The sequence below is a fragment of the Equus caballus genome, chromosome 19 (assembly GCF_041296265.1).
Source record: "Equus caballus isolate H_3958 breed thoroughbred chromosome 19, TB-T2T, whole genome shotgun sequence".
NCBI lineage: Eukaryota > Metazoa > Chordata > Mammalia > Perissodactyla > Equidae > Equus > Equus caballus.
In genome coordinates, this window is record NC_091702.1 from 3792792 (window position 1) to 3936970 (window position 144179).

General features: G+C 40.9%; 2 protein-coding genes and 4 pseudogenes across 18 annotated transcripts; 3 read left to right on the plus strand and 3 right to left on the minus strand.

Moving 5' to 3' along the window:
* Positions 1–8542: 8542 nt before the first annotated feature.
* Positions 8543–9014, minus strand: LOC138919022 (small ribosomal subunit protein uS15-like; annotated as a pseudogene).
* Positions 9015–12326: 3312 nt separating this feature from the next.
* On the minus strand, positions 12327–103064 carry LOC102149377 (ral guanine nucleotide dissociation stimulator). 17 transcript variants are annotated; one of them, XR_011428711.1, is made up of 15 exons: positions 101760–102664; positions 80014–80185; positions 78865–79002; positions 73409–73461; positions 60727–60777; positions 58909–59030; positions 56138–58697; positions 53080–53292; positions 52628–52731; positions 52053–52121; positions 51205–51273; positions 50687–50761; positions 49590–49765; positions 49293–49384; positions 48643–48961 (listed from the first exon to the last, which is right to left on the minus strand). XR_011428711.1 is itself a non-coding variant. In XM_070242520.1 (9 exons), the coding sequence occupies exons 6-9, from the start codon at positions 50702–50704 to the stop codon at positions 12442–12444; spliced, it is 327 nt and encodes a 108-aa protein (XP_070098621.1). In that variant the 5' UTR covers positions 50705–50761; positions 51205–51273; positions 52053–52121; positions 53080–53292; positions 56138–56327; positions 101760–102323; the 3' UTR covers positions 12327–12441. The 17 variants fall into 17 exon arrangements, 7 of the variants coding, with proteins under 7 accessions (XP_070098621.1, XP_070098616.1, XP_070098617.1 ...); XR_011428712.1 differs by lacking the exons at positions 60727–60777; positions 73409–73461; positions 80014–80185 and adding an exon at positions 79441–79574 and having other exon boundaries at positions 56138–58701; positions 101760–102645; XR_011428713.1 differs by lacking the exons at positions 58909–59030; positions 60727–60777; positions 73409–73461; positions 78865–79002 and having other exon boundaries at positions 56138–56327; positions 101760–102697.
* OR8J20P (olfactory receptor family 8 subfamily J member 20, pseudogene) lies at positions 35716–36630 on the plus strand (annotated as a pseudogene).
* On the plus strand, positions 62383–63291 carry OR5T37P (olfactory receptor family 5 subfamily T member 37, pseudogene; annotated as a pseudogene).
* EQUCABV1R-PS929 (vomeronasal 1 receptor equCabV1R-ps929 pseudogene) lies at positions 68217–69111 on the plus strand (annotated as a pseudogene).
* A 13404-nt stretch (positions 103065–116468) lies between the features above and the next one.
* On the minus strand, positions 116469–117313 carry ARL14 (ADP ribosylation factor like GTPase 14). Its single transcript, XM_001488905.4, has one exon. It carries the CDS (start codon positions 117183–117185, stop codon positions 116607–116609), a length of 579 nt encoding a protein of 192 aa, XP_001488955.1. The 5' UTR covers positions 117186–117313; the 3' UTR covers positions 116469–116606.
* Between the last annotated feature and the right edge of the window lie 26866 nt (positions 117314–144179).

Here is a 144179-nt window from a genome sequence, read left to right on the forward strand (position 1 = left end):
GAATCCCAAGAACATTTTTCACAGAAATTGAACAAACAATCCTAAAATTCATATGGGGCAACAAAAGACCGCGAATTGCTAAAGCAATCCTGAGCAAGAAAAACAAAGCCGGCGGAATCACAATCCCCGATTTCAAAGCATACTACAAAGCTACAGTGATCAAAACAGCATGGTACTGGTACAAAAACAGGTCCACAGATCAATGGAACAGAATTGAAAGCCCAGAGATAAAACCACACATCTATGGACAGCTAATCTTCGACAAAGGAGCAGAGGGCCTACAATGGAGAAAAGAAAGTCTCTTCAACAAATGGTGCTGGGAAAACTGGACAGCCACATGCAAAAGATTGAAAATTGACCATTCTTTTTCACCACACACCAAAATAAACTCAAAATGGATCAAAGACCTAAAGATTAGGCCTGAGACAATAAGTCTTTTGGAAGAGAATATAGGCAGTACACTCTTTGACATCAGTTTCAAAAGAATCTTTTCGGACGCTGCAACTCCTCAGTTGAGGGAAACAATAGAAAGAATAAACAAATGGGACTTCATCAGACTAAAGAGCTTCTTCAAGGCAAGGGAAAACAGGATTGAAACAAAAAAACAGCTCACTAATTGGGAAAAAATATTTACAAGCCACTTATCCGACAAAGGGTTAATCTCCATAATATACAAAGAACTCACACTGCTTAACAACAAAAAAACAAACAACCCGATCAAAAAATGGGCAGAGGACATGAACAGACATTTCTCAAAAGAAGATATGAATATGGCCAATAGACACATGAAAAGATGTTCATCATCGCTAATCATCAGGGAAATGCAAATCAAAACTACACTAAGATATCACCTTACACCCGTTAGATTGGCAAAAACATCCAAAACCAAGAACGACAAATGTTGGAGAGGTTGTGGAGAAAGAGGAACCCTCATACACTGTTGGTGGGAATGCAAACTGGTACAGCCACTATGGAAAACAGTATGGAGATTTCTCAAAAAGTTAAAAATAGAAATACCCTATGACCCAGCCATCCCATTACTGGGTATCTATCCTAAGAACCTGATATCAGATATCTCAAGAGTCCGTTGCACCCCTATGTTCATTGCAGCATTATTTACAATAGCCAAGACGTGGAACCAGCCTACATGCCCAGAAACTAATGATTGGATAAAGAAGATGTGGTATATATACACAATGGAATACTACTCAGCCATAAAAAAAGACGAAATTGGCCCATTCACAACAATGTGGATGGACCTCGAGGGTATTATGTTAAGCGAAATAAGTCAGTCAGAGAAAGACGAACTCTACATGACTCCACTCATAGGTGGAAATTAGTATATTGAGAAGGAGATCTGATTGGTGGTTACCAGGGAAAAAGGGGGGTGGGGGGAGGGTACGGAGGGGGAAGTGGTGTACCCACAACATGACTAACAAAAATGTACAACTGAAATCTCACAAGGTTGTAATCTATCATAACATTAATAAAAAAAAATAATAATAATAATAATAAATGAATATGGTCAATTTGCAGGATACAAAATCAACAAAGAAAAACCAGTTGCATTTCTATACACTAACAACAAAGTAGCAGAAAGAGATATTAAGAATACAATGACATTTACAATGGCAAAAAAAAAAAAACAATAAAATACCTAGGAATAAACTTAACTAGAGAGGTGAACGATCTGTACACTGAAAACTACAAAACATTGTTGAAAGAAATTGAGGAAGACCCAAAGCAATGGAAGCATATTCCATCCTCTTGGATTGGAAGAATTAACATAGTTAAAATGTCTATACTTCCTAAAGCAATCTACAGATTCAATACAATATTTATCAAAGTTCCAACAACACTTTTCATAGAAATTGAGCAAAGAATCCTACAATTTACATGGAACAAAAAAAGATCCTGAATAGCCAAAGGAATCCTGAGAAAAAAGAACAAAACTGGAAGTATCACACTCCCTGATTGCAAAGTATGCTACAAAGCTATGGTCACTCAAACAGCATGGTAGTGGCACAAAAACCGGCACACACACAGAGTTCAATGGAACAGAATCAGGAGACCAGAAATAAACCATATATCTATGGACAACAAATTTTTGACAAGGGAGCCAAGAACTACAATGGAGAAATGAAAGTCTCTTCAATAAATGATGTTGGGAAAACTGGACTGCCACATACAAAAGAAAGTAAACCATTATCTTAAACCATATGCAAAAATCAACTCAAAATGGACTGAGTTGAATGGAAGACCTGGAACCATTAAACTTTTGGACGAAAACATAGTATGCTCTTAAATGTTGGTCTTAGTAGCATATTTTCAAGTATGATGCATGACCAGGCAAGGAAAACAATAGTAAAAATAAACAAATGGGACTGCATCAAACTAAAATGCTTTTGCACAGCCAAGGAAAGCATCACCAAATGAAAATAAAACCTAACAACTGGGAGAAGATATTTGCAAGCCGTATATCAGATAAGGGGTTAATATCAAAAGTATTATATTCAAAATATAAGAATTCATACATCTGAAAACAAACCTAACAACCCAATTTTAAAAATGGGCAAAAGATCTGAACAGACTTTTCTCCAAAGAAGATATGCAGATGGCCAACAGGCACATGAAAAGATGTTCACCGTCATTAACTATCAGGGAAATGCAAATCAAAACTACGATGAGATATCACCTCACTTCTGTCAGAAGAGCTATAATTAACAAGGCAGAACACAATAAGTGTTGGAGAGGATGTGGAGAGAAGGGAACACTCATATACGGCTGCTGAGAGTGCAAACGTGCAGCCACTATGGAAAACAGTATGGAGATTCCTCAAAAAATTAAAAATAGAACTACCATATGATCCAACTATTCCATTGCTGGGTATTCATCCAAAGAACAAGAAAACGCAAATGCATAAAGCTAAATGCACCCGTAAGTTCATTGCAGCACTATTCACGATAGCCAAGACTTGGAAGCAACCTAGGTGCCCATCAAGGGATGAATGGATAAAGAAGATGTGGTATATACACACAATGGAATACTACTCAGCCATAAAAAAATGATGAAATCTGGCAATTTGTGAGAACATGGATGGAACTTGAGGGAATTATGCTAAGTGAAATAATTCAGAGGGAGAAACTCAAATACCGTATTATCTCACTCATAAGTAGAAGATAAAAAGGACAACAAACACACAGCAACAGAGATTGGATTGGTTACCAGAGGGGAAGGGAGGAAAGAGGAGGACGAGAGGATTTAACACGTTCTGGCACTCTCTTATCCACATTCAAAGGCTGGAGGTCTCCTCCCTTTACCGCCTCAAATAGAGGTTTTAAAATTAATCTGAAGTTGAGTATCCAAATTTGACAGAAGCCTGTCATTCCTAAAAAATAATTCCTGCAATTGTCGATGGGTAGTAGGAGTCGCAACTTGAGTGATTGCTTCTCTCCTGTCTGGGAGCAGGGTTCTCTGGGCTTCTGACAGTTCAAACTCTAAATATTTAACAGCATTTTTAGATATTTGTGACTCTATCTACCTAGAGATGACATCAGATACCACAATATTACTCTTTGCCTTCCATTTTAGATAACAATTACAAGTCCAGGTTGTCACCTGTGCTTCTGATCAACCGGCCACAGACCAGAGGTTCCCATGACCCCCCTCCTTTGCATTTGATTAAACTATTTTGATAGAGCAGCTCACAAAACTCAGGAAAACATTTTACTTAACAGCCAGGTGGAAGAGATGCATTCAGCAAGATATGTGGGAGAGGGATGTGGAGCTCCCAAGCTCTCTCTGGGAATGCCACTCTCCCCCAGTCTCCCAGTGTTCACAACCCCAGAAACTCTCAGAACCCCATATTGAACTCAATCTTCAGTCTCTCTCCCCACCTCAGAGGTATAGGGAGGGCGATGGGGCCAAAAGTTCCAACAGTCTAATCACACAATTGGTTCCCCTGGCTACCCGCCCCCACCCTTAGGGGCTTTCCAAAAGTCACCTTATTTACATAAATTCAGGTGTAGTTGAAAAGGGTTCATTATGAATAACAAAGGACACCCATTTAACCTTTATTACTCTGAAATTATTTTAGGAACTGGGGACAAAAGTAATTGTTATAACAAAAGATGACCCATGGCTCTTATATCAGAAATTACGAGAGTTTTAGGAGTTCTGTGCCAGAAATGAAATGAAGGTATTTCTGTTATAAATCACAATATCACACCAACCTATCAGAATTCTTGCTGAAGACAGGGCAGGGTGATCAGACATCACCTGGGAGTGGTGGGGGATGAGATCCAAAAGCATCTTTTAAATCCAGCACTTTATAGCATTGACAGCCATAAGGTCTTCAACAAATCTATATTCCCTTGTTTCCAGCCTTTTAATGTGTAAAATGGGTGTGTTCCTTGGGAATCTCCTGATCAATCCCTGTTTCAAAAGCCTATTGATTACAAGAAAGAGTTGACAAATAAAAACGGCAAGCAATAGGATATATTGGAGTATTTGAGGAAGCCATTTGGTGTAAACCTAATTCGGCCTGACCTTGTTTTTCCAAAAGGGCCAGACTGTGGACATTGAGCACACATTGTATATCTGCTTTAAAACATTTACTACGGCAAGAACAAATGACCTTAAGATAAAGGCACAACTTCCCCCCACATTGGCATTGCCTTAGGGATAAGCATCTTTCCTTAGGCTAGGAACTGATTGCTGCACTCACCTTTGACCACCCAGCTCACCTGTGACCGCCCAGCTTAAGACAACAGACCTGCCACCCTGCTGTGTCCACCGAGACAGAAGACCTACCTGCTGTTTCCATCAATCACTGTGCCAACAGAGCAGTCTCGTGACTATTGTAAAAGGACATTTCAATCATATGTTAAACATCCTGTTTGGGGGTATATAACCACTCTGTGCACCCCACTTCTTTGGTGCCCTTTCTTCCTTCAGGAAGAAAGGCCCCAGGCCATGGTCCTCACAGTTTAGCTCAGAATAAACTCTCCCAAATTTTCATTGGTTATGGATTATTTTCATCGACAGAGTCCTCTTATGGCTTCTGGGGTCAAGGGGTATTGTTTCACAGGAGCCAGTGATGGGCGAACCTCTTCTTTTTGAGGTACTGGTGTATCTTGCAATAGGGCCATGAGCTCAATTCCCCACCTTTCAGGGCTTGGCTCTCTATCCTGTTCCCAGCTTACTGGGGCCCCTACCTTAGATAGTATGTCCCTCCCTAGAGGGATAGCAGGGTATTCTGGTACCTACAGAAAAGAATGCTTCTGTGTTTAGATCCTATTTTGCAGGTCTAGGTCTCCAGAAATCTTTTGGTCTCTCCTTTTCCTGATATCTCTTTTATGTCATCAGGAAATATAGCCAACTTTGGAGTTTTCCATGGATATCTGGAGCACTTTAAGATATGAAATACTGTCAGGGCAGGGAAAATCCCCTTTCTTCCCTTCTTAAGTTCTTATGGCTGGACTAATAGTAAAATTGACACAAGACCAGATTAACAGGAGAAAAACCCAGTTCAATACATAGTTTTTGGAGACCATAAAGAAATGATGTTCAGAGAATGGACAAAACAGGCAGTATATATATCTTTTAAACTTAGAAAGATAAACTTGTGAAAAATTGACAGGATGAAGAAACTTAGGTTTGGGGCATGTAAATAGTGGGGAATTTAGGATGAGATAGTAAATTAGTAAGGTTTGTTTATGCAGCTTCTCAGCCCTCAATCCCCCAGCTCTGGTGATAAGGATGCAAGGAGAACACCTTTCACATGGGAGACTCATTTCCTGCTTTCAGGGGAAAAGAGACAGGAGGGTCAGAAAGTCCTTTTGGCTTCACAAGTAACTTCGATTCAAAATAATCAATATGCCACTCTGGGATATGTTGGGGTGGTCTGCCCTGGACCCCAACAACAGGTATTAACTGTACTGCCCTGGGCCTCAGGGTATAAAGCCTGAGGCAGTCCCATTGCCTCTGGGGGAAAAGGTGGAGGGGTTGTCCTCAGGGCCTTGTTGGACCTCTCCTAATTTAGACCAGTTACTAGGTGGCTGGCTTACTATTTGCATGGCTTTCAAAAGCAGACTCCCAAAATATCTTTGCCTTTCTTGATCATCAGGGTTATTGAGATTCCATTCAGCGTTAGTCTCCATCACAGTCCTCTCATCAGGCCTGTGAAATTCTGACCCAGGGACATATTTCTGTCCACTCCAGCCTGATGTGCAGCCCACAGCAAAGTGACTGGGCACCCAGCCTCTCCTACCACTGCCACTGTCACTGCTGCTCATGGCCCCTGGGCTGAGCCAGGCTGGGCTGAGCATAGAGGAGCCCGTCTGCCCTCAGGCCACCCCTCCCCTCACCACCATGACAGGGCAGGGAGCACTGGGCCACCCCTCTCCACCCTCCTTGTCATCTTCCCATCCACACTGCCTTCCCCTCTGGGCCACCGCCACTACCAATAATTATGAGGACATGCCCATTTCAATCAAACCAACAAACACACACACAAAAGACAAACGCACCCACACAAAGACAAATCCAACTCCAGCAGGTCAAAAACAAAAGATGAAGTCCAACAATCCCCTGGATCTCTCCCAAATGAGGGTGTCTTCTTTCACACACTCAAAATGCAAGTAGAGATACAGAGACTGACAACTGGGAGCATTGTATTGACTCACTAAGCAAATGCAAAACCTATTCCTGCAGGACAAAAACAGAAGGTGAAGTCCAAGAAACTCCTGGATCTCTCCCAAATAATAGATTCTACTTTCCAATGAACCACTCTCACAAAAAGCAAATGGAGAGACAGGGAATTCACACTTGCATGTGTCATGGCAACTCAACTGACAACAGACTCACATATAAGACCAATGCATACTCACACACAAGGACCAAAGTCCAATGTGTTTCTCCAGTCCAAGGGGGTGTTGCGCCAAGGGTGGCAGATACTGGCAGGAAGGGAGGAGCAGGAGAGCAAGTCCCCCAGACAAAGACTTTCCCCACAGCCCCTGGGGACCACCAACCACTGTAACTCTCACCAGGGCCATCCAGCCACAGGCACAAGACTCCTGACTGGCTTTCCAAAATTGATACCGAACCTCTTAACCTCGTTTTTGTACTCTATTCACAGGAAGCCAACAGTGAGACATTGGTGCTTAGAAATGGAGAAAGATTTATTTGAATTGTCAAAAAATGTGGTGGGAGCCTGGGTTCCCTCAAATCCAGCTCCCTAGGAACAGAAACAGGGGGATTTATGGAGCTAAGGGACTTTGGAGGAGGAGCTTTGGGGAAACAAATGACTCACTCCCAATAAGTCCCTGGACAATCTGACTTCTAGGCTTCCAGGGCTGCTGAGAGCTGGCCATTCAGTGATCATGACCTCTCCAAAGATATTCTCTTTCTTCTGCAAAACAAGCTCATAAATCCTCTGGAAAACATGCTCACAAATCCTTGAGACCTCTGAGTCACCCCTCAAGTTAAACAGGAAAAACAGCATGTTGGTTTGATATGTACAGTACCCCTCAGTACCTGGCTTCATTTATCCTCCTTTATCTCACCCCCCCCATCTCCAGGGAGCTCCTTATTAAAATCCCCACAAGTGTCTGGGAAACATTCTGGAGAGCCCAGGCTGGGATACACCCCAGGATGCAGATAGTGTGTCTGGTGCTTGGAGGAAAAGTTGTACTGAGGTCTAGGTTTTGACTCATCTGTGTAGAGGTATGAACTGAAGCTGTAAGAACCAATTGGCAAAGTAAGGAAGAGAAAATAGAGGTGGAAGAGAAGACAGTGGTGAAGAGAACCTGAGGTTTGATTGTAGGTTAGTGGAGTTCAAAATGTCTCTCCCTAACACTTCATTTCTTTTTAATTTAGAAAATTTTTTTTAAAGATTGGCACCTGAGATAACATCTGTGACCAATCTTCTTATTGTTTTTTCTTCTTCTCCCCAAAGCCTTCCAGTACATAGTTGTATATTATAGTTTTAGGTCCTTCTAGTTGTGCTATGTGGGATGTCACCTCAGCATGGCTTGGTGAGTGGTGCTAGGTTTGCACCCAGGATCTGAACTGGCGAAACCATGGGCAGCTGAAGCAGAGTGCAGGAACTTATCCACTTAGTCACGGGGTCAGCCCCCCAATATCTCATTTTTTAAATCAAGAGTTGATTTAGTTTTCTAAGCCAGCCCTCATGACATGGCTTACGATGGCCAATTTATACTATTCACTACACTGAAGAAACAAAGCCCTCCTTATTACATTGTTTCTCTTTGTTCCAGGTTCCAGCTTGGTATTCCAGAAACTCATTTTTCTCACAATCTCAGAAATAAAAGTGCTCCCCTCTGACTCTCACTAACAACCCCAGTTACATGGGCCTAACTTTTTCTTGTGTCCTGATGACAGTGGTGGAAGATGGGACACTGAGGCTTCCTGGCATGGAATGGGTGGGAAGAGAAAGAACCATGTCTGGAGCTGGTGGGAAGAGATAGCAGGAGCAGTCAGGCAAAGCCAGCCCAGGGCTGTGGTTCTCTTTTTTTTCTAGTTAAACAATGATTTGTTGCTTGAGTACATAGACAAGTTTATGCAACCAGGGAGAGGCTGTGGATGACTCATATTTCCAATTGAGGGAGAGGACTTGTCTAGTCTTATATACTAAGCCAACTGGTGAATATGGCTCTCAATCAGAATCAGATGGAATTTAGCATCCTTATCCTTTCTGTTCCTCTCAAGTTGCCTTCAAACTGCAACAGCTTTCTTAAGTTAGACTTAAGACTTTGGGTCCTTTGTACTTAAGAATTCTCAAGATTTTTTTCTGTCACAAAACATACTCGTTCAGTGCCATGTGAGTTTCTCAGGACCATATCAATTTGTGAGGGAATCAGGCACTTATTGGACAGTTTGTAGATCTATTCTTTTGTGTCATCAGACACCAACTGCAGTCAGGTGGGGATGCTGTGGCAGAGGGGCAGAGCCTACTGGGACAAGCCCTTCCCAGAAGAATGTGTGTGACCCATGATGGTCGTGGTCAGGCAGCAAGAAAAAAAAAAAAAAAACCCCGGGGCTGTGGTTCTTAAGAAAAAGCTGGCTCCCAAGGTAACTGGGCAGAGCACCTGTTTTTCCTACAAGAGTTACAAACAATAATCTATATTATTAATGATTCTTTCTTTTCTTATCCAATTTCATTTATGACTCTGTGTCTCCATTCACCTATACCAGCAGATAAAAAGCATCAGATCAGGTCCTCTTGGGTTTCTTGTCCCCTCATCTCTCTTCTTCTTTAATCCAACACCTATGGTTCTGGGTCCTAAGCAGGGTATCAGGGGTGGGAAGGAGCATGTTGTCCTGGTCTACTCTGGCACCTGTGGAGAAAGGTGCTCACAGCTCCTGCTCCTTGGCCAATGTTTGGAACACAGGAATTTTTTCATGAGGCTGCCACTTCCTCCTTGATCAGTTCACATATGTGGCCTGTATGTTGGGTTTAACTGCAGGTGCTGCAGTGGACTGAATGTTTATGTCCTTCTCCCAAATTCATATGTTGAAAACCTAACCTCCAAATGATGGTATTTGGAGCTGGGGACTTTGGGAGGTGGTTAGGTCATGAGGATGGAACGCTATTCAATGGGATTAGTCCCCATAAAAAAGAGATCCCAGAGAGCTCCCTTACCCATTTCACCATGTGAGGTCACAGTGAGAAGATGACTATGAACCAGGAAGTGAGAGTTCTCCAAACGCTGTATCTTCTGGTGCCTTGATCTTAGACTTCTCAGCCTCCAGAACTGTGGGAAAAGTTTCTGCTTTTTATAAGCCACTTAGTCTATGATATTTTGTTATAGCAGCCCAAATGTACTCAGGTACACTTAGATTGAACTGCACAATTGAGACAATTAAAAATTAAGAGTTTTTAACTTAAGCTTTGATGTAAAAAATCAAAAGGGGGCCAGCCCTTTGGCTGAGTGTTTAAGTTTGCGTGCTCTGCTTCAGCAGCCCAGGGTTTCATCAGTTCTGATCTTGGCCACAGATGTGGCACCACTCATCAAGCCATGCTGAGACAGCATCCCACATAGCACAAGCAAGAAGGACCTACAACTAGAATATACAACTATATACCAGGGGGCTTTGGAGAAAAGAAGGAAAAAATCAAAAGATCTGGCAAGGCTTGGCCCCTACTCCTTTTGGGCCCATCTACTGAGAACAGTGTGTGGGTTATGTCTGCTCTAGGATATGAAAAGATCTCTTTCTCCCTCTGATGGCCTCTCGGGCTCTCTCTTCTTTCTCATCTCAGTCTGGTGGCATCTTTTCCTAGGATGAGGAAGACTCTGCATTCCTCCTGCTGTGGAATAAAACATTTTGTTTATGCACATAATAAAGTTTCTTCCACTAAAGGCAAAAGCCAGAAAGACTGGAAAGGATTTTTTAAAAATTTTCTGTGACATCCCTTGAGGGAATGAAGGACAGAAACTGCTCAAATAAAAGGTCAGGAATAGGAGAGGGAAAATCCACTGTAAATTAATATATAATAATATTATAGAGCCATGATTACTTATTTAACAAAATAATACATGTTCATTGTGAAAGTTCAAACATTACAGAGGTGATGCATTGGGAAATGAATGTACCCAGATATCCTACCACCCAGAGATGTCTAGTATTCACTTATTCTTTCAGAGTTGCTATTTCTAATTTTTTTTTTTCAGAAATAGGATCATACTCCTATATAGTTCTATACTTTGATCTTTTCCACTTCACAATATATTGTGAACACCTTTCCATGTCAGTCCATACTGATTTATCTCATTACTTTTATTGGCAGCAAGATTCTTTGAGTATGATTGAACTATTTATTTCTCCAATCCCCACTGGTGGACATTTTGTACAAGTATGTCCTGGAGAGGATCTGCTGGCTCAAGAAGCACATACATTTAAAATCTTGGTAGACACTGCCAATAAATCCTCCAAATTTTAGTGTCAGTAACATTGAATTAGAATTTCTATTTTCTCCACAACCTTGCCAACATTCAGCTTTATCAGGTGAAATTGATTTAAATCATACCTTGCTACTAAAAACAAGATTAAAATATACTTTGCTGCCTTAGAATATAGTAAGTACATCAGTGACATTGGAAATTTTCTTTAATAAGATTTTTGATTTGTTTCACTTAGTGAAAAATTAACAGGAAGAGAAACAAGGATGGGGAAGCTAGAGAGATTGAATCCAGTCTTGGTTTCCAGAGGAGGCCAGCCCCAAACCAGGTGATGGAGACCAAGGGAGTGTGCAAGAAGGGCAGGGGAGACAGATGTCCATGAAGGCACCAGTCAATGGGGAAGAATCAAGGTCAATTTTTCACTGCTACCATCTTTAGACTTGTTAAATATCAAATATGTGTCCAAAACATAGTTTCAGGGAATCTTTATTGATTATTGGGAAAATTCTAGCACAGCAAGCAGGTATAAAAATATTACACTGGGCCATATGTGTCAGCAGCTGGCAGATGAGGAGATTTCTCTCTCAGAAATGAAACAGAAAAGAGAAAAAGGGAACAAGTTAGTAAATTCAACTTACCTCTCAGATATAATTTTAAAACTAGGGATGTGTTCTCAAACACTCCAGATCAGACCAGGTCTCTGGAACCTACTATTATATCTTTTTTTCTTTACCTTTATAGAACACATCACAATTTGTGATAATTTTACTAATACTCACCTCTCTATTCAACCATAAACTCTAACATAGTGTTCTCATTGGCTGATATAGGGCCCCACATATAGTAAGTGTTAACAAATATTTGATGAATAAAATAAAGAAGAAAGAGAATGAGAGAGGAGGCAAGGGAGTTGGAGAAAAGAAAGGGGAAAGGAGAGCAGAAGGAAGAAGAGAGGAGAAAAGAGAAAGAAAAAAGAAAAGAGAGAGGTGGAGATAAGAACAAGCCAGTAGTGTACACAGGCTGGTGTACACCGTATGGAATGGAATCTCACCAGCTATTTATTCCCTGGGGAGGTGGAGGAAGCTTGAGTACATTAAAGATCTGGGCATTAGGGATTTGGAGGTGTCCTAGCTTCTTGTTTTGTTTAATTATTTTATTGAGGCCATACTGGCTTATAACATTGTGTAAACTTCAAGTGTACATTATCATATATCAGTTTCTGTATAAACTGTGTCATGTTCACCACCAATAGTCTAGTTTTTATCTCTCACCATACATACGCACTCCTTTTGCCCTCCCCCAACTCCCTACCTCTCTGGTAACCAGAAATCTGTTCCCCTTATTGATGTGTTTGTTTATCTTCCACATATGAGTGAAATCATAGGCTTTGTCTTTCTCTGCCTGACTTATTTTGCTTAGTGTAATATCCTCAAGGTCCATCCATGTTGTTACAAATGGCATGATTTTGTCTGCCTTTTTTATGGTAAGTAGTATTCCATTGATATATACCACGTCTTCTTTACCCATTCATCCATGGTTTCTTCCACTTGGTCACTTGGGTTTCTTCCACATCTTGCAATGGTGAATAATGCTACAATGAACATAGGGATGCAAAAATCTCTTTGAATTGTTTATTTCATGTTCTTTGGATAAATACCCAGCAGTAGGATTTAAAGCAACCATTAACAGAACTGAAGGGAGAAATTGACAGCAGCACAACAATATTAGGGAACCTCAATACCCTAATTGTGTCAATGGATAGATCATTCAGACACAATGTCAACAAGGCAACAGTGACCTTAAATGAAACATTAGACTAGATGGACTTAATAGATATATATAGAACATTCCACCCCAAAACAGTAGGATACACATTCTTCTCAAGTACACATGGAACATTCTCAAAGATAGTCCATATGTTGGGAAACAAGGCAAGCCTCAATAAATTTAAGAGGATTGAAATCTTATTTAGCATCTTTTCTGACCACAATGCTGTGAAACTAGAAATCAACTACAAGAAAAAAACTGAGGAAGCCACAAATATGTGGAGACTAAACAATGCTCCTGACCATTAGATCAAGGAGAAATTGAAAAAAGCCTGGAGAAAATGAAAAGGAAAACAACATTCCAACTCTTATGGGATGCAGCAAAAGTGATACTAAGAGGGAAATTTATAGCAATAATGGCCTACCTCAACAAGCAAGAAAAGCCTCAAATAAGTAATCTTAAACCACAACAAAAGGAACCAGCAAAAGAAGAACAAAGTCCAAAGTCAGTAGAAGGAAGGAAATAATAAAAATCAGCACAGAAATAAATGTCCTATCTTGGTTATGTGAATAATCCTCAAGATCATTGTCTGTGTTGCTAAGCATTAGGGACTTAGCTGTCAGACACAGGGTAGAAAACTACCACATTTGTAAAGAGTATAGGTTATCAGTAAGGGTGTTCTTTATAAAATACCCAGCTGGCTTTGCATCGGTTTAAGCAGAAAAACTGCGAAGGGACTAGGCCTGGGACAAAATTTAAAGATTAGTTCTATAATTTAAAAATATATTTGAAAAATCAAACGTACACAGTAGAAAATACCTTGTTGATTTCTCAACTTTTTTTTTATTCTAGGTGACTCTCTGACTAAATATAAGATAAATATTTATAAGTAATATTTATAAATAAAGGATGGTCACTTTCTCTGAATACAAAATACAAAATAATACCTGTAACCTCTGATGAAAAAAGCCACTTAAGCTTTTGTTGAATTTCTCATAAGCTCATTAAATTTATTGAGTTATTGGTTTCACAGCATTGGAATCAGGGGTTGTGGGAGATACAAAGAAATGTTAAAAATGATTTACTTATGGTTTGAAATCTAATTGGAAGACAGAATTTAAATACAAGAAAGTTGAATAACTTTACAAGATTAGAATAAGAGAATTTATTATCACTAATAAAAGAAAGGGAGGTGATGTCAACATCATGACAGAGTAAGTTGTTCCCGTTTTCCCCTTTTAAGTTACAACCAATGGGACATCCATAACCAAGAGAGGACTCCCTACACATCACAACAGGACACATCCATGCATTTATACATGTGAAAGTGGGTAGACTGGACTCCTGAGCAGCAGTGGAAGTGTCACCCCTTCTCCCTCCCATGTGACTGTGACCCAGGGTGTGGATCCTCAAGCAGTGGCTCTTGTGACTGTGAGCAGAGGTGGCAAGAGCAGAAAAAAGGCCCAGCAGTGGGCCTCTGTTGTAGGTGGATCCTGCAACAAGAGGCATCAGTAACTACAGATGAATAAATGATCCAGTGACCAATGGTGTCACCCCTAACATCAGCTCCACCAGCAACAGGGGCTTCATACAAATCCTTGGTTCCCCAGGTCCCCAGCAGTGACAATGACAACCACAAACCCAGCAACCCTGGCAGTGGCGCAACCAGCACCCACAGGCAACACAGGAGTAGCACTGCATGTAGTTCATGGGGCAGCAGCACCCAAGCCTGTGGAGAGCCAGTGGAAGAACATGAGACCCAAGAGACCCTGGAAGCAGCAGAAGAGCTTGCAGCCTGGTGACCCCACTGGTAACACTTGAGACTGCAGTGACATCTTAAGCAGCAAGGCACCAGCAACCTCAGAGGCACAAGGCAGCAGAAGGAAGGCACTGATGACACTTCTAGCAGAAGCAGTGGAGGGTTGAAAGTACAGGCTCTTGAGTACAACTAAAAGGAGTCCCAAACCAAAGTAAGAAAAGGCATACCCAAATAAGAAAAGATGACTACTACCACAAATGTGCCAGCAGAGGATCAATTCTTCAAACACCGTGAAGCACTACACTAACACAGCAGAACAGATAGACAATGACAACTCTCCAGAAACCAAACAGGAAGTCACAAAAGATTACAATCTAATGACAGATCATTCAAAGTATCTGTCATAAAGAAGCTCAATGAGTGACAGGAAAACTCAGAAAGACAGTTCAATGAGCTCAGGAATAAAATTAATGAACAGAAGGAGTACTTTACCAAAGAGAGTAAAACTCTAAAATAATGCCAAACAGAAATTCTGGAGATGAAGAACACAATGAGATGAAAAATAATGTAGGTAGCATTAAAGATAAAGCAGAGCATATGTAGGAGAGAGTTAGTGAGCTCAAAGATAGAAATCAAGAAACGATTCAGGTGGACGAGGAGAGAGAACTAAGATTTTTACAAAATGAAGAAATTCTTCAAGAAATATCCAACTCAATTTAGGAAAAGTAACATAAGGATTGTAGGTATCCAAGAAGGAGAAGAGAGGAGCAGAGAGCTTATTCAAAGAAATAATAGCACAGAACTCCCCAAACCAGGGGAAGGAACTTGACATGCAAATACATGAAGATAATAGAACTCCTGATGACATCAATGCAAAAAGAACTTCTCCAAGGAACGTAATATTAAAACTGTCAGGGGCTGGTCCCATGGCTGAGTGGTTAAGTTTGCACGCTCCACTGTGGCGGCCCAGGGTTTCACTGGCTCAGATCCTGGGAGCAGATATAGCACCGCTTGTCAGGCCACGTTGAGGCGGCATCCCACATACCACAACCAGAAGGACCTGCAACTAAGATATACAACTATGTATGGGAGGGAATTTGGGGAGATAAAGCAGAAAAAAATTTAAAAAATAAAACTGTCAAACATCAATGACAAAGAAAAATTATCAAGGGCAAGAAAGAAGAAAATAACCAACAAAAGAACCTCCATCAGGCTTGCAGTGGATTTCTCAGCAGAATCCCTACAGATTAGGAGACAGTGGAAAGATCTTTTCAAAATACTGAAAGACAAGAACTATGAGCTAAGAATACTCTATCTGGTGAAATTACCCTTCAGATATGACAAAGAAATAAAAGCTTTCCTAAACAAACAAAACCTGAGGGAGTTCATCACCACTAGACTCGCCTTACAAGAAATGTTGAAAGGTGCCCTCTTTCCTGAAACAAATAAGCAAACCTTTACAGAACTTTGAGCAAGGAGATAAATAGACAGAAAAAGAAAATTTCAGGTGTATATCAGAATATATTACTAAACAATTATAACAAAAAACAAAGGGAAAGAAAGCATTAAAAATAACTATCACCACTTCAATTGGTAACAAACTCACACCACAAAAAGGGATAATTTGTGACAACAAAAACATAGAAGGTGAAGAGGAAAAAGACTGAACCTGCATAGGCTAATAGACATAAGAGACTATCAGAAAATTGACTATCTCATCTAGAGATCCTTTATACAAACCTCATGGCAACAACAAAGCAAAAAATCAAAGCAGAGTCACAAATCATAATTAAAAGAAAATGGATAAAAACATCACAGAAAACCACATAACTGAAGTGGTAGACCAAAATACCAGGAAAAAGAAAGAATGGAAATATAGAGCATCCAGGAAACAAAAGGTAAAATCGCAGTACTAAACAGTCTATAATCACTCTAAATGTAAATGGATTGAATTCACATCAAAAGACACAGAGTGGTTAGGTGGATTAAGGAAAAAGACCCAACAATATGCTGCCTCCAAGAGACCCATCTTGGCTCTAAAGAAAAACTGGCTCAGCGTGAAGGAATGGAAGATGATACTCCAAGCAAATGGCAGCCAGAAGAAAGTGAGTGTAGTTATACTTACATCAGATAGAACCGACTTGAAGACAAAATAAGGTGAGACAAAAGTGAGTATTAAATAATGATAAAAGGAACATTCCACCAAGAAGACATAACACTCAATATATATGCACCTAACACAGGAGCACCAAAGTATATAAAGCAATGATTAATAGACCTAAAGGGAGAAATCGACAGCAACACAATAATAGCAGGGGCCCTTAACACTCAAGTTATGTCAATGGATAGGTCATCCAGACAGAAAGTCAAGAAGGAAACAGTGGCCTCAATGAAACATTAGATCAGATGGACTCAATAGATATAAACAGGACATTTCATCCAAAAACTGCAGAATACACATTCTTCTCAAGTGCACATGGAAAATTCTGAAAGATAGACCATATGTTGGGAAACAAGGGAAGGCCAAATAAATTCAAGAAGCTTGAAATCATATCAAACATCTTCTCTGACCAGAATACTATGAAACTAGAAATCAGCTACAAGAAGAAAGCTGGAAAAGTCACAAATATGTGGAGACTAAGTAATATGCTACTGAACAACTATTGTATGAATGGAGAAATCAAAAGAAAAATAGCTGGAGGCAAAAGAAAATAAAAACACAACATACCAAAACTTACGGGAGGTAGCAAAAGCAGTACTTACATGGAAGCTTATTGTAATACAGTCCTACCTTAAGAAACAGGAAAAATCTCAAATAAGGTCTTACACTATACCTAAAAGAAGTAGATAAAGAAGAATAAGCCAAACCCAAAGACAGTAGAAGGGAGAAAATAAAGACCAGAGCAGAAATAAATGAAACAGAGACTAAAACCAATAGAAAGGATCAATGAAACTAAGAGCTGGTTCTTGGAACAGATAAACAAATTTGACAAGCCCTTAACCAGACTCGCTAAGAAAAAGATACAGATAACTCAAGTAAGTAAGTCTGAAATGAAAGAGGAGAAATTACAATGGACGTCACAGAAATACAAATGATTATAAGAGAATACTATGAAGAGCTATAGGCCCACAAATTGGATAACCTAGAAGAAATGGATACATTCTTGGAATCAAACAACCTCCCAAAACTGAATCAAGAAGAAATAGAAAATCTGACCAGATCAATCACAAGTAAAGAGATTGAAATGGTAACCAAAACCTCCCCCAAGACAAATGTTTAGGACCAGATGGCTTCTCTCGTGAATTCTACCAAATGATCAAAGATTAATACTTATCCTTCTCAAACTCTTACAAAAAATTGAAGAGAACAGCACACTCCCTAACTCCATTTATGAGACCAACGTTACCTTGACACCAAAACCAGACAAGGGCAACACAAAACAAGGAAAATTACAGGCCAATACCACTGATGAACATAGATGCAAAAATTCTCAACAAAATATTAGCAAATTGAATAAAACAGTACATGAAAAGTTTCATAAACTAAAGTTTCATAAATTCAAGTGGAATTTATTCCAGGGATGTAGGAATGATTCAACATCCACAAATCAATCAATGTGATACACCACACTAACAAAATGAAGAATAAAAATAGATGCAGAGAAAGTGTTTGATAAGATGCAGCATCCATTTTTGATAAAAATTCTGAATAAAATGGGTATAGAAGGGAAGTACCTCAACATAATAAAGGTCATATATGACAAACCCACAGCCAAAATCATACTTAATGGTGAAAAACTGCAAGCCATCCCTGTGAGAACAGGAACAAGACAAGCGTGCCCACTCTCACCATTCTTATTCAAGATAGTACTGGAGGTTTTGGCCAAAGCAATTAGGCAAAAGAAAAAAGAAATGATAGGAATCTGAATTGAAAAGGAAGAAGTGAAACTGTCACTATTTTCAGATGACATCATTTTAAATATAGAAAACCCTAAAGAATCCACCAAAGATCTATTAGAAATAATCAAAAAACACAGTAAAGTTGTAGGGTACAAAATCAACATTAAAAAATCAATTGCAGGAGTGACGTCAGCATCATAGCAGAGTGAGCTTGCCCGGGACTCTCTCCCCTCCAACATTCAACAAAAAGGAGCGACAATATTCCAACAGAAAATATCCTAATGGCACAGGAATCCTCAGAGAGTCATGGCAGCCAATGATGGAGGACGGAGAGGCTGGAGCCCCCTTGGAGGAGCTGGAACAGGGAGAGAGAGCTTCACTCCCACCCCTAAAGACTGGGATCACTGTTGCAGGAGGCTCCATGAGGGAAGAAGTGGTGGAGGGATTGTGTGTCCATGGGATCACCCAGGATTCCCTAGGGCCCTTGCAGCCTAGAGGGAAGCCCTCTAACAAGGCAAAAGCTTTTGCATGGGGTGACTTCATCAAGCCAAGATGCCAGAAGACCAGATGGAGAGAGCTGATTGGGAAACCCAGCACTGCATGCAGGAGAAAATGCCCCCTGCCGCCTGCACCATGCTGCACCCTGCAGCGCCATCTCAGCTGAAGGAGGAGGGCTCAGAATACAGAGCTCTCAACCCCCACCCAGTGGCGATAGGCTGTAACTGCAACCGAATAATATCAAAATTGTTCTTCCAGCATCAGTTAATCAAGTCTCCAGAACAGAGAGAAAATAAATACCCATACTTCAGTCTTGAAGACTCAGAAATAAGTAAACTAAACAATGATGAATTCAAAATAACTATAGTCAAAAAACTCAATGATAAAAGAGAATATAGAGAAACAATTCAACAAGTTCTGGAGCTACTTCACAAAAGAGATTGAAACTATAAAGAAGAAACTATCAGAAATACTAGAGATGAAAGACATAATGGAAGAGATAAAACAAAATACAGATTTCTTCAATGCTCATGTGGACACTATAGAGGAGCAAATCAGCATAATTGAAGACAGACATGTTGAATTGCTCCAGACAGCAGAGGAGAGAGAACTGAGACTAAAAAGAAATGAAGAAAGCCTCTGAGAAATATCCAACTCAATGAGGAAATGCAACATAAGAATTATAGGTATTTAATAAGGTGAAGAGAAGAAGAATGGTGCAGAAAGTGTGCTCAAAGAAATAATAACAGAGAACTTCCAAAATCTAGGGAATGAGAGGGAAATGTGTGTGGAGGAAGCTTTCTGATCTCCCAGATTTATCAATGTAAAAAGAGCTACTGCAAGGCATATAGTAGTAAAATTGGAAAAAATGAGTGACAAAGAAAGAATACTCAGGGCATCAAGACAGAAGAAAATAACCTACCAAGGAACCCCTATCATACTTTCAGCAGATTTCTCTGCAGAAACCTTACAAGCTAGGACAGAATGGAATGACATATTCAAAACTTTAAAAGATAAAAATCTTCAGCCAAGCATACTCTATCCAGCAAAAGTATCCTTCATATGAGGGAGAAATTAAATCTTTTCCAGACAAACAAAAGCTAAGGGACTTTGTAGCCATGAGACCACCACTACAAGAAATCCTCAAGAAGGCCCTCATATCTGAAAAAAAGAAAAAAGGGAGAAAGGAGTCACAAAACACAGAGTAAGGAGACAAATAAATAGAATCAGAATAGGATAGCAAATATTCAACTATAGCGTTAGGCTAAAGGGAAGAAAAAAAAACAAAGACAATCTTCTCACTGTTAAAGTGACAAACTCACAAAACAAGTTAGAATAAGAGATGAGATTAATAACTTAGGAGGGGAGGAGGAAAGGGACTGAATCAGTTTAGACTAAGGAAATAAGAGGCCATCAGAAAATGGGTTATGTTATTCAAGAGATTCTGAACACAAACTTCAGGGTAGCCACTAAACTAAAAAACAGAGCAGAGACACAAAAAATAAATAAGGAAAAGCTAAGAAACTGCCTAAGTCAATGGGTATACCAAAACACACAGGATGAGAAACAAAGGAAATGCAGGAGAATGGGAAGATGAGTGATGTAATGACAGCATTAAGCCCTCATTCATCAATAATCACCCTCAGTGTAAACGGATTGAACTCTCCAATAAAAAGACACAGAGTGGCAAGATGGATTAAAGAACAAGATCCAACAATTTGTTGCCTCCAGGAAACAGATCTCAGCTCCAATGACAAATACAGGCTCAGAGTGAAGGGGTGGAAGATGATATCCAAGCTAATGTCAAACAAAAGAAAGCAGGTATCACAATACTTATATCAGACAAAGTAGATTTCAAGATAAGGCAGATGAAGAGAGACAAAGAGGGGCAGTATATAATGATCAAAGGGACACTCCATCAAGAAAATGCTTATAAATATCTATGCACCCAACACAGGAGCACCACAGTTCATAAAGCAAATATTAACAAACCTAAAAAAAGCTATCAAAAATAACACGATAATAGTAGGGGACCTCAACACCCCATTCACATCATTGGACAGATCATCCAGACAGAAAATCAACAAGGAAACAGTGGAGCTAAACGAAAAGTTAAAACAGTTGGCTTAATAGACATATATAGAACACTCCATCCAAAAACAGCAGAATAGACCTTCTTCTCAAGTGCACATGGAACATTCTCAAGCATAGACCATATGTTGAGAAAGAAGGCAAGCGTCCATAAATGTTTTAAAAATTGAAATAATAACAAGCATCTTCTCTGATTATAATGCTATAAAGCTAGAAATTAGTTACAAGAAAAAAGCTGAGAAAAGGACAAAGATGTGGAGACTAAACAATATGCTATTGAACAAGCAATGGATCATTGAAGAAATTAAGGAGGAAATCAAAAAGTATCTGGAGACAAATGAAAATAACATGCCACACCAACTCATATGGGATGCAGCAAAAGCTGTATTAAGAAGGAAATTCATCACAATACAGGCACATCTTAACAAACAAGAAAAATCCCAAATAAGAAATCTCAAATTACACCTAACTGAATTAGAGAAGGAAGAACAAACAAAGCCCAAAGTCAGCAGAAGGAGAGAAGTAATAAAAACCAGAGCATAAATAAATGCTATTGAAACAAAAAAGGCAGTAAAAAGGATCAACGAGACAAAGAACTGGTTCTTTGAGAAGATAAATAAAATTTAGAAACCCCTCGCCAGATTTACAAAGAGAAAAAGAGAGAAAGCTCAGATAAACAAAATCAGAAATGAAAGAGAAATAACAACAGACTCCACAGAAATACAATAGATCATAAGAGAATACTACAAAAAACTGTATGCCAACAAAATGGATAAGCTACAGGAAATGGATGAATTCTTAGATTCTTACAACCTCCCAAAGCTGAGTCAAGTAGAAACAGACAATGTGAACAGACGAATCACAAGGAAAGAGATCGAAACAGCAATCAAAAGCATCACAAAGAATAAAACCCCAGGACCAGAAGGCTTTCCTGGGGAATTCTACCAAACTTTCAGAGAGCATTTAATACCTATACTCTTCAAGCTATTCCAAAAAATTAGGGAGGATGGAACACTTCCTAACACATTCTACAAGGCCAACATCACACTGATACCAAAGCCTGACAAGGAGAGCATGAAAAAAGATAACTACAGGCCAATATCGCTGATGAACATAGATGCAAAAATTCTCAACAAAATCTTGGCAACCTGAATTCAGCAATTCATCAAAAAGATCATACATCCTGATCAAGTGGGATTCATACCAGGGACACAGGGATGGTTCAACATCCACAAATCAATCAACCTGATACACCACATCAACAAACTGAGGAGTAAAAACCACATGATCATCTCGATAGATGCAGAGAAAACATTTGACAAGATCCAACTGCCATTTATGATAAAAACTCTGAACAAAATTGGCATAGAAGGGAACTACCTCAACATAATAAAGGCCATATATGACAAACCCACAGCCAACATCATACTCAATGGGCAAAAGCTGAGCGCCAGCCCCCTGAAAACAGGAAGGAGACAAGGATGCCCTCTATCTCCACTCTTATTTAACATAGTATGGAGGTTTTGGCCAGAGCAATTAGGCAAGAAAAAGGAGTAAAAGGAATCCAAATAGGGAGGGAAGAAGTGAAACTCTTACTGTTTGCAGATGACATGATCTTATATATAGAAAACCCCAAAGAATCCATTGGAAAACTTTTAGAAGTAATCAACAACTACAGCCAAGTTGCAGGGTATAAAATCAATTTACATAAATCAGTAGCATTTTTATACTCTAATAATGAAATAACAGAAAAAGAACTCAAGAACTCAATCACATTCACAATCGCAAAGAAAAGAATAAAATACCTCAGGGTGAATTTAACCAAGGAAGTGAAAGACCTATACAATGAAAATTACAAGGCTTTTCTGAAAGAAATGGATGACAACATAAAGAGATGGAAAGACATTCCATGTACATGGATCGGAAGAATAAATATAGTTAAAATGTCCATACTACCTAAAGCAATCTACAGATTCAACACCATCCCAATCAGAATCCCAATGACATTCTTTAGAGAAATAGAACAAAGAATCCTTAAATTTATATGGCGCAAGAAAAGACCTCAAATTGCTAAAGCAACCCTGAGGAAAAAAGCACAAAGGTGGAGGCATCACAATCCCTGACTTCAAAACATACTACAAAGCTACAGTAATCAAAACAGCATGGTACTGGTACAAAAACAGGTGCACAGATCAATGGAACAGAATTGAAAGCCCAGAAATAAAACCACACATCTATGGACAGCTAAGCTTCAACAAAGGAGCTGAGGGCATACAATGGAGAAAAGAAAGTCTTTTCAACAAATGGTGCTGGGAAAACTGGAAAGCCACATGTAAAAGAATGAAAATTGACCATTCTTTTTCACCATTCACCAAAATAAACTCAAAATGGATCAAAAACCTAAAGCTTAGACCTGAAACCATAAGGCTTCTAGAAGAAAATGTAGGCAGTACACTCTCTGACATCAGTATTAAATGGATCTTTTCGGACACCATGCCTTCTCAGACAAGGGAAACAATAGAAAGAATAAACAAATGGGACTTCATCAGACTAAAGAGCTTCTTCAAGGAAAGTGAAAACAGGATTGAAACAATAAAAACAACCCACTAATAGGGGAAAAATATTTGCAAGAAATACTTCTGACAAAGGCTTAATATCCATAATATATAAAGAACTCTCACAACTCAACAACAAAAAAAGCAAACAACCAGATCAAAAAATGGGCAGGAGACATGAACAGACATTTCTCCAAAGAAGATATACGGATGGTCAACAGGCACATGAAAAGATGTTCATCGTTGCTGTTCATCAGGGAAATGCAAATCAAAACTACACTCTAAGATATCACCTTATACCCATTAAAATGGCAAAAATAACTAAAACAAATAGTAACAAATGTTGGAGAGGTTGTGGAGAAAAAGGAACCCTCATACACTGCTGGTGGGAATGGAAACTCATGCAGCCACTATGGAAAACAGTATGGAGATTCCTCAAAAAATCAAAAATAGAACTACCATATGATCCAGCCATCCCACTACTGGGTATCTATCCAAAGAGCTTGAAGTCAGCAATTCCAAAAGTCCCACGCACCCCAATGTTTATTGCAGCATTATTTACAATAACCAAGACGTGGAAGCAACCTAAGTGCCCAACAACAGATGATTGGATAAAGAAAATGTGGTATATACCTACAATGGAATACTACTCAGCCATAAAAAAAGAACAAAATCATCCCATTTGCAACAACATGGATGGACCTTGAGGGAATCATGTTAAGTGAAATAAGCCAGATAGAGAAGGACAATTTCTGTGTGACTCCACTCATATGAGGAATTGAAACATGTGGACAAAGAGAAAAGATTAGTGGCTACCAGGGGAAAGGTGGGGTGGGGGGTGGGCACAAAGGGTGAAGGGGTGCACCTACAACACGACTGACAGACAATAATGTACAACTGAAATTTCACAACATCGTAACCTATCATTAACTCAATAAAAAATAATTTAAAAAAGAAGATATGGTGTATATATACAATGGAATACTACTCAGCCATAAAAAAGGATAAAATCCTCCCATTCACAACAACATGGATGGACCCCGAGGGTATTATGTTAGGTGAAATAAGCCAGATAGAGAAAGACAATCTCTGTATGACTCCACTCATGTGGAAGTTAAACATGTAGACAAAGAGAACAGATTAGTGGTTACCAGGAGAAAGGGGAAGTGGGGAATGGGCACAAAGGGTGAAGTGGTGCACCTACAACATGACTGACATAAAATAATGTACAACTGGGGGACCGGCCCCTTGACCGAGTGGTTAATTTCGCACGCTCCGCAGCAGGCGGCCCAGTGTTCCGTTGGTTCGAATCCTGGGTGCGGACATGGCACTGCTCGTCAAACCACACTGTGGCAGCATCCCACATGCCACAACTAGAAGGACCCACAATGAAGAATATACAACTATGTGCCGGGGGGCTTTGAGGAGTAAAAAGAAAAAAATAAAATCTTTAAAAATAATAATAATGTACAACTGAATTTTCACAAGGTTGTAAACTATCATAATCTCAATAAAAAGTTTTAAAAAATCAATTGCGTTTCTATACACAGACTACAATCCTATTTACAATCACAATAAAAAGAATAAAATATCTAAGAATAAATTTAACCAACAAAGTGAAAGACCTATACAATGAAAACTGTAAGACATTACTGAAAGAAATCAGTGATGACATAAAGAAATGGAAAGATGCACATGTACATGGACTGGAAGAATAAACATAGTTAAAATGTCCATACTACCTAAAGCAATCTACAGATTCACTGCAATCCCAATCAGAATCCCAAAGACACTATTCATGGAAACACAGTGAAGAATCCTAAAATACATATGGGGCAACAAAAGACCCTGAATAGGTAAAGCAATCCTGAGAAAAAACAGCAGTGCTGGAGGCATCACAATCCCTAACTTCAAAATATACCACAAAACTATAGTAATTAAAACAGTGTGGTAGGGGTACAAAAACAGACACACAGATCAATGGAACAGAATTGAAAGCTCAGAAATAAAACCACATATCTATGGAGAGCTAATTTTCAACAAAGGAGCTAAGAACATACAACGGAGAAAGGAAATTCTTTTCAATAAATGGTGTTGGACAGCCAGTTTCAATAAATGAAAATTGGACAGCCACATGCAACAACATTAAAGTAGACCATTATCTTTAGCCATACACAAAAATTATATCCAAATGAATCAAAGACTTGAAGGCAAGTCCTAAACCATAAAACTTCTAGAACAAAAGTCACTTTTCAAGATGGTCCTTAGCAGCTATAAGCAAGAGTTTTAACACCCAGAGTTCTCTGCTAGAATGGATGTTATGGATATTCTGTCCTAGCTATAGAGAAAAGTTTTTAAAAATCAGAAAGGAAGACTTTCCTTAACAGCTACTGGCAAACTGCATTCAAATTCCTTTCTTTCTATGCAGGAGAGACCCTGTCAAAATGCTGTGAACTGCAAAGTTTGAAGTCACTTTTCTAGGAGATACTAAGAAGCTAGGAGTAAGAGTTTCTCTCAACAGTCTTCTTTCATGGAATGGATGTCATAGATATTTTGTCACTGCTGTACAGCTTAATAACGTTGCAAGGAAGATGTCCCCTAGCACTGAATGTCAGGCTACATTCAGCGAGGCCTTCTTTCTTTCTATGTGAGAGAGACCCTGTCAGCAGTATACTGTGAACTGCAAAGTTTCAAGGGTCACTTTTCAAGATGATCCTTAGCAGGTACAAGCAAGAGATTTTCTACCCAGAGTTCTCTCTTGGAATGGATGTGATAGATATTCTGTCATAGCTGTAGAGAAAAGTTTTATAATTTTAAAATATTATAAAACTTTTGTAATAGCCATCTTAACAGGTATGAGCTTATATCTCATAGTGCTTCTGATCTGCATTTCCCTAATAATTTGTGGTTTGGGCATATTTTCATGTACTTGGTCATTTATCTGTCTTTTTTGGAAAAATGTCTATTCAAGTATTTATCCCCCTTTTAAATAGCGTTATTAGTTTTATTTTGCCATTGAGTTCTAGGATTTGTTTATACATTTTGGAAATTAACCCCCAATCAGTTATATGATTTGCAAATATCTTCTCTCATTTTACTATTTGCCTTTTCATTCAGTTGATTGATTTCTTCGCTGTGCAGAAGTTTTTAAACTTGATGTGATCTCACTTGTCTATTTTGCTTTTGTTGCTGTGCTTTTGGTGTCGCATCCATGAAATCATTCCCAAACCCAATGTCATGAAGTTTTCCCCTTATGTTTTTTTCCTAGGAGTTTCACAGTTTCAGGCCTCACGTTTAAATCTTTAATCCATTTTGAGTTGATTTTTGTGTACAGTGTAAGATAAGGTCCAGTCTCATCCCTTTGAACTTGGCTTCCCAGTTTTCCCATTACAATTTACTGAAGAGACTGTCCTTTCCATATTGTATATTCTTGGCTCCTTTGACAAAAATTAATTGACCATATACGTGTGGGTTTATTTCTGGGCTTTCTGTTCTGTTCCATTGATCTTTGTGTCTGTTTCTATGCCAACACCATATTGTTTTGATAACTGTAGCTTTGTAATATATTGTGAAATCAGGAAGTGTGATGCTTTCAGCTTGGTTCTTGTTCTTCTTATTCAAGATTGCTTTGACTATTCAACGTCTTCTGTGGTGTCATATGAATTTTATAATTGTTTTTCTATTTCTGGGGAAAATGAGATTTTGATAGGCATTCCTTTATCTGTGTAGATCACTTTGTATGGTATGGACTTCATAACAATATTAGGTATTTCAATCCATTAACATGGGATGTCTTTCCATTTGTTTGTGTCTTCTTTAATTATTTTTATCAATCTTTTGCAGTGTTCAGTTTACAAACTGAAAACTTAGTTCTTTCACCTCTTTAGTTAAGGACTTTATTCTTTTTGATGTTATATTTCATTCCTTTTTATGGATTAGTAATATCCCATTGTATGCATATACTGCAATTTGTTTGTCCTTTTATCTGTCGATGGACATTTGATGTTATTCCACCTTTTGGCTATTGTGAATAGTGCTGCAGGTATATGTCCCTGTTTGATTATTTGTTTTCAATTCTTTTGAGTATTTACCTAGGGTGGAATGGTAGGGTCATATGGTAATTCTATGCCTAACTTTTGAGAAACTGACAAGCTGTTTCCCACAACAGCTGAACTACTTCATATTTTGCGTTTTCACCAGCCATTCACATGTGAATCAATTTCTCTCCATCCTCACCAACATTTTCTATTTTCTATTGGTTCTTTTCCATCCTAGTTGGTGTCAAGTGGTGTCTCATTGTGGATTTATTTACATTTCCTTAATGACTAATGATGTTGAGCATCTTTTCATGTGCTTATTGGCTTTGGAGAAATTTCTTTTCAAGTCCTTTGCCTACTTTTTAATTAGGTTATTTGACTTTTTGTTGTTAAGTTGTAGGAGTTTCTTAAATATTCTAGATTTTCCACTCTTATTGAGTACATTATTTGTAAATATTTTCTTGTATTCTATAGGTTGTCTTTTTACTTTCTTGATAATGTCCTTTGATGCACAACACATTTAATTTAAATGATGTCCAATTTATCTATTTTTCTTTTATTTCTTATGATTTTTGTATGTTTAAGAATCTATTGTCTGGGGCTGGCTTTGTGGTGTGGTGTTTAATTTTGGCATGCTCTGCTTTGGTGGCCTGGGTACGTGGGTTCAGATCCTGGGTGTGGACCTTCATCACTCATCAAACCATCCTGTGGCAATGACCCACAAACAAACTAGAGGAAGACTGGCATAGATGTCAGTTCAAAGCCCATCTTCCTCACCAAAAACAAGAGAATCTATTGTCAATTCAGTACCTCTTTATTTTTCCTAAGAGTTTTATATGTTTAGCTCTTATATTTAGCTTTTGATCCATTTTGAGTTAATTTTTGTATGTAGTATGAGTTATGAGTCTGACCTTTTAAATTTGCATGTGGATATCCAGTAGTCTAAATTCATTTTTAATCAGTGTTCAAAGTAAAACAATAATGATATACCATTGCTTTGTTTGATTTAGCAAAATTTGAATTGCTTGGCATTATTAAGTGCTGCTAAAATGTGAATAAATACCCCAAAATTCTTTATGGAGGTATAAACTGGTAGAATCAATTTAAAAATATATTTGCTGTGCCTACAAGATTTGAAAATATACCATATGATCTAATAACTTTCAAGTATCATCCAAGTATATACATTAGATGCATTATTGTATGTGAGCAAACTGAAGAATAAGAATATGTGAACTGCATTGTTGCTCTTAATAGAGAAGACTCAGAAGCAAACATAATATTCATCCAGTTTAAATCCATGAGCCAAATCTATAGCAATCAAGATAATTAAATCTCCAAATCTTAAGTTTGGGCCAAATATATACATATGCCAATCATAAAATGATGTAAACATCACAAATCCACTATGTAAATTTTAAGACCACATAACTAAAAAATAGTGTGTATAATTTATTTACCCAAGAACATAACAGTAAATTCATTTTACTCTTAAAAAAGACAAAATGGATGAACCGTGAGGACATTATACTAAGTGAAATAAGCTAGTCACAGAAGGGCAAATACTGTATGATTCCATTTATATGAAGCCTATGAAATAGTCAAACATACGGAAGCAGAGAGTAGAACGGTGGTGGTCAGGGGCTGAGGGAAGGGCAAATAGGAGTTGCTATGGCATAAAGTTTCATTTATGCAAGATGATTACGTTCTAGAGGTCTGTTGTACAACATTGCACCTATAGTTAGCATTACTGTATTGTGTACTTAAAAACTTAAGAGTGTGGATCTCTTGTTAAAGTTTTGTTACCTTGATAAAAAGAATAAAAAGATTTAGGAAAACAGAAAAAAGATTGTAATAGTTAATAGTTGTTGCCTCCAGGTGGGGTAGAGGGAATGGGAATGGGGGAGACGGTATCAGTGCAAATTTAGTTCATAAGTAATTATGTAGTACTTTAAAACAATGAATCTTATAAGGTAAAACTTGTTTAATGTGGGTGATGGAAATATGGTCTCTATAATGTCATTTTTCTGCGTATTTATATATATGTATGTATGTGTATATATGTAGGTGTGTGTGTGTGTGTTTCTTACAAATATTTAGAAAGGTGACATTTTGTGATCCAACAAAGGTCCTGTCTTAGAATTTTATCTGCTTGACCAAGGTAAGTTTATTAATAGTATAAAAAACTTAAGAAATGTGAAATAACTCTTGTACAGTAAATAAGCTTCAATTGAGAGATTGAAGAGTTATATAAGGCATCAATAACAATGGAAAGAGTAAAAGAAATAGTTTTTTTAAAAAAAATCTTCACAATGTTCTGGGAATGCTAAGCAGATGAGCAAGTTGGCAGAGGTGATGTGGGAACAAAAGCATTGTTAACTGAGCATGGTACAGACTGCCTGTGGTCACATGATGGACAACACACAAAAGACATTACAGAGGAAGCAACATGAACTCCATGTGGATATTTGGACTCTGGAAATAAACTCAAGGATTTAAATTCATTGTTATGAATGACTTAAAGTTGGTAGAAATCTTTGTAAGTTCCTCTTTATTGTTCACAGTTTGTTACTTCATTACTTTAGAGCCTAGAATATGCCACATCCTTGTTAGGTATTAGCAACACCAAGATGAAGAAAGAACAATTGTGTCCTGCCCTAAAGTAGTGAATATTCTATAGAATGATGTACAAGTTGTTGCTGTTTCTTTATCAAAGTTAAAATCACATTAAAGATAGATTCCAGCACTGGGAATGAAAACCTCATGTTTTATTTCAGAATTTTAGGATATATATTGTATTCATTCATTCACGTATTCATCATTCATTCCATCAGTCAGTCAGTCAACAAATATCTTTTGAACATTGAATCTTTCCTGGATGTTATTTTAGATGCTGTTCATACAAAGACAAACTATTCAGACATGCACTTTTCACTGATAAAGCTTATGGACTAGAAAATTCTAGACAAAAAGTAAAATAAAAATGTTATCAGTATTTATTACAATAGTTATTTTTGCTGAAAGAGAGATCACAGGATTATATGAAAAAATATATTTTCCATCCAAATAATTTTTATTAAAAACTAGAAATAAGACCAAGTGTATGCTGGATGCTTTACAAATTTCAATAAAAAATTGATATTCAGTACCATTACAGCAATTCACATTTTGAATTTATGTTGTACGTTCTCTGATTTTTATGGCCAATACATGAAGGCTTATTGTTGACACAAGAATGGAGGTTTTGCAAGCCAGCCATGATGGCCTAGCAGTTAAAGTTCAGCATGCTCCACTTTGGTGGCCTGGGTTCAGTTCCTGGGCATGGAATGACACCATCCATCTGTTAGTAGCCATTCTGTGGTGGCAGCTCACATAGGACTTACAACTAGAATATACAACTATGCCCTGGGGTTTGGGGGAGGCAAAAAAAAAAAAAAGAGCAAGATTGGCAACAGATGTTGCTTGGGGTGAATCTTTCCCAGTAAAAAAGAAAAAGAAAAAAGAAATATAATTCTATATTATTTTTAAAAAAAAAAGAATGAAGGTTTTGCATTTAATTTTATTCCTAATAGTCACATCAAAATTGAACATTGGGGCCAGAATCCTGTGCTTTCTAACTGCTGAATTTTCTTCCATCCCAGGGCCAGCAGCAACATTTCCCAGCAAATGTAGGGGTACAATTTGAAACACACAAATAAACAAAAGGTGGAATCATTGTATGTGGTTGTTCTTCAAAATGATCACTGAAGAGAGTCCCTTGTCTATCTCTGCATTTTCACTCTTTGAATGAAATTGTGAGTGGACACTTGACTAGTGAGCACTCTATTTATCTTTCTTTCCCTGGAGAATGAGACTTTTATTTTGTTCTTATTCAGGGAATGGGGCATAAATAAACTTATTTCCATGTGAAGGTTTTCAGGGATTTCAGACACATAAAACTATTTTGCATGCTTCATGCAGCAACCTCAGGAATGAGTCTCACCAGATCTCTGTGTACAGGTAGGTTAAACCAAATAATTTATTTATTACTAATTCTAGACTTGAAGACTAAGTACCTTGAAAGTTTTAACAATTTAAATCAGACTCAGGACTGAAATGATATCTGCCACTTTTCTCTTTTCCTAGACTCAAATCTCTGCTCATTGATTGCTAAGTGGAAGTGAAGGTAATATGACCTAAACAATAGAGTCCAGCATTCCTATTGATAAACTAGACTCCTTGAGCACTCATGCAGAATAGTGAATAGTCATTACAGGGAGTATAGTTCACCTTAGTATAAAGAGGGATGTCATCTGCCTTTGAATTGGAAGAATTGAGGGATCTTTTAAACCAGATAAGAAGCTTCTTAGGTGTCTTTAAAATATAAGATTCTACGTCTCCAAGAGAGACCTACTAAATGACTTAACATTGATAAAAACAAGTTTTCATTTTCCCAGAGTGATAAGTCATAAGATAGAAGGATTCCTAGTGTCAGCAGTCAGTCTCTATGTCGCTGGTGGACACAGAGAGCTCATATCGAGATGCAGTTTCCCCTAATACAACCTAGCTTTAAATAAGTTTCAGACAAATTCTACAGTTAGAGATCAATGGCTACTCTTGAAATCATTTCAGAAACTGTTTATAAATTAATTTGCAATATTATTTCTCACCCACAATTGAAACATAAAATGATTAACATTTAGACAATTTTTACAGTTTTCCCCCTTCTTCTTCTCATCCCCTAAGTCCCCCAGTACATAGCTGTACATTCTAGTTGTGAGTACCACTGGTTGTGCTATGTGGGATGCCACCTTAACATGGCTTGACGAGTGGTGCCATGTCCATGCCCAAGATCTGAACCAGCAAAACCCTGGGCCACCAAACTGGAGCACATGAACATAACCACTTGGCCATGGGGCCAACCCTTACACTTGTATTTACTGAGAATTTATTATTTTGGTAGACCTATAAAATATTTATGTTCAGAAACAAACTTGAAAAAAACTGTAAAAAATTAAAATAACTCAGGAACAAATGCAAAATCAAACAAGATTCTGAAGGTACCGGAGGAAACTGGAGTTGTTCTACAGAATCTTTACTTCAGGGACATATAGCTACTGAAACAAAAAGCAACCCTAGCTTTACCATCAGTTATATTTCTGTAGAAGAGGGAATTTTAATGGGTAATGATTTTTGCAAATAGAGCCAGCCCTGTGGTCTAGTGGTTAAGATTTGGTGCTCTCATTGCTGTGGCCTGGGTTCATTTCTGGCCAGGGAACCACACAACCTGTCTGTCGGTTTTCATACTGTTTGTGCCAGTTCTTTTTAGATGTGGTGGTAGGAGACAAAAGATACAGGATAACTGATGCAACAGCATGAGATCAACTCCAGACACATATCTGATGCATGGAATAAAACATCTTTAAATGAAAACAAACAAGCACCACAGATATAAGAGAGAATCATGTCGTTGGAGAGCAGAGCCTGATTTGTTGTTGAGTATATAGCTAGCTATCATGTGCCCCAGTTTTCTGAAGATGAAAACTGTAGTCCACTTGCTATTTCTATTTCAACTATAAAAGCCCTCAGTGAGGTAGAATGAGTTACTGTGACTGAAGTAAGGAACCACATTAAAAAATCATTCAAAACATGCTAATAACTGTAACTACTGCTATGAAATATTTTGCATTCGTTGTTACTAGGCTGTGTGACAACTAACCTATATATGTGCATTATCTCATTTAATTCATACAAACAAGAATATAAATACATGATAGAAATCACACAGCTAATAACTGATAGACTAATGCTCAGCCAACCAACTAGCCAATCAAACAAGCAAAATCATAAAACCATACGATTAAATAACATCCCTTGAGTAACTTAGCCTCATTGAATCTCAATTGTCTTTCAGACATAGAAGTAATTACAGACATCTTCTAGGATATTTCTGCAGAATAAAGAGATCAATATTTAAAAGTGCCCAGCATAGCTCTGATGTTACTAGCTCTTAGTTAATATCAGCCCTGATATTGGTTCCCCTACAGAGAACCTGGCATGTATGGGGTTAAAAGTAAAAACCTGCATTCCTAGTTCCCTGGGTCTTTAGTTACACTCATATGTAAATATTTGTTTCTTTAATCTCTGACCCTCTGAGCTTTACAACCAAATAGAAGTTACAAATTGTTGAACTCAGATGGCTTCAAACTGGGTTCCCACTAAAGTTGTGCTAATCCCAGGACCTTGAAGTCCTTTCACAGAGAAACTAATATCCACAGACTATCAAGAAACCGAAGCTTCCCAGGCCCGACTCCTCAGATTCCTGACGTCAGAGTCTACCTTCCACCATGGAGATATGCAGCCAAGGACATTCGTCTGAGCAGTCCTTTGTCTCCTATGCTGGAAGCAGCCCCAGACACAGGCTGATGGGAAAATGCTGACCAAGAAGTCCATGGTCCCCCTCCCCTACTTAAAACCCCAAATAAAAACCCCTACCCATTTCTTAACAGGCAGCAAGTAACTTTTGGGGCACTAGCCCTTCTTTGCTCCCTCTGCCTGGCAAAGTAAAGCTTTTCTTTTTCTCCCAAGACTCCGTTGTCATTATTTGGATTGACATCAGGATCAGAGCCTGAACTTTCAGTAACACTGAGAGAAAACAACGCTAAATAATGCTAGCTTTCTCCCCAACTCATTTCTCTATCCAAGTACAAGAAAGTGTTCAAACTTTAACAAATCAAAACTGTAAGTAACAAATTTTAAAAATCAAAACAGGCGACAAATAAAAATGGCAAGTAATAGGATATATTGGAGTATATGAGGAAGCCATTTTGTGTAAACCTAATTCAGCCTGACCTTGTCTTTCCAAAAGGGCCTGACCGAGGCCGTTGAGCATGCATTGTATATCTGCTTTAGAGATTCCCTATGGCAAGAGCAAAAGGCCCTTGAGATAAAGGTGCAACTTCTCTCCCCCTCCCAATGTTGGCATCTCCTTAAAGATTAAGCATCTTTCTTTAGGCTGGGAACTGATTGCAGCGCTCATCTGTGACTGCCCAGCCTGAGGCAACAGACCTGCCACCCCACGGTGTTCACTGAGACGGCAGACCTATCTGCCGTTTCCATCAATCGCTGTGCTGACAGAGCAGCCTCGTGACTATTGTAAAAGGGACATTTCAATCATATGTGAAACATACTCTTTGAGGGTATATAACCACCCTGTATACTCCCACTTCTTTGGAGTGCTCTGTTCCTTTGTGGAAAGACTCTCCCGGGTTATAATCCTCAGATTTAAGCTCAGAATAAACTCACCCAAATTTTCATTTATAGATTGGTTATGGATTATTTTCGTCGACACAGGCTTTAAGAAATTTAAAGGAAAGAGCTGTAAGCTGGAAAGGAAAGGAAGGGATGAGAGAAAAAAACAATAGAGGAGTCTGAGCAATTAGAAGTCGAGTGATGGGACAGGACTGGCTTACTCAGCAGAAGAAAGGAAATATTAAATAAAGAGTATTCAGGGTTTCTGAATGATACTAAGAAGGAACAGTATGGAGGTGTGGTCTGTTTGTGGGCAGCTGAAGCATAGTGGAGCGGTAGAAACTGATAAGGAAAACCCAGGGTACTAAAAGTGTTTCCCACAGAAATACTGAAATTCTCAAGGATGATGACAAAATATGGGCTGAAAGAAGGCCTGTGACAGCTAAGGAAAAAATGCTGGAAGTCACTCTGACTCATCAGTTTCTCATAGGTAGCTCTCTTTTATCATTGGAAACATGCATGTACACAGAAGCATGTGTGAACATGGAAATATATACAGACATATATATCCATGCATGTATATCTATTCATGCAATATCATATATTATGTTCAATATATGCACATAAATATTCATTAATACACTATTATAATAAATTGATGTATATTTATCCAATATAAATTTCATCCAACAATGAATAAAAAATTAATAGCTTTGTCAAAGAGTTCTAAGAACCTGAAACTGATCTGTGGAAAGTTTGTATTTCTGAATTTTGGGAAAGGATGGAAAGAAAAGTAACTAAGATCTGAAACTTTTAAGTGTTTGTGAACAAAAGTGTACTGATTTCAAATGTCATTTAACAATCTAGCATCTAACAGAAAAAGCAATTTTAGCATCTATCAATCTCTTTCCATTTTCCTCACTAAAAGATAAAAGCAATAGCATAAATGGCTCCAGAGTCTCACTCAGGTGACTAAGTTCATCCTCACAGGAGTCTCAGACTGTCCAGAATGCCCGATGCCTCTCTTCTTTGTTTTCCTGGTCATCTATGGGCTGACCGCGGTAGGGAACCAGAGCATCAGTCTCACCAGTGTTTACTCTCAACTTCAAACCCTCATGTCCTTTTCCCTCCAGCACGTGGTTATCATCAGTCTTGGCAATTCTACTGTCATTGCCCCTAAAGTGCTGGTTATCTTCTTGGTTTCAAAGAAAACCATATCCTACTAAGGATGTGCAGCCCGACTAGGTGGATTCATAGCTTTTCTTGTGGCTGAGACTTTCATGCTGGCTGCAGTGGCCGATGACCACTACTCCACTATTTGCAGCCCCTTCTCTACGTGGTGGCAGTGTCTCCACAGGTCTGCTTCTGCTGGCATCCCTCACATCCCCCCACAGTCTGGACACAGCACTCTCTCTTCCTGTGTCTTCTCTGCATCATATTGCTCTTCCAATGTCATCAACCATTTTACTGTGATAATGCCCCTTAGCATTATCCTGTTCTGATACTTACATTTCAGAAACAGCTGTGTTTACCTCTTTGAGGACGAATTTGTTTTTCTCTATGATTATTGCTCTAATATCCTACTTCAACATCGTTCTTGCCATTTTGAGGATACATTCTTCAGAAGGGCAAGGAAAAGTCTTTTCCACCTGTACCTCTCACATGATGAGTGTCATTGTGTTGTACATGACCTTGCTCTTTGTGTATTTGCAACCAAAGACCAACCACTCATTAGCTACTGATAAAATGGCCTCAGTATTCTACACCCTAGTGATACCAATGCTGAATACCCTCATTTACAGCGTAAGGAACAAGGACATGAGGATGCATTGAAGACATTCCTGGTAACCCAGGTCAATTGTTCTAACTAATGGAAATTTAAAACTACAACTGACTTCATTTAAGGGTTTTCCTTTACTCCTGAAAATCCTACTAAGTGAAGAGGCAGTAAATAGTTAAAAATTCCACTAATTTCAAAATGGGAAAAAATTAATCCTTTTTATCCCAGCCTGAAATATACAATTTTCTCTACAGAAAAATGCATTAATTGACCAAGAAAACACACATACAAGTAATAAACAATAATTTGAAAGTAAACACATTTTATTTTATTTTTATTTTTGAGGAAGATTAGCTCTAAGCTAACTACTTCCAATCCTCCTCTTTTTGCTGAGGAAGACTGGCCCTGAGCTAACATCCATGCCCATCTTCCTCTAGTTTATATGTGGGACACCTACCACAGCATGGCTTGCCAAGCGGTGCCATGTCCACAGCCGGGATTCAAACCGGCGAACCCCAGGCCGCCGAGAACTGGAACGTGAAAACTTAACCACTGCACCACCGGGCCGGCCCCTGTAAACACATTTTAAAAGAAAACATGTTACTAAAATGTTTGTATAATTTCTAAACAAGCAGAGAAAGCCTGGTGGCTGGTGGTGGAAGTTGTGAGAGTCATTTCTTGGAAGGTGGTCAACAGTCAGATCATCTTTCTTGCCACAGATATTTTTGATCAACTATTAAAGGTTTTATTTTTTGCAGCATTTTATCCATCAATTTCTCTAACTTTTTGGACCTATTTTTATCTTGCACTTAAAATAGTTTTACACCACAGGAAAAAGTAAACTTTTAGGAGAAAATAAAAACTAAGTGGAAAATACTGAGCTATGCATGGACATAGGACATGTGGCAAAACAGACTGAAAAACTATTAAAAAAGGGATTCCACTTGTTGATCCTTCTCACTTGATTCATGTTCACAAATCAAAATGTTGATATTTATCCAAATAATATGTATAATTAATTTTTTCTTATTATATGCTTATCCTAAAAATTGTTATATAGAGTTAACTGTCTTTGTTCTGAAATCGTTAGCAACCAATACCACTTATTTTAGCATTTTTATTTAGTGTATTTTGGAGTGAAATGTTACTACACCAAAAAAGTTCATTTTCTCAAAGTGACACCAATTCTCAAGGACACTCATGGCCAAAAAGAAACTGTTGAGTTATTATGAGCCATATCTCTGATCGTATGTGTAAAACACTACTAAAATACAATGGAGTGAGGGAGAGTGGGCATGACATGCAAAGCAAAGACAACAGAAATAGGCAGTTCAGAATTCTTTAAATTCAAAAGTTAAACTGAGGAGTTTCAAGGTTTCCAATGGAGAATTTCTTGTTCCTTAATGTCTAGATAAGTTTGGTTTGAGCAGCCAATGTCCTCTTCCTGGGAGCCCACAGGCCTTCACCCCAGTTGTTTCCATTGTCATAGGTCACACCTATCATCTCTGCTTTCCAAACGGCTGTTTCCACAAGCCACATCCATGGAAATGAAAAAGTCCTTTCAAAGAAATCAGCCAAAAAACTAAACTTCACTGCAGATGTGGTTGGAACGAGGCAAAATACAGGTTTATATGACAGCATCAGGCCTCCTCATTCTTAGACTAGCAACTCTGCACCACAAAAGAATTTCTTACTTGCCCTCTTTATATATCCCCCAGCCTTAAACCATTATATAGGCTCCTCTCTCTTACTCCTTGCCTCTCCTTTCTTTTCTGTCAACACATCAATTAAAGGTTATAAAATTATTCTATCCTTCTATTAAATAAAGCTATTTATGAAGCTTGAGACCCTTCCATATATTGTATCCCAGTCGTCACCTTCTATTCTGAGCTTCTGTTCAGGATTTGTTTTGACTCTTTCAATACTTATAAAGACTTCTTTTAAAAAAAGCAACCATTATCTGGGTTGGACCAATTTTGTTGACAGGTGTGATAAACTCTAAACTCTTTACCTCATCTCACAAGATGTATCTGAATTTGGGTTAACTAAAATATCAAACAATATTAAAATATATAATATAGTATATAATAATAATTAAATATCAAAATATCTACTTCTTAAAAAACAATTATAACCACAAATCAGTTTGGGCTACAATGGTCAGAAGAGGTTACTAATGATTTAATTAAAAAACACTTTATAAAATATATATTTCAAAGATCTAGGGTGAGCCCCAGTGGCCTACTGGTTAAGTTCCACATGCTCCACTTAAGTGACCCAGGTTTGGTCCCTGGATGTGGCCCTACACCACTGGTCTGTCGGTGGTCATGCTTTGGTGGTGGCTCACATACAAAAAGAGGAAGATTAGCAGTGGAAGTTAGCTAAAGGTGAATCTTCCTCAGCAAAAAAAAAAAAAAAAATCTAATAGAATACATTACTGAATGATAAAACTAACACAATCATAAAAAGTGACTAAGACATAGATTCATGAGATTATATTAATTTAAAACTCTATGAGATATCTAAGTAAGAAACTGTCATATTAAGATATGAATGCTTAAAATATTGCTTCTCAATCACTGAATAAGCAACATGGCTAAAAACAAAGAGTTCTTGATTGTGGTGGCATCTTCACTTCTGTTGTCATCACTTTTCTCATTGTTTGCTTCCTCTCTATTTTTCAACATTTTATCAACATTTGGTGTTTCAATGATAGGAAACTACAAGCTCTAAACCACAAAGGTTCTGTGGAACACCATTGAGGACAAACACACAGTGGTGAGAGAATGGCTTACAGAGAGAAAGAGACTGTGATACCACACCTGACTGCAAGGAGGATGAGGAATAGTCTAGCCATGTGCCCAAGAGGAAAAGCAAGGAGATTGGTGATCAGCCAGTCCCCTCTGCTACAGAGCGTGTGTCACTTCAACAACTTCATCAGCATTATCCACAATTGTGTATCCTGTCACTATTATAAACATTCAAATATTAAAACTGTGTTAAAATCGTGTTTATCTGTCTCTCTTATAAGCTCTGAACTTTCTGTTTGACATTGGTTGTGCTTAGTACATCCTTCTATTTTAAATTCAGATCAGTGTTTGGATTATTTTTAAAGAAAAATGTATTAAGACAAAACAATTTTAGTTCTATAAAGTTAAATCTGATTTAATTTTTTATTGCAATTCTTTTCTATATGTAGAAGCAGTACATATTTTTAAGTTGGATGTCCAGAGCATGAAATTCTTGTCCTGATACTGGAATGTATATTGATAAAAGATATTTTAAAATAGATCCATACTTATTTACATAAATTAAATATGCTTATTTTTCCCATATCAGGGACCCACTCCAGGAGATAATTCACAGAACGGTTCATTCATGGATCAGTGAGGACCACACACACAATTAAATTGTGGTTATACATGTAGAAGTCAAGAGTTGGTAACTAACTAAGTCCCTATTCCTATGGGAACAAACATATATTAAATGAAAGAAGATCCAAATTACAATAACAAAAGTAAGCAAAATATTGGTGAGTATGCAGTAAAATCAATATACTTCAAAAACATATAGTTGAGTGAGAACGTTTAAGCATCAAAATGAGCTATATAACAACGTGAGTATGCATTATATTTACTTTGTAGGGCTGTATTCCTTTTTAAGGGCAAATATCAACTTCTGTAGAGGAGGTAACCATGTGGGGAAGGGAAATTGAAGTGGGGATGGGGAATGAGAACTGATGATGATTATGAGACATGGAATTAAGGTATCATTAACTCAATTTAGTCCCCTAAATCACGAAAAGAAATAAAAATAGGTTACACACATATTCATAAATTGTATTCCTTCTGAATCTTTTAAAACAATATAGTACCTGTTTAAAGAGTTTTGTCTTCATCCTCAGACATAAATCTTGGGAAGAAGCCATGGGGGAAAATGGTGAATGTTGAAGTAACTTGATGATTAAAGCATGTATCCAACAAATAATGTACTTACATTTGAGTGGATGCAGTAAAAATAATAACAAAGCAAAACAGGTGACTTCTACATAAAAGAACTTTTCCTCAATAGGAAAATCAAAGGTACCCTGGCAAATTAGCAAAGACCAGTGGTGGTATTTCCTCTTCTCAGATGCTTTGGGGATAAGCAAGAAATATTCAAGGCCCTAGGAGAGTGTCTCGAAGGGGAGAGACACTCACAAATTCTTCTGACTGCTGTTAGGTGAGTAATCACATGAGGAAACCAGAACTCATTCCTCATTGCAGGTGATGAAATGGCGCTGATTATCATGATTACTAGATGACTATTTTTGATGCCTGTCTTCAATTTAAATTATAGATATAAGTATAGTCACCAACACCAGACTGAGTACATTATGCCATGTGACAAATAGAGGTGGCAAGCAACAGGATATATTGGAGTATATGAGGAAGCCATTTGGTGGAAACCTAATTCAGCCTGACTTTGTTTTTCCAAAAGGGGCTGACACAGCCATTGAGCACGCATTGTATATTTGCTTTAAACACTTACTATGGCAAGAACAAAGGTCCTTAAGATAAACATGCAACTTCCCCCCACATTGGCTTTTCCTTAAGGATAAGCATCTTTCCCTAGGCTAGGAACTGACTGCTGTGCTCACCTTTGACCACCCAGCTTGAGGCAACAGACCTGCTACCCTGCTGTGTCCACCAAGACAGCAGACCTACTACCGGCTGTGTCCGTCAATCACTGTTCCTACAGAGCAGTCTCATGACTATTGTAAAAGGGCCATTTCAATCATATGTGAAACATCCTCTTTGAGGGTATATAACCACTCTGTACACCTCACTTCTTTGGTGCCCTTTCTTCCTTTGAAAAGAAAGGCCATGGGCCATGGTCCTCACATTTTAGCTCAGAATAAACTCACCCAAATTTTAATTTATAAATTGGTTATGGATTATTTTTGTTAACACATGCATATTGATAATCTCTTTTCATAGCTATATTTTCTGGAGTAATGATATGTTTTTACCACTATTATTATGTTTTTTGAGGGTAGTAAGGGACCTTCTTTCTGTTTGGTATTATTTCTATATTTATGCTATGATTCTAGGCAAACATTCTGAAGGGAGAGTAAGCATTTTTTGAAAGCTCCACCTAGAATGCTGTCTAAGCAAAGATGCTAATAGTCAGGTCAGGGATATTGATGCTGAGTGTCTGTATCTTAGATAGCAATGGTTTCTGATAGGGCTTCCAGTTATCCAGTATTGTGCTATTATCACTATCTCTTATTGTCATGCCTCCATAGAGTGTCATTTGTGCTATAGATATGTGTAGATTCATTCTACTAATAGCATAAAAGGGACTAGGGTTGTCAGAGAGGAAATTGCCCCAAGAAGCAGACCCTGAAGCAAGGACTTGAGTATATCATTTTTATTTGGTAGATAATACCAGGAAGCAAGAATGAGGGAATGTGGAATGAGAGAGTGAGAAGAGACAAAGTTAATGAAATGTGCAAGAAAGTATAGATTACTGCTGTAAGCAACTAAGGATCCATCACTTGAGATGCTTTGGAGTATCCTTCAGATCACTTCTACACTTCTAGGAATTGTTTGAAAGAAGACTAGGAAAGCTTTGGTGTTTGTTCATTGATTCCTGCCCCTTACTGGTTGAGTACTGCTCCTTGACAACAAAATCTCATGCAATCCCAAGCTGTCTTGCCTATGGTCTGAGCAAGCTCTCAAGACGTTCTGCTCTGAGGAAAAAGAAGTGAAATGTTTGAAATGGGAAGCTGCCAGCATGCCAGGAAAAGTCTACCATGGCTGTAAGCCAAGTCAGAGGTGGCCAAAAGTGACAAGGGGTAGGGAGACAGAGGTGTCTGCTACAGTGATGTTTGCAATAGTAATATCGTGGCAAAGCCAAAATAATATTAAAAACTTTTAATTTAGTCTAATATGTCTATAACACCACAATAATAAGTTGTCTTTGTCCCTACTGTCTTTATGTTAAACTTGTTTTCATTTGGATAGTGAGGCTAAAGGCTTGGAAAGATCTCCTAACATTTATAGTGGGGGCAAAACCAAATTTAAAATCAGTACAATTAAAGGGACAAGGAAGATGAATCCTCAGAAGAATTGTTAGCCAAGTACATGTATTTGTGGACTTGCCACACCATAAACACTTCATCATTCAAGGTGCATGTTTTCCCTTTCATCCCTCATAATGAAGCTAAAAGCATTAAGGGAAGTTTTCTTCTTGATCTGTTGTTCTCCACATCATAAATTGCACATACCCCAGGTGAATAGGAAATATTGTTTTTGAAGGATGGAAAGAGGGAGTAGGAGACCTTACCATACCTCTGCACAGTTCCCAGTGTGGGGGACTGGAATTGGCCATCCCAAGATATGTGTCTTTGGCATGAGGAATATTTTGGGCTGGTTACTTTTAAAAACTGCAGACAGGAAAGAAATTCTGAAAAGTAGAATTTACTTACCCTTTGTTAAGAGACATTTACATTGTAAAGGAAATCTCCATCTGTACAGGTGTCTCCCTTGCTGGACCAGGAAGAAGGAGGGATGACCTTGTCTCTAGAAACTCATCAATGTGGAAGGCAAGGACTCAAGTCTGCATAATAACCTGACTCTTCTTTACTGTACTTGTGTGGTAATCTCCTATGGTCGACTCCTCCGACTCCCAACATCCTCCTTTGTCTTTAGCTGAAGATGATACTTAAGGTGGTGGCTTCAGCCATTTTGATGAGTTGCCCAGTTTGCCTGGGTCTCTCCCACGTATACATGTTATAAAGCTTTGTTTAACTTTCTCCTGTTATTCTGTCGCATGTGAATTTGATTCATTCTCCTGTCAGAAGAACCCAGAGCAGGTAGAGGAAATGTCTTCCTCCTCTACACTAGTAAACCCAGGCTGCATGTCTGCATCATATTCAAATACCAACAACTCTTGAGGACATGCCTTTTCAATCAAACCAACAAACTTAAACTTTCATTAACTGAAGATTAACCTATATCATGTTAACTTGAAAGACATTTGGGTTAGTTCCATTTAGAAAAACTTTTTGTAAGTGCTTACTTTAAGTCAATGGAATAGAGCTCTTTAGAAATTGTACCATCCTGGGGTAAAGTAGCACACATTTGTAACATACATACAGACACACACACAACAGACAGATACCACAAAGACTTTCCTTAGACTTCTGAGTTAGGTGTTCTCATAGCAGACCACAGTGTAAAAACGTGTTTTCCCAGTCTTTTCCTCTTTCTTTCCTTCTTTTGGCCTTAGCAATCTGGCTTGGGATCACCCTTTGTTAAGCAATTGCAGTCATAGCATGAAGCCAATCAGACTCCAGAGGAGAGGCTGCCCATTTGGGAACTGATTGGGCTGTTTTAGAAGCTTGATTTCCCACTTTTGTTTTGTTATAAAGTCTGAACAACTTCTAAGGACAGTGTAATGGGTCAGAAAATGTGCTGCTTGTGAGTGTCACTCCCTAGAGAAAGGTCATAAACACTCTCTTACATACCTCAGTTTCTCACGCCAGCAGTCTAACACTGCCATGGGGGCTCAGAGCGCTGGGTGACCAGCCCTTATGTGTGCATCCCCAGATGAGCCATAATTAATTACCATGAATGAGAGAGGAGTTCCCTACAGGACCACTGCACATCACAATGATTGATCCTCTGACACTCCTGTTGAGGTCCTCAGTCACTAAGGACACCTTTTAGTAAAGGCCAGGAGGAGCTAGTGTCCCTTTCTTCAAAGCCAAACACGTTCAGTCTCTCATTTCTCTATCAAGCAGTTTGTTCAGACTTTATAGACACAATTCTTTCCAATTTAAAGCCAAATTAAAAACATCAGCCTTCCCCATTCACTCTAAATTTCCTCTAGGCTCCTCTGGCCTAGGAAATTCCTCTTAGGTTCCTCTTACTTAGGGTATGTACCAATACTTGATTAAGACATCTAGTCTTAAGACCTTAACCAGCTCATATAAACTCTTGGACCATCAACTTAAAATAAGGAGGTCCAGGTTTCAAGACAACTCACCAGGGTCACCTGAAGAATGCAGTGATCCAGGGGGCTCAGTGGGCCCCTATTGGTGCCAAATGCCAGTTCAGTGTAGATTCCAGGTGGTCTTCAGTGAGTTTCTCTGAAATCCTGCCAACTACACCAAGAAATGTCAACAAAAATAATCCATAACCAATCTATAAATGAAAATTTGGGTGAATTTATTCTGAGCTAAAATGTGAGGACCATGGCCCGGGACCTGTCTTCCCAAAGGAAGAAAGGGCACCAAAGAAGTGGGGTGTACAGAGTGGTTATATACTCCCAAAGAGGATGTTTCACTTAGGGTTGAAATGTCCTTTTGCAATAGTCGTGGGACTGCTCTGTCTGCACAGCGATTGATGGACACAGCAGATAGGTTTGCTGTCTTGGTGGACACAGCAGGGTGGCAGATCTGTTGTCTCCAGCTGGGTGCTCACAGGTGAGCTGGGTGGTCAAAGGTGAGCACAGCAGTCAGTTCCTAGCCTAAGGAAAGATGCTTATCCGTAAGGAAAGGCCAATGTGGGGGGAAGTTGCACCTTTATCTTAAGGCCATTTGTTCTTGCCACAGTAAATGCTTAAAGCAGATATACAATGCCTGCTCAATGGCCACATCAGGCCCTTTTGGAAAAACAAAGTCAGGCCGAATTAGGTTTATACCAAAGGTCTTCCTCATATACCCCAATATATCCTATTTCTTGCCATTTCTATTTGCCACATCTAGGTTTGCGTAAGTGCACTCTATGATGTTCACACAACAAAATCACCTAGTGATGCATTTCCCAGAATATGAGCCTGTCATTTGCTGAGGTAGGACGTATGCATGTATACACAAATGTATATGTTCATATTATAAATAAATACATTTTTTTCTCTGGAGAACTCTGATACAGATTTTGGTACAAAAGATGGTTCTTGAGGAATAGAACCTTAAAGATGTGTTTTCTAACATGGTTCTGGGGTTTCTGAAATTGGTTCTCTGATCTGAATAAGTTGAAAGGCACCAGAGACCCTATTTCCAGTGTTAAAGAGGGTGCTGAGAGTTGATGGCAGGCTGTGACAACAGAGGTACACAAAATATCACCACTGGATATTCCTAACCAAATGTTTATGAAAGGGAAAGTTCTCAGTGAGTTTATATTTTATACCTGAGATCATTCTTGACAAATTAACAAATGTAATGAAATTAGCTAACTGCTTCTAATTGCACTTGATTAATGAGAAAGGAAACGATGAGCACAGGGTGTCAAATTCCCAGCTCAGCTCAACCACCATAACTGACCTGAAGTGTCTGTATCTTCCCTGAAACAAACTCTTACTTCCTGTAGCTTCAGAGCTGAGATTTCTGAAAACCTAACCCGGAGTCTCTTCCTGCAAGTGGCTGAATTACAACACAGGTTGAATCCCCATCTGCACAGTGGTGAAAGTGATGGCGTTGATTTAGTAGTAATTGGGTCCTGAAAACTGGAATGGGGACGTACAGTCAGTTCCCAATTAAGCTGGAACATTTAACTCCCACATGGTGCAGAGCTGGCATTGTAAGTGGAAGCAGCCCTCCTCCTCCTCCTGTCTGAGGAGATTAACCCTGCTTTTCCTGAGGATCCTGTCATCGTGTCCCCTGAGGTCATTGCCTGGCAAGACACTGATGATCCTCCTCAGGACCTATACTCATCACCCTTGTGGCTTCTAGAGCAAGACTCAATTGAGGTGAACTTGACTCCTGGCAGGTCCCAAAGCATGAGATACAAAAGGGGACCCATAAGGAAATGTGCTACACTCCAAAATTACTGCATCCTTTTCCCAGTTCACACAGAGAGAAACCTAGGACAACCATGAAGAAGTGGAATATTAGGGGGTTGGGATAATGGAGGAAGGAACACGCAGTTGATTCGGTAGAATGAATTGATTTGGCCCCACTCAGCAGAGGTTCTCTATTCAATGTTGTGTCTTGAAGGGATACAAGGAGCTCTAACGGTCTGATCAGTTGACTGGCTCTAACGTGGACCAAAATGTGGAGAACACAAGATAAAATGGAACATCCTTGGTGTGCTGGAGAAGAAAGGAGCAAAATAATCATTCAAAAGCAGCACAGAGAGCCAAACAACTCAATGAAATGAGGGAAAAAAGAACAAAATGAAAAGTTCAAAACAGGAAACAAAAACATTAAAAAAAATAAATTTGGGAGATAAGAGTGTAAAAAACCAAAGATCGATTGTAGCCCTCACTGGAAATATAGGTCTCTTCTGAGTGACTATCTGTACTCTGGCCAATGGAAGCCCAAACATGCACTCAGTTGTCCCTCCTCTGCCACAGCTGTACACATGAGACTTATTAAATGTTGCTACCTGCTGGGTCGGCTGTGAGGAGCATCCCAGTGCTGGAGGAGACACTCTTGGGATACCCGTGCCTTCATCCCGGCCCTGGACTAGCCCTGGGACCTGCCACGACTCTTTCTCCTTGGAGGGACAGCACAGCCTTCCCCACCTTTCTGTGGCAAGTCTCTTTCCTGGGTGGCTGTGCTGCATCAGGAAGGGCCTGGGCTGCCGGGAACCAGGATCGATCCTCAGCTTCCGGCTGTCCTCAGAAGGCCTCCCTGGCAGAGCCCAGCCTGCCGTGTGTCTGAGTGACCCTTGCAGCCACCAGGAAGGAGGGGATGAGTCAGAAGTGCCAAGCGATTCACCTGACCCTTGTCTTTCAGGCTGTTTCCAAGGGACGAGATTGCAAAAGCTGGTTGGTAAGGCTTTAGCTCCTGGTTCTGGAGCCGGTGCTCCTGTTGAGCTCAGAGCAGTGTCTATTTATCACCCAGATGGGAAGCACTTCAGCATTTCCCTTGGTAAGGCTGTGTCAACGCACACTCACAGATCATCAGGTTGCTGGCATTCCCCGCAGGACCCCCAACTCACACCCTTCCTATGCCTCCTCTTTCAAAGCTCCCAACAGGAAAGGCTCACACCTCCATGACAGAGCCACAGCACAAGACTGTGGAAAAGAATACAGCCAGCCAAGGGGCTACAGACTTTATAGATTCAGGCCCAGCTACCTCTTCAGGAAAAGTCAGTAAAAATACACCAGAGTGTGTAAACTGGTGATTGTCTGAGACCATGGATCTGAGAAGCACACAGGCCCAGAAGTCACCCTGGGCAGCAAGGGAGACTGTGGGGTCATTCCTGGCCAGGATGATGGTCTATTATCCTGGGAAAGCAGAGCTCACCTGGGATCCATCAGGCCCAGCTAGGGAGGAGTGGCCACCATGGACTTGGCAGAAAGGCTGAGGGCATCTAGGGAATTTCTGCCCTAAGAGACCATTGTATGCAGAAGTGCAGGGGTGCTGAAAATCCTAGTTCACAGGGAGCACCAGGTTTATGGAGGGAGACCCGGCTGAGGCCCGAAAAGCTGCATCACATAGCTTTCCCCTTGGATAGAAAACAGCAGGAGAAGGAATTCAGAGTCAGGGACCTGAAGCCCAGGAGGATCAAGTCTAGGTCAAGGGTGAACAGGGAGGCCTTCGAGGGCCCGAGGAGGCAGAGTCCTGCCTGCCCTTAGTCTGTCTGCACAGGACCTTCCTCTGGCCTCTTCCTCTCCACGTGCACCTTTTGAGCTTTTTATATTATTTTCCTCACTTAGAGCTGATGCAAATCCAGAGACTGAATCAGAAAACTACAAGTTCCTAATCTGTGTGCAAGAGAAACCGGGAAAATATTCCCTCTAACTCCAGAGCGTAGAAAGCAGCCACTGTCCTGGGCAGGACATGGTCCTGGCAAGTCCTAGTTTTAAAGTCACCCCCAGCGCAGTGGTTGTCACTCTGCCTGAGAAAGTGCCTCCATCTTCTCAATGCCAGGAGATCAGAGGGGCCTTCTCTGCTCCTGGACCACGGGCCCCACACTGCACTGCTCCCGTCCTCTGAGTGAGGGGGACTGGGGGTGTCCTTCAGTAGCCAGGGAGGGGGCTGGCCCTTCTCCCTTCTCCACATACACTGACTCTGCGAGGTTTCTAAATCAATGAGGAATGTGAGATTCTGGGTCTCATTTCCATGAGCGCGGGGAGCCAGAGAACCACAGCACCACTCCCAGGCTGGGAAAGAAACAGGCATTTAATATAACATTCAAACACAGCATTTACCACAGACCATAGAAATACCGCCCCTCCAAAGAGGGAAAAAAGGCACTGGGGAAAAGGTGTGAGGGAGATGGGGGGATTGGCCCCTCCCTTGTGGCCTTCAGGGGACCCCAGGAAAGGATCACAAAGTTGTCCTCATCAGAATGGGAGGAAGTGGCCCCATGTACCCTGAATGTCCCAGCTTAGTCCCGCTGCTGAGGAACAGGCTTTGGTTTAGCTGGTCTCAGGGGGGTCATCAGCCGCCGCCACTGGGCTCTTTGTTGGGGGCCTAGTTTCTGGATAAAGAAAGGCATTTCCTGTGAAGCCTCCCCCAGAATCAGAGTGCACACCTCCTCCCCACCCCCACTGCACTCTGTGCTCCAGCCCTGTGCTGAGTGCTCAGTCAGCCAACAGCACTTTTGTCCCTGACACGGGAGATGACATTGAGCATCACTCATTTCACAGAGGAGGAAACTGGTCCCACAAAGGTGAGGGGAATTGCCCTGGACAGGACTGCTCAGCAGTGGAGCTGGGACCCAGTGCCAGCTGTCTGCCTGCCCAGGCTTACGCTCAGCCCAAATGTTTCCTGAGCCCATGGATTCAGCCACTGCCAGTCTGGACACTCACTCTGCCCTGAGCAGTTCTTCTTGTCTTTGAAGAGGAGTCAAATCTTTCTGGTCCACTGGTATCAGGGCTCCAGCTGGCAGGACAGGCTGTAGCTACAGGACAGAGTGGAGCTGTGAGCTACCAGGAGCCACAACTCAGGTGTGCTTCCCAGAGCCTGCCAGCAGCTGGAGTCCCAGGGCCCTAAGGGTCACTACACAACCAGATCTGAGGCTGACCATGGAGCCATGTCCATGGACACTGGTGCTGGTCTGCAGAGAGAGTCCACCCTGCCCTCCCGCAACTCCCAGCCCACCTCACCTCTTCTCCTCGCTCAGGGGCTCCACAGCCTGGAACCAGGCCCCAAAGTGCTCCACAGGCTGCAAGGTGTACAGACTTGTAGCCTCCTGGAGCAGCTCGATCTCCTCCATGAGTTTGAATTCCTGGGCCAGAGGAAGGACGGGATGCACACAGGGCTGGGGGAATCCTGCAGGGCACTTGGAGGGGGTGAGGAGAGGAACAAGGAGCTGGTCTGGGGCTTTTGCCCACTTGGGAACCCTCCCTCCCTGCAATTCCAGTCAGGACTTGCCTGCTCTCACAGTTGGCTTGAAACAACTCCCCCTCCAGGAAGGTGTCCTTGATGTCAGCCCTTCCCCCAACCACCAATGCCACAGGATCCCCAGCTCTGAATATAGAACTCTCCAAATAAATGTCAGACCCCAGAGGTTGGGCCAGAGGGGGTCTTGCCCAAGGGAGGGTTTGTGATTTCCACACCCTCACCCTCAATACAGTGAGGCCGCAGCTGCTTAGTTCATTCCATTTCCAAGTTGGACACATTGCCCTGGAAGGCATACAGCCAAAGTCCATCAGCAACAGCCCCCTTAGCCCATCACTAGCCCCCATCCACACCCCTTCCAATGTTATACTACTGCCAGAGGGCAGACACTTCCAGAAACAGGACTTGGACCTGGGCCAGGCTCTGGGCTGCAGAACAGGTGGGACAGAGGAGCTGAGACCTCATAACCCAACCCCCTCTGATGACAGATGGAGACACTGAGGCCTCAGGCAGGAAGGGACAGCTCAGCCACTGATGTGCTTCCTGACTGGGAGGGGCCCGACTTCTCTTCCCTCATTGGCAGGGCCAGAGGGAGGGGCTGAGTCCAGCTCAGACACCACCTCCTGCGGCCACACAGCCAGGCAGCTCTGAGCCTCAGCAGCCCAGGGAACCTGGACGGTGGCTTATGCAGGGCCTCCATCACTCATCGCTGGGATGGGCCTGACGCCCCGGCTCCCACAGGAGGCTGGAGGCTCTGCTGAGAGGACCTTTGCCAGATGCAGAGAGCTCAGGGCTCAGGGCAGGACTCTCCTCCCCACCCTCAGGAGCCTGAGCCCCCAGACCCAGCTCCAGGCTCACTCACCTCCACATAATCCTCCATCGCAGCGTCCAGCAGCTCCAGGGAACTGAAGAATGTCACCAGGGAGGGGAGGACACCCTGTGCCGCCATCGGGGTGGGCATGGTGATGAGCTCCCGCTCTCAGGTACCCCCATAATCCCTCCTCTGAAACCCCTCACCCCAGCCTCCTGCCCACCCCACGCTCCCACACACAGCAGCCTAGGATCCTCTCAACACCCCAACACACACAATTCCCTCCTCCCCTCCCCTCCAGGAGCACCAAAATGCACCAGTCAAGTCCCAGGGCTGGCTGTTGGCCAATCCCAGGGGGTGTGGCTCCTGCCCCTCCCCACCCCAAATCTGTCCTGCTGCCAGCCCTTCCAGGCCTCCTCCTGCTCACTGCCACTGCAGGCACTTCAGGCTCGGCGGCCACAGCAGATGTGCTGGAGGAGGAAGGCCCGTCTCCTGAGGGAGGCCTCCAGCTGGGAGGGGGAGCCCCCTCTCCTCTGACTCCTAGGCCCCTCCCCCACAGTCACCCTCACCTGCTGCCGCTGCCTCTCCTGGGCTCCCTGGCAGGCCCTCTCTGCAGTCTCTAACACGGCGGTCGCCTCCTGTCGGGGCCGAGGACAGGGTCAGTGTGCCCATACTCCCCTCCACACGTCCCCCAAGGCCCCTGACCTCGGACCTTGGCCATCTGGCTCCAGTCCCCTGCTGCCTATGCTGCTCCCACCCCCAGGGTGCTCTGATTCTAGACCAGTCCCAGCTCCAGGACTCACTCCTGGGTGACCTTGGGTCTGCCCAGGCCTCCCTGAGCCTCTTTCCTCATCTGGAAAGTGTGAAGAGAAAGTCATCTGCTTCCAGGAGTCTCCTGAGGACCCAATGTCATCTGACTTTCATCACTGCTCTCCCGTCACCTCTCAAGCAGAAGCCAGCACAAATCTCCTCAGATTTCCATCCTCCTTTGAACGGTATCATCCCACCGTGGGCCTGTACCACGTCATCTTCCTCCATTTCCCAGAGGAGGAGACCGAGGCCCACAGAGGGACAGTGACTTGCTCAAGGACCCACTGAGGAGAGCCCACTCCCCCTCCAAGCCAGAGGCCCTGTCCCCCAGCCTTCACCCCTCCCCCTGCCCCACCACTGACCAAGGTCCTGACCTCTGGACTCGGAGTGCATCCAGACCCCAGCCAAACTGAGACATGAACAGAGAGGGACAGGGTGTCTTAGGGGACCTGGCCAAGTGGATCCTTCCTGCTCCACCCCCACAGGGGTCTCTGACACCCAGGCTTGGCCCATGGCCTTGCCATAGCCTCGTCTCCTAAGATCCCCTCAGGATGTTCCCCTCCCCTCTACCCCTCCCCTCCTTCCAGATCTCCAGCCTCCAGGTTACCTTCAGGAGCAGCTTCCTGTTCACGTGCTGCTCTCTCCTGCACCACTTCTTAAGCGATGAGAGCTCTCCCTAGGGGGTGGGGAAAGAAAGAAAGAAAAACTGTCTGGTGGTTGAAGGGCAAATCCCTTTTGTTTGAGGACCCAGAAGATCCAAACAGCCTAGGGCCTGGATGAGGGATTTCACTGGGGTGCTCTGAGCCCTGAGGTCCCCATGGGACTGGGGAGGGGGCCTCTCCTGTTTTCACCTGGGGCCTCCATTCCCATATCTACCACACAGATCTGTTTTGAACAGTGTTGGTTTCAGTTGTATAGAGATTTCAGTTGCTGCAAAGGGAGTACTGGAAAATCTCCAGCTGAGCTCAAGCCCAGATCTGATGTTTAAGGAAATGAATTCCTGGGGCACAACTGCTGGCCTAGGGTCCCAGAGAGACTCAGAGACCCAGGAACCAGATCAGTTGCTGTGTCTGGCATTTGCTGTCTCCTAGGTGGTCCCAGCTGACTACGGGGGCAACGCCAACCCTATGTGGGCTGCCTGGTCCAGCCTCGTGGTGCTCAGGTGGAGAGCAGCCTACCCACCTGGAAACTTGTCCCCAGGGCTCTTGGAGACGGGTAATGGCAGGGCTCTGCAGAGCAGAAAGGATGGTGTGGAGGGAAGAGAAGCTTCCGAGGCCTTGGCACCCCTGGGGAAGGGAAGAGATTGAGCCGTGAGGGGGAGCTGGAGCTCTGCTGCCTCTGGCTTCTGCCCCCTCATGGACTTCTCCTGTCCTGGAGGAGACAGAGGCCCAGGGAGGGCACAGCTGGGACCTGATGAGTAACACTCCCAGGCACGAAGATTTTTAGCTCAACACAAGGAAGGAGCACAGGAAGGAAGTGAGCTTGGCCCCACTGGGACCTCAAGTCAAGGTCAGTATGGCCCTGGCAGGAGGGAATAGGGACAGTGCAGGGACTCAGAGCACAGACTTCAATCCTGAGAGCTTAGAAACAAGAGGCAATTCCCACGCCTCCAGAGAGGGCCTCCCATGACTTACCTCAGCCACCTGAATCCAGAGCTCCACCACCCTGGCCCTGTCCTGGGCTGTCAGGCTTGGGTCCCTGAGGCAGGTGACGATGACACAGTTGGCCACAGTGTTGGTGTAGGTGATAGTGTCACAGATGGTGAGTGCCAGGTACTTGCAGACCCTGTTGTCACGCTGGGACCAGATGGAGCTCAGGCAGTGGGTGGACACCAATGTCTTGAACAGCTGCTGAGAAAGATTCGGAGTGTCACCCGGCCCTGCCGCACACCGGCTCGGTGTCCACAGTCCCCCACAGTCCCAGGCAGGGTGAGGTCAGAGCTGGAGCTCAGGAAGCAGAGGTGTGGTCTGAGACTTGTGGGAGTCCCTGGGCTTTGTCTGTGTCCACTGAAGGCAGCCAGCACAGGATGACCTGGGACACAGTACTGTGGGGAAGGGAGGGGGCATTTGCTCCCAGCCCCGTCTCACTTCCTCTAAGCTCCAGAACGCAGCCCACACCTGCCCATCTCAAGGGCCATCTTCCACCCATTCTGATCACCCTCAGGTCCCACTCCCCATTCTGATGCACATTCCCCAGTGGCAGGGACAACCACTGGCTTTGCTTGTTTGTCTCCCCTGTAGTCAATACACATCATGTGCCTAATGAGTACTGAGGCTGTTGAGGCCACCTGGGCAGATAGGTGATGGACCCAAGAAGCTCTCCTCCCCCACCAAAGGGCCAGACTCTGCTCAACTGCCTCTCTGTTCCACCTCATTTATCTACACAGCCATTCTGTGCAGCAGGTCCTCTGAGTGTCCGCCTCTACTGTCCTGTGGGGACAGCGAAGGCTTGGGGGTTAAGAAAGCTGCCCAGGTCACAGTGTTGGTAAGGCGGGGAACAGATTTGGACCCAGATCATGGGATTCCAGATCAGGGAATGGCAGGTGTGGCACATGAATGGCAGCTCATGGCACAGGAAGGCAGGGCCCACCCACCTTGCAAGCCCTGCTGCTCACTGCAGCCACCCTTGTCAGCTGCTCTGCCACTAGCTGGGGAGGGAAGTCCAAGAGGCTCAGCTTCTCCTCCCTCAGCTGGTTCTCGGTGGTCACAGCCCAGGGGCAGGTGGGCTCTGGCGCTGGACCTGGCACACTCGTTATTTGTGCAGATGGAACTGGAAATCTCACTAGACCCCATGGTCCAGTGGGCTCCAGTGCATGAGCCGGCTCTGGGGCTGAAGTTAATGGTGGCCCTTACTCCAGTCCTGGAGGGGCTGGCGCAGGGCCTGCTGGCTCCAGCTCTACCACAGATGGTGGGGCTGGAGGTGAAGCTGGCTCTAACCCAGGGGCTGGCACTGGCTCTGGCTCTGAAAGTGACAGGAGCTTTGGAGCTGGCTCTGGAGCGGGATAAAGAGAAAGTTTCACCCACGCACCTGACAGTTCCTGTGCCTTTCCAAAGACGGGAAAGACTCCACTGCCTTTAAGAGAACTCCAGCCCATTAAGCCCAGCACAGACTGTCTTCCCAGACTGCAGTCCCCTCACCTTTCTGCTCCATCTCAATGGCCTTGAGATGTTCCAGGTGGCCCAGCAGAAGGTAGGCATGGACCTCCGGGTCTGAGCCACCAAAGCTGACATACACAGTGGCCAGCTTCACTATCAAACAAGGAAAACACAGGGGCTCCCAGAAATCCTGCCCTTGGTCAAGCCAGGTTCCCACCGTAGAAGAGACAGCACTAGGGAGAGGCAGATGGGCCACAGAGTCAGAGGCCTGGCCTTTCCTTCCACACTGCCCTCCCAAGGCACCCTTGTTTGCATCTGGGCCCCCATGCCTGCCCCTCCCCCTCCAGAGGAGAGCCCCATCCCAGCCCTGAACCCCTGCTGGCTGTCCTGGCAGTGGCAGACCTGCTGATCCAGCAGGTTGAACACAGAGTCTATGTGAGTCTCTTACTTGCACCAACATTCTTCTCCCAAAGGGCTTGGACACAGCCCACCTCAGCCCTCCATGCACTTGGGCACCTGGACTGAGGACTGAGGCAGATTTGTGAGCAGCTGGCTCATATACCTCCTGTTCTGGACCTGGTGGTGGTGGTCAAAGGGGTGGATGTGGAGATAGGGAGGCAGAGTGAGACGGGACTCTGGCGGGGATGAGTCTCTAGAAACAACTCAGCCCAGCTTCCTTTCTGGTTCCCAGGGGACCTGGGACCCATCCACAGCTCATTCTGTCTTCTGTACTCCTGGAGTGGAAGCCATTAGACCTCAGCCTTCCCATGGGAACCAAAAGATGAGTAAGATGCAGGGTTCTGCCAGGCCTGCCTGAGTCACATCTACCATACTCTCCCCTCACCCTGCTCTCTAGAGACAGGAGGCCCTCCTTCTGGACCCAAAGACCATGCACATTTTTAGGCAGCCCTGTGGTCTACCATCCCACTCACAATGTGGGGAAATGCCTCCCGATGTTCAAGTGGGTACGAGGGCATCATGGGATGTATGGTGGATGGGACCTGCGAATGATGTTGTGTGACTCTCCGATTCTCACACTAGAACTGAGGCCCAGTGATGGTGTTTGCTTCATTCACTGAGTCATGCTAAGTGTCTCCAAAAGTCGTTCATGGAGTATGTGCTTAATATACATTGTTGAATGAACTTCAACCAGAACCATCCCAGGTATCTGAGTGGGTCTGGGGCCCCTCTGCTTCCCCAGAGATCCCTCACTGCCTACACCAAGGACAAGGACCAGGACCAGCTGGATGGAGTCTCAAAATCCTTGACAGCATGCTTTCTCTGTGCTTTCCCAAACTCAGAAAGGCCACAAGCCAGTGACGGGAGAGGAGGACTACTTTTCAAAGGGGACAGAGAAATAATAAGCATGAACAACCATAGCACGGCCCACAGCCCTCTCTGCAGAGCCAGGAACCAGGAAAGCACCTGCCATGGCTGATCCCCTTAGTCCCTGGGAGAACCCTATAAAGTTGATCCTCTCCCACCCCACTTTTCAGAGGAGCCAACTGAGGCTCAGAGAGATGTGATGACATTCCCAAGACACACAGCTGGCAGTGGGCAGAGTCACCACTGTACTCAGGAGAGGGCAGGTACTCACCTAGAAAACAGCTGGTCCAGGACCTGGTGATATGTGTTGAAAGCCGAGTAGTTGAACACAAAGGTGGTGACATTGCAGATGACTCTACCCAGGAAGGCTGAGACCTTAGACTCAGCTTCTCCATCACACCTGCCAGGAGGGCACATATCCTGCAGGCTTCATTTAGATGTGCAGTGGAGTCATCTTCACTCTGGGTGAGACAAGGCAGGACATACAGTCAGCAGCATCACCATGACCCACCAGAAGGTTCGAGGTCTTCAGCTCACCCAGGAACTCCAAGCCCCTCAGGGATGTGTGCAACAGCAGGGACAGGAGTTCCTACACTGAACAAGGTTCTAGGCTTTCAAAATACTGAGTCTGGGTGGGGGAAGATTCTACAGTGAGCTCCCTCCAGGCTGTGTGTTAGATGAGGAACAACAGCCCTCCCTCCATGAAGAGCGCCACCCAGTGAATCCTCAACAGACGCCCCACTGTAGAGATGAGAACAGAGGCTTACGCATGCCAAGGGGCTTCTCAAGATCAGCTTAGGTCAGAATCAAGGACCACACCAAGAGAGGGCTGTGGGACACTCCCTCTATACGGCCTGAGGTTCATCTGCCCCTGACCTGGGGGGAAATGTTCTGCGGGAACCTCACCCTCCCCCAGTGTGGAGACAGTGTACAGGGCAGAGACATCCTATGAGAATCCTTTTGATTTCAAAAAGACTCTGATGGTTCTTTCTTTTACATTAAAGGGAGTTTTGAGACCCTCATTATGAGGGTCCCAAGCTCAGAAAAAGGCAAAATTCAAAGATACTCATAGCCTAGTGGGAAGTCACAACAACATCAATGTTTTCTCTAATCTTCCTAGGAATATGCAAAAAGAAACTTCACACCTTCCTGTGCAACTGGTGGGGAGGAGAAGTCCAGATTCCTTCAGTAATGAGACTGTGGGACATTCAGGTGGGACAGCACTGTTAGGATCCTAAGGGATTCTCAGTTTGAGTCTGGATTCTGGACTGACCTTGGTCATCTCAGGGTAGTGGATGTGGTGACCCCTCTGTGCCCGCTCTCACCTCAGACCAGCCCTGGTCATTGTTGGTGGCCTAGTGCACCTGGCCCCTGTCCAGGGAGGTGGGGTAACCGAAGCCATCCACCAGCTCCTCGACCATCTCCTGCATGCAGCTCTGCAGACAATGCCCAAGAGCCAGGCCAGGAGGTCTCAGGAGCCTGCTGTGACTTGGCCAGAGGAGGAAATCCCACCACAGATCAGGTACAGAGGACATAGACCTTCAGCCAGGGAGGGAATGAGGTGACATCTGGAAGGCTTGGGATTTACATACAGTTAGAGGAGCTTGGTCCCCAGCACTCACCTTCCCATCTTGCCAGCCACAACCTGGGCTATGAACATGACACACAGCCAGGCTTCCAACACTGAGCAACCTGCTCCTGCCCCTGCCCAGGATGGTCCCCAGTCAGCCCCCCACCCCTCACTTCACTCCCCCCTCCACTCCTGGCTCCACCCCTCCTCACTCCTCCCTCAAGGGGTGTGGGGGTGCCCAGGTAGGATCCAGCTGTGGTCTGACTTGAAGTGGCCTGCCCTGGGCTGCCCTGTGTTAACTGAGGTCTCATCCTGCCAAATGGCCAGAGGCGTTGCAGTTGAGGGCTGAGCCAATGTCTACAGTGACTGAAAAGGCTGTCATTCTCAGCTTTCCAGAAGCCAGAGCCTCAACAAGTAGGGATGCAACATGAGAACATCCTGCTGTGTTGAATGTCTCGGCTTGAGTGAGCTCGATAGGAGGCTGTGTCTAGAATGTGGGTGCCTGGAGACCAAAGCACTAAGTTCTGTTGGGGTCTGTCACCAAACAAGTGAGGTCACTTCTCCAAGCTTCCATTATCTGGGCCCCTTTCTTCAATCATACCCTCTGAGGTCTTGACTGCTCACCTCCCTTGCCCATGTCATCTCTATAACAGTACGCAAATATCCATCACAGTGCCCCAAACAACTCCTCGGGAATGGAACCAGAGTTCCAGGTTGGAGGACACACAGTTGAGTTCAGACCTCTTTTTTCCTACCAGTTCTGTGTTCTGGAAACTCCATTGTGCCTCTCAGGGCCTCTTCTATCTCTGAACTTAACCCCTCGGCCATGGAGCCGGCCCCAACATTTGTATTTTCCAGGTGCAAGGTCTTGGAGCAATGTCGTCAGAGAGGAACGGAAACCCAGACAGTCTACTGGGTCCCATGATCCAGGCCTGCCATGCTCCCATCTCCCCGCCTCTCTCTTCTCAGGCTCCTTCCAGCCACACCACCACCTTTCTGACCTTCTCTGGTCAAACTCACTTCTTCCTGTGAGTCTCTGCACCAGTGGTACCTTCTCCCTGACACACAAGCCATTCTCAGACACAGGCAGTCATGGCTTACACTTGTCATTCTGCTCACAGCAAATGTCACTTCCTTGAGGCCTTTCAAAGCCTCCCAGACACAGTCTCCACTGTCACAGATCTCACACCTGGAATGGCATCACATGATTTCCTCCTTCTTGGTCTCATTTGGATAAACCGAATCCATGAAGGCGGGCTTTCTGCCTTGGTGGAAGCAGATGTAACTTCTGGTTACCTCAGGAACATGACTGTCTCTTCAGCCTAAGAAAGTTCAATACTGTCCCATCACCAGACCTCCAGACTCCTAGGAAAGGCCCCAGGTGTGAAAATTGGAAACCCCACTATGCTCCGATGACCATAGAGCCTTAAAATCCACAGGGACACTGGTCTTGTCCAGGGCAAAGTTCTCACCTGGGTACCATTATGGGTCAGCCGCAGGAGTTTTCCACAGATGTCCACTCCATCCATTGTGTGCTAATGACGAGAAGTTACACAGGGAGTCCACCCTAGTGTTATTACCGTGGGGGACAAACCTGGAAGGGCACAAGGAATGAACAAGGGTGTCTGGAGTTCTACACTGATTCTAGATGCTCTGCTTCTAGGGCCTGTTCAAGAGAACTTTCTGCAAGGATGTAACCATTTGGGTCTGCAATATCCAACACAGTCATTTTTAGCCCCATGTTGTTATCAAGCATGTAAAATGTGGCTAATGTGTGTGAGTGAGGAACTAAACTTCTCATGTCATTTAATTTCATGTAATTAATTTAATACATAAATAGCCACAGGGAGACCATTTCTGAATTGTCAGAGTAAGGCCTTCTGAAAATCCACACAAACAATGAGAACACTGGTAAACTGGTCAAAATCAACTCTTTCAGAGGCCTAGAAGTTAACCAAAGTCTTGCAACAACCTGAGGAGTGTTTAGTCAAGAAAGATGGTGGAATCTTTGTAAAGGGAATAATGTCAGTGGCATTAACACTAGTGCTGTTCCCATCCTGCTCCCACAATATCCTCAGTAACTGAAAACCGCCAGTCTCAGAACCATGGTAGCAGCCTACCAGCTGTAATGGGTTTGGAGTCCCCAAAAGACCCATCCCCATTGAATTGTCACTATCTGACTTGCCTGGCAGCTCCTTGAGAAAGTCCCATTTTCAGGGCTCATCCTTATTTGACTCAGAGCTTGCTCAGTGAGGAAAGCTTTTCCCTAGGGTACTTTCCAAAACAATCAGTGGTAGTTGTTTTTCATTGTAGCTGCCTGAGTGAGCTACACCAGTTGAGGCAGGCAAGAGGTGAGCCAAAACTGAAAAGAAAACTTGGGAGAATGGAGTGTCTATCGGGGCTTTCAAAAGCACCAATATATTTGTGAGGATCTAGAAGAGCACAAGTGTACAGGGCTGTGTGCATGCCCAGGAAAGACTTGAGAAGGTCTTAATCTCTCACCTCTAGTGGAAAGTTTGAATTCATATCTGAAAAATGGATTAATGTCATTCATCATATTAAATAAAATAAAGGACAAATACCCCCCGATCTTGATACACATATACAAAAGAGAACTTCACAAACTACAACATCATTCTTGATTTTAAAAAATCGCTCAACACGTTAGGAAAGGAAAGAAACTTTATCAACCTGCTAAATACCATCCTTGAAAAACCCACAGCTAACATCGCACTCAGAGAAAGACTGAAAATTTCCCCCTAAGACCAGGGACAAGACAAAGATAGCTGTCTTCATCCCATATGTTAACCACATTGTACTAGAGGTTATAATCACGGCACTTAGGCAAGAAAAAGAAATAAAAGGCATACAGTTTGGAAAGGAAATGAGCATATTTTTTTTCATAACCCCACACTTAAAAAGCTATTTATTCTAAGTATTAGGAAAATCTTCCACATAAATCTGGGAGGACCTCATGGGAAAATAAGACATGTGGCTCTTTTCTTTCTAGTGATAATCTGCTCATTCTCTTCTTGCAGCTTGGCTATCTCAATATGACAGAAATGTGGTGTGTTTCATGTTAGGAATAGAAATCATCTGTAGGTCATCGGATGCAGCCAGGCCCTGTGCATGGCAGATTTTTTTTCACTCCTTTAAATATATTTTGGTCTATGATGGGCTGAAGGAAACACACAAGTCACCATGCTGAAATCTTGCTCCTAAACATGGTAGATACAATATTCATGTTTCTGTGGTGGAGGTTTTCAGTCCAGATCCAGGAGACTCTTTACCTTTTCATTTGCTTGTTTGTTTGTTATGCACTTTCCCTTCTCCATACTCCACTGAAAGAGAAAACAGTCTGATGACATGAGGAAACACGCCAGAAATAACACAGGACATTGAAGTTTAAAGAGTGATTTTCTTCTTTTAGCAATGGCTCTATAAACAATTATATTATCCATTATTAGGTGATATTTATTTTATGGTAACTGTATAAATTCCTATACCATGGTAACTAAGAAAATATAATGTATTAAAGGAATGGCCATGATTTATTTTGACAGAAATAGGTCTCAAAAATACACACAAGGACTTTGCAGGGATAATGACTATATGAATAGAGAAAAATTTTACATTGGTATTTGGTTAAAATTTGAAAAACAGGGGCTGGCCCCATGGCCAAGCGGTTAAGTTCGCGCACTCCGCTGCAGGCGGCCCAGTGTTTCATCAGTTTGAATCCTGGGCACGCATATGGCACTGCTCATCAAACCACGCTGAGGCAGCGTCCCACATGCCACAACTAGAAGGACCCACAATGAAGAATATACAACTATGTACTGGGGGCTTTGGGGAGAAAAAAAAATTCGAAAAACATTAGCAGTATAATAAATTTGTGGAGGACAAAATGGAGAATTCAGAGTTACAAGTTTTAAAGAAAGAAAATTGAAAAACAAAACACTGCTCTTTATTTGCAAAGCAAGTTGCATCTACCTCCAGAATAATGTCCATTATTCTGTTCACCACTGTTCCAGAAGTCCTGATTGAGTGGGGAAATAGCCAGAAAAGACATCAAGTGGTTTGGTAGGAAAAGGCTGCTTCATACGACAGCCATCTTGGAATATTTTAAAATTAAATAAGTGCACGTTGATTTTATAATTTATTTCAACCCCATCTTGAGAAGTATATTTGCTCCCATTTTACCAACTATGAACATTAAGAAAATGCACACTGTAGGAAATCTAGGATTAGTACTCAGATGTGCAGTACTTTCTATTATAATATTTTTGGATTTAAAAATTTTTATATACATTTGTCTTTGTGATTTGTAAGATGATGTAATATGAGGACAGGAGATAATAAATTTAACAGAAAAAAACCCTAGAAATTATACCAAATGAACTGGCTTTTTTTTTTTTAAGATTGGCACCTGAGCCAACAACTGTTACCAATCTTTGTTTCTGCTTTTTCTCCCCAAATCCCCCCAGTACATAGCTGTATATTTTAGCTGTTGATCCTTCTAGCTGTGGCGTGTGGGATGCCACCTCAGTGTGGCCTAACGAGCAGTGCCATGTCCGTGCCCAGGATCCAAACCAGCAAAACCCTGGCCCACCAAAGCGGATCACGTGAACTTAACCACTGGGCCATGGGGCTGGCCCCTGAATTGGCTTTTTTCAACATGATCAATTTAGCCAACTGAAATAAACTTTTTACTTTATTTATACAGGGTAATGCATCCAATGGGACCCAACTTCTTCATCACTGCCTATTCCTTTACTGACCAGGATTTCAATATGCCCTTCTCAGAAGCAAACACGAGGCTATCATTGGGTGGGTTCTATTTTCAAAAATATTTCATTTAGATCATATAAATAAAAACTGAAATGCCACAGTTGCCATCAGATGTAGATTAATACGCAATCCAGGTGAAGAATGTGACTGAAGTCACCATGTTCCTACTGATGGGCTTCACAGGAGATGTTGACGTGCAAGTCTTCCTCTTTTTGCTATTTCTAGCAATCTGTCTTTTCACTCTGATAGGAAATTTGGAACTGATTGTATTTTTCATTGGGGATTCCTGGCTCCATGACCCCATGTACTATTTTCTGAGTCTGTCATCATTCTTGGATGCCTGCTATTCCTCAGTTGTCATCCCAAAAATGTTGATCAATTTCCTGTTAGAGAATCAAACTATTTCATTCCTTGGATATGCAGCACACATGTTTTCCTATGATATTTTTGGGGCCACAGAATGCTTTATCTTGGCTGCAATGGTATATGATTGCTATGTAGCAATCTACAACCCTCTGCTGTATTCAGTTAACATGTCACTCAGAGTCCATGTGCCACTCAGCATTGCTTTTTATGTTGGTGGCATTTTCAAGGCTTCAGTGCACACAGGTGCTGCATTTAGCCTATCCTTCTGTTCATCCAATGAAATTAGAACTTTCTTTTATGACATCCCTCCTGTCTTTGCCATTTCTTTTTCTGACACATGAGAAAATCATCTTCTAGTCTTCGACTTTACAGGAGCTGTTGAGAATAGTCACTATCCTGATTGTCCTGATCTCCTATGGTTTCATTCTGTTGGCCGTTTTGAGGATGCATTCTGCTGAAGGGAGTTGAGAAGTCTTTGCTACATGCGGCTGTCACCTAACTGGAATGACAATTACTATGGAACAATCTTCTTCATGTCTGTAGGACCAAGTTCCAGCTACTCTATGGACCAGAACATGATGGTGTTATTTTCCAGCATCACCATTCCCATGCTGAATCCCATCATCTACAGTTTAAGGAACAAAGATGTAAAAGAGACAATGAATTGAGCTTTGGGGAAAAATTGGTTTATCAACAAAGTGTACTCTTCTCGCTCACCATTAAATTGAAATCAATTAATATTAATGTTCATTGTCATATCAGAAAGTTATGATAAAAGTGTATTTTTAAGGTATTAGTGCCTCTCTATTCTTCTCAGAAATTTTTAAATAAGGTCATAGTCAATCCACTACCTATGCAGTTTTTATACATGCAGAAAATTGCCATCCATCTTCTTTTAAGTTATATATAGAGAAAGAGTGATATAGATATATGTTACACACATACACACGTATGTACTTATATATGCTATTACTGGTTGCATTATTTTGCTAGGACTGTACCAGAGGCTGGATTGATAAAACAACAGAAATTTATTTTCTCACTGTTCTGCATGCTACGTGTTTGAGATCAAGATACTGGCATGGTTGCTTTTGTCTGAGGCCTCTCTCTCCTTGACTTGCAGATAGTCGTCTTCCTTCTGTCTTCACAGGATCTTTTCTCTCTGAGTGTCTGTATGCTTCCCTTCTCTTCTTATCAGCTCAACAGTCATATTGGATTAAGGCCCACCTTAAATGCCTAATTTTAAGATAATTACCTCCCCACACACTCTATCTCTAAATACAGTTACATTCTGAGGTAGTAGGAATTAAGACTTCAACATATAAATATTGGTTTATTTACACACATAGGCATATATTGTATTAAATTCTAAGTATTATCTTTCATCTCCATATCACTCAAATTGAATAGGCTCCCATAGTTGCAATAAGTAACTTTATAATTCTATCTGACTTACTTGAGCAAATACCAACTAACCAAAAAAAAAAAAAAAAAACCCAAAGCTTGCATAATTCCAGTCCCTTCTCCATGGGGTCACTGGCATCTGCCTGCTGTTCACAGCACTCTGCTCTCCCCTTAGGTCCACGCGTCGGCAGCAATCTAATCCCAGCCTGTGGTTTGGGACCACAGAGAATGTGTTCACGGTGTCATTACCATGGTGTTTGTGAGGGCGCGTTTCTCCCCCTTATCTTATTTCATTATTTCATGCAGAGCATGTACAGTGAACCCGTTCTCTATTTCCTCACAGAATACGGAGACTAGACATTAGCATTTATCAAGATTATACTTAAACTCAAGAATGAGAAAAAACAAGCACAATTCATAGAAGAAGGTACAGCTGGCTGGCAGATTTGGCTCTTCCCACAATTGAGCCCCAGCATCTTTATGGCTACAGGGCTGGTCTTGACTCAGTTTGGGCTCTGTCTGGGGTTTTCTGTTTTTGTTTGTTTTTTCTTTTTGGTGAGGAAGACTGGCCCTGAGCTAACATCTTTTGCCAATCTTCCTCTTTTTTTTTTGAGGAATATTGTCACTGAGTTAACATCTGTGTCAATCTTCCTCTATTTTATGTGGGATGCCACCTCAGCATGGCTTGGCAAGCGATACTAGGTTCTCACCTGGGATCTGAACCTGTGAACCCCGGGCCGCTGAAGCAAAGCATGTGAACTTAACCACTATGCCACTGGGCCAGCCCCCTTTTTTTTTATCCCTAACCCCTCTGTGATGCCCTTGAAGATGCCACCTCTCCTCAGTGTCCAGGCCCAAGAATCAAGGTGCAGAGTGTCTCTACTCTGCACATATTCAACACTGTTTCCATTGGACCTTATTTGCATCACAAGGACATGTCTTCTTCAAAGCTTCTTCTGAGAGAGTGTTTTTTCTTCCTGTCTTTCTTTTGTCATCATTATTATATTTTGTGAAAACCCATGCAGTCCCAACAGAACAGTCTCATTTCCTTAAAGTAGGATTATTAAGCTTAAATAACACCTCAATCATACAGAGTATCTCTTACCACAGTGAGTTCCTTGCACAAATCCTCTGTGTTTCTTCTCCTCTTTGGAAGGCTCAGCACACTGTTTCCGTGATTTCTCCCTTTAAATGTCTCTTCTTAGTGAGGCTCTCATTCACTACCTTATACTAATTATATAATTGCTGTCTGTATGCCACAAAGAGCAGTGTTTGAAAAATATTCTTAAGAGCTTCAGAAAGAGCTAAAGAAAGGGGGTTACTTCCCATTGTTATCTCATGGAATGGATGTAATACATATTATTTGCCAGCTGTAGTAAAATGTTTGGAAATGTGCCTTAGCAGATAGGTGCGTGCTGAGTTCTGTGAGACAATTCTTTCACAGTACGCAGGCAAAAGCCCAGCTGAAGGCGGTAATGTGCAAAATTGAATGTGTTACATGAAGGTGTTCCTTAAGAGCTAGAAGCAAGAGTGGTATTTCTCCCTGTGATCTCAGGGCATGGAGGCGATCGATGCTCTGTTCTGGCACTAGTGAAAAGTTTGTAATGTCTCATACCAAGAGGTTCCCATGCAGCTACATCAAAGCTGAGTTCCGTGGGAGCAGTCGTATAGTCCATGAGAGGCCGGCTGCATGGCATCAAGTGCAGTGTTTTAAAATGGTTCTACGAAGATCTTCCCCAAGAACTAGAAGCCAGAGTGTCTCTGCCCTGTGTTCATTCTCTGAACAGATGTTATAGACATTCTGTCCAAGCCGTACTGAAAAGTTTGACATCTCTTAAACCAAAATGTTACTGACTGGTGATTTATATGCTTTGCTAAGAGAGGGCGTTCTTTATGGCATGTGAACGAGTGGCCGTCTGTATGCCACAAAGAGCACCATTTGAAAAATATTCTTAGAGAGTTTCATAAAGAGGTAAAGGAAGTGGGTTACTTCCCACTGTTATCTCGTGGAATGGATGTAACAGATATTCTCTCCCAGCTATAGTGAAATGTTTAGAAATGTGCCTCAGTGGATAGGTGTGTGTTGAGTTCTGCGAGAGAATTCTTCCTTGTATGCAAGTGAAAATCTGGCTGAAGGCAGTAACATGCAACACTGAATGTGTTACATGGAGGTGTTCCTTATGAGCTACAAGCTAGAGAGAGCCCTCCGTGTGATCTCATGCATGCACGCCATAGATTTCTGTGCTGGCTCTAGAGGAAAGTTTGAAATCTCTCATAGGACAATGATCCCAAGCTGCTACTTCAAAGCTGAGGTCAGCGGGACTGGTCTTCTTGTCCATGAGAGGTTAGTGAAAAGTTTGAAATGTCTCATACCACAAGATTCCCAAGCAGTTACTTCAAAGCTGAATTCAGTATCACAGACTGTCAGTATGTGATAGCCATTTACAGAGGCAATAAAAATTAGAGAGGGTGAGCTGTATATATCATGGAGTGAGAGAAAACAATATTTAAATCCTTGTCTCTTACTTTATCTAACATTTTATTATCTCTTTTTGGTAATGCCTTACAATACATGCAGTATATTAATAAAATTATACATGGACCTGTATATATATATATATGTATATAATATATATGCACATATATTAAACAGTATTGGGCATGGGCTACTAAGTATATTGTTTTACATGTCCTGGACAGTGATCTTCAAAGTGTGGGGACCACTGTGACTTTAAATTCATATTTAGCCTGGTGCCCTCTGGCTGCGACATGAGAGCAGAACCCAACATGCTGTGGGTAAAGATTATGTTGGTGGCAACTATGTGTTGTTTGGTTCTAGCAGTTGAGATAAACGTACCCCTTTACTAGATTAAGCTTTCAGAGAAATAGTGACAACTATTTAATCAACTATTCAATTTACCTTTTATAAACTTATATGTATCAGACAGTTTTAGAGCAATATTCCCAGTTATGAATTTCTGAGTATGAGTCAAGAATACTGATTACCTGTATTACCTTATGCATTAATCTCTATGAGCTAGTATAATTACAAGTGACCTTGAAAACATAATTTAACACTCTCCCATCTCAGAAGATGATTCTGAGTAAATATGGTGATTTTCCAATTTTTCAGTATCATACAAGTCTTGGATTGAATTAATTGCATAAAATAGTTTTTCCTGCAACACTTGCACATAACACAAGAAAGTAATTGCTAAATTATTCAGTGAAATTTTACCAAGTGTTCTGATATCTTGATTAAGACATGAGGTGAAACTGTCTTTATTATTGGAGACCTAAGCATTTTTTCAAGGCATAGGAGGATTTCCCTATATTAAGAGCAGTCTCAAAAAAAGGATCACCATATGATTACTATGATGCAACCTCATGGACACCATAAAGTAGAAAAATATAGGGTTTTTCCTCTTAAAAACCTATACCTTGACTTTAGCAATCCTTTCTGAAATGAAGAGCATTTATACAAGGAATCTCTGAGATGGAAACTAAACTGGAAGTGAACCAGGATGATTGGCTGGTGATAACGTGGTAGAGGCAGAAAAATGCCTCCCAAATATGTTCACATGCAAATTCCTGAATTCTGTGAGCACAGTGGTTATATGACAAATGGGAATTAAGGAGGCAGATAGATCTAAAGGTAGTTTTCAGCTGACCTTGAAATTGGGGGATTATCCTAGATTTATCCAGGCAGTCCCAATATAATCACAAGTGTCTTTAACTGTGGAAGAAGGACAAAAAAGAAAAGTATCAAAGTGATGGGAGAAATATATATGATCTTTCCCAATAGCATAAAATTTACTTCACATCAGCTGTAGAAAAACCCATGAATTATTTTTATATGCCCATTACTGTTCTGGGTGGTGTACATTAAACAAAGGAATGCAGAATAGTGAAGAAACGCTTTGTAAGGAGTGAGCCTCAGGTACTGTAGGAGTGTAGACAGTGGACATCTTATACAGGTATGATATGAACATATATATATATGTGTGTGTGTGTATAATTTGGCTTAGAAGATAATACTGAGGTTGTATTTTTAAGCGTTTGTACAAGATAGTGTTAAGAACAATTTTCTGAAATAAAAATTATGGAATTGGTGATTATTTTGACTATGGAATAAATAACGATGATGATGATGTGAGCTCTATTTATTTTTCTAGTATAAAATACTTTTCCTATTTGCCAATGAGATGATCACTTTCTACTTATGTTACTATTACACTATGCTTTTTTTCCCCAAGCTGGCATTGGACTCTCAGCCAGTACCTTCCTTCTCATCCAGATCTTCACACTCTTTCTGGATTACAGGCCTAAACTCACCAACCTGAGCATCTGTCACTTGGCCCTCAATCCCACGGTGATGCTCCTTACCATGGTGCCCTTGGAGTCTCCAGACCTGTTTGACTCACTAAACTTTCGTATCGACTTCAAAGGTAAGGCCCTTTTCTTGAGCAGTGTGATGAGGGGCCTGTCCGTCTGCCCTACCTGCCCCCTGAGCGTGCTTTAGGCCATCACCATGAGCCCCAACAGCTTCTGGTTGGCAAGGTTTAAACAGAAATCTACAGGTTACATCTTCCATTCATCTTCTACTTTCGGTTTCACAGTTTGTCTCTCAGTAGTAAGCTGATCTTCCATACTGTGGCTTTTTCCAGTGTGACCAAGCCCAGTATGCTAAGTCTTAGGAAATACTGCTCCGTTTCCCCCATGAGCTGTATCGTCAGGAGCCAGTTTTTCTTGTTGGCATTATTTAGGCATGTCGCTTTTGTAGGAGTGATGCTGGTGTCAAGTGCACACATGGTGATTCTCTTATTCAGACAACAGAGGAGGTCCCTGCACCTTCACAGCACAAGCTTTTCACCAAGAGCCTCCCCAGAGAAAGGGCCACTCAGACCGTCCTGCTGCTGGTGAGTTTCTTTGTGGTCATGTGCTCAGCGGATGTCCTCATTTTATCCTCCTCAACCCTCTTATGGGCATGTGACCCAGTCATGCTGGGTTTCCAGAGTCTTGTGGTCAATGTTTATGCTACTGTCACTCCTTTGGTGCTAATCAGTTCTGATAATCAATATGCTGCAAAATGCGACAGAAGTGCCCTCAATTCTTAGCAAGCGAATTGTCTGAAAAATAGATCATTCTGTTATCACTTAGATTATTTAAGTAGCACCCAGATTAGCTATCTGATTTAAGGAAAATGTATGGAATCACACTTCTGATATGTCTAAATACTTTTAATGCTGCCAAGTTCGCTGTGGGTTCTTTGGTTCAATGTCCATGATGTTCTAATATTCCGATAAGTTTACAAGTTTCTTACTTTGATTTTGAGTTTTAAACCTTCATACGGAAAGACTTTTCTTTCTTGAAGAAAAGTCTCTTAAGAAGCTTCTGTTGGTAATCAAATCTCTTAGAGTTTATTTTTTCCTTATTGATTACAGATATTTTAGCTAACTATCCAATTCCAACAGTCTTAACATTGATTTCTCTGTGTTCTGACTGCTATCAAGTCTATGGAGATTTTGCTCTCACTTTTGTAGTTTACCTCTATGACTGCTTTTAAGTTTTTCCCCTCTTTGGTGTTATGCAGTTTGACCATTATTTCTAATGTGTATTTTTTTATTTTTCTCTTTGAAACAATGAAGGTCTTATTTCAAGATTTGTGTCTGGTTTTCAAATGTAGAAAAATTTAATCATTTTTCATTATTGTGTTTCATTGTTTTTATGTATTCCAGTAAAACAATTAAATATGTTTTATTCCTTCTCATTATACTAGTCTTTATACCTCTATGATTATACTTTCTATCACTTTGCCTTTTTTTTTTTTTTTACTATATTTGGATTCATTCTGCTCAATTTCCTAGTACACTATTCCTCTCATTGGCTGTCTAATTTAATCTTTAACCTATACATTATATATAGATTACATATTTAGTTTTCTTCATTTCTCCTTGCCTCTTTTCTAAACATTCTTGTCCACTTTATAATTTTTTTCCCTTTCCACATTATTTTGATTTCTTATTTTTTCATTGTATTGACTTAAAGATTTTAAACACAATCCCAATATCTAATGTTTATGTGACATCTCATATCTTGTAACCCTTCATTCTGGTAGCATAGTTCCTTCTGTGCTTCATAATTCATAATTTGGTTCTTACATTTGGGAAATCTCACATTTTGGATATCTCAAATCAGTATATTTACTTGTTTATTCCAGTTGACCTGGGACAAGATGATCAATCTTGTCTTGTGATCAGCTAGTATCCTGAGGGAACACTGGCCTCTTCCTTTTATTACTTTTCTGAATATTTCTTTTGAATCATTTCTGGACCTGGGAAATTCTTAAATTTTCCTTTCCACTCTGCTAGCCATTTTAAGGATTCTTGCATTTTTTGAGGATTTTTACTTGCTCGCATTAAAATAGTTATTGGAATATATACTATTTTTCTCTAAAAGCATAAACACCCATATTGTTCAGATGAGTAAAATATTTTGCCTAGATATTTTCTAGCAGACAATAGTATCTCACGAGACATCCTAGGTTTCCTGATTTGAACTGCCCCAATTTGTCATATATTCTAATTACTTATAGTGTGATTATTTTCTTAATATTGGAAATTATTTTTGTATTTTGAGTGCATTTCTGAATTTATAATCTTCTACTTCAGTGAATACTACCTGTCCATGGCCAGAATTGATGCTTTTCTAGAGCATTAAGTTAGTGTTGGTAGAATGAGTTATATAAAGGTCCTTTGACTCTAGTTGCCATGATTCCTCCTTGGCACACCATTGCCTCTGTAAAATAACCTCAGTTTGATTTTTATTTTTAATCCAATAGTTCTTTAAAATGATCTTAAATAAAATTTGTATGTTACTAGATATTATTTGTTGGTTGCACTTTAATTGGTAGTTTCTATTGTCATTTCATAGTGCAAGAAATTATGACCTGTAGGATTTCTGCTTTCATGACGTTATTCACTTTTTTTAGATCTAAACCTTTTCCATTTTAAAAATCTTCTCTGATATTTGAAAACAATGTATATCCTGTGATTACTGGTCATAAATGCTTTCTATTTGTCCATCTTCTTAACTAGTTAAACTTTCTAACACAGTTACTTAACACTATTTTTCATTTATCTGTTATATACCAACACAATTTATTTCTACGATGATCTTAATGCCATTAAATTTTTTTATAATAAAATTTTTTTTACAGCAGGTTTAGATTCACGACAAAATTGAGAAGGTACAGAGAGATCTCGTATACCCACTGCCCCCGCACATGCATAGCTTCCCTCATTATCAACATCCCCACCAGTTAGGTACTTTCTTTTTTTACCAGGAAGATTGGCCCTGAGCTAACATCTGTTGCCAAACTTCTTCTTTTTTAATTTTTCTCCCCAAAGCCCCAGAACATAGTTGTGTATCCTAGCTGTAAGTGATTCTAATTCTTCTATGTGGGATGCTGCCACAGCATGCTTGATGAGCGGTGCATAGGTCCATGCCCAGGATCTGAACCCGTAAACCCCGGGATGCCAAAGTGGAGCATAAGAACTTAACCTCTTGGCCATGGGGTAGGCTCCCAAGTTTGGTACATTTGGTACAATTGATGAACCAGCAGTGACACATCACAATCACCCATAGTGCATAGTTTACATTAGGGTTCACTCTTGCTTCAAAAGTCCTCAAAAATACTAGCAAACCAAGTTCAACAACACAACAAGAAAGATTATAGACCACAATCAAGTGAGATTTTTACTGGAGATGCAAAATTTGTTCAACATACACAAATCAATGTGATATACCACATTAATAGAATGAAAGAGAAAAACCACATAATCATCTCAATAGATGCAGGAAAAGCATTTCACAAAGTTCAACATCCATTCATGATAAAAATGAACAACAAAATAGGTGTAGGAGGAAATTACCACAACATAGTAAAGACTCTTTATGAAAAACCCAAGATCATAACAACAAAAGGGGAGAACTGTAAGTTCTAGTAGATGGCAATGATGCCTACTCTCACCACGTCTATTTAATGTAGTACTGGAAGTCCTATCCAGACCAATTAAGCAAGCAATAGAAATAAAATGCACTGAAGTAGTAAAGAAAGCAGTAAAATTGTCTCTGTAGATGAAATGATCCTACATGTAGAAAACCTTAAAGAAACCATTAAAAATATTGTTAGTACTAATAAGTGAATCCAGTAAAGTTGCAGAATACAAAATTAACATACAAAAATCAGTTGTGTTTTGAACCAGCCCTGATGGCCTAGCGGTTAAAGTTCGGCGTGCTCTGCTTGGGCAGCCTGAGTTTGGTTCCCGGGCGCAGAACCACACCACTCATCTGTGAGTAGCCATGCTGTGGCGCCAGCTCTCAAAGAACTTACAACTATACACAACCATGTACTGGGGCTTTGGGCAGGTGGGGAAGGAAGGAAAAAGGCAGAAGATTGGCAACAGATGTTAGCTTAGGGTGAATCTTTCCTTGCCAAAAAAAAAATCAATTGTGTTTTGTTACACCAGCAATGCTCTATCTCAAAAGTAAATTAAGAAAACAATCCCATTTATAATAGCATCAGAAACTATAAAATACTTACAAATAAATTTAACCAAGGAGGTGAATATTCTGTACACTTAAAAATATATGACATTGATGAAATAAATGGAAGACAAAAATAAATGGAAAGATATCCTGTGTTCATGTATTGGAAGAATCAATATTGTTAAAATGTCCATACTACTCAAAGTGATATGCAGATTCAATGCAATCCCTGCCAAAAGTCCAATGGCATTATTCACAGAAACAGAAAAGCAATTATAAAATTTTTGTGAAACCACAAGACCTCAAATAGCTAAAGCAATATTGAGCAAGAAAAGCAAAGCTGGAGGCATCACACTTTCAAGTTCAAATTACATTACTAAGTATCTTTTCATGTGCTCATTGGACATTTGTATAATTTATTCCTGTATCCTGATTTGTTGTGATCACTAACAAGTAAAACGTTCTCTGATAGAGTATTTTATCTAAATTAATTTACTTATAAAATTTTTCAATCCGTATAAAATGATTTACTCAATGAATGTGGTTATCTCATTTAATTTTGATTATGTTGGTTCATTTGAGTTGATTCTCTTATTGACGCATCCTGTATGTCTGAAATAAACTTTTCTCTGTCATTTTGTATACTTATAAACTAATATTATGTCCAAATTCATAACTCACATTGGCTCAGTTTTAAAGATTTGGTAAAATGTGTGCAATAGGCACACAACATCTTTCTATGGCTTTTCTTTTGTAACTGCTTTATACAACAGATTTGAAGGAAGAATCTTAAAATCTTAAAAACATGGGAAAAGGATCATTTAAAACAATCAAAACTTTTGGTTACTGCTTCCAAATACTTACAGTTTATTTGTGTTTTTCCGGTTTGTCATTCTTCTTCATTCAGTTTTGGTATCCTATATTTAACAGAAATCACTTTTTCTCTCAGTTTATTAGTATAAGGTTGTTTATATTAGTCCCTAGAGGCTTAAAAAATCTCTAGCAACAGTTTTATCTACTGTTCATTCTTAATATTGTTTGTGTGTCTTTTTACATTTTTCTCAACATTGCACTAACCTTTTTTTAGTACTAATTTTATTCATTTTTATTACATTGCATGGAACATCTGTTCTAAATTTTATTACTAATATTATACTTTATACATTAGCTGCATTTATCATATGTTTATATTTATAAATTCCAGAGTCTGACATTAACACACATATTGTTAGGAATCTACTATTCTAGTATGAGAATTTGCATCTATCTCATTTCCCCTAACTACTATTGAATCAAATACAGTGCACACCTTTTATATGAAGCATCTTCATTGTCTTTTAGTGTAAAAAATTCTAATTATTCATTAGAAATATTTCCCAGTTTTTAAGTTTTTTATATTTTAAAATTCCTTAATGTACTGTTTCAAAAGTATTATTACTTAATGGTTAGCAAACTTAATCCCTTTGATTAAAATATTTATATTTGAGGGGCTGGCCTGGTGGCACAGTGGTTAAGTTTGCACGTTCTACTTCAGCAGCCCAGGGTGGGGTTCACAGGCCCAGATCCCAGGTGTGGACCTACCTACTGCTTATCAAGCCATGCTGTGGTAGGCGTCCTACATATAAAATAGAAGATGGGCACGGATGTTAGCTCAGGGCCAGTCTTCCTCAAAAAAAAATTTATATTTGATGTGTACCTGAAATTTACATAATGTTATAAACCAATGTGACCTCAATAAAATAAAAAATAATAAAGTTAATCACTCAAAAACATATATATTTCATATTTGTTAAAACTTTCTTTGATATCGATTTATTTCAGTTGTTCCACATGTGCTGAAAAATGTGATATAAAGCACCAGGTTCAATGTATGTCCATTAGGTCAAACTTGTTCATTCTATTTTCCAAATTTTTGAATCCTTAATAAATTTCATGTGCTTCATCTAACGATAATCACAAAAGGTTTGTTGACCTTTTTCACTATTGTCAAAGAATATCCTAGTTTATTTCGTGATTCAAATGTGCTTGAAATGGATATTCAAACAGCAATAACCGCGCCCCTCCTGCACCCCAATAAAGGAACCATGACATTCACCCCCAGATGCCTTTTCCTCAGATCCTCTGTGGACAGTGAATGGTTCCACCACAGAATCATTCCCCAAAGTTCAGAATACATGGTCCACCCTTACGCCTCTTTCTCCTCAACAGGCCAATTGGGATCATTGCTTAACACTGACTATTCTACTTTTGAAGAGTTCCAAAACCCAGTTGGTTTTCTTTATGACTCTCATATTTATTAGCTACAAATTCAATCCTAATTAAAACCTCTTAATATGTTTCTTGTGTTCAATTTTCCCCACACAAGTCATTTTGTATATTTTAACCTGAAAATATTTGAATATGCTATTCTCTTACCCACCCCTTCAAAAAAATCACATATTTCAATGACTAACTTTATTCCTAGGAGTTAAGGCAATATGGCAAACCTGGTCTTGGATATCTTGCAGTGTCTGATAACCTTTTTTTCCCTCCACCTCCATCCCAGGCCACTTGTTACAGAGTCACTGTGTTTTCTTATTGTCTCGATCATCATTTTCCATTTCATTAAACTCTTCTTACAGTTCTGTGCCCCATTAATTCTAGAGCAATTTTAATTAAATGGTTTAAAGTTACATAGCCCTACAAACTTTCCATTGTCTCCAAATTATGAGGCCCTATTTTTTGTTTAATGAATTCTTAGACTCTCAATCTCCATTGCAACATTTAATAAATAGAAAGTATGAAAGGATTTTGCAAAACATTTAGTCCGTACCAGCTGTTCCTACAACATGATGTGTCCTATGAGGTCAGGGCCTCAGTATGTTGTTCATATTCTGTTATGTGACTGCTCATTGTGGTGCTTAAAGCTCTAAGAGGGGCACGTGGCCTGGCCCTAGGCACAGGGGGCAAGGGCACCAATCAGAGTGGCCAACAGCCACATCCACAGGTCCCGTGGCTCTGATTGACCTTTCAGCAGCAGCAGAGGGGCCAATGGGACTTCAGGTGGCAGCAGGAAGGTTCCCCTCTCAGGTGCCCCGTGCCTTGGGCAGTACCGCGGCTGCTTCTGTGCCCCATGAAGCCACTCCCTTGGCAGGGCCTGGGGAACTGTGGCATTGCAGGCTATGCCGCCCATTCCTCCAGCATCTCCAACAGCAACAGCAGCTGGGGGTTTCAATACATCTGAAACATCCTTATTGATTATTACCAAAGCATTTTCTTGTTTATTTTGAGAACCATGAAACCAAAATTATGGAGTCAAATGACAAGACATCAACTACTGGAAAGTAAGTGATCTTCCAGTTTTGTCTCTAATGCCTTAGTGTTCATTCTACTTAGCAAGTAACAGTAGGTGTTTCTTTGTAAGCAGCAAATCACTCTTGGCCGAACATTTGGCCGACATTTAAATCGAATACCATATTCCATTAATGTTTTGGTAGCACTTATAAGGAAAATTCCATATCTATGGTTAATAAGATAGCTTAAATTTGAAAAAATGCAAACATTGCATAATTATACTAAAAAGCTATTTTTTGGATTTCAGAATTTTAAACTTAACTGTGTATCCTGTATTTTCACTGGTGAATGTGGCAACCCCACTATAAAAGAATCATGGGATCTGAAAACATGGTACACACTTGGGAGAAACAGATTAGAAGAAAATCCCATAAAGGCCATGTAGTTTGGTTAGAGTACAAAGGATAACTGGGTCCTAAAGGACAAGTTAAAAATTTATAAAACTGAGTGCCTATCTCAAACAGTGGGGTTCTCTGGGATGAGGAGGAAACTCCTGAGCACTCTCAGAAGACAGGCAATGCACATCAAGTTCATGCTCACGGCTTGTTTACCATAGACTATTCCAAATATTGTAGGCCCCAAAGTATATTCATAATCATGGGTAAAACTGCAAAAATAACACCATTAAAGGGACCAGGAAATCGCTTTAGATCAGACACATGAAATAAAAAGAATAAGTGTAATGAAAGAAAGAAGCCATTTACAAGAACCCATGTGCTATTTTGCATAAGACAGCTATGTGACTTTGGAGATAATGAAGCTTGATGAAATCTGTTTCCTCATCTTCATAATAATATTATGAGTTGTATACTTTATTAATGCCATTTTAATACAGTTCTTTGTATTTGTATGGTGTATAATTATATATATCACAAAATAAAGTTGTGCATTTTGTTTTATAATAAAAAAGAAAATCATTTTCTTCAATTTCACCATATCTATGAACATTTTTGTAAATGAACGGTCATCAACAGCAAAAAGTTGTTACAATTGCAGGTGACCTGCTGAAGGGGTGTTAGTAGGTTCAGTAGCAGTCACTGGTAACTTGAGAAACACAGCTGACAATTGCAGAAAGAAAAATGCCTTTCTACCCAGTCAGTTCAATGAAAAGAACTTTGTGAAATATAAGTATAATTATGACGAGTATAAGTTACTGTTGAATCACTGAAATGCACCTAATATTCTTTGGCAATTTAACTTAGTATAGAGTGCAGCTGGAGGCAAAATGCTCGCTGACAAGGATATTCATAATCTCAAGACATTTTAATCTTAGGGCTCCTGAGGAAAACATGGGAAGGAGAAGTATCATTGCAAAGGCAGAAGAGAGAAAGACAGCAGAGGGGCTTCACCACTAGTCATGTGCTATAAATTTTTGGAAACACTAAGGCTCCTGCCTAGCAGTGTGCTTTACTGACCACCAGAACCAAGAAGATATGAGCAAAATAGAATAGTCTTTTTCTCTAAAAGCCTGCAACATCTTTTACCATCATTTTCCTGTGCATCACAGTAACAAGAAGTTAAGACTCATAGCAACTGCATCAGTTATCGAATTTGGAAGGAAACGGAGGACATGTCCTCTGTGCATCAGGTGCTCTCTTCAAGATCAGTCAGTGCCAGCCTCTCAGACATTCTCCCTCCTACATGCCTGAAATGCAGGGACTTTCAACATGAAGTGTATTTCAACAAACTAAAACTTCTCTAATGTTCAGAGGCTTTTTCCACTTTTCAAGTTTCCTGAGGTTTTGGTGTCCTCATGGATGACAGATAGACAATTTCTGTCCTCATCATTTTGTTCTTTTCTGTTTTCAACCTATCCTGATTCTATCCTCTCTGTCTTCCATTTTAAAGACACTAGAAGACACTAACCCTACTGAATCTAGACAATGTTGACTTGTGAGTTTCAACAACTAAATTGAAATTTACTTGTCACTTTTTGGGAATATATGTTTTTCTGAGTAAATTAAAATTTGAAACTTTCAAAGGAAAAGGCAGAATTACTAAATTAGAAGGTATGTTTTATAAGAATGCTTTGTCCTTAAATTTTGCAAATTATTGTCATTACTAAACATCTCAAGCTAATATAGAGTATATTTTATGTTTCAGTTTATTAAGAAAACATAAAATACTAAAAGTAAATTTATTATTTTAAGTTAATATTTCAGATCATGCTGAATATTATTTGCCCTCATTCATATAAGGTGGTCATTAACTGTACAGATATTTAATAAACATCAGAAGGTGATATTTACAGATAGTTTGTGGTAACAAGTAAAAAAATCCCTCTGTTATCAAATACTATAATGGAATGAAACAACATGATTTTTCTGGTCACTTGGTAAAATCTCATTATTGTAAAATGTTGAACACATCACATGTCTTATGACACCTTAATTTTAAACAGCCCTAAGATATTAGAAACATACAAAAATATCTCCAAATCTAAAAGAACAAAGAACTATGACTAAATCATTCTGATTAATTCAGACTCATGTTTTACAAAACAAAATTTCACATAAATGAATAAACTATTTGTAGTTGAGATAATTTACTCAAACTAGAAAAAGTCAAAATACAAATTCACATAGAACAGAAAAAAATTCCTTCAAAAAGTCTATAAATTTATGTTCTCATAAGATTAATGACATTTATTTTTCATCTGAAAACATCTACTGATGGAAGTTATAATTCAATGAGGCTTAAGGCCAAAATTATGAGAACTGAACATTGCACTAAGGAAATCCTGTCTCATCTAACTACCCATCTAGAGTCTTGAGCATTCACTGTCAATGACGCTGAGATATAGACACCAGCTGGCGCTTTGGAGTGAAGCTGTATGTGACATGGGGCCACAAAATGTGGTTACAGGGAAGGGATGCTGTCATCTCATGTTCCTCACGGCACATAATTGTCATGTCATCTATGGAATCAGTGTGAGAGCTGGCTTTGTAATTGGTAGAAAGAGATACCAAAGGGAAAACTGAAATTACCTAATTCCTGGAAAACAACAGATGAGTGACATCTGGATTCCAAAGTTCCACGTAGAAGGCCATTTTCCTAGGTCATCTTGCCCCAATGTGTCATAGACTCTCAGAGCTTCTCAACAGAACAGAAATCTCCAAAGAATCCTAATTTCAAATGAGTAAACACCATGTCATATTTCCCAGTGCATCCCAGTGGTTCAAGAGATACCTGGTGGCCTTCACATGTGTTCTCCAGTGGTCTCAGGGTCCCAACTAGACTATACAGCACCTTTGTGGGAATGAGGAAAAGGTCCCCGACTCCAGACCTACTTAGGTGAAGTGATCATTGCTTTGGGCAGAGGGGGGCTGGGGCAAATGGATGAACGTGGTCAAAGGGCACAATCTTCCAGTAATAAGACGAATATGTTCTGGGAATGTAATGTACAACATGGTGACCACAGTTAACTATACTGTATTATATATTTGAAAGTTGCTAAGAGAGTAGCTCTTAAAAGTTCACACCAAAAATAAACTGTAACTATATGAAGTGACGGATGTGTAACCTAACTGAATTATGGCAATTATTTCACAGTGTATACATACATGAAATTATTATGTTGTTCACATCAAGGAGAGGTCAGCAAGCCAGACATTAGAAGGACAACCTTGAATGTGTTCCTTCCAGGGGTACTCCTCAGTTCAGAACCAGTTTGAGCTTGTATAATCCAAAGAAGGCTCTACAAAGCAAATTTTAGGTCTCACAGATGCTGTGAGGTCAGAGCATCATGCTCAGGGCTTTGGAGCTGTAAACAGCGCCCAAACCTCACCTCACATCCTAGGTATCCCTCCCGATGTCCAGACCAACAATTTCTACAGGAAATGCTCAGGGAGGATATCTTGTCCCGCCTGAGCCCCTAGAACATATTCTAAGTCATCCTGGAAGCTGCAAGTGTTTGTGGCTGCCTGACCACTAGAGACATGACAAAATTTTCCTAAGAGTCCCCAGAGGCCCAGAAACCCCTGGTGTGTGCAAGGAAGGCTGGAGAAGAGGTACTGGACCACTGAATCCTGCACAGAAATTTTGTAGGTAGGCCCCAGAACTGGGGAACCACTCTTGCTGCCCCAAAGCATCGAGGAGGCTGCCTAGGGACCAATCCTGGAAAGAAAAGCACAAACCAAGTAGTCTAGACTTGAAAGTGGCTGGATAGAGCAGATGGTAGAAAGAGCAGCAAGGACTTCAGGGCTGAGAGAGACTTGTGGCCTTAAGGTATGGCATAGATGGGGCTTCAGATGATCGGGGGGCATGGCATGGCTCCTGAGTCTGGCCTTCTTCCAGGGAGGCCCTTCCCTGAAAGATACATACATACAAACACATTTAAATGAATCAAAATAAGAGTTTCTGAGTGACAGATTGTTTTCCAGAAGAATTTTCATGCTCATCTTTTTTTTCCTAACTTCTGTTTTAGTGTTTTGGAACAATGAATATATATAAATAGTAGCCCATTTAATTTTTTAAAAGAAAAACATGAATATTGCTCATATGAACATAATTTGGATTACACAAGACATCAACATAACCACCTTTTCTAAAACATCCTTTTTACAACTAGCAAAACTTACAGTCAACAAATACTGTATCATTTTTTAAACTTTATCTCAATCACAATCTGGGCAAGCAGAGTTTTCTAAGGTAAATTTTACAGTTTCCATATATCACTCATCCTATTTGACAGAAACCAGGAACACAATGAAAATGAGTTCCTATTGTCCCTAATTGCATCTGTTTCTAATGTATGCTGCTAAATAAGATATTAATATTGTATAATAAAGTTTCCGTGATTCATTAGACATTATGTCCTTAAATATTCTTTGCCCCTACTGTTGATCTTTCATAATGCCTCAGATAAGATATGAAATTTCATAGACATCAACACATGCACCAGCAGAGGATCAATTCATCAAACACCATGAAGAACTACAGTACCACTGCAGAGCAGAAGGAAAATAACAAGTCCCCAGAAACCAAACCTGAAGTTACAGAAAATTACAATCTGAATGACAGAGAATTCAAAATAGTGGTTGTAAAGAAACTCAATGAGTTACAAGAAAATACAGAAAGATAGTTCAGTGTGCTCAGAAATAAAATTAATGAACAGAAGGAATAATTCACCAAAGAGATTGAAGCCCTTAAAAAAAGACTCTATGGGGGCTGGCCCAGTGGTGTAGCAGTTAAGTTTGTGTGCTCCACTTCAGTGGCTTGGGGCTCGCTGGTTCAGATCCAAGGTGCAGACCTGTGCACCGCTCATCAACCCATCCTGTGTCAGGCATCCCTCATATAAAATGGAGGAAGACGGGCACAGATGTTAGCGCAAGGCTAATCTTCCTCAAGAAAAAAAACTATACAGAATTCTGAATATGAAGAGTACAATTAATGAGATAAAAAATAATGTGGAAACCATAAAAAAAAAATAGAGCAGATCTTATGGAGGACAGAATTAGTGAATTAGAAGATAGAAATATGGAAATGCTTCAGGTGGAGGAGGAGAGAGAACAAAGATTTTTTAAAAATGAAGAAATTCTTCAAGAAATTAGGAAAACTTAGGATTAGGAAAATTCTCCAACTCAATTAGGAAAAGTACTGTAAAGATTATAGGTATCCCAGAGGTAGAAGAGAGGGAGAAGGGAGCAGAGAGCTTATTCAAAGAAATAATAGCTGAGAATCTCCCAAATCTGGGGAAGGAACTGGACTTAGAGTACATGCAGTCAATAGGACTCCATTAGGAGTTCATCAATGCTAAAAGACCTTCTCCAAGGCATATAATATTAAAACTGTCAAAAGCCAATGACAAAGAAAAAACACTAAGGGCAGCAAGGCAGAAGAAAATAACCTACAAAGGAACCCCTATCAGGCTCTCAGCAATTTTTCAGCAGAAAACTTACAGGCTAGGAGAAAGGGAATGATATATTCGAAGTATTGAAAGACAAAAACTGTCAGGCAAGGACACTCTATCCAGTGAAATTATCCTTCGGATTTGACCAAGAAATAAAAGCTTTCCCAGATAAACAAAAGCTGAGGGAGTTCATTGCCACTAGACTTGACTTACAAGAAATGATGAAAGGAGCCCTCTGACCTGAAACAAAAGGCAAAGGCTTACAAAGCTTAGAGCAAGAAGATAACTAGGCAGACAAAATCAGAAAACTGCAGTTATCAGGATAGGTTAGCAAACACTTAATCATAATATAAAAGATAAGTGGAAGGAAAGCATCAAAGATAACTACAAACACTTCAATTTAGTCACAAACTCAACACAAAAAAAGAAGAATTTGTGACAATTACTGAGAAGGGGAAGAGGAGAGGGATGGAACCTGCTTAGGCTAATGGAGATAAGAGGCTATCAGAAAATGGACTATCTCATCTATGAGATGTTTTACACAAACCTCATGGTAACGACTGAACAAAAAATCAGAGCAGAGCCACAAATCATTAAATAAGAGAAAACTGGGAAAACCATCATAGAAAACCACCAAACTGAAATGGCAGTCGGAAAGACAGAGGAAAAGAAACAATGGAAATGTAGAACTGGAAAACAAGAGATAAAATGGCCATATTAGGCCCTCATATATCAATAACCACTCTAAAGGTAAAGGGATTGAATTCTCCAAACAAAAGACAGTGTGGGGTCAGCCCTAGTGGCCTAGGGGTTAAGTTTGGCATGCTCCACTTTGGCGGCCCAGGTTCAGTTCCCAGGCACAGACTTATGCCACTTATCTGTTAGTGGCCATGCTGTGGTGGTGGCTCAAATACAAAGAGGAAGATTGGCAGTGGATGTTAGCTCAGAGTGAATCTTCCTCAGTAAAAAAATAAATAAATAAAGGCACAGAGTGGCTGGATGGATTAAAAAACAAGACCCGGGGCCAGCCCCGTGGCTGAGTGGTTAAGTTCACGCGCTCCGCTGCAGGCGGCCCAGTGTTTCGTCAGTTCGAATCCTAGCTGCAGACATGCCACCACTCATCGAGCCACGCTGAGGTGGTGTCCCACATGCCACAACTAGAAGGACCCACAACTAAGAATATACAACTATGTACCAGGGGGCTTTGGGGAGAAAAAGGAAAAAAATAAAATCTTTAAAAAACAAGACCTCACAGCGGCCAGTTCCGTGGCCTAGTGGTTAAGTTTGACACACTCCACTCTGACAGCCCCAGCTCAGAGGTTTGGATCCCAGGCGCAGACCTACACCACTTGTCAGCGATGCTATGGTGGTGACCCACATACAAAATAGAGGAATATTGGCACAGATGTTAGCTCAGGGCAAACCTTCCTCTCCAAAAAAACAAAACCAAAAAAAACCCAAAAAACAAGACCCAACATATGTTGTCTCCAGGAAACACATCTCAGGTCTAAACACAAACATAGGCTCAGAAGCAGACTTTAAAAAATAGTAAGAGCCGAAGAGGGGCATTATATAATGATAAAAGGACCATTCCACCAAAAAGACACAACACTTATGAATATATATGTACCTAACACAAGAGCACTAAAGTATATAAAGCAGCTATTAACAAACCTAAAGGGAGAAACTGACAGCAAAGTAATAATAGTACGGGATCACAACACCCCACTTACATCAATGGACAGATCATCCAGACAGAAAGTCAACAAGGAAACAGTGGTCTTAAATGAAACACTAGCCCAGATGGACTTAGTAGATATATATAGAACATTCCATCCAAAAACAGCACAATACATGTTCTTCTCAAGTGCACATGGAACATTCTCAAACATAGACCATATGTGGGGAAACAAGACAAGCCTCAATAAATTTCAGAAGATTGAAATCCTATCAAGCATCTTTTCCAACCACAGTGCTATGAAGCTAGAAATGAACTACAAGAAAAAGGCTGGTAAAATCACAAATTTGTGGAGACTAAACAACATGCTACTGAACAACCATTGGATCAATGAAGAAATCAAAGGAGAAATAAAAAAATACCTGGAGACAAATGAAAATGAAAACACAACCTACCAACTCTTACGGGGCACAGCAAAAGTGGTCCTAGGAGGGAAATTTCTAGCATTACAGGCCTACTTCAACAAAAAGAAAAATCTCAAGTCCACAATCTTAAACTAAACGTAGAAGAACGAGAAAAAGAAGAAAACACAAAGCCCAAAGTCAGCAGAAGGAGGGAAATAATAAAAATTAGAGCAGAAATAAATGGAGACTAAAAAAAAACAATAGAAAGGATCAATGAAACTAAGAGCTGGTTCTTTGAGAAGATAAACAAAACTGACAAACCCTTAGCCAGACCCACCAAGAAAAAAAGAAAGGAGGCTCAAATAAATAAAATTAATAATGAGAGAGGAGAAATTGCAAGAGATATCACAGAAATACAAAGGATTATAAGAGAGTACCACGAAAAGCTATATCCCAACAAACTGGACAACCTAGAAGAAATGGAGAAATTCTTAGAATCATACAACCTCCCAAAACTGAATCAAGAAGAGAGAGAATATAAATAGACCAACCACCAGTGAGGACATTGAAACAGTAATCAAAAGCCTCCCAAAAAACAAAAGTCCAGGACCAGATGGCCTCTCTGGAAAATTCTACCAAACATTCAAAGAAGATATAATACCTATCCTTCTCAAACTATTCAAAAAATTGAAGAAGATAGGATGCTTCCTAACTCATTCTCTGAGGCCAACATCACCCTGATACCAAAAGCAGACAAGGACAACACAAAAAAGGAAAATTAGAGGACAACATTGCTGATGAACATAGAAGCAAAAATCCTCAACAAAATATTAGCAAATCAAATACAGCAATATATTAAAAGGATCATACACCATGATCAAGTGGCATTTATACCAGGGATGCAGAGATGGCTCAACATCTGCAAATCAATCAATGTGATTCACGACATTAACAAGATGAGGAGTTAAAATCACATGATCACCTCACTACATGCAGAGAAAGCATTTGACAAGATCCAACATCCATTTATGATAAAAATTCTCAATAAAATAGGGCTGGAAGGAAAGTACCTCAACATAATGAAGGCCATATATGACAAACCCACAGCCAACATCATACTTAATGGTGAAAAACTGCAAGCCATTCCTCTAAGAACAGGAATAAGACGAGAGTGCACACTCTCACCATTCTTATTCGACATAGTACTGGAGGTTTGGGCCAGAGCAATTAGGCAAGAAAAATAAATAAAAGGCATCCAAATTGGAAAAGAAGTAGTAAAACATACCACCTCCCACTGCCACAGCGATGCATACGGGGAGGAATTCACCTTGTGGAAAACAGTCGTCTTCTGTCAACTGAAACAGCAAGGATTCAGGGACAATAAACTCCCACATGGAAACCAAGAGGTGAGTTTTTCTGCCCCTTTCTTAACGATGTCTCCCGTTCTAGTGAAGCCCACTGTGGCAGCAGCGGCAGGCTGGACTTACCTTCTCCTTCAAGGCAAGACCATGTAGTCTGTCCTTGTACCTGCAGAGCACAGGGTCACCAGGGGAGTATGGGCTGAGATTTTCCTTTCTCCTGTTCCTGAATTCCCAGTCTCCCTCCCATTCCTGGGTCCTGAACCCCCAAACTGCTTTCCCCTTCATTCTTTAAGCTAACTTCATGAGTCAAGTGCCCCCCCAACCCCCCTTCTTGCAGAGATACTTTTGTACTGTTCTTAGTTTAAAAAGTCATGGCCTTTACCCACCTGCTTTGGGACTCTGCATGTATATCGGGTCTGGTAAGATGGTCTGTAGGACATGCCAGTAGAGAGTAACCAGCACTGACCTCACAGGCATGCTGTGGCCTGGATGGGATGGGGCAGAATTTGCCCTTCTCCCTCCTACCCCTATATTCCAGACCAGATTTTTCACAATCCTGAGTAAAAGCATCTTCTCTTTCACAGTTTTTGTTGTTTTTTTTAAAGATTGGCACCTGAGCTAACAACTGTTGCAAATTTTTTTTTTCTCTTCTTCTTCTTCTCCCCAAAGTCCCCCAGTACATAGTTGTATATTCTAGTCGTGAGTGCCTCTGGTTGTGCTATGTGGGACGCTGCCTCAGCATGGCCTGGTGAGCAGTGCTGTGTCCACACCTAGGATCTGAACCTGCGAAGCAGAGTGCGCAAACTTAACCACTCCGCCACGGGGCTAGCCCCTCTTTCAGTTTTAATCATAATGATTGCATGTATTTAATTCCTCCTATCCAGAGCATAACGTTAAACTATCTAAAAATAAGAAATAGATCTAATTATTGGCTCTGGAAAACATGAAAGCTAGCTATGGGAATAGCTCTGAACAATTTATCATCATGAACACAAACTTCCATGAGAATCCAGCTCATCTTTGAATATTGCTTGCAGAGAGCAAGCAAAAGGAACATATACTGAATTGGGAACTATACCACATACCCCATTAAGTTAGATGATCACATAAGGCAAGAAAGCAATCTATCGAATATTAGACCAAGTGAATAAAGTAGATTTGACTGTTAATATAAGAAAAAGTCAACATCTTTATCAGGTGTACATTGAAATAATAACTTTGTAAAATTATAACTTTGAAATTAAAAAAATAATAATGAATTTGTCATCCATCCTTTTTTTTTGTTTGTCCGCATGGTTTCTGTTGGTCAATGACCCCTTCTATCTTGCCCTCCTCCTTCTCTCGGCTGATCCCCTCTTTTGTCTGTTTTCACATATCCCACATCTTCTTACCCAGGTCACTTTTTTTTTCACTTTTATTGTGTCTTTCTAAATACATCACACCAACCTGCCCCCATCCTCTATTTTACCCTCACTCTCCCTCACTCGCTCTGTCTCCCTGGTTTTCCCTCTTTGTCTCTTTTTCCTCATGCCCCTGCAGCACTCGACATCCAGAGGGATGGAATAAAGACATCCCTGCCCAGGAGAGTTCATCTTCCAGAGTGACACCAGGAATGTAACCACATCCTGGCAGGCCCAGCCGGTGGGATGGGGTTTGGAAAGAACATGGGGTGTCATAGGACAGAGCCGGTCACCTCCCCAGCCCGGGCCTCAGGGTCCTGCCTGAGACGGTGACGGGAAAGAGGAGGGCTGGGACGGCAAGTTCAGGCCCCCAGACAAAGAGGATGGGGAGGACGTCCCGGAAGGGGGTGGGCGCCGCAGAATGCCAGAGCCGGGGTAAGGCGCGGTGTCCGGCACTGCCCTGCGGGCCGAGGCAGGGAGAGGGGAGAAGGTGAGAGTCCACGCGCCGAGTGAGGACTTGACACGGCGCGTGGAGGAGGAGACCCAGGGCAGAAAGGCCTCGGAGAGATTTTAATCTCAAACTACAAGAACCTTATGGAATGAAGGCTTTCATGTGTTTGGTTTAAGGATGATGGAATAAAGGGGCTTGAACTTGGAAATTCCAACTCCCCTGCATGGAGACATGACCACTTGAGGAGAGGGAAGGTGCAAAGTCAGTGAATATGGTCACACCCAGTGTTTGGAACATTTCTCAAACTTTTGTCATTCTGAGATTCTGCTGAGATTATTAGGAAGCCCGTGTACCAACATTTGTCTCATTTTTTTCCTGATGAAGATATGTTAATGTATGGATGCATATATTAATATCCTTGGAGGTGTCAAGATGGCAGCATAGGAGGACTCTGAACTCACCTCCTCCCATGGACACAATAAACTTACAACTACTCTGGGAGCAATTACCCCTGAGAGAGAACTAAAAACTGGAACCCCTGCAACAAGGGACAGTCCTAACTAAGGTGAAAGAGGCAGAAATTCCTTTCTGGAGAGAAAAACGCTACTTTCACAAGCCATGGCAGTTCATAGCTGGTCAGGAGAAATCCTAAGGTACACGGCCTTCCCTGAAGGAGTGGGGGACCTGAGCAGGGTAGCATTACTGCTATAAGCATCCTTTGGACTCAGCAAAACAGGGATGAGTGTTGTAATATCTAGCTTTGCTGGCTACTAATTACAGTGGGGAATACCCCCAGAAAAGCTATTGGACACTAGGAAAAGATCCTGCTCTTAAAGGGCCCACACGCAAATTCCCTCAATTCAGAAAGCAAACTAAAATCACCAGAAACAAAGGTTCACAGTCCTTTGCTGAAAAGAGACTTACTTGATATGCTCTGGGTGCATCTCAGTGAGAGGTGAGCCCTCTCCAGAGACTGAGACATTGGTGGCAGCCATTGTTGTGACCTAGTACAGGCATGCTGACACACACACACTGGCAGGTGCCATTGGAGTTCTTCCCCTAGCCTGTTGGCCCAGGGGTCTGCCACACCCACTAGAGTACTGATTTAATCCAGCTCAGCCAGGGCAAGCAACCTGCCCTAGGGACTGGCCCCATTCAACAGCAAGCCCTTGGGCAACTTGGCCTGCACAGACTGGGTGCCTGGATCTTCTGCAGCTGGGTGAGTGGGTCCACCTCTGTGGGGCAGAGCATGTGCAAAGAGCAGGTGGAGTGTGTGAGGTATTGGTGGAGTGTGTGGGGCCTCTGCAGTGGGACAACTGAGTCCACTTGGGGTCATGGCACATACACAGGGCAGGACTGTGTTGATGGGGTGTGTGGCACTGCAGGTAGTGGGGCTTGTCAGCTGCAGAAGACATGTTTCTCAAACAGTCACATAGGGGATTGGTCTCACCTTCCAAAACCTGAAACAATTAGGGGCTCCCATGCCTGGGGACAGCCCCACTCAGCTGCAATCCTGAGAAAACTGACAATAGCCTTGCAGGCCTGAGGCCTACAGCAATTGTAAGCCCCTGAGCCTAGTAACCAGCCATGCTAGTTGCCTACTGACTTAAGAGAAAAATTGCAACAGGAATGTGCTATTAGACTTTTGAGCCAACTGTGCTGGGGCTCCCCACACCTGACAAAGTGGCTGCAGGGCCTATAGCAGCCACACACACACCTGCACATTCCAACCAGCTGACCAGGGGGACAGCCTACCCTCCCCAGGCACCTGCAGCAAGGGCAACACTGCCACAATGGAAGGACACACGTAACCCACACAGGGGTCACTCCTGGAACATTTGGAACTGGTGACAAGAGGGAAGCGCACTGCTAGGCCTCATAAGGCACCTCTTACATAAGGCCACTTCTCCAAGATCAGGAGACATAGCTGACCTACCATAGATAGAAGCACAGAGAAAGAGGCAAAATGGGGAGGCAAAGGAATACATCCCAAGCTAGGGAAAAGGACAAAAACCCCAGAAAAAGAACTAAATGAAACAGAAATAAGCAATCTACCTGACAAAAAGTTCAAGCAAAAAGCCATAAGGATGCTCACCGATCTTGGGAGGATAATGGATGAACACAGTGAGAACGTCATCAAAGAATTGGAAAATATAAAAAAGAACCAATCAGAAAGGAGGAATACAATACTGGAAATGAAAAACTCACTAGAGGGACTCAATAGCAGAGTAGATGTTACAGAAGAACAGCTCAGCGAGCTGGAAGACTAGAGGAAATCATCCAAGCTGAACAGATAAAAAAGAATTAAAAAGAATGAGGACAGCCTAAGGGAACTCTGGGATAACATCAAGTGCACTAACATTCGTATTAGAGGTGTCCCAGAAGGAGAAGAGAGAGACAAAGGAGCAGAGAAACTATTTGAAGAAATAATAGCTGAAAACTTTCCTAACCTAAGGAAGGAAAGAGACATCCAGGTATAGGAAGCACAGAGAGAACCAAATAATATGAAACCAAAGAGGCCCACACCAGGACACATTATAATTAAAATGCCAACAATTAAAGATATGGAGATCTCATCAACATGGCAGTGTAGGCAGACTCTGAACTCACCTCCTCCCACAAACACAACCAGGTTACAACTATTCTTGGGAAAAATTACCTGGAGAGAAAACTGGAAAAAGGAACCCCCAAAAGGGATTTCCTGCCTGAGGCAGAAGCAGCAGAAACTCCTTCTGGAGAGAAAGAAAGCCACCTTCACGAGTGGCAGAGCTTCACAGCCAGCCAGGCAGGAGCCACCCTAAGGTACGCAGGCTTCCCTAGAGAGGTAAGGACCTTACCAGGGGCACATTACTGCTATAAGCATCCTTCAGACTCAGCACAACTGAGATGAGTGTCCAACTATCTGGCTTCACTGGCTATTAACTGCAATGGTGGAACACCCCAGAAAAGCTATCAGATGAAAGCTGAAAAAACCTGGCTCTTAAAGGGTCCCTGCACAAACTCACCCATCTCAGAGAGCAACCTAAACTCACCAAAAGGAAGGCTGCACAGTCCTTTGGTGAAAAGAGACTCACCTGGTAGGCTCTGGGTGCATCTCAGTGAGAAATGACGCCTCTCCAGAGATTGAGACATTGGTGGCAGCCACTGTTGTGACCTAGTACAGGCGTGCAGACACAGACCCTGGCAGATGCCATTGAAGTTCTTCCCCTCACCTGTTAGCCCAGGGGTCTGCCACACCCAGTAGAGTGTAGATTTAATCCAGTTCAGCCAAGGCAGGCAACCCACCCGAGGGATCGGCCCCATCCACCAGCAAGCCCACAGGCTACCTGTTGGCCTGCATAGACTGGGTGCCTTGATCCTCTACACACAGGCAAATGTGTCCACCTCTGTGGGGCAGGGATATGTGAGGACCAGGTGAACTGTGGGGGGCGTTGATGGAGAGATAGGGGCCTTCCAGTGGGGTGACTGGGTACACTCCAAGGGGCAGGGAAGTGTGCATGGAACAGGACTGTGTTGATGGTATGTATGGACATGTAGGGGGTGGGGCTTATCAGTGGCAGAAGATCTGTGCTTCACAAACAGCCACAAAGAGGATCAGCCCAACCTTCCAAAGCCTGAAACAAGTGGGAGCTCCTGTGCCTGGGGCCAGCCCCACTCATCTGCAATCCTAAGAGAGCTGACAACAGCTTTGCAGGCCTGAGGCCTACAGCAACTGTAGGCCCCTGAGGCTTGCAACCAGCCACACTGGGCGCCTACTCAGTTAACAGGAAAACTGCATCAGAAGTGTGCTATTAGACCTTTTAGCCAACAGTGCTGGGGCTCCCCAAACCCAATTTACAAACAGCCAGCCAGGGAGGGAAAGACTAGACTCCCTGGGTACCTGCAATAAGAGCAACCCTGCCACAGCAGAAGGACACAAGTAGCCCAAACAAGGGTCACTCCTGGATCATTTGGCCTGGTGATGAGAGGGAAGCACACTGCTGAGCCTCAAAAGGCATCTCTTACATAAGGCCACTCCTGCAAGCTCACGAGACATAGCTGACTCACCTAATACATAGATAAAAGCACAGAGAAAGAGACATAATGAGGAGGAAAAGGAATACATTCCAAGCAAGGGAACAGGACAAAACCCCAGAAAAAGAACTAAGTGAAACAGAAATAAGCAATCTACCTGACAAAAAGTTCAAACAAAAATTACTAAGAATGCTCACTGACACTGGGAGAAGACTGGGTGAACACAGTCTTCTGTGATGAACATCAACAAAGGATTGGAAAATATAAAAAAGAACCTATCAGAAATGAAGAATACAACACTGGAAATGAAAAATTCTCTAGAGGCAGTGACATCAGCATCACAGCAGAGTGCACTTGCCTGGGATGCTCTCCCCTCCAATATACAACAAAAAGGGGCAACCATACTCCAACAGAAAACATCCTAACAACACAAGAACCTCGGAGAGATACACAGCCACATGACAGAGAGTGGAGAGTCTGGAGCCCCCCTCGGAGGAGTTGGAACAGGGTAAGAGAGAACTTCACTCTCTCCCCTAAAGACAGTGATCGCTGTCGTGGGAGGATCCATGAAGGAAGGAGTGGGGGAAGGGACGTTCATTTGCGGGATCACCCAGGACTCCCTAGGGCACTTGCAGCCAAGGGGTAAGCCCCCTAACGGGGTGAAAGCTTTCACAGGGGGTGACCTCATTAAGCCAACACCCCAAGAAATCCTGGAGTGCACGCAGAAGAAAGCACCCCTCCCCTCACTGGCACCATGCTGCTCCAGTGCCTGGGATCTGTGCTGAAGGCAGAGAGCTCAGAATACATGGCTCTCAACCCCCACCCAGTGGCGACAGGTGCAAACTGCAACTGAATAATATCAGGATGTGTAAGACCTGACCCACCTCCTCTAACAACATCAGACACTACATCCAATCTCCAGACCAGAGAGCAAACGCTAAGCACCCAGAATCCAGTCCTGAGGACACAGAAATATGTAATTTAAAGGCCAAAGAATTCAAAATAGCTCTCATCGAAAAACTCAACAAGGTAAAAGAGAATGTAGAGAAACAATTCAACGAGTTCAGGAGCTACTTCACAAAAGAGATTGAAACTATAAAGAAGAATCAATCAGAAAGATTAGAGATGAAAGACACAATGGAAGAGAGAAAACAAAATACAGATTCCCTGAGTGGACATCATAGAGGAGTGTATCAGCATAATCAAAGATAGACATGTTTAAATGCTCCAGACAGAGGAGGAGAGAGAACTAAGACTAAAAAGAAATGAAGAAAGTCTGTGAGAAATATTCAACTCAAATAGGAAATGCAACATCAGAATTATAGGTATTAACAGAAGGAGAATGGAGCAGAAAGAAATAGTAGCAGAGAACTTCCCAAACCTAGGGAAAGAGATGGAAATCCGTGTAGAAAAGGCTTCCAGATCTCCTATATTTGTCGATGTAAAAAGACCTACTGCAAGGCATATAGTAGAAAAACTGGCAAAAATGAATGACAAAGAAAGAATACTAAGGGCGGCAAGGCAGAAGAAAAGAACCTACAAAGGAATTCCTATCCGGCTTTCAGAGGATTTCTCTGCAGAAACCTTACAAGCTAGCAGAGAATGGAACAACATATTCAAAACTTTAAAAGACAAGAATCTTCAGCCAAGAATACTCTATCCAGCAAAAATATCCTTCAGATATGAGGGAGAAATTAAATTTTTCCCAAACAAAAGCAAAAGAGCTTTGTAGCCATGAGACACCCCTCTTCAAGAAATCCTTATGAAGGTCCTCATACCTGAAAATAGAAAAAAAAAAAATGGAGAAAGGGGTCACAAAACACAGAGTAAGGAGATAAATAGGTAGACAGAATCATAATAGGATAGCAAATATTCAACTATAGCATTAGGCTAAAGGGAAGGAAAATACCAATCAAAGATAATCTTGTCACATTACCCACAAATTCACAACACAAGTTGGAATAAGATATGAGAAAAACAACTTAGGAGGGGAAGAGGAAATAATAACACAGTCATAGTAGGGGACCTCAACTCCCCACTCACATCAATGGATAGATCATCCAGACAGAAAAATCAACAAGGAAACAGTGGAATTAAATGAAAAGCTAAACCAGTTGGACTTAATAGACATATATAGAACACTCCATCCAGAAACAGCAGAATACACATTCTTCTCAAGTGCACACAGAACATTCTCAAAGATAGACCATATGTTGGGAAACAAGGCAAGACTCAATAAATTTAAGAAAATTGAAATAATAACAAGCATCTTTTCTGATTATAATGCTATAAAGCTAGAAATTAATTACAAGAAAAAAGCTGAGAAAGGGACAAAGATGTGGAGACTAAACAACATGCTAGTGAACAAGCAAGGGATCATTGAAGAAATTAAAGGAGAAATCAAAAAATATCTGGAGACAAATGAAAATGATAACATACCATAACAACTCATATGGAATGCAGCAAAAGCCATATTAAGAGGGAAAATCATCGTAATACAGGCACACCTTAACAAACAAGAAAAATCCTAAATAAGAAATCTCAAATTACACCTAACTGAATTAGAAAAAGAACAAACAAAGCCCAAAGTCAGCAGAAGGAGAGGAATAACAAAAATCAGAGCAGAAATAAATGCTATTGAAACAAAAAAGGCAGTAGAAAGGATCCATGAAACAAAGAGCTGGTTCTTTGAGAAGATAAATAAAATTGACAAACCCCTAGCCCGATTTACAAAGAAAAAAAGAGAGAAAGCTCAGATAAACAAAATTCGAAATGAAAGAGGAGAAATAACAACAGACTCCACAGAAATACAATGGATTATAAGAGAAAACTACGAAACACTGTATGCCAACAAAGTGGATAACCTTGTCGACAAAAATAATCCATAACCAATCTATAAACGAAAATTTGGGAGAGTTTATTCTGAGCTAAAATGTGAGGACCATGGCCCAGGGCCTTTCTTCCCGAAGGAAGAAAGGGCACCAAAGAAGTGGGGTGCACAGAGTGGTTATATACCCCCAAACAGAATGTTTCACATGATTGAAATGTCCCTTTTACAACAGTCATGAGAGTGCTCTGCAGCACAGCGATTGATGATGGACACAGAAGGTAGGTCTTCTGTCTCGGTGGACACAGCAGGGTGGCAGGTCTGTTGTCTTGAGCTGAGTGGTCACAGGTGAGCTGAGTGGTCAAAGCTGAGTGCAGCAATCAGTTCCTAGCCTAAGGAAAGATGCTTATCCCTAAGGAAATGCCAATATGGGGGGAAGTTGCACGTTTATATCTTAAGGGCATTTGTTCTTGCCATAGTAAATGTTTAAGGCAGATATACAATGCGTACTCAACGGCCACAGTCTGGCCCTTTCGGAAAAAACAAAGTCAGGCCAAATTAGGTTTACAACAAATAGCTTCCTCATATACTCCAATATATCCTATTGCTTGCCATTTCTATTTGTCAACCTACAGGAAATGGAAAATTCTTAGATTCTTCAAACTCCCAAAGCTGAATCAAGAAGAAACAGACAATCTGAATAGACCAATGACAAGGAAAGAGATTGAAACAGCCATCAAAAGCATCCCAAAGAATAAAACCCAAGGACCAGACAGCTTTCCTGGGGAATTTTACCAAACTTTCAGAGAGGATTTAATACCTATCCTTCTCAAGCTATTCCAAAAAATTAGGGAAGGTGGAACACTTCCTAACACATTCTACGATGCCAACATCACCCTGATACCAAAACCTGACAAGAACAGCACCAAAAAGGAGAACTACAGGCCAATATCTCTCATGAACATAGATGCAAAATTCCTCAACAAAATGTTGGCAACCTGAATTCAGCAATACATCAAAAGGATCATACATCATGATCAAGTGGGATTCATACCAGGGACACAGGAACAGTTCAACATCAGCAAATCAATCAACATGATACACTATATCAACAAGTTGAGGAATGAAAACCACATGATCATCTCAAGAGATGCAGAGAAAGCATTTGACAAGATCCAACAGCCATTTATGATAAAAACCCTTAACAAAATGGGGGATAGAAGGAAATTACCTCAAAATAATAAAGACCATATATGACAAATCCACAGCCAACATCATACTCGGGCAAAAACTGAATGCCATCCTCCTGAGAAGAGGAACAAGACAAGGATGCCCACTATCACCATTCTTATTCAATATAGTACTGGAGGTTCTAGCCAGAGCAGTTAGGCAAGGGAAAGGAATAAAAGGAATCCAAATAGGGAGTGAAGAAGTGAAATTCTCACTGTTTGCAGATGATATGATCTTATATATAGAAAACACGAAAAAGTCCATCAGAAAACCAATAGGAATAATTAAGAACTACAATAAAGTTGCAGGGTACAGAATCAACTTATAAAACTCAATTGCTTTCCTATACTCCAATAACAAACTTACAGAAAGAGAACTCAAGAATACAAATCCATTTGCAGTTGCAACTAAAAGAATAAAATGCCTAGGAATAAATTTAACCAAGGAGATGAAGGACTTATACAATGAAAACTCTAAGACATTACTGAAAGAAATTGATAATGACATAAAGAGATGGAAAGAGGTTCCTTGCTCATTGATTGGAAGAATAAACATAGTGAAAATGTTCATACTACCCAAAGCAATCTACAGATTCAATGCAATCCCAATCAGAATCCCAATGACATTCTTCACGGAAATAGAGCAAAGGATCCTAAAATTCATATGGGGCAAACAAAGACCCCAAATTGCTACGACAATCCTGAGAAAAAAGAACAAAGCTGGAGGTATCACAATCTCTGGCTTCAAAATGTACTTCAAAGCCATAGTGATCAAAACAGCATGGTACTTGTACAAAAACAGGCACACAGATCAATGGAACAGAACTGAAAGCCCAGAAATAAAGCCACACATCTATGGAGAGCTAATCTTCGACAAAGGTGCCAAGAACATACAATGGAGAAAAGATAGTCTCTTCAATAAATGTTGTTGGGAAATCTGGACAGCCACATGCAAAAGAATGAGGGTAGACCACTATCTCATGCCATACACAAAAATAAACTCACAATGGATCAAAGACTTGAAGATAGGTCCTGGAACTATAAAACTCCTGGAAGATAAATATCTTTAGTACACTCTTTGACATCAAACTAAAAAGGATCTTTTCAAATACCATGTCCTCTCAGACAAGGGAAACAAAAGAAAAAATAAACAAGTGGGAGCTCATCAGACTAAAGAGCTTCTGCAAGGCAAAGGAAACTAGGATCAAGACAAAAAGACAACAAACCAATTGGGAGAAAATATTTGGAAATCATATATCTGACAAGGGGTTAATCTCCATAACATATAAGGAACTCATATAACTGAACAACAAAAAACCAAACAACCCGATCAAAACATGGGCAGAGGATATGGACATTTTTCCAAAGAAGATATACAGATGGCCAATAAACACATGAAAAGATGTTCAACATCACTAATCATCAGGGAAATGCAAATCAAAACTACACTAAGATACCACCTTATGCCTGTTAAAATGGCTTTAATCACTAAGACTAAAAATAACAAATGTCGGAGAGGGTGTGGAGAGAAGAGAACCCTCACACACTGCTGGTGGGAGTGCAAACTGGTACAGCCACTATGGAAAATTCCTCAAAAGACTAAAAATAAAACTAACATATGACCCAGCTATCCCACTACTGGATATATACCCAAATAACTTTAAATCAACAATCCAAAGTAGCATATGCACCCTTATGTTCATTGCAGCACTATTCACAATGTCTAAGACATGGAAACAATCCAAGTGCCCATCAACTGATGACTGGATAACGATGTGAGATATATATACATACACAATGGAATACTAATCATTCATAAAAAAAGACAAATTCATCCCACTTGCAATAACATGGAAAGAACTGCAGGGAATTACGCTAAGTGAAATAAGCCAGTCTGAGAAAGACAAACATCAGATGATTTCACTCATATGTGGAATATAAACAAATACATGGACAAAGAAAACAGTTCAATGGTTACCAGGGGAAGGGGGCTAGGGGGTGGGCACAGAGGGTGAAGGGGAGCACTTATGTGGTGACAGTCAAGAAAAAATGTACAAGTGAAATCTCACATTGATGTCAACTATTATGAACTCAATACAAAAAATTTTAATCCATAAAGTTATCCATGCCTATCCTGGTGGAAATGCAGCAATAGTTTATAAAACGCACTGTTGAATATAAGAATAGTTGAATAAATAATAACAAATGTAAAAAAAAATTCACTAGAGGGACCCAATAGCAGAGTAGATGATACAGAAGAAGGGATCAGCAAGCTAGATGAAAGACTAGAGGAAATCACCCAAGCTTAACAGATAAAAGAAAAAAGAATTAAAAAGAACGAGAACAGTCTAAGGGAACTCTGCAACGATATCCAATGCACTAACATTCATATTGTATGTTTCCCAGAAGGAGAAGAGAGAGACAAAGAGGCAGAGAATCTATTTGAAGGAATAATAGCTGAAAACTTTCCTTAACCTAAGGAAGGAAACAGACATCCAAGTACAGAAAGCACACGAAGCACCAAACAAGATGAAAGCAAAAGGCTACACCAGGACACATTATAATTAAAATGTCAAAAATTAAGGATAAAGAGAGAATCCTAAAAGCTGCAAGAGAAAGGCAACAAGTGACATACAAAAGAAACCCCAAAAGGCTATCAGCTGACTTCTCAGCCAAAACTTTACAGGCTAGAAGGAAGTGACACAATATATAATATATATACATAAGAATACTTTATCCAGCAAGCTTATCATTCAGAATGTAAGGATAGATAAGGAGCTTCCTAGACAAACAAAAATTAAAGGAGTTTATCACCAAGAAACCAGTTCTACAAGAAATGCTGAAGGGACTTATTTAAGTGGAAAAGCAAAGACCACAAAAAGGGATAAGAAAATTATCAAAGACAAAAGGAATTAAAGATAAAGAGAGAATCCTAAAAGCCATAAGAGAAAGGCCACAAGTGACATACAAAGGAAACCCCATAAGGCTATCTGCTGACTTCTCAGCAGAAACCTTACAGGCTAGAAGCGACTGCCATGATATATTTAAAGTGTCGAAAGGAAAAAACCTACAGCCTAGAATACTCTACCTGGCAAGATTATCGTCCAGAATTGAATGAAAGATAAAGAGTTTCCCAGACAAGCAAAAACTAAAGGAGTTTATCACCAAGACACTAGTTTTACAAGAAATGCTAAGGGACTTATTTAAGTGGAAAAAAGAAGACCACAAATAGGAATAAGAAAATTATTTCTTTAAAAAAGGCAATAAAATCCCTGGTAAAGGCAAAAATTCAATAAACGTAGTAGATCAACCAACTATGAAGATAACATGAAGGTCAACAAACAAAGTACTAAAATTACCTTTTTCTATGATAAGAGGGTAATGGATACACACACACACAAAGCATTAGACATAATTTTAAAAACATAAAATGTGGGAGGAAGGGAGTAAAAGACTAGAGCTTTCCGAAAGAGGTCAAACTAAAGAGACCATCAACTCAATATGGATTGCTACATACATAGGTTATTATATATGAACCTCATTGTAATCACAAACCAAAAACCTATACTAAATACAGAAATAATTAAGACAAAGGAACTCAAACATAATACTAAAGAAAGCCATCAAACCACAAGAGAAGAGAGCAAGATGAAAGGAACAGAGAATAACTACTAAAACATCCAGAAAAAAAGTAACTAAATGGCAATAAGGACATACTTGTCAATAGCTACTTTAACTGTCAATGGACTAAGTGCTCCTAGCAAAAGGCATAGGGTGGCTGATTGGATTAAAAAAACAAGACTCAATTATATGCTGCATACAAAAGTCACACTTCAGACCTAAAAGACACTCACAAACTGAAAGTGAAGGGATGGAAAAAGATACTTCTTGCAAATGGCAATGAAAAGAAAGCTAGGGTAGCAATACTTAGACAGAAGAGACTTTAAAACAAAAACTGCAAGAAGAGACAAAGAAGGGCACTATATAATGATAAAGGGAATAATCCACAAGAGGATATAACACTTGTGAATGTCTATGCACACAACACAGGAGCACCTAAATATATAAAGCAATTACGAACAGAAATAAAAGGAGAAATAGAGAGTAACAAAATAATAGTAGGGACTTTAACACTCCACTTACACCAATGGATCATCCAAACAGAAGATCACTAAGGAAACAATGGCCTTAAATGACACATTAGACTAGATGGACTTAGTAGATACATGTAGAATATTGCATCCAAAAACCACAGAATACACATTCTTTTCAAATGCACATGGAACATTCTTCAGGACTGATCACATGTTAGGCCACAAAAAAAAAGTCTCAAAAATTTAAGAAGATTGAAATAATACCAAGCATCTTTGCTGACAACAAAGGTACAAAACTAGAAATGAACTACAGGAAGAAAATCAGAAAAGCCACAAATAGGTGGAGATTAAACAAAATGCTACTGAACAACAATTGGGTCAATGAAGGAGTCAAAGGAGAAATAAAAAATACCTGCAAACAAATGAAAATGAAAATATATGGGATACAGTAAAAGCAGTTTTAAGAGGGAAGTTTATAGCAATACAGCCTACCTCAACAAACAAGAAAAATCTCAAATACACAATCTAATGTGTACCTGAAGGAACTGGAAAAAAGAACAAAGCCCAAAATCAGCAGAAGCAAGGAAATAATAAAAATCAGAGCAGAAATAAATGAAATAGACACTTAAAAAAATAGAAAAAATTAATGAAACCAAGAGCTGGTTCTTTGAAGAAATTAACGAAATTAACAAGCCTTTAGCTAGAGTCACCAAGAAAAAAGGATAGAAGTCTCAAATGAAAAAAATCAAACATGAAAGAGAAGAAATTACAACAGACACCTAAGAAATACAAAATATTATGAGAATACTATGAAAAGCTATATGCCAACAAATTGGATAATCTAGAAGAAATGGATAAATTCTTAGACTCATACAACCTTCCAAAACTGAATCAAGAAGAAACAGAGAATTTGAATAGACAGATCACCAGTAAAGAGATCAAAAAGTAATCAAAAACTTCCCAAAGAATAAAAGCCCAGGACCAGATGGCTTCCCTGGTGAATTTCTACCAAACATTCAAAGACTTAATACCTATCCTTCTCAAACTCTTCCAAAAAATTGAAGAGGAGGGGAAGCTTCCTAACTCATTCTATGAAGCCAACATTACCCTGATACCAAAACCAGACAAGGATGACACAAAAAAAGAAAATTACAGGCCAGTATCACTGATGAATATCGATGCAAACATCCTCAACAAAATCCTAGTAAATCAAATACAACAATACATTAAAAAGATCATACACCATGATCAAGTGGGATTTATTCCAGGGATGCAGGGATGGTTCAACATCCACAAATCTATCATGTGATACACCACATTAACAAAATGAAGAATAAAAATCACATGATCATCTCAAGAGATGCAGAGAAAGCATTTGACTAGATATAGCATCCAGTTATGATAAAAAACTCTGAATAAAATGGGTATGGAAGAAAAGCACCTCAACATAATAAAGGCCATATGTGACAAACCCACAGCTAATATCATTCTCAATGGAGAAAAACTGAAAGCTATCCCTCTAAGAACAGGAACCAGACAAGAATGCCCACTTTCACTACTCTTATTTAACGTAGCATTGGAAGTCCTAGCCAGAGCAATCAGGCAAGAAAAAGAAATAAAAGGGATCCAAACGGAAAGGAAGAAGTGAAACTGTCACTATTTGCAGATGACATGATTTTATACATAGAAAACCCTAAAGAATCCACAAAAAAGCTTTTAGAAATAATAAATGAATACAGTCAAGTTTCAGGACACAAAGTCAACATACAAAAATCAGTTGTGTTTCTATACACTAACAACAAAGTAGCAGAAAGAGAAATTAAGAATACAATCCCATTTACAATTGCAACAAAAATAATAAAATACCTAGGAATAAACTTTCACCAAAGTGGTGAAAGATCTGCACACTGAAAACTATAAAACATTGCATGTTGAAAGAAATCGAAGACACAAAGAAATGGAAACTATTCCATGCTCTTGGATTGTAAGAATTAACATAGTTAAAATGTCCATACTTCCTAAAGCAATCTAAAGATTCAACGCAATCCCTATCAAAGTTGCAATGACATTTTTCACAGAAATAGAACAGAGAATCCTAAAATTATACGGAACAACAAAAGACCCCAAATAGCCAAAGCAACCCTGAGAAAAAAGAACAAAGCTGGAGGTATCACACTCCCTGATTTCAAAATATACTACAAAGCCATAGTAACCAAAACAGCATGGTACTGGCACAAAAACAGACACACAGATCAATGGAACTCAATGCTAGGAACTGACTGCTTGCTCACCTTTCACCACCCAGCTCACGTGTGACCACTCAGCTGGAGACAACAGACTGCCACCCTGCTGTGTCCACCGAGACAGAAGACCTACCTGCTGTGTCCATCAATCGCTGTGCCGACAGAGCAGTCCCACGACTATTGTAAAAGGGACATTTCAATCCTATGTGAAACATCCTCTCTGGGGGTACATAACCACTCTGTGCACCCCACTTCTGTGGTGCCCTTTCTTCCTTCGGGAAGAAAGGCCCCGGGTTATAATCCTCAGATTTAAGCTCAGAATAAACTCACCCGAATTTTCATTTATAGATTGTTCATGGATTATTTTCGTCGACAGGACCCAGGTGGTGTTTGTGAAAACGGAGAGCTGACTCCATCTTAGAGGCTGAGCGAGAAGAACTTCTGATCCACTGGAAGTAGAGGAAGGAGCGGTGTAAATTCACTCTAGACCACTTCAGAGTATTTACGTGGTTCTCAGGATGCTTTGTACAGTCTTACAGGTTCCAGGAGTTAAACTCACACGTTTTCCTCTTCTATTTGTATATTTGCATTCAAATATATTTGTGTGGTTTTACCTTTCAAAACTAACGAATCTTTAACAGGTGGAATGAACTGCAGAGCGCGTGGGAAAGAGGACTAGAGGCAACCCGCGTACACAACGCCTCAAAGCAGCTCGGACTAGAGGGCACCTGGCGCCCACTGCACGCGGCCGCAGCGCCACCGTCAGCCCGGGCGCCCCCTCGGCCCACACACGCCCCTCTGAAGAGGCCAAGGCCATGGGGACAAGCCGACGCCACTCTGCCTCACGCCCGCCAGGCCCTCTGCCACACCGGCAGACGCAGGGGGCGAGCGCGCAGCGGGGTGACGTCAGCGCCAGCGCAGGCCGGGACGGCGTGACGTCAGCGCGCCGCGCCCCGCCCGCTTGAGGCGCCTACAGCCCGCGAAGCTGAGGGCTGAGGGCCGAGGGCCGGGGAGAGGCAGGGACTTGCGCCAGCTTCCGCAGCACAGCGGGGTTCCAGGGAGTCTCGTCCTTCTCTTGGCCATAGAAGGCGCGTGGTCCTGCTCTTCCTCAGGAAGTGAGGGGACGCGTGGAGGGCGCCTGCACGCTGCCCCGAGTCGGGCCTGGCCGCCGCCCGGCGCGACCGACGCTAACTTCCAGGGCCCAGCGCCTCGCCACGGCCCCCGGACGCCGAGGTGGCGGCCGGAAGCCGGACGCCGGGCGCGGGCCCGCCCGGACCGGAAGCGCGGTCGTGCGCCCGGCTCGCCCGCTGAGTGCGCGTCCCCGTGCCCCGGCCTGCTCGGCTCCGTTTCCTCGAGACGAGACTTCATCGGATGACCTCTTCCTCTCTGGAATCGATTCGTTTCTTCAATTAGAAAATACCAAGCGTTAATAACAACTAGTCATCACCAGACGGTGCCAGTTTAGCCTTCTCGGCACACGGCGGGACGGTGCTTCCCGGCCCGGTCCCGCGGCGCGAGGGCGCGCGCGACCCTTTCAGACGCCGCCGCGCGGAGGCGCCCGGAGCGCTCCCCTCCCGGCAGCCGGCGACGCGGGGCCGGGCGCGGCTCCTCCAGCGCGCGTCCCGGGGCGTCCAGACGGGAGAGCCCCGTGGTGGCCCGTGATGAATGTGTAGTTTGGGAAAGGGGTGAACTTCCGGTGTTTCAGGGCACTGGGCCTGGGGTGATTGCTCACCGCGGCATAACCCAGCCTCCCCTTGATACCGGCGGCTACAAGCAGTGAGCAGAAACAAAGCTGGTCTCTCCCAGTGGAGTGTATTCCAAAGGTCTCTCTCAGATGCAGATGTGACCACGTCCCCCTCCGTGCTTCAACTTTGAATATCTTCCCACTGCTTAAAGGAGAAAGTCCAACTCAGCCTGGCATCTGGACCTTTCACCGCTTGGCCCCAAATTGCGCTTCTGTCCCCTCTGCCACCCATGTTATGGTCCAGCCAAACTGCTCCTGGCTGTTTATTGCCTTAATCCGTGTGCTTTCAAGCCCCTGCCTGAACCTTCGCCCATGTCGTGCCTTCAGCCTCGGATGCCCTCCGCCCGAGCGTGCACATCCTGGTTTACTCCCCTGTGCTTGTCAAATGCCTCACGCCACCCCTCCAAACCGTTTTAGAACACTCATAACATTCTTAATTACATGTTTCAGTGACTGTCTTCCTCCAGAGTGTGAAGTCCTTCGGAAAGAAACTCCATCTTACTCACTATTGGATCAGGCATACGTAAAGACTTAAATATTTGTTGAATGAGCGGATGGCTCATTGTGATGTGGATTAAGGCGGCCCCAGCTAGAGAAACCCAAGGTGACCTGGCCTACATGCCAAACTATATGACCCAGTGGACTTTTTTTATGGTATGAATTAGGACCGCCCCAGGGAGAGAAGCCCAGGGCATCCTCACCTACATGCCGATCTATATGGCCAGATTCGTATGTAAAGTTATATGACCGCACAATAACCAGACCCCATCTGCACTGAAATCATTTAATGACTTTTTACATCATCTTTTCTTTTTTCCAGTAAAAATAAGTCACGTACCCATGCCTTATAAAATTAGCCCTAACACTCAACTCAGGGCAGCAGAAGCTCTGACTGCCCATGGGTCCTGTCCCCATGCTATTCCACACTATTCTCTAAATAAAAGAGCGCTACTGCCAGATCTTGAGAGTCTAAGAAATCTTTCTTTCTACGCCTCGGCTCACCGACCCCGCATCATTTCGACCCTTCAAGACTCAGTAGAAAGGCTGTCAATTCCATGTATTCGTTTCTTATTGCTGCTGTAACCAATTACCACACAATGGCTTAAAACAACACAAATTTATTGTCTTACAGTTCTGTAGATGTTGACAGAGCTTTGTTCCTTTCTGGAGGCTCGTGGGAGAGAATCTTTCCTTGCTTTTTCCAGCCACTAGAGGCTGCCCACATTCCTTGCCTGTGGTCCCCTTATTCCAGCTTCAAAGCCAACAATGTTGCATCTCTGAGCATTCTTCCATAGCCGCATCTCCCTTTAACTAGGAATTCCACCCGCAGAGTTCCTCCAATTGTAAGGATCCATGTACTTAGATTAGGTTTACCTCGGTAATCCAGGATAGTCTCCCCATCTCAACATACTTACGTTAACCACGTTTTCCTTTTGCCGTGTAAGGTGACATACTCAGCAGTTCCAGGGATTAGAGCAAAGACATCTTTGGGGGCCATTATTCTGCCTACGACGTTACAGTCTTTCCTTCCTTCTGTCTCTAGCTTGGCATTTACCTTTCAACGTCAGTCTTCCCTAAAAAACATTCAGGGGTTTCCTAGAAGTAGGGTAAGGTCCAAACTTAGACACTTTCGAGGGTGAAAGGGAGTACCATTAACATTTACACCAGATCAGCAGGTGTACGCTGCTCCAAGCAGACACGACAGGGTGAAATGGATGTGTGACCTACCCCGAACTGGAGCAACGTTATTATGGGCCTCTACCCTTCACCCTGATCTCTTAGAGAGAGATCAAGGAGATGCTGGGAGGCTTTACTTTCCTCAGCAAATCCCTGCTCTAGACTGGAGATGGGACACTTTATCTGGCTCAACAGGCTAAACAGAATCTTTTTCTCCACAGCTTTAACAATATAGAAATAACTGTATAGAAACAATATATTATTTATATTAGGGACATTAGACTTTATGATATATATTGCAAATGTATAAATCAAGTACATTATCAAGTATATATCAAATTCACAATTTGACATTCGTCTTTCAATTTTGTTGATGATGATAAAGCCTCTTTTAGCAGGTAGTTACAATATACCTTGTAGCCACATGATGAAAGATGAAAAGAATTCAAGGTCAGGAAACTGGGGATCTGCCCATATTGGACTTGCAAATGATGGTTTTCAACTTTGAGGAGAAAGAAAAAAATAAAGTAAGGGTCCCATAGCTTTTCCTTTATAGGATCAAGGTTTCCATTTCAAAGTCTGTTAATCTTAGATCATAGATACGGCCAGAAGATATTTCAGGAAATCATTCTGTGATTTTATTATACAAATAAGTTGTGTTTTACCCAAGATTAGTCATTACTTTACAGTTGCATAGATAGTGGCTTTCCCATTCTATCACATCCTTGACATTTGTCTGTATAAGAGAGCTTTCCTTTCCCCCACCCATACCTTTTCTTTCCTTTTCCTTTTCTTATATTTTTAATGACTATCACTATGGACTTACAGTTTTTTGTTTTTATTTATTCAATGTGTTATAATCCATTACCATCTGTATTCTTTTTTGATGCTCAAATTGTGTCAGATTTGGTCAGTGGGCATCCCTTTCAGCTGCTCCTCCAACATTTTGACCTGTCTCCATCAGCCTTTGAGTTCTTTCTTGTTTCCAGACACAAGGTATTTCAGGCTCCCCTTGTGTTTTACCAGCCCCAGGTCTGAACTGCCATTTCTCCAAGGAGCTCTGCTTCTTTTCAGAGAGGTATAATATTTCAAAACCAAGATCTAGACTTTAGTTGTACTCATTGCTCCTGGGGTGTCATTGCCTCTTGAGCCTTTTAGTTTCATTCTTTTGTTTGGATGACTAGTATTTCACTCTGGGAATATACCTTTTTTTAAAAAAAACAGTCTCCAATGGAAGAACATTTAGGTTATTTCCAATATTTTGCTATTACAAATAATGCCACAATGAAGAACCTAGTGAGATTGCTAGATTAAAAGGTAAATGCAATTGTAGCTTTGTTAGATATTGCCAAATTCTCACAGAGGTTATACCATTTTGTATTTCCACCAGCACTGGATGAGATTATCTGTCTTCCCACAACCTCACCAAGAGAATTACAGAATATGTTGTCAAATTTACACATTTTGAAAACATGAGAGGTAAGGAGTGGTATCTAAACGTAGTGTTAATTTGAATCTCTCAAATAGTGAAGCTAAAGATTTTTTTCATTTGCCTAAGGTTATTTTAATGTCATTTATTGTTAACTGTGTGTGTGTCTTTTTGTACTTTTGTCTATAGAGTTTTGGTTCTTTTTTTGTTGATTTTTTTAGTGTTCTTTTATATTAGGAACAAAAGACCTTTATCTATGATATATAATGCAAATATTAACTCCAAGTTTGATATTTGACTTTTAGCTTTATGATGTTTGCCACAATTTCTTTCATTTTTATGTAGTCGTGAATTTATCAATCTTTTCTTTTATTGTGTCTTGATTTTGAGTCATAATTAGGCAAAAACTACCAAAAAAACCTATAAATCTTGGCATTAATTTTTTCCTGCCTTGAGTGATTTGAACTCCACAATGTTATTTGTTTTGATGTCTTCAACACATAATGCTGTAGTCATCACTCATCTAATGACTAGAAGTTTTTACACCTCTTTTCTTCTTTCTTTTTAAATAATTCATTTAGAATAACCTGATGTTGACCTTTTAGAAAGGAATTTGATAATATGTATTGAGGCATAAAACATGTTCTCACTTTTCAACCTTGGAATACTATCCTAGAGAAAAAATCCTAAACCCAGTACCTAATGTGGTGTCTGGCACCTATTAGATATTCAGTCACTATTTGCTGAATGAAAGAATAAATATGAGGAAGGGGAAATACATGCATGAACATGTTTGTTGTTGAATTATTTACATGAATAATTGTGAGCAATCTAAAAAACCAATAATAGAAAAATGGTTAAGTAAGCTATGGGGTATCTACTTCATTGAAAATGATGTAGCACTGAAAAATGATGGTTCTGTAAGATATATAATAATAAAGTAATGATATATAATATATGGATATGATTATAGATGAAAAAAGCAAATTAACAAATTATCAAAAGAGAGTAGGAAATTGATTACATACAAAAGATCACAGTAAATGCTTCTCACAATTGTAGGTGGCTGCACAGTTTCAGTCTCGGATCTCTTCCTTGTGACTGAGGGTAATAATAGTGCTACCCCACAGAGCTAATGTGAGAATTAAATGAGCTAACACATATAAATGTTCAGAGTAGAACCCGCCCTAGACTGAATGCTCGGTACATGCTCGCTTTTTTGGTTTCTGGGCGTTTTTTTCTTAAATTATAAAAACTTGGTTACAGTGCCCCCCTGTGTCTGTACATTGCAATATTTCTGGTCTTTAAAAGAGTTTCTTATTACTTTACATCAATGTATTTGAAATGAGTCCTAGGGCCATGCATTGTCCACTCATGTTTTATGTAGGATATGAAGATTAAACAGCTCTCTGAAAATAATGTTTTTTCCCCTAAATATAAAAGTAACACATGCTCACTATACAAAATTTGGAAAATACTGAAAACTATAAGGAATTCTATCCATCTATAATGTAACCATCCAAACATTTTGGTGTGTTTTAGATTTTCTATGTGAACTTATATATATGTGGGTTTTATTTCTACAAATTAAGGTCAGACTATTTTTTACACAAGATTAAATTTTAGAATAAATATAAAGTGTATCCTTTTCTATAAAACTAGAACAGAAAGGTAACTCTGTAGATAATGGGGGTTATCCCATGGTACAAGGTACATAGAGGTACATATCCCAAGGTACATAGAGGATGGTATCTCATCACCACAATCTCTCATGTTCTCCCTTAATAGGCAACTACAGTAGGTACTTTGGGCTCTAGTGGGAAAATGCTTTAAAGTGAAAGAAAATCCAACCTGATTTAGAAATATAATGCCACCTTGTGTATAATTTGAAGAGGGATATATGAGAATCAGTTTGTTGTACTAAGGAGGCTTTCTTCTTATCTAATATATTATTTAATATAATAATGAGTTGGTAGCATATCTCTATTTTAATATTATTTATTTTCTGTATATAAAATGTAGTCTTTTGTGTAAGAAATAGGGGAAAATAAGAATACTTATATGTATTTGCTTATTTTGCAATGAGAAAACAAAAGGATAAATAAGAAAATAACAAAAATGTTTACAGCTTGGGGACAGGTGGGGATGGCTACAATGTGAGCCAGACTTCTCTGAAAATACCTTTTTATATCGTTTTCACTTTTTTGAAGAAGAAGAAGATTGGCCCTGAACCAACATCTGACGCCAATGCTCCTCTTTTTTTTTGCTGAGGAAGATTGACCCTGAGCTAACACCCATGCCCATCTTCCTCTACTTTATATGTGGGATGCCTACCACAGCGGTGTGTAGGTCCGCACCCGGGATCTGAACCAGCAAACCCAGGGCCGCTGAAGTGGAAAATGTGAACTCAACCACTACACCACTGGGCTGGTCCCTGTATAGTTATTAATTTTGAGTAATGTTAATATTCTACAAATTCAAAAATTAAAATTAATATTAACTTAAAAAGATAAAGAGTGAAAACTTAAAATTGAGTACTAATAGGAAAAATCAACCTAAAGTCAATATTGTATTTATAACATAACCACACAAAAAAAATCAGTTCAAATAACTTTTGAACACAGCACTATGAATAATGACAGAAAAAACTAAAAAGAAATCTTGTACTTTCCTGAGTAGGTTTATTAGAGATGGTGGTAGTGGTAAATGATTCTGAAAATATTTTGTTGTGTTGTAGCATAGGGCAAATGAGTAAATGTATTGATGCTTTTTAAAGCCAGAGCTCTTTGTAGAAGAGGGATACAAATAAGACTGGGGAAGATATGGAAAAATCCTGTGGTGTGGATTCAATTTGGAGGTCTCAGTATTATGAAAAATATACATATGTGTGTGTGTGTGTGTGTTTGTGACACCTCAGTAACAATGAGCACAGCTTTCATCATTATTCAGTTTCTAAATACCACTCCCCAATGAAAGGAACCAGGGCTCCTTGGAGAAATGGTTAATTCTGGGTCTGAGGCAGCCAAGTAGGGAAAGTACAAGGTGACTCAGTGTCATCCCAAACAAGGAAGTACGCAAGGACAAATAGGAACATATCAACAGAACACAGTAGCTAGCTTGAAGGTGCTTCTCCTGGACAAATTTTGGACAGTTTGAGTATCAAAAAGAATAATGACAGAAATGGACTATAACAGTGTCGATAATAACACAAATTCCAGGAACTTCCTCCACCCGCCACCCCCCAGATATTCTGGTTAATAGGTCTGGGCTGGGGTTTGAGAATTTACATTTCTAGGCAGCTTGCAGGGATGCTGATGCTGCTGGTCCATAGATCTCAGTTTGAGTAGCGCTAGATTATAAAACTTTCAATTTAAAAAGTATTATGAGTGTATAGTGAGAGAGAGAGATTGCTTGACTGATGAGGGACAAAAGAGAAAGCTATTTTTTACAGAAGAATGCCAGCTAATAAATGAGCAAGGAAAGACAGATTTAGAAAATCGCTATTTCACCATTCCCAGTGTAATGAGGGATTCAGAAAAGAATCATCAATGGATGATAAAACCAATAAAAGCAAGGCTTTGGAGGAACAGGATATTCACATGGTCTCAAAATATCATACCTATCATATAAATTATTTATTAAGAACAGAGGGGAAGTTATATTTTTACTATAGGGAAATCTAGTGGACACTATCATAAAGGAAGTGATGAAATTTAGCGTTATCAATAATGGCACGAACTGATGAGATGTGCCTCCTGGTGGATGCAGTGGGAATTACAACATCACCTGTGGAATATTCTTGCCAAAAAGGTTTAACCTGAATTTAATCATGAAGAAACCATCTGACAAATCCAAACTGTGGGAACTTCTTTACATTATCTGGCCTGGACTCTTCAAAAATGTCTAGCTTGTGAAAAGCCAACAAAAGGCAGGGAAAATACTCTAAATAGTGACATAACCAAATGCAATAGATCTTGGATCAAGTAAATTCTATGAATAAATTCTATTTGGGGGAAATTTGATTATGGACTATTAGGTGATATTTAACTAGTGCTTAAAATTGTATGTGTAATAATGGTACTGTGGTTATTATGTAAGAGAGTGTCCATTCTAAGGAGATAGATGATAAAGTATTTAGGTGTGAAGTGTCAGGATGATTGCAATTGTGTGTGTGTGTGTGTGTGTGTGTGCGTGTGTGTGTGTGTGTGTGTGTGGAGAGAGAGAGATAAAGAGACAGAAAGAGAAGGAGCCCAAATATGGCAAAATTGTTTTAATTGGTGAATTTAAGTAAAAAGTGTGTTAATTTTACTCTTTCAAGTTTTCTGAAGGTTTGAAAATTTTCAAAATAAGTAATTGAGGAAAACTTAAATTCCCTTTTCCCTTCTTGTTTGGAATGGGTAGGGAGACAGGTAAGAGGGTTTAGTGAGGAAAAGAAGACTGGGAAAAGGAGAGTTTCAGGACAACAGGAGGAGCGAGGAGCATGATCCTAGCTTACGTGGGTCATTTAACAGTGGTGGCTGTAACAACCTCCAAATGACCATGGCTCAACACAATAAAAGTTTATTTCTTGTTCAAGTCAAGAACATTGAGACTCAGAGAGTTGAAATAACCTGCCTAAAAGCCAAACCAGGTGACAATGCAGAATTCCCACCCAGTTCTGGGTCCAAAGCCTATTTCATTTCAGTCCCGGCACACACCCCTGAGGGAGGGACTTGCTCACTGATGCTGGGGTTAAGAGGATGCTGTCCCAGGTCCAAATCTGCCATTCTTTTGACTCTCCATTTTGGGGGTCCATCTTCTACCCGGAGAGGCAGCCTGGTGCCCTGACAAGACCTCTGTTTAAGGTTCAGGCTGTCCATCCATTCGTGCTACAAATAACTCTTAAATACCTTTTGTGTCCTACACACTATTCTAGGATACAACAGTGAAAAAGACAAAGTGCCTGCTCCCAAGGAGCTTACCTTCCAAGGAGGGAAGAAACCATAAGCAAGTGAAGGAGTAAATGATATCCTCTGAGACTGTGATAAGTGCTCTGAGAAGTAATAAAGCAGGGCAAAAGGCCGGGAGTGGCAGGGACGAGGACATTCACTTAGATAAGGATTCAGGAAACGCCTCTGTGTGTTTGGTTGGAGACCTGAAGGGTGTGAAGCCTGAACCATTGGAAGACCTGAGGAAAGTGTATTCTAAGCTGGGTAAACAGCAAATTTAAGGGCCCTGAGGCTGTAACAATTACGCTTCGTAGAGGGACATTAGAACAACTGTGGCTGGAGGGGACCAGGGGGGAAAAAGAGGAGGCCAGCACCAGGCCAGGTAAGAAGCAGACAGAGGTGCTGAGGCAGGGCAGGGGGTGCTCTGATCTTCCTTTTCAGAGGACCTCTCCTAGCAGAATTCTGGGGGGAGGATGCAGCCATCCCATGAGGCATCAGTGGTGGCCTGTGGCAGAGAAGAGGAGTGAGCAGTGGCCAGAAGGGAGACGTATTTTGAAGGGAGACCTGACGGGATTTGTTGATAGAGGTGGGATATAAAGGAAAAAGGAAGATGGCTCCCAGGTTTTCAGCCCAAGAAACACTGATACATAGTTCCATTTAGTCTACAGAAACAAAGAAATTTAATGGTAAAATCTGTATATAGCACTTTCTTGTTAAATTCATTGTATGATAACAATTACGCGGTTTTTTGGTTTTGTTTTGTTTTTGAGGAAGATTAGCCCTGAGCTACCATTTGATGCCAATCCTCCTCTTTTTGCTAAGGAAGACTGGCCCTGAGCTAACAACCGTGTCCATCTCCCTCTACTTTATATGTGGGACACCGTCACAGCACGGCCTGACAAGTGGTACAAAGGTCCGCACCTGAGATCTGAATTGGTGAACCCCGGGTGGCCAAAGCGGAGTGCGCAAACTTAACCACTGCACCACCAGGCTGGCCCCTGCATGGTTTTTTGTTAGTCTTGGACATCAGAGGACCAGGCACAGCAACGTCTTAATCAGTGCCTCTTATCTTTAAATTTTGTGTTCATCATATTTGTTATGCCGCCCCATAAGATTTTGTGAGAACAAAATGAGCTTATGTTTGTGAAAATGCTGCTCATATGGTTGTCATCTAATAACCAACTTTTATATTTGTATGGTACTTTCGAGGTAAAATGTGCTTTCTTGTGCTTGAAGTAATTTAATCTGCTAATAGTCGACACTATGCTAAAAATTTGGTGGAAACAATGTCCCAAATTATGTGAAAATACTATTAGCCCTGCCAAAAGAGAAGTCTCTCTGTCTTCTTTCTGCTTCTCCGTCTCGGTCTGTCTGTCTCTCTCTGGGGAGAGAGCTCATGCAAACAAGAGTAGGCCGACCCCAGGGTCTGCAGAAGCCCAACGCATGCTGTTCTTGGGCTGTGCCTCCACATACTCAACACACTGCATGCAGCCTCTGTGGATTGTCCCTCTGTGCCACCTACAAGGGACAAGAACTTCAGGACTCTTCATCTGAAATTCCTGGTCTTCCTTGGTTTGGCAGAACCCAATTTGTTCATCATCAGGACGCAGAAATGTTCAGCTTTTCAAACTGACAAATTAATTTTAACATATATCAGTCACTGCCACTGCTTTACCTACTTGCCTTTCTTTATTATAGTGCCCTGTCGGGATTTTTTTACCTGGGAATGCTTAGAAAATCAGATAGAAATTTTTAACTGCTATTTACCTTTCAGACTGTTTAAATCTTTAACCAAGGAACATTTCAGAAGTGTTCTGCTTTGAGTTTCTACAGATCCATGACAGTATGCTTTTTTGATAAATTAAAAGTTTTGTCTTTTTACATACGGATAACAGAGAATAAAATGTATGACAATAATAAATATCAAGACAAGTATTCACAGCTTCTTTCCTCTTACCTGCTAAGGAATATTTTGCTATTGTCCACCTAACTATTTTTCCCTTCCCTCTTTTTTGGGCTTTATTAGTAGATCAGAGTGAAGAGTGTACAGGTGTGTGTGCGTGTGTGTGCGTGCGTGTGTGTGCGCGCGTGCGTGTGTGTGCGTGCGTGTGCGTGTGTGTGTGCGTGCGTGCGTGTGTGTGTGCGTGTGTGTGTGTGCGTGTGTGTGTGTGTGTGTGTTGGAGGGTGTAGAAGAGCGTGCTAGGGAGAGCAGAAGGGAAATGCCAAAGAAAGGGAAGACTGGCGAAATTTACATTGAAAAGAAAGTAAGTGACTCATGGAAAAAAATAGACTGGATCCCAGGGAAGAAAGGGGAAAAAACATGAGAGTGTTGGAGTTTCTGGGAGAATATTAGCAGAGATTTTGAGGAATAGCTGCTGTTATCGGGAAGAGATGTTGAAATGACAGATCGGAGAAAGCTACTTTCTACATTTTGCTCTACGTTAAGAATGTATCTGCCCACCACACACCTCGAGTTTTCTGAAGGGAAGATTTTAATTGCTTTCAACATTGTTAGGGACCATTTTCTTATTTTACGTTACACTAAGACTGGGCCACGAAAGGCTTACCGTAATTCAGACGACCGAAATACTCAGGATCACCAGGAGGCATTTTCTACTCAGACATTTTCTTTAGATGTAAGCTAGTGACTCCTAATTTTAAGATTATTAGGAGGACTCAAAAAAAAAACCACATGAGGAAAATGGTAAGGGACGATGTATTTTTTAAAGAAGCATATTTCAGGTTTTAATCATTTTGTGAAATTTGGGGAAAACGCTCCTTCTGAGCATTTAACGTTGGCATTCCCCTGAGATCTTCCTGAAATCAGAAACTCTTTCTGCCGTAGTCTTTCAGCATGTTTCTTATCTCTCTGTTATTGCACTTAATTTATTCTGCCTGGCTTGTTTTTTCAAAGAACCTTCTTATTATTAAAGTAATATATGTTGGCCTGAATTTCTTCTCTTTTTTCCCAAAGCTTTATTAAAGTATAATTGACAAATAAAATTGTAATATGTTTTATATTAAGTATATAATGATATATTAAAACTTACAACATGATTTGCTATAATAGACATCGTGAAAGGATTCCCACAAATGAGCTGATTGACACATCCTCCATCACCTCACGCAGTTACTTTCTTTTGGTGGGAATGTTTAAGATCTGTCTACTCTCTTAGCAAACTGCAAGTACACAGTACAGTGTCATTGACTATGGTCACCATGCTGTACACTGGATCCTCGGAATTCAGTCCTCTTATAATGGAAAGTTTGTACACTTTGAGCAACCTCTCCCTATTCCCCCACCCCCTAGCCCCTAGCAACTTCCATTCTGCTCTCTGTTTCTGAGTTTAGCTTTTTCAGATTCTGCATGTGAGTGAGATCACACAGTATTTGTCTTTCTCTGTCTGACTTATTTCACTCAGCATAACGCCCTCCAGGTATACCCATGTTGTCACAAATGGCAGCATTTCCTTCTTTGTTGTGGCTGAATAACATTCCATTTTGTCTGTGTATATATGTACCACGTTTTCTTTGTCCATTCATTTGTCAGCAGACACCCAGTTGCCTCCATGTCTTGGTGGCTGTGAGTAGTGCTGCCATGAACATGGGGTGAAGACACCTCTTGGAGACAGTGATTTCGTTTCCTTTGGACAGACACCCAGAAGTGGGATTGCTGGATGATATCATAGTTCTATTTTTAATTTAGCCTGGATTTATTCTTAATTATGTATTGTAAGCTCATTGAAGACAGAGACCATACCTTATTTATAAAACAATGTCATGCAATGAACAGCGCAGCCCTTGAAGTCAGACACCCCTGAGTTTAAGTCTTGGCTTTGCCCCTCCTCAGTTAAAATACCAAGTAGTTTTTTGTGGTTGTTATTGTTGTTTAACCTTGTTTCATCGGAGTACTCTTATTCGTAAAACTGAGATAATAATGCCTGTTTCTCTTAAGGCAGTTGTGAAAGTTACATGAGAAGATGTATGAAAGCGGAGAGCACAATGCCTGGCACGCACAAGTATTCAACCAATGGTAACTATTATTATGTGTATGTCCACTTCATTATTTGAATCCCTACCATGCAGTACAGGAGTAGCTACTCGGATCTTTGCTGAACAAATCGTGGCTGAGATGAGAGGAGAAAACAGTGAAAGGAAGCCAGGGGCTGGCACCCTTGGTTTACAGTACCTTTATTTTCCTCTGTGACCTTAAAATTCGGAGTCCCAGGGACTTCTGTGGGGGCTTGAGGCCTGCTTCTGGTCCAGATGAGCCTTGTTGGAGGTGGGGTAGGAGGAAAGGTGTCATCTGTTAGTACTAGGGCCTGCCTGGGAGTTCTCAGCCTCTCAGGGAAATTCTAGTTCTTTCTCCTCTCCTGCCCTCCCCAACAACGTCTCTGGAGAGTCTCCTAAGTGATGAGAACTACCAGTGACTAACCTGCACCTTCATGGGGTCCCAGGGAGCTGGGACCCTCTTAGACACCACCTTCTGCAGGAAGCACTTCCTGTTTGCCCAGGTCAGAAAGGGTGTCTCCCTCTGTAATAGCACATGGGTTAGTGCCCTGTTCTAGCTACTAGCTTTGTTTCCCCTGTGAAGTGCAAGGTCTCTGAGAGCAAAGTCTGGCTCTGGTTCCTGTTTGATCAGTACAGTGAGCTGTACGTAGTTCCCAGGTAATGATTGTCATACTGAAGCCGGTCTTGGGGCTGCAGCCTTCAGCTGCGCCATAAGCCCAGGCCTTGCTCTAAACTCTAAGGTGCTAGGCTGATCCTCAGAGCTTTAAGATACATACTTCTGCTCCCCATGGGAGAAGGCAGCCTCTGGGCAATTAGCAGCCTGGAGTTCATGGTTTGACTCGGTGCAGAAAGTTCCCAGCAATAGATTTCACAAAGCTGGCAGGAATCCAGAGGAAAAACTTTATTTAGGGGTGGGATTTACAAAATGTTAACATCAAATTTTCACCTCTCCCTAATTTAAAGTTCCTTTTATACACCACCCAGCTATTACTTGGTGCATGGTGAAAATTTAATACCTGTAACTGCTGGAAACAATCTGGAAGAATTCTGATTCTATTAGCAGGCAATTTACTTAAACTTCGTTCTAATAATCATATAAAAATATGCAAATAATAAAGCAATCATTTATTTGGTCCCAAATCTGATTATTCTGATTCATCCAACATGCACAAAATGGTAAATTTTTAATTTTCAATTATCATTACCACATAGTTTGCTAAAGTGCCTGGCCAAAAATAGTATTTTCTAAATATTATTCTGAGTTGTTTAACTGAATTTAGGTGAAATAACATATCAGGAAAAGCTTGCCAACTCAGCAACTTGCTCTTCTCACTCTTGAAAAAAATTACCCTTTCAGCTTCATCAGTGTCTCTTTCACCACGTGGAGGTCAGTTCTGCTTGAAGAATGCTAAGGTGTCTCCTCTCGACTTCATGTGGCTTTTCACAAATCCAGTTAGTCTTCTGAATGCCTCTGTCAGCCCATCCCCAGTGATGGCACAGCAGGGCTGCACATGCCAGGCCCGGTCGCTGCAGAGCTTCTGCACTTTGAACATTCTGGTGATGTCCTCGGCAGTCAGAGCGCCAGGCACATCTTGTTTGTTGGCTAGTAGGACAACAGGCACATTTTTAATGTGTTCATTCTTCAAGATGTGCTCAAACTCTCTCCTGGAGTCTTCCAGTCGCTGTTTGTCCGTACTATCCACAACATACACCAGCCCATCAGTGCCCTCACAGTAACAGCCCCACAAGGTTCTCATTTTCTCCTGGCCTCCAACATCCCAGATGGTGAGTGAAAGATTCTTTTCCAACTCGATCATTTCCACGTTGAAACCTATCGTCGGAATGGTCACAATATCCTTAGCAAGCTTTAACTTATAAAGGAGAGTAGACTTCCCAGCAGAGTCAAGTCCCAGAAGAAGAATTTGGGCTTGCTTGGATTTGAAGTTTTTAGAACTCAAAAGACCCATTTTAGGGTTTTTCTTTTCTTTAAAGACCTTTTCTTTCGGCCAGATACGATGTTTCCTCTCCAAGTCTTGTATGAAAACATTAGGAGGAAAGAAGAGAGCAAACACTTCATGTTATATTTTTAGACTAGGAACTTGCGTGCATTTATGCTGTAGCGTATCAACTTGATTATGGGCAAACAGTGTTTTATTTGCGGTCTCAGCCAATCCTGAGGAATCTGTGGTGTGAGTAACCAGCCAGTGTCAGAGTGGCTCAAAGGGAAAATTCTTTGTGGGTGAATAGACTTGGGAGGGGCCTGCCTGGGTGATGCTGCAGCTTGTTCTTTTCCAGATGTTGGAAATTTAGAGGTAATCGAAGATTTATACAAGCACAGGAGCATGGTTTGATCGTAGAATAAAAGCTTAACTCTATAAGTGGTTTGTAGAATTTCTCTAGTTATTCAAAGATTATTTTAGGATGGAGGGCATCAGGGAAATCATCTACAGAAAGTTAAATACTGAACGGTGCCTTGTAGAGATCTGGTGGGGAAGGGCATTTATTAAAGAGATGGCCTGTGTGAGCAACGTTTCCGAAATGCGAAAACACAGGAGGTACATGGAAAAACAATAGGAATGCACAGTATATACACGTGTAGTTTTTTAATTCTGTAAACATATTTAACTATCATAAGAAAACCATCACAAAAATCTAGATTGTAGGGCATGCTACAAGACAACAGACCTGGCCTCTTCAAAATATGTCTATGTCATGAAAGGCAGAAGGAAAAAAAAAAGAAGCAGGGGGAAGAATGTTCTGAATTAAAAGATACACGACTCCTCGATGCATTGTGCCATCTTTGATTGGATCCGTTGTCAAAAAAATTGATTACAGGCATTTTTATGATAATTAGGGACACTTGTTTATGAACTGTATATTAGGCGGTGTTATTTGTCAATGTTAAATGTCTTGAGTGCCGTCACAGTATGGTGGTTATGTAGGAAACGTGCTTGTTATACAGAGATACATGCTGAAGTACTTAGGGGTGATAGCAAGCGGATTTCAATTGGTTCAGCAAACACGTGCATAGAGAAAGCAGAAATGTGGCAAAAGTCAACAATTAATGGATTTAGGTGAGGGATATTGGGTGTTCAATGTACTATTTTTTAACTCTCCTGTAAGTTTGAAATTTTTCAAAATAACATGTGGAAAAAAAGAATATAATTGAATTAGGCTGTAGTCTGCAGTAACACAGAAAAATAGTTCTGCTTGACCTGTAAGACTGCGTCCAAAGATGAATGTGCAAGACTCTCACTGCCGTACTACCTCTCGAGCTCTTCTCCACCTCCATATTTTCAATAAATTACATTTAAAAAGGAAAAGCTGAACATTTATTTCATATTAAACATGATGATATATTCTTCATGAGATCCACCGTAGGTGCTTTAATTTGTTCTGTTTATAATAAGGACAATCACACATATATGCCTTCACTCTGTTTCCCATTTGTTTCCAAGATGGCCAACCAAAGGAGGGGTTAAATTCTGTATGAATCTTATATCCAAATCAAAATATGACTCTCTCTTCTGTGAAAGGGAGTAAAATAACTTTTTTCTCAATGTTAATTTTCATGAGAAAGTCTATAAACGTTTCAACATCCTTTCCTACTGTCTCACAGCATCTATAGATTCATTTGTCCCAGCCAAACCTGAGGGGAGGCACAGTATTTGTCTTCTGTAAATGATTCTGAGATTACACAAATAAAGGTAGGATTGAGAGAGAGTTATTGGCAGGCTCTGTGATCTTACAGGAAAGAAAGAAACATTTTCTTTACTTTTTTACCATGAGGGCGGAAGGCAAAAACTCCTAAATTAGAAAATTAACTATGCACTGACTTATCTCTTGGAAGAAAGTGGCAACTTATACCATTATCTTTATTGTTCACAGGTCAAGAAGAAAGAATCAGGATGTAGCTGTGTAGATTTGCAACGTCCTTCGTTTTTTCTAAAATATCTTTTTTATTGGTCTTTTTAAAAAAATAAACTTGAAAGTTGAAGTATAACATACATATAGAAAATGCAAAAATCATAAATGTACAGTTCAATGAGTTATCACAAATTGAAAACATCCATGCAACCACCACTGAAGCCAGGCTTAATTTTTAATTTTCCATTCTTGTTGCAAGTAAAAATTCCAGACCTCAAATATTTTTACACTCAGTTGTCAGAAATATACTCTGTTCCTGAACATGTAATGTGAATAGGTACTTCTTATCCTAGTTGATAACAGCATCCTAGTTATCCTTTGATGTGGTGAAGAATGATATGTTCCAACCTATGAAGCTTTTCCAAGTGCTGTTGTCTCCTGGACAGAACCGCCACTTTCATCCACATCACCAAAGGCGGAGAGCTTTCCTTTCACATGGGTAGACCATGGGATCTGAGTTCAAATCTAGCCTCTGGCAGTTACTAAGTGTTGAATAGTGATAAAAACAGGGATGTTGTGATAATTTATTATATTACACTTAATGAATGTGAAAACACATATCAAGGAACCTGACACCTGACTGATGACAATTTTCTTTCCTCTCCTCTCACAAGTTTTGCATATTAGCTAACATGTAAAAATACCTACAATTCTTACCTTTTCTGGACAAGGAAGAATTAGATGATCACCATCAGAGCAGTCTCCTGGCAGAACAAATGCTGGCCCCCTTCCCTGGCACCCCCAAATTTTTATCCTCCCTCTCCAAAATAAGATTAAAATGAACAAGGAGACACTCCAACCCCAGAGGGACAGTCCGAGGGTTGTGTCTGGAGCGTGGGAGGGCTGGCATGTTTCTTTCTGCCTGGCAAAGACAGGATTCATGTGAGGACAGACGGCACAGACCCCTTCAGCCCCAGCTATGTGTGAGGCTCTCAGTGTCCTGATTGTCCGCCCCACCAACAGCAAGGGGCCCCAAAGAACTGGGCATCTGATCGCCATTAATTGAATTGTTCCCTTTTCACTTCAGTGAAATAGTGATCCCAATCCTAGGTTTGCACAGGTCTCCATTGTTTATACCTGCCTTATTTCTCCTCTAACTCAGGATAAATCTGAGATTCATTCAGTATTTATCGGGGACACACCCAATGTCAAACACTGTCTGTCTACTGTGTGCAGAACACTTGCAACTTCACCCTTTAGGAAGTAACTGAATGGGGCCAGCCTGGTGGCATAGTGGTGGGGTTTGTGTGCTCCACTTCAGTGGCCCAGGGTTCGCAGTTTCAGATCCCAGGCATGGACCTACACACTGCTCATTAAACCATGCTTTGGTGGCATCCCACATACAAAGTGGAGGAAGATTGGCATAGATCTTAGCTCAGGGCCAATCTTCCTCGCCAAAAATAATAATAATAATAATAATTCAGTATTTATCGGGGACACACCCAATGTCAAACACTGGGTTTGAACTAATTTTTTTGCCAGTCTTCCTCTATTTTGTATGTGGATCGCCACAACAGCATGGTTGGCTGAGTGGTATAGGTCCACGCCTGGGATCTGACCTCATGAATCTGGGCCTCCAAAGTAGAGCATGAGAACTTAACCACTATGCCACCAGGCCAGCCCTGGAGCTATTTTTGTAAATCTTTTAAAAATACTGTATGAACAACCTTGTCATTTTAGAAAATAAATATTTTATTATAAAAGTAATATTTTTAAAATATTAAATCATCTGAAACATTTAAAAATCTAATGTGATTATGAATTTCACTTTTGCCTATTTTCTTCCTGTGTTTGTCTATGTACATATATAATTTTGTTTCTTTTTTTCTCTTTTCTTTTTTGAGGAAGATTAGCCCTGCGCTGACATCTGCCACAAATCCTCCTCTTTTTGCTGAGGAAGACTGGCCCTGAGGTAACATCCGCGCCCATCTTCCTCTACTTTATATGTGGGACGCCTGCCACAGCATGGCCTGACAAGCCCTGTGTAGGTCCACTCCTGGAATCCGAACTGGCGAACCCCGGGCCACACAAACTTAACTGCTGTGCCACCGGGCCAGCCCCTAAATATATAATTTTGACACGCTTTATTCATTCATTCATCAAACTTGTATTTAGCATGTAATACGTCTGGATATAATGCAAGACACTGGTGATACGGATGTAATCAAAGCAGTCTCCATTTTCAAGGAATAATAGTCTAATGAAGGAGACATGGCATGAATATTGCTATAAATAAGGTAACAGGAACTTAAGAAGCACAGAATTCATCAAAAAGAAGGGTGAAATAGCAAGGTGTATCCAGGGAACTGGAAGCAGTTCCACAACTCTGGAGAGAAGTGTGATGGCCACCGAGTAAGAGGAGAGGAGGCTGCAGGCCGGTGCCGCGCAAGCAGGGCTCATGCATGGATGGTTCACACCATTTATCGTCCAAACTTGGACAGATTTGAAAGTGGAAGGGGTGTTAATAATGAATGTGTCAGAAAACAAGTGTAAATGGGACTGTCCTGGATATATGGTCACCCTAATAGAGGCCACGTGAGACTTGCCTAGCTTCGCGAGAGGAAGCTTGTTAGTTTCAGGATGAACAAGTACAGCGCCAGGTCTGCATAGCTACTTCTCAGGTATGTCCACTGTCACTGGCTGACATTCACCTTTCTAGTCTTTCTAGAGCATAAACTAAGAAAGGGAAGTCATAAGAGGACACGAAGGGATAATAACATCTACTTGATACAGTTGCTATGACTTCATGCTGCCTCCAAGGAGAACGAGCAGGAGCGGGGCGCGGGTGGCGGTTAAGGGCATCTCCTTTCTCTCCTTTCACCCTCCTATCCTCCTTCTACCTCCTTTTCCTTTCCCCTTTCAATGTCTTTCTTTCACTTTTCTTCTTTTCTGTCGGGTTAGGTGAGGTCAGTGAAGTGCTGGAGTACTGCCAGGAACAATTGCTATCATTTTAAAAAGTATTGTCCTATTATTATATATTACAGCCCAGGAAAACAAGTTTCTCACTTCACAAACAGAGTTTCGGTTTTGTTTTTGTTTTGCATTGTGATTTCATAGAACCTGAGCCAGCAGTAGATCCTTTCCTGAGGGCAACCAAGCTCCCTGCCCCCCAGTCCCCACTGTCCCCATCCCCAGCTCCGAACCACAAGGTTGTGTTGTGGTTGTGGAGGGAAAGAGTGTCAACAGTCTCCTGGCTGTTTGCACCAGTTAACTTTAAAATAAGTAAAATACTTCTGCCTAAATGTATAACATGGCTAAAGGGCATCAAGATATAAGTGAGACTCATCCGAGTTTCAAAGTTCCATTTTGAAATAAAATAGTCCTTAATATGGTCATAACGGAAATGCTCATCTTCTGACATTTTTAATGTATTCCAGTTAAATATGTTAGAAGTATGTAAATAAAATAGTTATATTTGCGTGAAAGCTAGGACTCATATAAACAACAAACTTTATTATTCCCTTACTCTTTTGTTTCTTATCATTTAAAAAAAAATTCCTTCCTATGATAAGCATGAAAGTAAAAATGATGACCATAAAAAGAAATTACTTCATATGATTTGGTTCTCACTTCCATAAAGGATATGACGAAGTATATGACCAAGTTAGATACATGTATAAATAATTATCCAGGTACTAATATATGCAGATGACACTTTTTGATAAGAAATTCCAAGAAATTTTGAGTAATCAGAGAGAAAAAGAATGATAAGGTAAGAGAGAAAAGGAAATGTTATCAAACTTAAAATGACAAGTGACATCTTGGCCACCAAGCGATGTGGCAGCCCTCACGGTTCCCCAAGCCATGTCCCATTGCCGTGGGATTTCAGGGCTGGCTTCCAGGAATTCCAGTCCAGGGGAGGATGAGAAGAAGCTGCTCCCATCACGGATTTGGCCCTTGCACTTCTGTTCTTTGGCGGCCCTCTTCCCTCAGGGAGTGCCTCCTAGGGCACATGGTGCTTCAAGTGCATAGCTAAAATTAATCCCAACATCAAACCTGGAGGTACAGATTCAATATTCTAGAAGTAACTCAGAGTATTTAGCCTGGTACAGGCTTGAAACATTAAGCTTTCCAGGTTTAATTAATTAAGCACAGACTCTGAAATCAGACAGACCTGGCTTCCAATAACAACTGTATCATTCTTTTCCTGTATTAACTGGAGCAAGTTACCTCTCATCTTAATTTCTTCATCGTTGAATTGGTAAATAATGTTGTCTACCTCTTAGGTTATTATAAGGGATAAATCAGCTATAACACAGCCTAGTATGAGACACATGGTACGCATTCAGTAAACGGCAGCTGTGATTTAATTATTGGTCATAAGGATGGCAGACAGGTTTATATTTGCTGGCCAAATGAGATTTATTGTTAGCGACTTTTTCGAAAGGGAGTATAAAGTTGTATTTTGGCTATGTGGGAAAGAGCACTATGCTCCATTCCCAATGTCTGTGTGAAGGTTAATTTTTTGTGCTAAGTTGACTGGGCTAAGAGATGCCCAGATAGCTGGCAAAACATTCTCTCTGGGTTTGTTTGTGAGAGTATTTCTGGAAGAGATTAGCATTTGATTCCGTGAACTGAGTACAGAAGATCATCCTCCCCAATGCAGGCGGACATCACCCAGTCCGTCAAGAGCCTGGTAGAACAAACAGGCGGAAGAAGGGTGAATTTTGCTCTCTGCTTAAGCAGGGACACCCACCTTCTCCTGCCCTTAAACACAGGCACTCCTAGTTCTGGGGCCTTCAGACTCACGCTGGGACTTACACCATTGGCTCCCTCAGTTCTCAGGCCCCCAAGTTTGGACTGGAAGTGCACCACCAGCTTCCAGCTTGCAGACGGCAGGTCGTAGGACTTCTCAGCTCCATAATCGCATGAGTCAGTTTCTCGTAATAAATCTCTTTCTATGTATCTATGTCTGTTCTCTTTCTCTGGAGAACCCCGACTCTTACAGTCTATTATGAGTGTAGGAGGGGCAGAGTTACCACATTTGCCTCTCTCGTTGCTGGTATCAGGCACAACACGCTTCCCAAGCCTGTAATCCTTCCTCCGCATAGATGAGGCCTCTTGATCTTCCCTTAGAAGCTAATTGTAGTTTCAATCCTGATCTGAAACATCAAGTACTTAAGCAGCTCCAGTCCTCCTTTCTAAGACCCAGCACAGTCATCCTAACCACTAACCTAGTCATAACATGGTATCCTAATTTCAAGAACTAACTGCCTTTTTAATTTAATTTTTTTTTTTTTTTTTTTTTGCCATTTTTAGTAAGTCTTGGTCCCAGCTGTTAAACCCAGGATGGTAACTAGGTTTCTTGCATTACAGTCCCTTCCTAAAATAGGCACCCTGGCTCAAATTTGCCATATTCTTTCCAAAACTAGCATTCCATAAGCCTTGGCATCTAACTTTTAGGATAAAGCCCTTTTTAACCATAGAAAACTTCTTTGTTGTTGAGTATGGGCTTCTTACTTTTCCCCACTCTGTAGTCTCTATCAATTTTCTATCTAACTATGCATCGGGACGCCTTGCTCCACCAAACCTTTACTGAATACTTCCAAGTCAAAACTATACACATAAGTTTGCATGAAAATATCTACAGAAATCTCAGAATGAAATGTAAATACCGGGAAGTAAGGAAGATCTAAAGTTCACAGAAAGATACAGAAGGTAGCTTCCTCTTGAATTCACTGTGGAAATTTTAATTTTTTTAATTTCATGGGTTGACAGAAATCAAATGCATGCGTCAGAAAATATCTTTATGCCCGCAACTGGACAATTATGTATTCATTGCCATGTTCCAAGCACTATGCCAGGTAATGGAAAGGTAGTGGGCACAGAGGCTAATCCACAGCTTTCTCTTCCATCAAAATATTCCTCCTATGAAGTGCTGCTCCCTACGGGTTTGGGCAGAAAGGGTCCTGAACAGAATCTTGATACCTTCTCTGATACAGCTACCCACCAGAGTTCCCATTTCTGGTTGGAGGAGTGCCTCCCTTCCTCACATCACGTGCAAGACCTACTGGCCAACATCAGCCAATTTGCTGACCAGACCAAGCTTGTCCCCAGCTTGGGTTTTTAGCTTCTAGCACTTCCCCAGGTGTTTACTAATGATTTTTCCTCCTGCCCACATGTAAGTGGTCTCCAGAGTCCTATCATTACAGGCCCATAATAACCCAGTATCTGACATAGCCCACTAAAATAACAGGCATAATGTTCACTAAGGAAAGAGGAGGGAGTTATCCTCTGAGCTGTGACAGAGAATACCCAACAAGTAAATTTGTAGTATAGAAATGTCATTAAATACTAATTTAAATAACACCCAGGGAGCCCAAAAATGTGACACTTATCCCAGAGTCCCAAGTCAAAGGGAAAGGCAGGAAAGTGTCTAGAGGACTTGAGTGTCTAGCAAGAAAACTCAGAGAACTGGATGACAAACTAAGACTTACATTGGGGCCAGATGTAACGTCAACATACAAAGATAAGCGGCATTCCTCTTAGCCAGCAATAACTGAGAAAGATCCCATTCTCAATGGCAATAAAAACTGTAAAATATCTGGGAATAAACTCAATAACACATGTGCAAATCCTGCGTGAAGAAAATATTAAATCTTTACTGTGGTCTTAAAAAATATAGCCAAATAAAGGAAGAAATATTGCGTTGTAAAAATTCCAGTTCACTCCTAATTTAAACTATAAGTTAAATCCAGTCCCAATCAAAATCAATCAGAAACAAGTATTTATAGAACACTTAATTATATCAGTAATTATTTTAAGCACTGGAGGTGTGGTGGTGAATGCCACAGAGCCCCTGCTCTCAAGTTTACATTCTAATGCTGGGGGAGGAGGGAGATGAATATATAAACAAATAAACAAGATGCAGAGCCTCTTTCCTCATTCTGGGACCCAGGCGAATGGAGCAGCCACCGCCATGAGCACTGCTGGTCACTGTGGGTAGGGGAAAGAGACCTCTGAAGGGTACTAGTCAATTAAACGCTCTAGGCCAGAAGGCCACCTGCCTCTTCTGCTCACAACTCATTGGCCAGAACCAGTTGCATGATCCCGTGTAACCACAAGGAGGCAGGAAGTGCAGTCCCACTGTGCACCCAGAAACGGAGCACACCAGATCTATTTGGCAAATAGTGTAAATAACAACCTCAGCCTATTGCTAGTCTGATATTTTTATCATTCTGCTTTTTAGGTTTAGATTTTTAATCTGTCTTGAATTTCTTTATGAATAGTATGTCTGGTTTTCAAATATACAATAAGTTTTTCCAATACTATTGATTTAAAAGTCACTTATTTGTTAAGAATTGTGTTTTGTTTCAAGAAATACACACCAAAAAACCACCACTGGGTTAAACAAATTAGAGGTTTATTTTGCTCACACATGAAGAGTCTAGGGGGAAGCAGTCCAGAGATGGTCCTCTGATGTCGTCAGACACCGAGCCTCTTCCTGGCCTCTTCTACCTACAAAGGAGGGTGGGGTTTTTTTTCAATACCAACATATTGCCGTTATCAGCAAATATTTTTGTGTGTGATCAGATTCAAGGCACAATTTGGAGGCAGCAGCCCCGAAACTCGCTAATGGATTTCATGTGGATGTGAGAGAGAACCAAGATAACTCCTGGGTTTTTTGATGAAACTACTGAGAGGATAGTGATGTCATTTACTGAGAAGAAGGAGAGGGCTTTAAGGAGAAAAACCACAGTTAAAATGTGAGCTCTTTAATAAAACTTGACAAGTCGATTGAAATTAAACATGAAAGAGAAGGTGGGCAAAAAGAGACAAAACAATCATGAATAATAGGCAATTTTTTAAAAAGAGCAGAGTAGGAAGTGCAGAAACAAATGTACACACACACACACACACACACACACACACACACACACACACAATGTACAGCTTTCAGTCACCTCAGAATGAACAGGTAGCATGAGTATGGAAATAAACAGGTCTTGTTCTAAACTGCCAAGATTCTAAGTTTCTTTGTTACTGTTGCACAGCCTAGCTTGTTCTGATTGATACAAGGTGACAGGGTAAATGAAGAATGTTCCCAACCATGTGAAACTGTGCAACACAAAAAACTAATGAGATAAGTGTCTGTATACTTACAGGGAAAGCTTGCTAAGAAGTATTTTTAAGAGAGAAAAGCAAATTCTAAAATAGTACAGTTGGTATAATATCACTTATGTTAACCCTCACCCCGCAAAATAGCAAACTATATATTTCTACAGATACATATTTGTTAATGCATAGGAAAAAATCTAGAAAGATACACATAAAATTTCTCTTTTGAAGGAGAATTGGTTAAAAGGGGATTTTTCTTTATCTGTATGCTTTGAATTTTTTAACTTTAAAAAAATGTGAAACATCGCAATATGAAAGAAATTATATAATGTATATGTATATTTTAAAGAATAAGAGAAGTAAAAATTTCAATTATCACCACTGTCTCTCCCACCCAGCTAAGGAAATAGATCACCAATACCACTGAAAACCTCTGTGGGCCCCTGAATGACGGCATCCTCCCTCCCCTGCAGAAATAACCACTAACTTGGAGCTGGTGTCACTCATTCCTTGCTTTTGGTTTTAGTTTTTTTCTATAGAAAAAAATATATATATTATATAAGCAATATATAAGTAATACTTGTAAGTAAGTAATATATTACTAACATATTATTCACTAAGTAATGTATTAATACTAAGTAATATATTATTTATTTTCTATTTCATTCATTTCTTCTTTTGTCTTCATTATTTCTCACATTCTACTTTCTCTGCTTTGTCTCCTGTTACTTTTATTGTGGTTTGCTTGTTTATAACATCTTAAGGAGAATTCTTTTATTCTCAGTCTCATTTATTATCTGTTTTTTTCTTTTCCGTATAAGCATTTAAGTCTATACATTTCCCCAAAGTATCACTTTAACTTCATGCCACACATTTTTTTACTCAGTGATTTGTTAGTTATTTTTAAGTATTTTCTAATTTCCATTATAATTTTTTTATTTGATCCATCAGTTATTTAGACGCTTTCTTCTAAATTTGCAAATGTATAGAAGTTTTAAGTTATTATTTTATTATTTATTTCTAACTTAATTACATTGTGGTAAAAAAAATACTGATTCTTGGACATTTATTGAGATGCTTCAAGATGCTTCATGTCCTAGTATGTGGTCAATTCTTGTAAATGTTCCACGTTTGAAAGGAATGTGTAGTCTCTAATATTTAATTCAATATTCTGTATCTGTCCATTAGGCCAAGTTCCATAACTGTTTATTCAGATCTTGTCTGCTTGATCTATCGATCAAAGAGGGAGGGAATGTTAAAATCTTGCCAATCTAATAGTGATATGATAATTTCTTCTTACACTTCTGACAGTTTTTGCATCCTCTATGTTGAAGCTATTTTATTAAGTACTGGCAAGTTTAGAATGGTTCTCTCTCTCTGGCGGGTTGAATTTTTTTCAGTGTGTCATGATCCCTGTTCTCTCTAGGAATGTTTTTCTGGCCGGTGAGCTTCTGCTTCTCGTACAGCTCCCTCAGCCTTCTTTGGGTGAGTGTTTGCTGGGCTTCCTTTTCAGCCTTTCCGCATCCTTAGGCGAGGCATGTCTCTTGTTAATAGTATGGAGTTGAACTTTTCTTTTTGTAATTTCGTTTAACAATCTTTGGCTATATATGCAGAATGTGGTTTCTTAAGATGGGTTGTGATTTATAATATATTTTTATTTATCGTTTTATTTTATATTTTCTGTTTACCCTACTTTTCAACGTTTTCTCTGTTATTTGTTTTAGTTGATTGCAATTTTTCCTTTCCATATCCTTTTTTCACATCTACTGGTTTGGAAATTATACAACCTAATTCTTCTCTTTAATGGTTACTAGGGTGGGTAGAATTCTGAGATAGCACCCAAAATTCCCACTTTGTGGTTTCTAATCCAATTTCCATGAGTGTGTATGGGGCTGTGAATATGACAGATTTTACTCTCCTAATTAAATTTTATGACAAAGGTGAGCGATTTTGAAGATATAATTAAAGTTCCACATTAGTTAACTTTGAGTTAATCAAAAGGGAGATTATCCTGAATGAGTCTGACCTAATCAGGAGAACCCTAACAAGGGATTGGGCCCTTCCTGAAAAAGGACATTCAAAGCAGCAGATTTGTCCTGCTGGCCTGGAAGGAAGCAAATAGTGCTGTGAATCGCCCAAGAAGAGGGGCAGCCTCTAGTCACTGAGCCCTCAGGCCTACAACCACGAGAAACCTGAATGAGCTTGGAAGAGGACCCTGAGCTCCGATGAAAACCCCAGCCTGGACAACACCTTAACTGCAGCCTTGTGAGACCCTGAGCAGAGGATTCAGCCATGCCACGCCTGGAATCCTGACCCACGGAAACTGGGAAATAGAGATGAGTATTTGTCTCTGTGTGTGTGTGTGTGTGTGTGTGTGTGTGACAGAGAGAGAGAGAGAGGAGCTAACATCTGTTGCCCATCTTCCTCTTTTTGCTTGAGCAAGATTGCCACTGAGCTAATATCTGTGCCCTTCTTCCTCTATTTTATGTGGGACGCTGCCACAGTGTGGCTTGACGAGTGGTGCTAGGTCTGTGCCCAGGATCCGAACCTGCAAACCCCAGACCGGTGAAGCAGAGTGCGCAAACTTAACCACTACCCCACCAGGCCAGCCCCAAGATGTGTATTATTTTAAGCAGCTACATTTGTGGGAATTTGCTATATAACAATAGAAAATGAATATAGTTACCTTAAAAACCTTAACATTCATATTTAACTTAGTGTCTGAAGATAATATCTTTACTAAGAAAATAAAAGGACCTTAGAATGTTTTCACTCCCTTTTACCACTCTTTCATTATACATGCTATTGTTATCTAGGTGTATCTAGCTTAATTTATTTAACCCTCAAAATAAACGTCATCGTCATTAGTCTATTCAGTGCTTGCTTCGATTGACCCACATTCACCGTGCTCTTTGCTCACATGTCTTCTTACACTCAGACTTCCTCCTGTGTTTATTATCCCTCATCCTGAAGTACATTCTCTAGAAGATCTTACATTAAGGCTTTGCTCTAATAAAAGCTCTCAATTTGTTTTAGTCAGAAATTAACTTTATTTTAACCTCATGTTTGAAAGATTATTTTGTTAGACATAATAGTGTTTAAACTTTATCTTCTCTCAGTACACGTAACGTACCATTTCACTGTCTTCTGGTTTCCTTTATTGCTGCGGAACTATCTCCTGTTAGTTTAAATATAATTCTTTTATAGATACACTGTGTTTTTCTCTAGATGCTTCTAACATAGTCTCCTTGCTTTTGGTATTCTAAAATTTCACTGTGAGTTTAGGTGTAGATTTCTTTTTATTTATTCTGTTTGCAATTCTTTCTGTTTTCAGAATCTGTGTATTGGTATTTCTCATCACCAGATGAATAGAAGAAATTCTCAGAGTCCGAGAAATTTTCAGCCATTATCTCTTTGAATAGTGTTGTTTCTCCCTTCGTCTTTGTTACCTCCTCCTGGAACTCCAGTTAAATATCTGTCAGAGTTTCTCCTTCTGTATCCTCCGTGTCTCTTAATGTTTCTTTTATAGTTTCATTCTTTTTGTTGTCTTTTTCTGAATTTGTTGTAATTTCTTCTGTCATGAATTGTCTCAACTGTGCTTCATCTACTCTTTAAGCCTCTCATTGAATTTCTAATTTCAACGATTACATTTTAATATGTAGAAATTTTATTGGTTCTTTTTCAAATCTGTCAGTTCTGATGGCTTATAGTTTGGCATTCTTCCAATAATCTTTTAAATTTTTTCTTTAAATATATGAAACAGACTTATATTTTATTCTGCACCTGATCACTCCAGACCTTAACGCCCGACTCTGCAGTGTGCTGGTTCTGCTATTTCCACATGTATCTGAAGTCACAGTCCTTGGAAGCATACGTGTGGATTTGAATTGGACAAGTGTTCTTTTAAGGAGGATTCAGATTTGTTTCCTCAAGGCGTCACGGATGCTGCCAACTACATTTTTGGCTTGGGGCTTTTGGGGGATGTACAGGTGGTATGAATTCCAGTTCTAAACATCCGTGACAGTAGGCTTGTGGTTAGAATTCTCAGGCCTTTTTCCTCTTTGTTCAACTCTGCCCACAGCCCAGGTAAGACTGGCATATATCACCACTAATGGGCTCTGCTGGCTGGGGTTTTCTAATTCAGCCACTGAGTCGTCCCGAAGGCACCCTATTCCAGCCCCCATCCTGGTTAGGGTGCAGGCGTCATCTTCAGCCCTGGGACAGTGGGCCCATTAACACTCAGGCTCATGGCCACTAGGGATCACGTAAATGCTCAGGGCTTTACCTAACCCTACAGATTTTTGCTTTCTTTTCCCCCTGGCCTCTGAAAAATTCCCTTAATTTCTCACTAGCTCAGCCTCAGATGAACATACAAAAAAAGCTTATTGGATTTTTCATTTGTCTGTTTGTTTTAATGTTTTGTACTGCATTTTTGTGGGTAGTATACTGGGAAGGGTTTTTTTTTTTTTAAACACTTTATTGTTTTCCTTTTTCTCCCCAAAGCCCCCCAGTACGTAGTTGCATATTCTTCGTTGCGAGTCCTTCCAGTTGTGGCATGCGGGACACTGCCTCAGCGTGGTTTAGATGAGCAGTGCCATGTCCGCACCCAGGATTCGAACCAACAAAACACTGGGTTGCCTGCAGTGGAGCACGCAAACTTAACCACTCAGCCATGGGGCCAGCCCCTGGGAAGGGTTTTACTTACAGCTTAGTTTATCATATTACTAGAAATTGTTCGAATTTTTAATGAAAATGAACTCATATTAGAATTTTTATTTAAAATACATTTAAAATAAAATAAAATATTAGAAGAAAATATTGAAGAATGGTTTAATAACCTTGGTTATAGATGGCCTTCTTAAACTAAAATTGCAAAAATTGTAAAGCCTGTAAAGAACTAATATTAATATATGTAATTGCATAAGCATATACAATTTTTGTATGAAACAACACCTTAAGCAAAATCAAAAGATCAAAAGCGGGGCCGACCTGGTGGCGCAGTGGTTAAGTTCATAAGTTCTGCTTTGGTGGCCTGGAGTTCGCCGGTTCGGATCCCTGATGGGTACCTACACACTGCTTGTCAAGCCATGCTGTGGTAGGCATCCCACATATAAAGTAGAGGAAGATGGGCATGGATGTTAGGTCAGGGCCAGTCTTCCTCAGCAAAAAAAGAGGGGGATTGGTGGCAGATGTTAGCTCAGGGCTGATCTTCCTCAAAAAAAAAAAAAAAAAAAAAAGACCAAAAGCAGCTAGAAGAAAATACTAAAAATACATAATGAAAGATTCATATTACATTATAATGAACTCCTACAAGTCAATAAAGAAGATACACAGAACCAATTAGAAAATGAGCAACAAAGATGAACAGACAATTCATAGAAGAGGATATTCGGATGGCCAGAAATTATGTAAAATTATACTGAATGTCATCGGTCATCAGAGAAATGCATATTAAAATAGTAAGACATCATTTTTCACCTATCAGAGGACAATTTAGAAGACTGATAATATGTTAGACACATTCACTATTAGTGGGAGTGCAAGTTGATACAGGCTTTTTGGAGGGTAATTTGGCAATATGTTAAATTTTTAAATATATCATTGCAGGGGATTTTGAGCCAATGGTTAGAGGATATACCTATCCTCATGCCAAATCCTCAGTAATTAAGTTTCTCGATATAAATCAGGGAGTGAAAAAGCTCTGAACTCCAAGAGAAAGATACCAGAGAAGTCACTTTATTTCCTTCTTGAGATAACATTATCTCATATATACCCATTCTTGTTTCTCACCTTCAGATGGTAAGGCTTTCCTTGTTAACTGTTGAACTGTGTCCACGGGGCAGATACAAGTCTTCAGATCCATCACCTTGGCTATGACATGGTGACCGACTGTCTTAATGTGAACCACCTCCCCCTTTATGAACAAGATGGTAGACAGTAATTACATCTAATAACAACATTTCCTTTCTCATTTGGAGTACAGAAGGCAGCTTCCTCTATTCGTTGACAGAGGTATTACAAAGTAGCAGGCATGTAAAAATCCTTCAGACATAATGCAAAGGCCTGGGAAAGGGCTAGGAAGGGTCCCTTTCCATACTGCCATGCAGTGGAGGAAGACTGCCACAGGACGTCAAAGGGGTGCCAAAGGACATCAGATGGTCTGTCTATGGTCATATCACTTACACAAATATCCCCTTGCACTGGAACACCTATGTCTTGCTGTGCATTCTGCCCTAGTACAGTTTAGCAAGTCTATTTGGTTTACAAGTAAGGAAACATCGTGTAGCAAATGGCCAAGAAAACCTCTTCCTCAAGGTTGTCCCCAGTCCCTATATGTACCCTTTAATAATGACTTCATCCTCTAAGAATCTATCATAAAAAACATTTGCACATGTGTCCAAAGCAGCATGTATACAAATGGATGTTCACTGCTTCATTGTTTATAACAGCAAAAAATTGCAAACAACCTATGTGATCATCAAATAGAAAGAGGTTAAATATATTTCAAATGTATTTTGGTTCCTCTGTGCTATGGAATACTTTGCAGCAGCTAAAAGAAGAACAAGGGAGATGTATGTATAGTGACATAAATGGATATCAAATTATTAAGTGGAAAAAAAGCAACTTGCAGAATAGTACACATATTAGGCATAAAATCATTTAGACTAAATATATAAATGCATATTAGTATTAATATATTAACATACACACATACATATCTCTGAGTGGATACGTAAAGCTGCGCAGGACAGGGCTCAGAAGGCTATCCCCACACCACTATGCAATGGAGGAGATGCTCAGCATTTAAAATTTCTTTGTATTATTTTATTACATTATACTGAGAATATCCTCAAGTAGTACTTGAGTAATTAAACAATATTTTTAAAGAATTTGTTTTTATAAAGAAGAGGAAAGGTTGGTTAAGATGAAAGGAGCTGGAGGAAGATGCCTGTCCTGTGTCCAGGCCAGCAGAGATAGGAGGTAAGAGAAAGTCTGAATAAGGATCTGAGGACAGAACTTGTTGGATTCTTACATTCATTTTGTTTCATTCCAAAAGCTTTTATTATGCATCTACTATATGCTAGGCATTGGGTAAAGGAATATTCAGAAGTACTTTCCTGCTCTCTGGAGGTTTACAGAGAAGTAAGCAGACATTTATAATGCAGTGAGATGAGCAATAAGACCCAGTTATGCCCGTTGAATCAGAAAAGCAGAAAGGACGGAAGACGCCAGCCACGCCCATCCTAGTACAAGACATGGCTTTCTGGCCTTCCGCTATCCCCGTGACCACGTCCACTGTCTTGGCTGGAGGCCAAGATGGACTCTGTGTGTGCCATATGTGTTATTCAGGAATTACAGAATTTCTAGCAAAGGACGATCTGTGCAGAGGGTGGGCAGCAAGGTCTCCTCCACAGCTAACAAAACGTTCTAGCTTTCATGATACAGACGGCAGGGTTTTAGCACGTTTAACCACATCTCTCCACCACTACCTACCATGCAGTTTCTATGATACTTCCAAGTCCTTAAAGAGAGAATAATATCTTTCATTATTAAATTAAAGATCTGAAACTTTTAATGCAACTGCTATCTGAATACTATTCACACTAAAATATATGTAATCAATCTGTAGGCAATAAAGAAAGAACAAATTAATGAATGACCAAATAAATGAAATCAGATCGTCCCGAGTTTTGACAGAAGGGAGCAATGGGAAAAGTTCGCTGCTATTGTAGATTGATATTTTGATATTAACCAATGTATTTTCCATTGTCCATCCCGCCCTTCGGCTCTATGACCCCTCTCTCAGCTTCAGGTGGCAGAGGCAGCCGCTTTTACGGCCTTGGGGAAGGAAGTCACAGACAGCACAGAACCAAAAGTTCATTTTCACTCAACTTTGGAGCTTCAATCTAGATTTCTAAACTTCCCGGCACAGACAATAGACTGAGAGAAAGGGTTCTGAGGATCAGAAGCTAAAATTAATGCCATAAACATTTGATTTTGGAAGGATACATGCTATCAGATTGAGTTTTCCTTCCTTAGTCTGCTGGGGCTGCCATAGGGAACTACCACAGACTGGGGGCTTAAACAGCAGACATTTATTTTCTCAGTTCTAGAGCTGGAAGTCCAAGACCAAGGTGCTGGTGGGGTTGGTGTCTGCTGAGGGCTCTCTTCCTGGCTGCAGACTGAGGCCTTCTCACTGTGTCCTCACACGGCCTGTCTTCTGTTAGTACCTTCCTGGGGTCTCTCCCTCTTCCTATATGGACACCAATCCTATTGGATAGGGCCCCACCCTTATGACCTCATTAAACACTAATTACCTCCGTAAAGATCCTATCTCCAAATATAGTCACATTGGGAGTTCAGGCCTCAACATATGAATTTGGGAGCAAGGGGACACAATTCAGTCCAGAACACTTCCTTAGACTTGTTAGATAAGCTCAGTCCAAAAGAAATACAACGCAATTTAAATTTTTCTAGTAGCCACATTTTTTTAAAAAGTAAAAAGAAACAAGTGAAATTAATTGTAACACTATCTAACGCTATGCTGTCCAACACAGTAGCCACTAGTCACACGTTAGATAATTCTCCAAGCTGAAGAGAGAGGTCAAATAAGAGAGCGACAGTGGATCCAAGATACAGCTGGGGTGCCAGGGTGGGGGGTCGGCGAGGAGTCACAATGACTCATAGAATGTCCAGGGAGTTTTGGGGATCTGAGAGCACGGGGACCTGTGCTCACGTCTGAGGTGGGGCCAGGGTGAATAGGGGAGGGTAGAAGTGGCAACTAGATGCGTCTAGGACAGCGCCCCACGTCTGCCACATCCCCCCAAGTCTCCAGAGTGGCACAGGGGAACATCCAACAGTTCCCCAGTCCCTAAGAGGGGTGAGGACGTGGCTCAGGGAGAATCGTCACCATCAGGATAGGCCGCTGCAAGTGCAGGACTGATGATCCGAGTCGATGGGAATGTGGACACAGCAGTGAACGCCAGCCTGGAGGGGCGCTGATGGCCAAAGACCTGACGCTTCACGTCATGTCTCCTAAACTTCAGTGCCACTCTGGGGAGATGAGAGGGAAAGGGGAAGTTCTGAATTCATAGTTTACCTGAAACGATGAAAAGACCCAGAGGTAAGCTCATCTGCAGTCTACTGAACTATATTTCTGCTGTCAGGCGGAATGGAAGCTTGAAATAGAAATTTCAGTTCAGTTATAGATTTAAGCTCAGTTATGTGAAATGAACACATAGGTCTGGCTCCCCCAGCCTCTGTGCAAGGGGAGCAGTGACTACCAAGAGGTGAGCGCTCCCTGGAGCATGGCTGGCTCTCAAGCCCTGGCAGGAGGCCCGGGAGGAAGCCCAGCCCAGCCCCGGCGAGCCCAGCAGAGGGAATGTTGCAGAGAAGCAGCCCACCACCCAGCCTTTGTGTACAGAATTCTTTCTGATCTTGCTTGTTCTTTCCCCCACACCTATTTCTTCTCTACTGACTCCATATTGACTCGTAGAATCGTCCCTTCCTCTTTGTGGGTGCTCCTGGGAGAAGAGGAAATTAGTGGGGAATGTCAGGGTTGTACACCTGCTGGAATCCAGTGCCCTGAGGTAGAAAAGAAAACACTTCTCTGTCTAGCTCTTCCTTTGATTTGATTGGCTTCTCCAACTCACCCTCCCGGCTTCAAGATTCCCAGGTTTGTGGCTGGTGTTTGCTCACTGGCACAGACCTTGTCAAGACCCTTTCCCAGGGCCGGGCTCCTGGGGCACCAAATTCAAGGATGCGATCACTCTCAGGTGCCTCACTGCCTCACCCTTGCCTAGACCCTGCAGCTTGCTCCCCCTGGACAGAAACTCCCTCCTGCCCCGGACGTCCTGGGCTCCATCTCTGTGGGCAGCCTCACTGTGCGCACCTTGGCATCCCAGGTCGCTCCTCAGCACCCACGTCCTCACGGAACAACGAAGGAATGGCAGTGCAGCAGCAGCTCAGCCGTGTGCCATCTACTGGGCAGGATGAGTAGAAACTGCCGGGAGAGCTTTTTCCTTTTCCTTTAAATTGTACAATTACAGCATTTTGGACCTAGAAAAGAATTTAATGATCATATAATTTTATGTGCCTGCTAATATTCAGGGTTTTGAGGCTTTCTGTTTGTTCGTCAATTTGTTTTACTTTGGTGATTTTCAGAAGGCTATTAACAAGGGTATTTCTGTAATGGGTTGTTTAGAGAGGAAAAGTCATTCCCAGCACTGCCATCTGTTGGGAAGACAATAAATGCCACATAACGAAGTCAGCTCAAAAGCCAGAGGTGCTTCTGTTACTAGCGTTTTAGTATGTTTCTTTTCTTTTTCCCCCTGCTTTTTCCTCCCCCAAATCGCCCCAGTACACAGTTGTATATTTTTTAGCTGTGGGTCCTTCTAGTTGTGGCATGTGGGATGCCACCTCAGCGTGGCCTGATGAGCAGTGCCATGTCTGCGCCCAGGATCTGCACCGGTGAAACCCTGGGAGACCACAGCTAGCAAACAAACTGAACCACTTGGCCACGGGCCAGCCCCAGTATGTTTCTGATTCTAACTGGACAGGGTGACACACCTTCTTAAATAAATTCTGATAGTATTTCATTTCCTCTGTGGCTATCAAAATTATTGACAAATTATCATATGACCTAACATAAAATTCTAATTTGGCATTTCATTTCTAATATGATGCTGGAGAGTCTGCTTATGAACTACAAATTCACGAAATCAAATATAAAATACCATAGTCTTATTTATTAGCCATATAGTAAATGTTTACTACCTTCTCTTAACTGTATAATGTTTCATCCAAACCAAAGACACATTCAGCTTAGTCATCAGAAAAATTAAAAGATGGAAGCTCCTCTTGTCAAGAGTGAACAGTAAAATGACCCAGAAAACACTGATTTAATAACAGGACCTGTGCTCAGGTAGGTCTGGCTGGAAGTCAGACACAGAAGGGCTTCTGCTTGTGGGGAGACAGGCCACTTCTCACTTCACACTGCTCAAGGGCACACACTCGAAAAGTAACTGGAAAATAAAGTGAATCCGCTCTGGGGAAGAAACTGTGAACTCTAGATTGTTTTTAAGGCACTCCATCACTGCTTCATTTGAAAAGTGAAGTGGGCTTTCTGCAATTGTAAGATGAGTGCCACCATGAAGTGTTGTCATTCCAGGAGCAGAGTCTCTGTCCTGAAGTCCAGGACTGCTTCAGCTCTTCCTTGGCTGTGTCTGGGGAAACTCACTGCCACTCTGGCCAAGAAAATTAGCATATCTACATCCCATTGTGCTTTTCTGTAAAATGTTGGTCTCCTCAGAAGCTGTTGGAAGAATTTATTAGACAATAATGTAAAAGGCTTTGCCATCCTGATGTACTCATTGTCCACTAAGTAATAATGATTACAAATGAGGTATCGTTCAAAAGAAAGTCAGGGGAAAAAAGAAACTACTTTGTGATTCATCAGAGGATGACTGAGACTCAGAGAGAAATTTTGACTCAAATGTTCCAGAGCATCCAGGGGTTCAGGGGAGAAAGCTCTTCTTTACCTCATTTCAGAAAGATATGTGGAAAAGACAGAATATAAAGGAAATGATTTTTGCCCTAAATAATGATGCTTTCTACTAATGTCAGTGCATATGCATGTATATATAAACATACATTTTTTTAAATAAGACTAGATTATAATTAAGATTTTATTTTAACCTTTATTTGGAAAATCACGTCCATGTGATTTTGCTGGTTTTGACCACATCAAGATATGAGAAATTAGTGCAGATAAGTTATGATTATTATCATGAGAGGAATATCAGTATTAACGAAGTCCAGTGAGAGGGGTCTACAAAATAGGTGGGATGGAAGGAGCACGGACCTTGGAGTCAGACAGACCTGGGCTGGAACTGGCTCTGCGGCTTTGCAGCTAGATGGCTGGGAGCAATTCCGTAGCCTCCTGAGTTTCCTGGTCTGTAAAATGAATCAGAATGCCTCCCTCACAGGGCTGCTGTGAGGATTAAACGAGATTACACTTGAAAATTACCTTATCCAGAGGCTGGACGTCCATTAGCCATTTCAAAAAGGTAACTATTGGGGCCGACCCCATGGCTGAGTGGTTGAGTTCCCGCACTCTGCTTCGGCGGCCCAGGGTTTTGCCGGTTCAGATCCCGGGCACAGAGATGGCACTGCTCATCAGGTCACACTGAGGCAGCGTCCCACATGCCACAACTAGAAGGACCCACAACTAGAATATACAACTATGTACTGGGGCTTTGAGGAGAAGAAGAAGAAAAAAAGAAGTTTGGCAACAGATGTTAGCTCAGGTGCCAATCTTTAAAAAAAAAATAGCAACTATTCTCTTTTAACTGAATCCTGTACCTAAACATGAACCTAAATGATCCCGTCTGAGAGAACCTTGTCCAGCAAACTTTTACAGAATCGAAGCAGACCGAGATTCCACGACTACAGGTGCTATAGATAACTCTGAAGCGATGTGTTCTTTTTATGATAGATTTTAAGTTCTATTAGTACTTCATTAATTTTATACAGGATTCCCATTTTATAAGTTTTCACGAAGCAAATATCCTTTGTAGGTGTATATGTGTGTGTCCATATGTGTGTGCATATAAATATACATATATATAATACACATATTTACTTATTATTCTTTTTGTGACAGAGAACCACTGACAGCCTTCAGGACATTTCACCTATTTTCAGAATGTTAGAGATTAGAAATCTGAGCTCTCACCCAGTCTAACTACTTCTCTTCACAGATGAGGAAACTGAGGCCAAGAGAGTTTGGGCAACCTGTCGAAAATCACACAGTGCTAGAATTATGAATAAAACTCAAGTCTCTTAACTATCAATCCAATGTCCTTTTAGTGCCTTTATATAAAACTTAAATGGCAGTACAACATACTGCCGCTTTAAAAAAAGAAAATTCCACTGCCAGCCCAGTGGCATAGTGATTAGGTCCCCACACTCCACTTCAGCGGCCTGGGTTTCATGGGTTCAGATCCCTGGCGCAGACCTGGCAGCATTCATCAGGCCACGCTGTGGCGGCATCCCACATAAAGTAGAGGAAGATTGCCTCAGATGTAGGCTCAGTGACAATCTTCCTCAAGCAAAAAGAGGAAGATGGGCAACAGATGTTAGCTCAGGGCCAATCTTGCTCACACACACAAAAAAAAGTTCCTGATCAGAGATTTTAAAATTCCCAATGGCAGGAATCATACTTTACACATCTTTGTGTTCACACAGAGCCTAGCAGAGCCCTCTGGAACAGTGAGTGCTCAATACAAATATTTCAAATGAATTAATGGATTTTTCTTAATGCTACAGTGTGTGTGACTTTTTCTTTTTTGGGGGTGTATAGCTCAATAAAATTGGATTTTGCTGTGTACAATGGTTAGAAACTACATTGAATTTATGATGGCATAAGTGAATGAATGGAACAGTTATCTGGAATTTTAAAAAATTATATAAAGGAAGACTGACTGCCAGCATGGATGATATACGCTAAAAGTCCCTTTTTCTAAAGAGTGAAGATTATGCTTTCATAATTAAATGAAACAATTGCCTGAAATTTTCACATTTCTTTCCCTATCTACATTGAATCTTGGACTGTGTGTCTGTGAGGTCACACATCTTGATCAAAACTAGAAAATAAGGTAACCATCAAGATGTTGATGTAGTCACAGCATAAATGAAAGAATAAGCACACAACTGTCATCAGAGAAGTTACACCGCTGACGTGCATCACAATATTATATGTACATAGTAAAGCCATTCCAACTGTTGCAATATTGCACAGACACTAAAATTCATGACCTTGAAGATGATGTGGCAACGTGGGGAAAAAGGTTTGTGATCTAATATTTCACTAGGAAATCAGTATTCATTATCACATAATTTTATAGAGAAGAATTCTGTACAGAAAAGAGGCAAAAATGAAATATACCAAAATAATAACAGTAGCTGTGTTAGAGTGGTGGCAATATGAGTACTTCTTTCTTATCTCCAGTTATATTACTTCTGTAACAGAAAAAAATTTACAAGCACAAAGAAAATAAGTTCTATAAAAGTATAGTGAACATCTGTTATTCATGGCAGCCCCAAATCTTCTGAAAAACCAGCCCATATTTTGATAGTTCCCCACATTATGAATTCTGTCTTCCTAACGTGAATTCTAAAACTTCACATTTCCTAATATCCCCAGCCTCTGAACCTCCAGTGTAAGGTCAGTTTCTGGCTCCCAGGTGCACCCGTCAGAACTACCTGAGGGGCAGACAGGCTCCAGATAACCGCGCTGCTGGCACAAGTGGCTTCAATGCCATGGTTCTGGGGCCAGCAGTGGGGGCAGGAGCTTCCCCATGGCAGCAAAGACAGTTTGATTCTGGGACTGGTGGTGACTCTGCCTAGAACCTGCTCCTCCAGGCTTTCCAACAATTACCTGGACTTTCTAATCTCCCTTAATAAATTCCATCTCATTTAAATGACTTCGAGTTGATTCTTTTGTCCACACGTAAGAAGGCTAACAGATAGAAAGGGTAACAAAACTGGAATCCATCTAAGAAAAGGTAAATGAGGGGTGACATCATTAAAGAGAAGATCATTCTGAACTTCAAAAACACGTTGTGATCAAGTAAAAGACCTTTCATCTGGTAAATGTCAGAGTCATGAAGGTGATTTCCAGGCAAAGCCTTTAATAGCTGCTGCGTGACCTGCAGCTCTCTGCACTGCAGCAACCAGGGGTGGCCTTGTGTTCCGGACGACGCAGCTTCACGGTGATGCATCCTCTATCCTCCCAGTCACTTGAGACACTTTGTGGAAGAGAGCCCCTACAGATGCAAATAGGACATGTAATATGAGCAAGAAATAAACCTCTGTCACTTTAGGGCCCCTGGGATTTAGGAGTGCGTTTGTCACCACAGCGCAGCCTGACCTCAGCTAAGACACAATGGCATCTAGAATGGGATGTGTTTAATGACCAAAACAAATAAATATGTAAGTTTAAAAGCCTTGTATGATTAGAGAACAATTTATCGAATAAAAGTAAATCAAATAAAGAATGGACTAAGGATTCGTTATTTTGCATCAAGTAAATATATCTGAGTTTACCTGAAAGCAACATCACTTAGGGTTTATGAAAAATCCTAAATATTTAATGATCTTAAAAACAATGAATAGGTTATGCTTTTCAATTCTCACATCAAAAAAATTAGAATTTGTGATGCATATTAATCTTAAAATAATCCCCCAAAAGGCAGTATGCTATAATAATTTTTTTCTTTCATTTTTAAAATTTTATTTATTGTAAAATGCTTGATTGTCTGCAAAGAGAAGTCTGAGGAAATTGCTAACAAGCTTTGCTGAATTAGCTTCTGGCAAAACTAAAGGAGAAGTGAGCGCAGCTCTCGCGTGCACAGACTCCTCCATGTCTGCAGTCATTAGTAGGCTTTCTCCTGCTTAAATGTCTACTTCGGCCTGTACAACAGTAGTTTCTTCTCTTCAGTGGTAAATGACCTTTATTTCATAAAACGTATGAGGTTCTTTCACCTTAAATAGGCACTGACAGGTTATTTTGCTTGTCCGTTATAATCTGTACCACGCTGTCTGCACAGAGAGGTCCAAGCCACTGGCCACACTGGCCAAAGAAGTCATCCTCACAATTCTGTTGTGTGGGTGTTTCCAGTCTCCAAATGCCCTAATGAATGAGCCTCTACTGTGTCTTAAAAACTGTAAAGAGTTTTGAAAGAGCTGGTTTTCTTTGTTTTGTCTATAGCACAGAAGATCAAATAGGAGCAAATGAGATTAAAGTAGGGGAGATTTCTACTAATTCCAGACTGCCAGAATGAAAAATTCTGGAATGGGTCATTGAGGGAGAATGCCTGGTCTTTTGCCAGGCACATCATTAAGAAAGGTGAACTTTTCTAAAGGCAGAAGACCAGGTCAGATACTCTCTCTTAGTCCTTTCCAGGTCTGTTGGCTTATAATCATAAAACTAATATCACATCAGAATTCCCCTTTTTTCATTTATATAATCCAATGTTTCTCATATCTGCCATTGACTAGTGTTTCTGGGGAAGAGTTTACGCTCCTTCTCTAGACAAGTGAACACACAGACACACACACACACAAACACACAGAATGGGAGTCAAGTAGTTCTTAACTCAAGCATTCCCACAGACAGATTCCAGACTCTATGAGTCTCGTAGAGGAGAAGTTCATCATTTCTCTCCTTATCAAATGGACTCATCTCTGAGCACAGTCCACGAGCACAGGCCTCCCTGAGAGGATTTGGAGGGTATTCCCCCACGGACATACCCTTGGCAATGAAAAGTGTTCTCATAGGCCCTCTGTCTCTCATCACCCCACCCTCTTCGTCCCTACCCTCACTGTGCTTTCACTTCCTTCTTTTCTCGCCCTACGTGGTCCCCACCTTCCCTCTGCAGGGTAGCCCCTCCCTTTGGCCTCCTCCTGTTATTTGGAAATCCTCTTAGTCCCTGCCACAGGCTCTAAGTCACAACCTTCCTTTCTTCCACCTGTTCCTGCTGCTGGATGGGAGCAGAGGGAAGCTTTAGGTCCCAAAGGTGGAGAGGTGGTCAGAAGGACATGGACTAGAGAGATTTGCTTTCTATTTCCTTTCTTCTTCCCTGTTTTGACCATTCCATTTAAAATTTCAGACATCTAGCATCAGATTGTTAATCTCCTGCCTATAGCCCTCAACAGGTCCATATGTGGGAGCCATATTCCACTTGCTACTATAACTCGGGATCTCATCAATCAAAAAAGCACCAGTTTCTTCCCAATCTTGCGTAATATTGCAAGGCCCTCTTTTATTAACTAGTCTTGGGACTAGGCATTGCCCTCTACTAAGAGTTGAAGGAAAGGCAACCTCACCATATGCGTAAGGTATTATATAAGTTGCAGAGGTTGGTAAACTGCGGCTCTGGCCTGTGAGCCACACCCAGCCCAGTGCCTGTTTT

Excerpts from the sequence above, each read along its gene's own strand:
- ARL14 (XM_001488905.4), bottom strand. The coding sequence starts at position 117,185 with ATGGGTCTTTTGAGTTCTAAAAACTTCAAATCCAAGCAAGCCCAAATT.
- LOC102149377 (XM_070242515.1), bottom strand. Across the intron at positions 37,112-49,589 it reads CCCCTGAGCGAGGAGAAGAG|GGGCCGGCCCGGTGGTGCAG; the intron begins GTGAGGTGGGCT and ends ATGTGTTTACAG.